This window comes from Zootermopsis nevadensis, unplaced genomic scaffold (assembly GCF_977971745.1).
Source record: "Zootermopsis nevadensis isolate Lab colony 2312 unplaced genomic scaffold, Znev_1.0 Znev_ptg000016l, whole genome shotgun sequence".
Lineage (NCBI taxonomy): Eukaryota > Metazoa > Arthropoda > Insecta > Blattodea > Termopsidae > Zootermopsis > Zootermopsis nevadensis.
In genome coordinates, this window is record NW_028259148.1 from 10,230,825 (window position 1) to 10,351,787 (window position 120,963).

The window sequence follows — 120,963 nt, forward strand, 5'->3', positions numbered from 1 at the left end:
AATTGGTTTTTGTTTGAGGATATTTTTTATTGTGTTTTTAGTTTTGTAGGCTGTTTTATTTTATTTTCTTTAAATAATTTAGTTATGAATTTGGTTTCTTTACCTATGTATGTAAAAGTGGCCCATTTATTTTGTATGTTTTCGTTTTCGTTGGGTTTTGTTGTATTATTAGGTTTTTTATTTAGTTTATAGTTATTATATCCGTTTTCTTTAAGAATTTGTTGAATGATGTTTAATTCTATTTGTTTGTTTTTTATAGATATTGGGTATATATTTTTTCTGTTTAGTAAGTAATTTATGGCCATTTGTTTGTGTTCGATGGGGTGGCATGATGAGGCATGTATTATTGTGCTTGTATTTGTTGGTTTTCTGTAAATTTTGATTTCGAAATTGTTTGTTTTTCTTATTATTGTTAAATCTAAATAATTTATTGAGTTATTTTGTTCAAGTTCTAATGTAAATTGTATATTTTGATTTATATTATTAAATTCTTTTAGTACTTGTTGGATATCAGTCTTTTTTGTATTGTAAATTATTAGTATGTCATCTACGTATCTACTATAATATTGAATATGGTTTTTATTTAAAATGTTTATTATATTATTATGTTCTATGTATTGAAGGAAAATTTCAGATAATATGCCTGAAGTAGGAGCGCCCATGGGTAGTCCTGTATTCTGTTGCCAATATTTGTTATTAAACTGAAAATAATTCTGATTTATAATGGTGTTTGTTATTAATTTGATTTCATTTATTGTTTGTATATTAGTATTTTGTTTACTTAAAATATTTTGTATAATATCTATTAAAATATTTGTAGGGATGTTTGTATACATGTTTGTGATATCAAACGAACATATATGTAAGTTTTCATTTAGATTGATTTCGTTAAGTTCATTAATTAAATTTATAGAATTTTTTGTGTTGAATGTGTATGGTAAATTGCAATATTCTTTAAGAAAATAGGCAATTTTTGAAGAAATTTTGTATGCTGGGGCTGATGTCCAGTTTATTAATGGTCTGATAGTATATGGATTTTTGTGTAATTTTAGTAATCCTGTAATTACTGGTGGTGTTGCACTAAAGTTGTAATATTGGGTCTTTGGTGTGCTAAATACGTTATTACATTTTTGGGTTATTTTTTGTATTTCTTTTTGGTATTTTGTTGTGGGATCTTGCGTTAGATTAGTGAATATGTTGTTGTTGATAAATTGTGAAATATATTGTTGATATTGCTCTATTGATAGTATAATAATTGTTTTTCCTTTGTCTGCTTGTGTAATTGTTAATTCATTTTGTTGTAATTTTTGTTTTATACTTTTTATTGTTTTCCATTCGTATTAAAAATCTTACAAATACCCAATTCACACAACAAGAAATTAACTTATTGAACAAAGGATTGAAATACAATCTACACCATAAACAAAAAACTTGGATCGAAAACCTAGCATTAGAAGCTGAAACAGCGGTAAACCTAATACCTACACATAAACAAGATCACATACGCCATTTAGTAGCAAATAAAATTGAACACTTAATAAAACAAAACAAAAATAACACACAATATAATAAATTACACATAAATGAATGGAAAACAATAAAAAGTATAAAACAAAAATTACAACAAAATGAATTAACAATTACACAAGCAGACAAAGGAAAAACAATTATTATACTATCAATAGAGCAATATCAACAATATATTTCACAATTTATCAACAACAACATATTCACTAATCTAACGCAAGATCCCACAACAAAATACCAAAAAGAAATACAAAAAATAACCCAAAAATGTAATAACGTATTTAGCACACCAAAGACCCAATATTACAACTTTAGTGCAACACCACCAGTAATTACAGGATTACTAAAATTACACAAAAATCCATATACTATCAGACCATTAATAAACTGGACATCAGCCCCAGCATACAAAATTTCTTCAAAAATTGCCTATTTTCTTAAAGAATATTGCAATTTACCATACACATTCAACACAAAAAATTCTATAAATTTAATTAATGAACTTAACGAAATCAATCTAAATGAAAACTTACATATATGTTCGTTTGATATCACAAACATGTATACAAACATCCCTACAAATATTTTAATAGATATTATACAAAATATTTTAAGTAAACAAAATACTAATATACAAACAATAAATGAAATCAAATTAATAACAAACACCATTATAAATCAGAATTATTTTCAGTTTAATAACAAATATTGGCAACAGAATACAGGACTACCCATGGGCGCTCCTACTTCAGGCATATTATCTGAAATTTTCCTTCAATACATAGAACATAATAATATAATAAACATTTTAAATAAAAACCATATTCAATATTATAGTAGATACGTAGATGACATACTAATAATTTACAATACAAAAAAGACTGATATCCAACAAGTACTAAAAGAATTTAATAATATAAATCAAAATATACAATTTACATTAGAACTTGAACAAAATAACTCAATAAATTATTTAGATTTAACAATAATAAGAAAAACAAACAATTTCGAAATCAAAATTTACAGAAAACCAACAAATACAAGCACAATAATACATGCCTCATCATGCCACCCCATCGAACACAAACAAATGGCCATAAATTACTTACTAAACAGAAAAAATATATACCCAATATCTATAAAAAACAAACAAATAGAATTAAACATCATTCAACAAATTCTTAAAGAAAACGGATATAATAACTATAAACTAAATAAAAAACCTAATAATACAACAAAACCCAACGAAAACGAAAACATACAAAATAAATGGGCCACTTTTACATACATAGGTAAAGAAACCAAATTCATAACTAAATTATTTAAAGAAAATAAAATAAAACAGCCTACAAAACTAAAAACACAATAAAAAATATCCTCAAACAAAAACCAATTACAAACATAAACAACCAATATCAATTACCAGGTATATATAAATTGAAATGTAAAGATTGCCCTCTAATATACATAGGTCAAACAGGTCGCACCTTCACACAAAGATACAAAGAACACATAGCAGCCATAAAACATAATAAAGATAGTTCTGCATACTCTAAACATATTCTTAACACAGGACATGCTTATAACACAATCAATGAAACAATGGACATAATGAAAATAATAAAAAACAAAAGACACAGGGACACAATAGAAAAATATTACATATATCAAAATTATAAACAAAACTTATGCCTTAATGATAATAGTATTGAACTTAACAACCCCATCTTTAAAGCACTTCAGTACCTTGACCTCAACCCTGACAAACCACCTTTCACCCACTAGTACCCCAGTCGGTAACCAGCCACGATACATTACAGTCCAATACATCTCCGTTTCTACTATATACGATTACGATATTACTTCTTGGGTAAGTCAACATGATTTATTTTTACTATTTATTTTGTTTTCTATATTTCTTTTCAATTGTCATTGATAAAATTAAAATTTACTTCACAGTTCTACATAAAATATTGACGATACTACAAAATACAAAATACAAACCTAATAACAGTGACCTGTTGATAATACAACGCAACGAAGAAATATATAAAGAACAAGAAGAACATCATCAGAAAATGAAGAATATAAATTATAAAAAACAATAAAATCAATATTTCAGTAATACGTTTTAACTACGTAACACCCCTTGATGGCTAAATTGTAGCCGAAACTAGTCGTGCAGTTCCTATGTAATCGAGTACTCGAAGGGGAACGTTAATTGATGTTTTAATCTTTTAACAATTTTATATTTGTGATTGACGGAAATAAAATTTTTAATATATTTTAATATTTAATCAAACACAAACATGAAGCATATAAGATACAAACATTTATATTTTGTTAATTAGTATGGAAGTACTGAATATAACACAACATTCTTCACTGTACGGTACTTTCAATACAACCACAAATGGCCTTAAAACAAAGCGGAATATAAAGGCAAATTGAAAATCTAGGTGTTCTTCTTTCATGGGTTACAAATGTATTTTCTACTAAAATTTAAATTTATTATGTAATGCCTAACCTGAACTGTCACTTTTGATTCTTATTAAAATACACCTGTAACGATTGCAAGTATATGTCTGAACATGACAACATATTTATCTCAGCACGATAAATATAAATTATAACCTTTCAAAGCTCTCATCCAAGTCCTAGCAGTTACAGCAACAACCTAAAATGTGACTTCTTTCGTGTTCAACATTCCAATATTCGCAACAGCACAGAGGGCTATTATCCTGCCATTCTTCCTTGCCGAAAACTCAAAACAACTTATCACTCAAATTTCCATACGAACTACAGACGCGCATTAAATTTATCAAACATAAAATGTGCCAAAAATATCTTGTAATATCGACATCCTGAACAAACGTTCGTCATCTCTCCCTGAAACTGTCAATAATCTGTGCTGTACAATGCAATGCAATATACGTCATATATAAATCGTTTTTCGAGAGATCGCAACAAATACAAAGCCTGGTCTTGACAATCAGGCATTCTACATACAGTTGATTTTATGTGTGCCTCTGTTTACTCTATGTGATACAATAAACAGATGGTCTGATCCTCTGTGAATAATGTTCTGACGTCGTTACCATTCAAATTTGGGCAGATAAGAATTATGTGAGATTAAGATTATCACAGAGGGTTGTAGAAATTCGCCGACGTTGTAGAAGTTCTTTCTGTCTCCATCATAATGGCAATGATCAATAGTCCTGAAGATGAAAGCAGTAAGCACCTCTTGAATTTCAGTAACCTTATTCCAGACTACAAGTCCCAATAGCCCAGGAGTCTGGTAGTAAGTAGTTCAGGGCGATCGCTCTGACAATGGAAGCAGCAAGGACTTCTGCCAGACTACAGGGCGTTTGGTAAAAATAAATTGGTAGAAGTTTTGATGCGATGTCTCGGTAGGTGTATGACCTACTGATGTAAGAAAATGAATAAAATATGGCTATTGGGTACATAGCACGCGCCATGACCGCATAATCCAGACAAAACATGACACCATGGCACATAGATTAATATTATCCCGAATGCACCATGGTTCAACGCGCCCAAATCGTCCTCACAACACCACAGAAGGCGTGTCTGTACATTTACTCATCTATGCGCTAACAAACACAGGTTCTTTTGGTTTCGTACGGTTACTCTGCTCCTGGCAATAGGAATTTTGTTCGTGGGTCGTATAAATTATGATTATAGGTGCATCCCCGAAGAGATGTTTCAGTGGATTAACTATAGTATTCTGTGCGAATGAAAACAATTGTATCAACGTACGGCAGCTTTCACAATTTAAGCAAATTTAAGCGAGGATTGTAATTTTGGCGTAAATACGTCTATAAAGAAGGGTCATTCGGAAAAAAAGCGTTAGGAAGATATGTAAGATCCATACCCACAATATGTAAATTGAAGATTTCTGTCTTCTGGGTTATTGCGCTGTGTAGTCTGGTCGATGTTAACCAACGTTTCAGAGGTCATACTACCTCCGTCATCGCCCTGATGACGGAGGCAGTATGACCTCTGAAACGTTGGTTAACATCGACCAGACTACACAGCGCAATAACCCAGAAGACAGAAATCTTCATACTCACCGCTGTGAGAACCTCAAGTCTTACAATATGTAAATTGTTATGTCATCTGTTTATTCGGCATTATTAGGTTTCATTATTGCCGTCAACAATCCGCTTTCGTTATTGCGGAAAGAGCTCTGCTGTGAATCGCTTGTAGAAGAAGTGCGTCTTAGAGTAGATAATATTGTGCTGTTAAAAACGTTTTAGAGTATCACAATTACTTATCTTATATAAGAATTGCCCTTCACTCTCTCCATTTTAGATTTTATTAAATTGATAATTGCCGGTGGATATCGTGGTCTCTTACAATTGAACAAAGTTTGAGGTAAGGGATTCCTATTTATTTTTAATGTTCATCACATTTAATGTTTTCATCTGCATTTGTGAAGTCGTGTAAGAGAATTTTATAACATATTTCAGCTACCACAGACCCATCTTAAACGTAACTAATTCAAGTTAATTAAGCAATGTCTTAATAAAACTATTTACTCAATTGTAAAGCATGTATAAAGGGAATATTCAGAATAAAGCTAATATATAAACTTCCTCTCAATGTATTTATTCCCTAGGTATAATTTAAATACACTGACAAATTTACGTAAGATTCTCCGGAACCGTGGTTCCACTCTCAATTTTTGACGTAAATACGTCTATACGAAGGGTCATTCGGCAAAAAAACGTAACGAAGTTGTGTAAGATCCATACCAACAATGTGTAAATATGGCCCGAAAACAATGGTCAGCTTTTATATGAACTCCTTCGTGCATTGTTATGTTACCTAAGAAACTAATTGTTACGTCCTCTGTTTACTTTGCATTGTTGTGTTACATTACTGCCGTCAACAATCCGGTTTCGTTATTGCGGAAATAGCTAAGCTGTGAGTCGCTTGTAGAAGAAGTGCGTCGTGGAGTAGATAATTTTGTGCTGGTAAAAACGTTTTAGAATATCATAAGTACTTAACTTATATAAGAATTATTACATTATATTATGTTACTTTACACTCACCTACTTTCCTATCATTGTATTTATTGCTTAAATATAGTTTAAATACAGATACGTATTTACGTCAGATTATCCGGAACCGTGGTTCCACTGTCAAGTTTTTATATGCTCATTTGTTGCACTTTCTAATAGAAACGTGTTTAGTATTACTTTGAATTTTTCCGCCATTGTTAACGGGCAATTTTCTAATCCTGCTTGTGTTGGTGGTAATGTGTGGTTGATGGTGATGTATGTTAATAGGATGTAAAGGTGACATGCATTTAGTATGTATTGTCTTACTCGAAACAGATTTTACATATATTTCTTTGGTTTTCAGAATACGTTGCGTATAGATCAAAAGAATGGTCGAGCAAGAAGGTGCCGTGTTGATAGGGTCAGGGGATTGTGACAAGTACTCAAAGATTAATATCATTCATCCAGAGGTAAGTTCTGCACAACATAGCATATACAGATTGTGATACCAATACCAAATCGTTCCAATGAATTACGCCAGGACATTGGAAATAGGATTTGACATTGGAAATAGGATTTGACCTTGAATTAAGCGAATGAGATGTTTGGGGGAGTAACTCATTATTAATGAACAACACATTTCTGTAAAGCCCATTTCAATAAAAGATCCACCAATTTCCAGTCTTCCAAGAGATTCATCTTCAAAATTTGTTGAGTCTTATTTACAGTTCACAGTCCAGATAACCACTCTTAGGTTCACGTATTTTGACGTAAATACGTCTATACGGAAGGGTCATTCGGCAAACAAGTGAAAGGAAAATGTGAAAGGAAAACGTGTAAATTCCGTATCAGGAATGTGTAAGTATGGACCGACAACAATGGTCAGCTTGCGTGCATTGTTATGTTACCTAAGAAACGTCATCTGTTTACTCCGCATTGTTGTGTTTCATTACTGCCGTCAACGATCCGCTTTCGTTATTATGGAAAGAGCTGAGCTGTGAGTCGCGTGTAGAAGAAGTGCGTCGTAGAGTAGATAATTTTGTGCTGGTAAAAACATTTTAGAATACCAACCAACCAAAAAGCTAACTGAGGGCGGAGGCCTGCGCAAGCGCAAGCATCGTCCCTACCTAGGTTAAACCATTCCTGCGCACAAGGCGCATTGCTGGAAATGGTAAACGGTCTTAATATAAGAACGGAAATTTTGCTAACGCTAACGGGGTTTCGTCGTGGCGGGAGCCTCGACCATTCAAACTGGGATCTGTTGCTGCTGGTGGGAGTTTATCCCGTCAGGCAAGTTGTCCAAAGGAATTTGGTTGGTTGGATTTCTGGGGTTTGAACCCAGAAAGGGAGGGGCCGTTTCGGCTGAAGGCCTCTGCGGCATGGGGGGAAGATCACTTCTGCTGATTGCCTCCATGATCGGGGGGGAGGGTGGCGGGCCGTGCCCCTATTAAGTTATACCCTGGCATTCGCCTTATAACTGAGGAAAAGCACGGAAAACCTCAGTCAGGGTAGCCGAGTAGTCTAACCACTCGTTGTGCTGACTTGGCCGTCTTTTGGGGACGGCCTCGGCTGGCCTGCTGAACATCGGTCGCCCTCGGTTGCCCGTGGGCGACCTCTGTCCGTTCTCCACTCGCGTGGTCGGTTTTCACACCACTCTCCACTCAACCTCTCTCGTTCACCTCCAGCTCATCTCTCCATTTTAGAATATCACAAGTACTTATCTTATATAAGGATTATTACATTACATTAGTTTACACTACATTCAGCTACCACAGAGACATCTTAAGCGTAACTAATTCAAGTTAAATAAGCAATGTCTTAATCAAATAGTATATGCAGACTGTGATACCAATACCAAAGCGTTCCAATGAATTACGCCAGGACATTGGAATTAGGATTTGAACTTGAATGAAAGCGAATTATATGTTTTGGGGGGTAAGTCATTATTAATGAACCAGTTCACTTACAACACATTTATGTAAAACCTATTTCAATAAAAGATCCACCAATTTCCAGTCTTCCATGAGATTCCTCTTCAAAATTTGTTGAGTCTTATTTACAATTCTCAGTCTAGATGACCACCATTAGGTCCACGTATTTTTTCTTGTTTGTTTTACAATACTTGCATTTTTATTCCTTCAAATTAAGAGTCACTACTTCATATCTTATATTATACACTGAGGAAAAGCAATACTTTGAAGTAACCAACTTCTGTGTGTATCATTTCAACAACAGAAAGTAACTATTTTCTTTATAAATTTACACTGAACAATTCTAGTTACAATATGATTGTTTTCTGGCAATATGCAATCTTGCAGAAATTGACCAACACTTGAGAGGTTCTTACTATCATCAGGGAGTTAAAGTATGTGTATCATTGTAGGTTTTATTAAACACTATTATTTTGAACTTTGCTGTATAAGTGAATTCATTTGCAATGCAGTATATTTTGAATTGTTTCAGTTTATTGTTGGTAGCTCCGAATCTTCATCGTTTGTCATCGACAGCGGTTTTGTTTCAAAAACTCAATGCATTTTTAGGAAGACAAATGGAACATGGACAGTGTGTGATAAAGTGAGCCATATGTCAACAACATTGTTAAATATACATATCATATAAGCAAATATAAGTTTTCAATTAATTTATTACAGTGTATGCCAACACCGAGGAGCCAATGACAGGCAATCACTGAAAATACATACATATACAATAAACAAACAAACAAAACTAAATATATAAATGAATATATATAATAGATCAATCAAACATTTCTTGTTTTGAATATTATAGCCAATTACAGTCAAATACAGAAATGATACACTTACTTAAGATTATAACAATCACTAGACCCTTTCCTGAATGGAGAAAGTGTTTTCAAGGGAGACACTGACTTCGCTGAACATGTCCAAAAATCTGCATGTTCACACCAGTCAACTTCTGCCATACCACATGGCACAACTTCCAAGGAGACAGCCATTTTAATATAAATAGTATATTAATTAATATTGATTTTGGTAGATTTTCTGCTTATCATAGAATTATTATGCACAAATATGAATAACTCATAAAAATTATTCTAAAAAATCTACTTTCAGAGTACGTGTGGAACATATGTGAACGGTGAGAAGCTGAAGAAAGATAGACCAACTACATTAAGAGATGGCGATGAGGTTGCATTTGGCACTGCTAATAATTTTAGGTACATTTTTTACACGAAAGATATCTCCACAAATCCTTTGAAGACAATAAGGGTGGATGGGGAAGTGTAAGTACATATTTCTTGAGCATACATTTTGACTTTTCACTCTTAAGACTTTGCCGTGCTTTTCACATGTCGACAGTTTATGAGGTAAACCATAGTGACTCCCATTCAATACTGTTTTTAAACTTTTCCCCCCCTCACCACTTATGTTTGAAAATGGTCTGCATATCCTAAGTGCGTAATAAACTTCAGGTTCCAATTATGTCTTAATATTTCAGTAGTTGAAATTATCACAGTGGGTAGGAAAGTATACTAAATTATAGCATTTCCATAATGGAATGTTGCTGTTTCAAATTTAAATATTTATTTGCTGAACGTGGAACGATTGATTGAAACCTATATTGAGGTCAAAGTCCTCACAGTAGTGAAGGTGTCAGTGTTCATCTTCTGGGTTGTAATACTGATGACATAAACAATTGTTTTTTGGTACATGCCTACTAGTCCAAATGGTGTTACAACCCAGAAGACTAGCATCAAAGATAAAACAAATTGTTACTTACAAATAAATATTTTTGATGACTTCAGTATGGACTCTGGTTTGTTATTCAGCATTACGTACAGACTGAAACTGGGCTGTTACCACAACTGATTAGCTACAAAAGGCAAAAATATATGCGCGGTGGAAAGGCTGTGACTCGGCATGGATGCCAAAAGATTTCCTTTTATTTATTTTACACAAATGCAGCGATTGTGAAATGTGCACTTGATACTGTCTTGTATATAAGTTGGTTGATAACGATAAACATTATTGGTATTCTTTGTAGTACTTTAGAAGAAGAGGGATTGCAGAAGCAGATGAAGGAAACGAAAACAAAGGAAAACCCAGAACAGCAAGAGATGATGGACCATCAGGAGAAATTAGACGCACAGGAAAAACTGCTACAAGTATTGTTTTGTTTATTCAGTTCTTGGTTACTTATTTAATGATGTTCACAGTAGCCCAGATTATATAGCACGAAATGGTAAAATGTGGAAGGAAGCAGTCCCAGTACATACTTGGAGGGACTTTGGAAAAGCGCAAAAATACTTCGGACAGGCTAGGCATTCTCCAGATTGAGATATGAACTGGGGACCTCCTTAATACAAAACAGCATTTTTATGAACTCAACTGCATGATTTAGAACACAGTTTTAAATTACTGTTGTTATATCGTAATATATTACAATATTTTATATATTATGCACTACAGTTGCTGAACTATATTTCATTGTAATCTTGGGAGGACAAAATATCATTTAATATGGAAGTATTCATAAGAGAGATTATTTACTTCATGTAATAAATATTTGCCTTATGCTGGGATAGGTCTGTTGATAAAGTGACCAAGGTTTGATTCCAAGTGGGGGAGTTTGTTTTATCATATTTGCCATCATGTGCACTACTCTTCTGGGGCTTACCTGACGTCCTATCCAGTAGGCAGTGGAAGCCTCTTTCCGTAGGGCAACGTGGCCAGAATGCGACACTGACCATCCACCTTCATTCATAGTTTAGGTTAAGAATGTTTGACGCTCATCCATAAATCTTCGTGGTATATTGCGTAAGAACAGTGATTAAACATTTTTTCCCTTCTAAAGTGATAGAAGGAAAAAACTTGCTTAACTTCTTTAATAAATGTTCCTTGTTTCATCCTCAGGAGGAAAAATTGGAGGAAATGAAAACTCTACTCAAAGAAAAACAAAGGACTCAAGAATTGTTGTGCAAAAAGTTACAGGAGAAGGAAGTACAAATGTTGCAAGATTTGGTAAGCTGTTTTTAATCTGGGGCATAAAAATTAATTTCAAAAGTAGATTTTAAGAGATGAGCAGATTCACTATTATCACAATATTTGTAACAATTATTACAGAAACGGCTTCAGGAAGAGAAGGATGAACAGACCCTAGACCGGCTGGAAGAACTTTGTAAAGAAGTTGCAGAGATTGAAGATGATATTCAAATTTTGCTAGAGAGAATGGAGGTCATGCAGAAAGACGAAATGGAAATAGAGATAGGTATGAGAGGTATACCGTATTAATAATCCTGTATTTATCACTCCTTAGTGCACTTTGACACACACTCACATTGGTATCAGCATTGACCATTCTTTTGAGATGTTCTAATATTAGTGTCGAATCCTGCAGTCAAAGTCCTTTGGTATGTTGCAGCCATTTCATTCAGTATGTTGAAGATTGAAGAAAGTTGCATGAAAAAAAAAGAAAACACTTGTCTCATTAATTTACCTTACAGAGTTTCGGAAAAAATAAAGTTTCCAAAGAGTGCTGTTGTGACGTAATACTGTAATTGGAATTTTTAATTACAGAACTCGCTAAGAAGAAGTTAGAATTAACTAATAAGTTGAAAGCAATGCAGGAGATAATTCAGAAAGTAAAAAGAGGTGCGTTTAATACTGAAGGAAAGAAGCAGTATCTTGAACAAGAACTGGATAAAATAAGGAAGGCCGAAAACGATGCACCAGAATCGTTCCTTAAAGCAAAGCAGGAGGTGCTAGATAAATTTGAAGAGCCGATAGAAACAGAATTTCAATGTAGTATCTGCCGTGAACTTCTTGTTATGGTAAGTTGCTTGACGGAAAGCCAGTACACATGTTTGAATCCAGGTTTTTAACTATAATCAACAAGCCGCATCATATAAACATCAATATATTTGTGCTAAAATTAATATATGCCTTGCTTATGACCATTCTCTTGAAGCATAAACAAGGCTCATGAAACCATCGAATAAATAAATGAAAAGATCTGTTTTAGGGATAAGAGGGTTTGGAAATGGATTCCACACTGAATTTCTTCTTATTTTCTTAACATTGTGAATTTTGAGGTTTGTTTAGTAAGAAATTTCTGATGCTGTGTTATACTTTTATTTATTACACTGACATAGACTTTTAAAAGGACGAAGGACAACGGACAAACACACTATTTGACTATGTAATTACCAGAGAAATTGAAACATCCTAGCGATGTACCACCTCTCTGATTCCCACTGAGAATAAATCGAAGCAGAAGTCTCTAGGCGCACGTTCTGGGCTGTATGATGGATGGGGACAAGACATTCCCAATGAACATACCGTAGGAGTTGCAGCGTGATGCTCGCTACATGGAGTGGGCCTTGTTTGGGGAGAAGGATAATTTTCTTTGTAAGCAAAGTAGGACATTTCCTCTGGAGGCCTTTCTTTGGGTTTTGTGAGATGTGCTTCTTGGTCTGCGTGTACTATTGCCCCCTGGGTCTAGGAACTCGAGGAATATGCCCCTGTATCTCCCAAAGTGTCCTCAGCAACACGTTCCAAGTAAACTGTGTGGCCTCGACCTTAATTATCATGGAAGATGTGCTTCCTCTCCGCTGATGCTGTCTTCAGTATTGGTATGAAGTGACATGTATTGCCAGTGACGATTTGACCACGAAATACTGGGGTATACTTGAAAGGAAGACACTTCCCATGTCACCAGTGAATCCAAAAACTGGGCCCTGGTAAATTCTCAGCAGGACCTGATGAGAGTGTATGTGATGAATGTATGTAGTAATTTGTAAATATGAAATTTAATTGAAATACAGTGTTACTGAACAGTTGGTCAAGAACTATATATCCTATCATCACTTAATAATATAATCTTTACAATATCAAATAATTTATTTTCACAGGCGACAATACTGAACTGCGGCCACACTTGCTGCCGCTCTTGCATTGTAAAATGGATGGAAGAGAAGAACAATTGTCCCATCTGTCGAACATCTATCACATCTCAATTTAGATCCAGTGTCATGGATAATATTATAAACTCATGGTTGGAAATTAAACGGTTGAGATGAAGAACCTGGGGCAAGAGGTCCTTGAAGAAAGGCAACGTATGAGTACCTATAGTCAGAAACATGCATTGTCTTAGATGTCTGGAAGATTTTAGTGAAATTTGGTTTTTCTCCTCCTGAGAAAAGATGTGGAATTGCTTCTAAAATTTTGTTAACATATTTGTTCCTTTGTATCCTACGGTAAGCTCAAATCAAGTGTTATGTATTAATACGGTATGTTCTAAAATAATTTAATTTAGAATGAAATGCTCTGGAATGCATATCTGGTATTTAATTCATTGTCTTTCCAATTTGAAACATAAGATGAAGAATAAAATATGAAGAACTTCAATAGCTGAGCAACTATCAGCTTTGCAAGGACTCAGCTTCATGGAGTGACTCAGAAGCTATAAGTGATTTAAAATAGAAAGTTAACAAATATTCCTGCAAAGTCAACAGTAACATTCATAACATAAAGGGAATACACAAAAGAATGGAGCGGTTTCAAAAGTCAATATAACATTTATTTCTCACCTTACACGGGCACAACATACAACGTCAGCGGCGGCGACTGTCCAAATTTATAATGCGTTAATTACAATCCTTCAATGAGTGCACCCTGGGTCACACGACATACATCCACACGGTAATCAAACTCATCCCAGACCCGGTGTAGCATGTCCGCTGTAATGGCCTGCAGTGCATGCGTTATCCGATCACGAAGTTCATGGATGGACGTGGGCAATGGTGGTACATAAACGCTGTCTTTAACGAACCCCCGAAGAAAGAAATCGCACGGTGTAAGATCTGGCGAACGGGGTGGCTAAGGGAGAAGGTTGTTGTCTCCATTTGCAGCAGCACGTCCGATCCAGAACTGTGGAAAAACACTATTGAGAACCACTCGTACATTCCTGTGAAAATGGGGGTAGGGGGAGCTCCGTCCAGTTGTAGAATGTAATCGTCATAATTGGTATTCAGTTGGGGTAACAACCAGCTTTCCAACATGTCCAAAAATGAGTCACCAGTCACACTTGCTTCAGCGAAGAAAAATGGGCCATGCACTTTCTCGCGGGACACCGCACAGAAAAACGTTGGTTTTTCTAGAGTCACGCTGGTGCTCTATCTGTGCATGTGGTTGCTCGGTTCCCCAGATACGGACATTGTGTCTGTTTACCTTGCCACTGATGTGCAATGTGGCTTCATCGGAGAAGATCGGTCTTTCTACGAACCCATCTTCCTCAATTTTCAACTGCATCTCGCAAAAGTCATGCCTTTTCACTTTGTCTGATGGTTTAAGGGCCTGCACCAATCGCATCTTGTACGGTTTAAAACATAGCCACTTCCACACCGTCATTTTTGGCATGCCCAATTCCCTTCTTCCTCTAGCCACTGACTTGCGGGGACTTCGCTGAAACGCCTCACGCAATCTTTCAATGTTGTCATCAGTCATACGAGGTCGACCAGGACTGTTGCCTTTACACAAGCATCCAGTTTCTACAAATTGTCGGTATCACCTGCTTATGTTATTCTTGTGTGGTGCGTCTTTTTGAAACCGTGCGCGAAAGTCACGCTGCACTGTAAACACAGATCTGGACACCTCAAAACGGAGCGCACAGAAAGCCTTCTCCTGCTGCAACGCCATCTTTGAAACTGGCCCCACGCGCACGCTGTAAGCATGAGAAGCGAACTGCTGGTAGCGCATGAGACACTTGGACAGTTGCCACCGCTGACGGTGGATGGTGTGCCCGTGTAAGGTGAGAAATATTTTTTTATAAACTTTTGAAACCGCACCATTCGTTTGTATATAACCTGTGTATAATGGCAAAATTTACCATTGTGAGACAGAACAAAATAAATTAAAATTATGTATTGATCTGCCCAGTGGAACTGTAACAAGAGCCAGGCAGTGCTCAAAATCAACAAGAAAACAACATATATCTTGAACCAAAATGTAAATTTAATGTACTTTCGTAACTACACACAATTGAACATTAACATGGTGGAATAAAACAGCGTATTTCCAGTCTAACATGAATTTTCCTCTGCATTCACCCTTAATAAAACTGCTGCTAATTTTCCTGCAGCAGAGCATGAGGAACCAGAGATTACCTCAATCATCTACAGTAACTACCACGCACAACAGTACTTAAACACCTTTATACAGTGGTCTTAAAAGACAGCCACATCATTTAAAATAAATATTTAAGCAAAATAAATGCAACAAAATCGGGGACAAAAATAAAATGGCAATGTTACATCGAAATATAATGGTGGACCACATATTTCTCTTTTAAATGTGCCACCAGTAGTACAACTAATTATTATTAAAATGTCTTACAACTCACAATAAATTTACATTCATTTCATTATGCATTTTCTAGGAAAATGTTGAGACTCTGAACACGGCACAGACGTTAATCCTTCTTCTTGCATTCGGCGCCTTTGGCCGGTGCTGGTGTAATAGCGACCTTTATACCATCTGCCAGCTGCACGTTTTGTGCTCCCGCCACCTCCTACTCCATCTCTGCCGAAAAGCCAAATTCATTCTCCCTAGGGGGTCTATCTTGTATATCCAACGTTGGTACAGAAAGACGAAGAAAATAATATCTGAAACAAAGGTCATTTGTATCATCAGATCAATATCTAGATCAATTTCCCTGTATTCAGGATGTGAAGACAGTATAACATGGACAGCTTCTGTAGAACAAGTCCTTACTATGATAACCTATTAGAAACCATCAAAATTAAAAAAAATCCCATCCTTCCACCATATGCATGCCATCATACGTGCAAAATGGAACCAATGATAAAATGTTCTACTACTGTCGAGCTTAATGGCTGATACAGACAATTAAAGACGCGTAAGAAAATACTCTTAAGATTTAACAATTTACATCTGAAGGATCGGAAAAACATAAATGAACGCACCATCTCTGATGCAACCCATTCTGTAAAGTGACGGCATTTTCATGACAAATGCAAGAATGTCGTCAATGAAGGTATTAAGGAACTTGTAAGACATCATACACCAAGGCAAATGTGCTACAGACTTCAGTTTATAGGTGATGAAAAGTTGTGGTGTCATCATTATAAAACCTGAAACAAAATTACGAATACAATTTCGGGTAACATCAATACTGGAGTACCCACCTTTCACATTAACAAACAATAATTCTGATTCATAACTGGAGCAAGTAAAAATTTTCTAAACAGATAAAATTAACATCAACATGAAATTTTATATCAACTGACATACCTATTTTACAGAGAAAACACTGTATGAAATTACATAATAATTTGTGTTCAAATGTTTAAATAAAGTGGCTGATTACCAAATGTGAGAAGGAAGCCATAAGGCATGTTGAGAACGAAAGAATACCAACCACGGTGCTCCTGCTGGAAAAGGGAGTAGTCGGCATAGCCAGCCAGTAGAACGCAAGCATGTCATGCTCATTAGTACTCGACTCTACGTACGAGCCCTTATCTGAGAATCAGATCCTTGGAATAAATCCAAATATTCGAGCGTTGTAGTCAATACTGATGTCAACCACCTGAAGAATACCGATAAATTTATGTATTTTAGTTTCTAAATATGAATGATAGAAGAAGCATCGCTGCTGACTTTACATCTTCAGGAGATTGAATAATTCGGTGGAATATAGTCTTTCACGCAGTGCAGATTACAAAGAGTCAAATGTTACAAACGAATAAGAAAACTAGAATTTATCAAGTTCCACACGTGAAAGTCACAGTTTTTCCCAATGTACATTGCTCATTAATACAGAATTTAGAATGAAGGGAGAGATGAACAGGACAGATACATGTAAATGGCTCAAAAATTATCACTACAATACGTTTAAGAAAACGAAGTACTACAGAATCGTCTACATGACATCTGAATATTATGAAACACGTTTTACCTTCTGTATCTTCCAGACTTCTGTGCAAAGTCCTACAAAACAAGTGAGCTTATTCACTGTATTTGTGTCGCTGTCCAATACATACAGCAGTACAATTAAAGACTGAAACACACTGAAGAATACTGATCGCACTGACAGGCCTTCCAACGACTTCTGGTTGTTCCAGAACTGAATATCTGTAACACGAATTTTACGCAATTAACAGGTGATGCAACCATAACTCCCTCAATAAGACTTATACTCCTCTTTCACTTTGTTTATACAAACGCGCACACTCATTCTCTCTTCCTAGTCCAACCCCTTCCCACTTCTACATGTCTCATCACTGCAGAAGTACACACACATTCAAATTCCTCTCACGCTTCTAAGAGTTCGGCTACGTACCATTCTTGAATGCCAGCAGTTCAAACACGGAATGCATTATGGATACTAGAATAGTAAAGGTACAATTTGGCTGCACGCGACAGAGACAAGCGACCGAGGCAGGCGACAGAGTTACGAGACCGAGACTGGTCGCTTCCTGTCTGCTCTCTGTACAATCGTATGAAGTACAATTACGAGCGCGAGACAAAGACAGGCGACAGAGACAAAGCACAGGAGACCGCTCTCGGACCAGTAGTGTCTCGCGACGGGCTCAGGCAGCACGTGTCTTGTTGAGTAAAATAATGGCAGAAATTAAATTTACTGGTGACCAAGATGAGAAATTGGTAGAATTAGTAGCAGAAAACCGACTACTGTTCGATCCTGAGCTCGAGTCATACAAGGATGGGAATATTCGTGATAACGTCTGGAAGGCTATAGCTGGAAAGTTAAACAAAAGTGGTTAGTTGTTTACGTTTTTATAATGCATATATCATTCATAATACAATATAACAATATATACAATATAACGTCTTCTTGACAAGCTAAGAACGACATATATAACATTTTAAGTAAATATGAAGTGATTCAGATGGATAAGCAAGAAGCAACATCAGTGACAAGTGGGATGTCCAACCCAAGTACATCTGAGGTATCAGCATATTCTCCTATAAGAACTGCCTCGACCCCCGAACCAACCAACATCACAGTGTACTACACAGAATGAAGACAATTGTTATTATATTTGTGACATAATTAGTAATAATACAATATAAGAAACTTAACCGTAATGTGAGTGACAGTTTTTCTTGTGGTGTTATATCCCCTTTTGTTTGTATGTTTTTTTCTATTAAACTCAGTACGTAACCAAACTGCTTATGATTCAATCTGAAATAACTCCTGAAATTTTCTTCTTCTAATGATAAATGATTCTTTATTAACAGACAGAAAGATCCTTCTTCGCGTCTGGTTTTGAATATTGAACTCGTAGGTTTTCTTTGTTTCTTTCTCAACAAATAACACAGCAACACATCATCTTCTTCTTCTTCGAGTAACCTTTTTAGAACCATTTTTCTACTCATTTTTCACAGAATATGTGCACGTCTCAACAAAACAAACACTTTGCCGCATGTCTCGGTCGTGACCTCAAAAGTGAGTGGCTAGAAGCTGCGATGTGTCCGTCTCCCGTCTCTGTCGCCTGAGGTCGCTTGTCTCTGTCGCGTGCAGCCAAATTGTACTTTTAGAGTAAGGAGATACGGTGATGTCTCCAGAAGCGCCTCTTTTAATGAATCCTGTTCTTCGTCGTCTTCATCCACAAATGTCTCTCCTATCCAATTCACCGTCCATTTGATGCGTTTCGCATGTGCTGAATATATCTGCCATTTAAAAAGCGATAATGGCTGGTATGTCAGACTCAACTCTAAAGTCCTGTATAATAATTGAAAAAATTAATGACTAAGACTACACTAATAAGCGGCAATGCTCTCGCTAAGACTTGCACTCATAACCAAGTGTCCAGAGATTATAGGTAACCTTAACATCAACTGTTGTGGTTAGCTATAACCTTTTCATAATCTCTTACTTTTAAATTCAAATAATTTTCAAGTTGCATTTTCAAATGATCTGTATGAATTATGATCATGGTACTTTAACCAAATGGACCAGTCATTCACACTTGGGAAACTACTTTATTTCATACAAATTTCTTTCGCTTTCTGAACACCATTTGAAACAGTGAAATGTTTCCATCCACTGAAAGAATCCAATTTTATTGTGCCAAATCATATTCAGAATATATTATGACATTCCCAGTCTGCCTCACTTCTCTGAAATTCTATTATCCTTTCATCTACCCTTTAGATCTTCTATTTCTTCTCTCGAGATTTTCCAAACAAAATTATGTATGCATTTCTTAAGTCCCCAAACAACGCAGAATCTCATTGCTAACAAATAGGAGATATGTCCATGTGATAATGTGGAGCCAAGTAAGTATCCATTAGACCAACAAAGCATATTTAACACCACAGAATTCAAAACCATATAATTACTTATATTCGTCAAGAAGCGGATTAACAGACCCCTCAATCCAGTTGGTTTGATCAGTCACCAGATTTAACGTCAGGTTCGGATGCGAATGAGAAACAAATTCCTCTTTCAGAATTTCAGCTCTCTGTGAAGATGAGTGTACAAACAAGGTCAATACAGAACACGTCTCTTGCAGCATTTCAATATGCACATGGCAAAATATCTATTGCCACACAAAAAACTTGTGTCGATCCTTATTTGCAATCTGTGATCCGCTCTGGTTCAAGTCAAATTCTCTCTCCACACACACATATATGAAGTCTTCATGGCAGGCGATGAGATCTACAATATTTAACACTGAGACTTCTCCGAAGTTGAAACTAATGGTGTCTACTGCCTTACCTTCACCTCTGCCGAAGTAGCCACTGTCTCACCGGTCAGGAGATTATGCGTCTTTGTGTAGAGCAGCCGCTTATATTTATTCAACAGCTTCTTGTTGCAAGCCATGTGATGTGGCAAATACATTCCTTTTCCAGAAGAATGGTCTGGCGACTTTCCTCTCCGTGTGAAATACGCGTGAATATATAAAGATCCATTGTTCTGCACAGCGTAGACAAGACAAAACAAAAATGCAAATTCTTAACCAAATTGCACAAAATACCCACTAACGTACAATATACAAATGGATTCACTGAAGCTCAAAAGGCTACAATTAAGATCTATAAGAAGTATTTTAATATTATCCACACATTTCAACTTCCAGAACTTGCAGTAACTAATTATTTTTTAAAGAAGTACCTCCCAGTCCTGTATCAGATTCATTAATGAATACAGTGCACTTATAACTACTATATTTACCTCTGATACCTTCAATTCAATATTGTGTACACATGTTCCATCGTTATTAGAACCACTACTCCAGTCCCCATAAACAATACCCTTTTCACTAAAAAAATCAAGGCTTCTGGGTCACTAAGGTTATTAAACCTTTCACTCTCTGATAAGTATACATATAAATCCTGTTGGGAAATAAATAACAATTTTAAATTAAATTGAACATTTCCTATAAATATTTGACAGTTCCTAGAGTAAAAAATTTCAACTGTATTAATACATTTAATTCACACCCTGAATCACAAGTACATTAGAACTTCCCTTAATAAGAGGTATATGATGAATCACCCCCTTTGACCAAACACCATAATGAGAAAGCACACTAACTAAATAGATGGCTTATGGAACCTGAAGGTTCATCACTGAATTAACCAAAACCCTCATTAAAATCATCAGCATATGCCAATAGCTGATGTGTCCCATTCAATTGCAAACCCTCCTGTCTATCCTGGACTTTCCTGACGGCGTATTCTAGCGCAAAGTTAAACAGCAATGGAAATACAGCATCTCCTTATTTCAGACAATTCTTCATGGAAAATGAGTCAGATAAATATTTACCTATACAAATTTTGCTAGAAGCTTGGGTTCCCTAAGCCATCTAGTCAATTAATTGATTTTACAAATCGTTTTGTCAATATGAGGGATCACCCTGGGCTTCGTGATTCTCTATGACATTCAAAGGTACCAGAAAATCATTCCTTATATAAAACTGTTCAAGGACAGTTTTATGTACAGACGAATACTACAAACACTCAGTCCTGATCAAATATGCCTGTATATTTTCAAACTAAATATTTTATTATATTGACCATAACAGTTCCATTCTTAAATACATTGAAAGCTGGCAATTTAGTGGAAACAGGGCTACCAGGAACAGGCTCAACTGAGGCTGGCCTTTGGAAAAAAGATGCGATGAAATAGATGACAATATCCCTCATAACCAGGGTCTTGACGACCGCAAAAATTGATTCCAATTCTGAGGGCTGGTATCCCTCGTTCTTGTGCAACTTCCACCGCAAACTGAAAAATGGAAAACGCAATATGATCTTCCACCTCTTATTACTAATTCTGGAAAGGTATAGGTTCACTTTGGGTATCTGTACCTTTTCAAGCAATGAACACATTTTAAATTCTACCACTATTGTCATAGAAATGTACGATAAATAAAAGTACTACTGTGTCGAAACGTCTTTCCAGGGTAGCCAAAGTCATATTGCTTACGTAGGATTTGAGATATTCAGTTTCAAATACCAGATAGAAGTATCTTGAGAAAATAATTGTTTTATACTTGTCAGTGATAAGAACGTACAAATATTGCAAGGCCAGGTAATAGGGCTGTGTATTCGCCTTGTAATTATCTGTGCTTTGTTCCTGCAATCAGAGCATAAAAGTGTGAAAACAGTACTCGAATTGCTTTCAGCATACCATATTTCACAAAAGTACTTCATAAAATTAAGTACTGTGCAGTTACTTTTAATAACCTACAGCAAATGTTTAAAGTAATTCATTTGAATAATACAATGCAGAAAAAAGGTTCAGTTTGACAGCCAAAGAAAATTATTAAATGTAAACTCATATTCTTTTTAAAATATTATATTATTATTTAAACATATACTCAAACCATCAGTAAAAGTAAATATTGAAAATTCAAGTGATAGGGAAATCAGACCAGTCACAACAGTTTGAATAGGGATGGGACATGAAGATGGTAAACAAATTTCTGATTGATCGACAAATTACACCTATTTACATTATCTACCAATTTCATGCACATGTAGATAGCTGTCTTTTGGAATGTAGAAGTTTATGAACACTGGTAAACTTCAGCCAGGCTACAAAGCACTAAGTCCCAGAAGACAGCCATCTTTGTACTCACCACTGTGAGTACCTCAAATCGCACTTAACACACACGTGCTTTCACTCTCCTTTCACATCCCTTGAAATGTCCATTGAAAACGTACAAATAAAATTTTGGTGGGGAGATGGTGTTTCAGTGCCATATGAAAGACTAAATATCGACATAACAACAACTGCATAAAAATGTATCCACATTACAAAACACTTAAATACAGTGTTCATTTTTAAAACAATTATTGCACTTCTTGCATGACAATGGTGTGAAATTAAACACCTGTAAATAACAGTTTCAGTCTGAATTAGCTACTTCAGTGCAGCAAATACATGTATGTGATTGCTTTCGTAACAAACGTTCGTCATCTGACTTGACAAACTTACAATCATTTTGCAGTTGAAACAGTTGGGGGCAAAAATAAAGAGGCAAATAATATTCCAACAGGAAGGAAATAAATGCCCCACCCCACAATATTTTACAACTGCAAAAGCATTTGACATAAACAAACACGTGCCAGCAAATGGAAATGGACGATGCCCATTCCTTAAATATTGGTCCATAGCCTATTGGAAGGATATCAATATTTCTATATTGCAACAAGTTAATACTTCATTTACTCGAATAACAGACTACCAAAAACATCAGACACTTCAACATCTTTATTAATGTCTAATTCAGAATTAAAATATTGTCTAATATTCAAGTAAATATAGTACTCCATAAATTGCCACAGCACTGGCAAAATCAAACTAGATCCTTCATTGGCCTACATATTTCTATACAAATATCCAAAATATCAGAAATAAAAATTTCTGCTATTAACGTCACATGATAAAGATGATTCAAGTGCTGCACCTTTCAAGGCTATTCTATTGCCATATACATTTTGTGTGTAAGCACTGTCTATTACAGAGAATTACAGCAACACTCACAAAGACAGGATGATTGATTTAGAATGGGTCTGACAGTACTTCAATTGGTGAGCATAAACATTGAAATCACAACCCAAAAACAAACAAGTAGAAAAGTTTACTGCTATGACAAGTATATAACCTGTTACAAATTAAAGTCCCCCGCATAATTAGGGGACAAACAATTTCATTTAACTCAATAAGATTAGAAACTGTCTGTTTAGTGTATTAGGCAAGAATGCTATTCAACTATACATCAATCCCCAAAATATAATCATTTACCAATGTTCTAACTACTGTTCACACTCAAAAACTATGCCTACTGGACACATTTAACAACAGTACATATCTTAATTATCTCTTGACAGCGGATTAAAATTAAATAAATAGAACTTTTATCAAGCTCAAATAAGTAAATGACTATACATTTAATAAATATATCAGCAACTGCAGCACTAAATTTCTTTGCATTGATAAATTATGAATCCGCATATCGTGCGATCTGACAAAAAGCAGGTATAAAGTCACTAATTATCTCCATTTTAAAAACACTTTCTGTTAAGATTACAGTCCCTCTTAAAAATCCTCCTTTTTCTTATGGAAGTGATAATATTGCTCCGTGCACTCCGAAAGCTCCGCTTCTTAAAATCTACTCACACATTATCATAAGAGTGAACTGTTCTTCTGGTGCAATAAAATAACATCAGTATTATCTAAACTCCATCAAAAAACAAAGGCAGCCGGTCTTAAAACTAAAAGCCACGCAGGCTCTACAAGATTAAAAAAAGAAGTAAACCAGCCACATTCCACTGAATCTGTAATAATATGATACTGACAACTGAAAGCTTCTTACTTACGAATTCAAACCAATACCATCAGCAAATTTTTTTCTCTCTCAAACAAATAACATTACAAACCTATTCAAACCCTTATATTCATGCCAAACCTCACAGATTCCAAACAAAGCATTACGAGATGCACCGATCTACAATGCACTACACAAAAAAATCCTCATTCTCCCACCTGCATGTGTTGCCAGGTTTCAGCCTCCACAATAAAACAACACTCGCGTCATCTCTGTACAAACAAAGCTGCAACAGAGCAGATTCTACATCAAAGTAAATCCTACACATGTATCCGAAGATTACAATTATTCCTGCAGAAATAAAAAAAATATATACACGTCAGTCAACTATCATATCACTACTTTATGTGCGAATTGCTTCACAAAAATTTTCAACAGCCAATCACTATCAATCTTCTATTTGAACACAGACCATAATGGTCAAGTTTATTTGCTAGTGCAATGTTGACAAACAGTCGGTACTGACCTGCTGGTTCTGAGGCAGCAGATCAATGTGTTTCTTGCGTTGGTGTTGCAGTAACTTTGCTTTTGATGCATACTGCTTGTGCCACCAGGGACAGCCATGTGGATGTGTTGTTACGCTGCCTACAGTCTGTGAGAATGTTGGGTTTGGTATGCCTGGTATCTCTGGAATGCCTCCCTGATGTGAGAGTCGCAAAAATCAACCTTAATACCGACTGTAAATTGCTACCCCCTTCATCAGAGCAAAAAATGATTCATCACCCTGATGATGGAGGCAGCAAAAATCTCTGAAACTATGGTAAACTTCTAACAGACAACATGGTGCTACAAACAAGAATACAGTCATGTTTGGACTCACCACTGTGAAAACCTCAAATCCTACTATGTTACTCCTTTGCTCAAAGAAAATTATAAATATTGAGGATAATTAACTTGGTAACATAAAAATAATGGTTTCAATTGTCTGGTGCACACGTTTTTTCTACTTAACACGTGAGACATAACTCCATAAAGGCACTGAAACTATTGTGATGGACAATATTTATACAGAGAGGACTCTAAAGGCAATTCTTTTACTTGTCAATGACAGCAAATATCATTTACCTTTCGTCGGTTGCTCATTCGCAACTCTGCTCCAGGGTGATTTTTCAAGATGTGAGCCTTTCTCTTCGAACTACTTCTATAAATCTGAAAAGAATGCCAACAAAACCAGTCCTTAATACACGTAACTGCTCTACATAGTACTTGAAACAGATGAACTGGAAGGAAGGTTATGTAAAACGTGAATTAATTATTTAATGATGATAGCTGTCTTTTGGGTTGTAGCGTGATGACTCATCACCCTGATGATGGAGGCAGCAAGTACCTCTGAAATACTGCTAAACATCTACCAGACTACACAGTTCTACAACCCTGAAGACAGCCATCTTCACACTCACTTATTACATAAGAGAATAATAAGCACAAATATGACATAAAAATGTACCACAACTGATCTATGACACCATCTTACAATCAATAGTTAATAAAAAATTATAGTCACCTTTTCACAATACTGACAGTAATAGTCTCGGGTTGTTTTCAGGATCGGCAAATTAAGTTCAGCAACAGAATCAGGACTGATGTCAGGATGATGCTTTGCCAGGTGATTCACAAGCATTCCATGGCACTTAAACCCCAAGAGGCAAGTCTGGCATTTGTAGATAAATCGATGATAATCTGTTGGAGAAACCTGAAACATGATATTCATGCCATATCACAATCATACCAAAAATATGACAGCTACCTAACAACAAGTTTATCAGACGTTTGTTATGAGAACCAACCAGATATCAAAAGTTTTGAACCATGATGACAAAATCCCTAACATGTCACAAATAGACATGCCTTCTGGAAGAAAGGTTCGCGGGTTCAAACCCGGCTGAGGTCTATGGATTTTTAAGGGTGATAAAAATCCGTAGCACAACTTACTTCAAAGGGGAAGTAAAGCCGGTGGTCCCATGTCATAGATCAAAGACATGTAAAGGAACCTTACGAACATGAACGAGATGTTTCGTAAGCAAAATTCAGCGGCCATTTCTCACCCAAGTCTCTCTTGAATCACTACTAGATGGCTCTAGCAGACAAATCAGGATTGAGTAGAAATTGTGCAGAGGCAGTGGGCTTGTCACTCACTACTCACAAATGCACACTTCAAAAGACAAAGAAACCTCCCACATGGAAGGAGGCCAAGGCTCGACTTTGGGCTGTTGCGCCATAGAAGAAGAAGAACGTATTAAGTTACCTGAAAGACGGTATAAGCAACTACAGTACTGAAACTGATAACCATTCAAGATAAAGTTAATATTTCCCACTTTCCTCATTGCAACTGAAAAACTAAACAGAGCTGCAACACAGGATAACTTTACCTGTACCTTGGGCATGAATTTCTTGGCAGTTGGCGTGTGATAAGGTTTCGTGGAAAGTCGCAGTTCCTGTTCGGTCGAATGCATACGTTCCATGACGCATGTCATTGACTTTCAATTGTTTTACATTATAAAAGACTTTCAATTTACGCCGATTCCGTTTACGCAGGTTCGTCTAGGAACGCATTCTGGCGTAAATCGAGGACTATCTGTATATTAACTCCACCCAACACAAAAGGAAGCAAACAAAACTATGGGTCATTATAAAAAGGTAACAACAGCCCAAGCACTGCACGTTGTACCAAACCACTACAGAACAACTAACAGGAAGCAAAAACCATACAATGATATGTATAAAGTAAATAAAAATATATATAATAACCTTTGAGACATTAATCAGTTTGCATTTTGCCAATCTGATATTGTCTACTTAAAAGAAACCATGGTCAATTTACCAGCTGTTATCTGCTCTTATTAATTTATTGTAAGGGAAAAACTTTACATGGTAAGAATATGTGAGAAATACTTACAGCAGTAAGATCCTAAAGTATAGAAACACAGAATAGTATTACCATCTGGGCTGTAGTCTCCTTAAGCTTACAGTTTGTTGAAAGATGCACACTTACAGTGTCATTACACACATTATTTAGTTTAACAAACTCACATGAAAAACCACTAATGATCTAAAAATTTTCAGGACAGTCTAAGTGATTTTAATATAAAAGCTGAATTAATTACGGATTATCACATAACTGGCACGTGGTCTGAAGTCTAATGTACCAGTTATACTGAATCTCTGTGATGGTACAGTTTCATTAATGAGAATCAAAAATCAAAAACTGTTGTAATAATTAACTACATTCCACCATATCACTTCAATAACAACTTAATTTTTATTAACTATCAAGTACAACTTACTTTCAAGTATTGTATTGCTCCAGAAAATGAATATAAGCTCCCCCCTCCAAAAATAGGGCACATAATAAAATACTGAAACCACAGATATGTTATAAGTTACAAATGATGGTCTATTGAAACTAAAGTTATTAACTTTATCCATTTATCTTCTTAAACTCTGCTTAATTATAAAAATCCATTATAAAATTAGTTTAAAATTAAGTACGTGAAACATAAATTACAGGGAACATTCTACATCAAGCGAGGAAGTGTAAAATGTCCAGCTTTTACATAAACTCCACCTGTGTTTAATTCAATCTCCGAAATTAGTTATGCCTTGAACGCAGCACCAGCTTAAATGTGAACGAATGTTGTTATATCTTTCATGGTCTGAAACTCATCATTATGTAATATGGTAGCAGAAGGGTATAAAAGCGGGAAACCACGCACCTTCAAAACACTAAAAGACTGTAAAGTTGAGTCACGTCACCCAAACAGATATATGCCAGTCCTTCAACCCTGCATATGAAGGAAGGAAGAAAGAGTAAGGTTACCTGAGCATATGCATTCTGAGTTTGTCGAGCGTTGGGAAATTATGTAACTCTTCTACGCATCAAAAGTTTTTACTCCACAAAGATACATTACCATTAATGTATAACCTAAAATAACCTAACCAAAAAATAATGATTAACCACAAGCTTACTGACCAGAAGGGTCACTGGCCAGCTGCAGATGACATTCTATAGGGAAAGCATATGCTTCATTGCACATAAAATTAAAATGTAAATCTTCATATTCTGCGCAAAACACAGTACAATCTTTTTTACACAACTATTAAAAAGCAAGTGAACTTTGCATACAATACAATAATTCAAGATTTCCCCCAAAACATTTGATCCATTGTTTCAGACACTACCAAAAAACTGCATTATGGATGATGCCTAAAACTTCTTTTGGGCTTGAGCCACACATCATTTGAGGGAGTCCTTTGAACATTACTGCAACTGTCTTATCTTATGTATTAGACAATGTCGCAGAAACTGAAGTGCAAGAACGCATCACAGTTCTGGTGTTTTAAACAATTTCAAATATGTAATGAAGATAGGAGTTTATTCATATAGAAAATATGTTTCAATTACTTTCATACACGAAACAAAGCAAAATATCATATTATAGTTTTCACTAATTTAATCCTCTTATATGAAATGGAGAGGGGCAATGTGGTCACAGAATTCACTGCACATTACCGAACCATCATGGCATGACTAGCATTTCTGTAACAAAGCAGCGTTTCATCTTGCTGAAAAAAAAATCCAATTTCTCCTTTCATCTTCGGAAAGATGACATTCTCCAGCATATCCATATAAATGTTTCCGGATGCTGCAGTCTTGGCAAACAAAGAGGTCCTATAACTTTGTTATGAAGGCCACACTAATTAAATGATTTACAGGTATACTGGATAGTTTTATGGTGATTTTTAGATTTTATGTCAACGGGGTGGATAACAAGTACAATTAATACATACAGGGAGCATTTAATTACAGATTTGCTAAGGTGTGTGTGCAAGTTGAAAACAGGTATCAGTTAGATATCTGTCATGCCATAAAAGGATCGAATGTGGAAATATATTGACAGAATGTTTTCAGTTAATTTTCATTTAATTTTCATTTCAGGTAGTAATTAACAACATACAGCATCCTAAAACTCCAGAGTGACTTTCTGGACATACTGTATCAGAAAATAGTAGCCTGATCATGGTTTCCTCTTTTGTGTAAATTACATTGGCGTGTCTTGGTTAATACTGGTTTACGACACATGAACAAATGAAAGAAAATCTGAATAGATTGATAAATGTTTTAGCACAACAATGCAAAAATGAGATATTCCAAAGTTTAGGAATCAGGGTATCCAATGCTGCCAATAAACCAAACAAATATTGACATAAAAATACAAGGCGAACACTTAATAACACATTATCAGTCAACAGTTGCATGTCATCAAAAGTATTCATACCAACATATATAAAAATAGAGAATAAAGAATGAGCGAGCAAACAGAACATCGGATGAGAATGAACTGGCGGCTGGGCACCTGAGCATGTGGAGCTTCAATTTATCCGGGCGGGAAATTCTTTTTCGCACAGTCCACATGGGAATCGCTTGCCACCATGGAATGCACGCACATGCTTGCGTATCTGATTGTACTCGTCAAACACCTGGTAGGACAACAGTGTCATTAAACAGTGTTTCAAATTTGTCATAGGCACAAAGAACAGTCAACACTGTTTCCGTCCTCTGCATATTTCACGTAACGCTCCAATACTAGTGGTTCTGTGTTCAAGTTGAAAGTGTGTAAACAGCAAGGACAAAATCCTTCTGAAATAATGCCTAACTAAAAATAAGCTCTCAGGATTATTAACATAAGAGAGAATTAAAATATACGAATATATGAAGGTTATTCAAATTCAGTCCTCATGAAATTACTTTCAATGGCCTGTACTCCTTTGTCCAGAACAAACTCTGAACAAATTTCATTTGAAGGAGCGTCATATACGGAAAGCATATATATTTAAAAGGTTTCCAAGAATTAATCTGTGCCTTCCTCCTTAGGTAATGACTATAAATGCACAGCCATATAACCAGTCATCTGCTCATCCCACCATCAAAGCAGTACAAGCACCCACACTCGTCAACTACCGGACGTGCATCTCAGCTCACTCATCCGTCCGCCCATCCATCCAGCCATCTATACCCATGCCGTTAATTTAGCACATTTCAAATACACGGGCATAACCGTTCATGGATTACCGACATTAAATTTGCAGATAACCCCTTACAACTATGTGGTAACAATGTTGGTATTGCTGATGAGAGGAATTTATCATGTTCTTCATCGGATATTTCTTCAGTTCATTTGAAATTTACAGGCATTTGGGGAACACGTCTAAACACTGGAAAAAGGTACAGACAAGTTCACTAGAAACACTGTACAAAGCCTTTATTCCTGTTTCTGAAGTAACATAAATAATGAAAGCTCACCTTACTGCACTGCAGACAAGTAAATAATCCATTTTCTGAGTGAATGTGCGTATGTTCTTTCAAAGCAAGGACCTGGTCAAAGACTGCCTTGCAAATTGGACATTCATAGATCTTCTTCTCTATTTGAAATGAGACAAACAGTGATAAGTGTTAACAGAAAAAAGAAATAAAGATGGAAGCCACATTTTGGGCAATGTGTAATAAATTTAAACAGGCACTCCTTTCATGTTTTAAAAACAAACCCAATAACCCCTTTACTAGGAGCTTCTCGTTACTCTACTCTTAAATTATCATTTAATTAGCATGAATTAGGTTGAACTGTACAAATTAATTTACACATTTTTAAAAGTTATATTTAAACCAGCACACGAAAATGTTAAGACACCTGAAGCATATAAATGATTGAATGATTTCTGGTCTTGTCATTGTTATTTCCCAATGTGTTGTATGTAGCTATTTGAAATCAGCTGTAATAAGTTCAGTGAGGACAAATAAATAAAACAACCTGAAATTACTTTATGAAGTTTATATCTCTTGCTTCAACTTGTTATCCATAGGAAACAATGTAAAATCTGAAGCATACAAATAAAAATTATTATAAATTTGTTCTTAGCTTCCACAATATGAATTTATTTGAAACATGATGTTCAAGTCTTCAAAAATAACAGGATGTCAGGCTTCTTATGATAACTTTAACCTCCACATTAGAATCTGGAGTAAAACATGTTGTTTTATATACCTGACAAGTTGTACTGTTTTAAAGATTCTGTTAGTGAAAAAAATCAGACTGCCTGAATATTTTTATATCTAAAGCCTTCTCTCAGGTAAGCTCAGAAAATAATGCTGTTCAAAGGGTGAAATGGGAATTTATACGTCATTATTTATGGTATAAATGGAAACAATGGTATACATATTAGCGCAATTAAGAAAATGTCAACAAACCTCTGTGAATTTTTATGTGGCAAGCCAGAGCAGAATTATTGAGGAAACGCTTATAGCATATGTCACACTGCAGGGGCTTGAATTCTTAAGCCCTGTGTACCAACATGTGATGCTGTAAAGCACAAGTACGCCTGCGATACACAAACAGCAAATCGATAAAACACACAATTTTACGGCACATTCTCGTAACAGACTGAAATAAAAAACTAAACTTCCTCGCTCTAAGACAAATTCTTCTGAATTTTTAAAAAGTTTTATAAAGGGAAATAAGACTGGAATGAGAACTGCACACATTCAGTCCCTTAACCAAGTAAAGGTTACAGAAATAATGTCCCTGTGTTCAAGAACCATGTCATGAAAACACGAGGCATTCTGAGCAACAGGATCAAAGCCACCAAAATAAAGTTCTGAGTAGACAAACCTCAAAGTCAATACATATGGTCTGTTCACCTATTAGAAACAATTAGATTTTACATTTTCTCACCTGAACGCGATCTTCTGCTGCAAAGCTCTTGTAACAAAGATCACACTTCCATGGCTTCGCAGGGTTTACAGAACGCAAGCGAGAGCGTAGCTGTGGAGCAGTTGGTTTACTATGCGCTGATACATGTTCAATCAGTTCCTTTTTGCTAGGGAATTCCTGGGGGAAAGAGATATATACATGCATCCATTATACACACGAGCAGTTATATTTAGTATTCAGCCTAACAGATTGAAACACTGATACACAAAAGAAAAAGTACATCACAGATACTTTAAGTCAACAGGCCTGTGTACCTCCCCTAAAATAAAAAATGCAGAATTATATAGCAAGAAAAAAAAATCTGAAAACTGCCGATTAATTATTCAAATAATTTATATTTGAATAATCATCCAATTATCACTTTTGAAAACATTTAATTTAAAACCACCAGACCTTCGTGTATGTGTTTATCGTTATTCTGCTCTACTTTTAATAATTCAGTCACAGGATTACCTGTTTCATTATTTGGAAATTGTTTAAAATACAAAATAAATAATACACATTTTTGTACATTTAATTTCAATTGATATATTCTAAATCTACTGGAACTATACTACCATTACAGAGTAAAATGTAATTTAATAAATCAGTTCATTTTCTTTAATGTTATATGGTCTGAGCTACTGACAGTGCCATTATAGAAACAGTGTGTGAGCAAACATTTTCTGAAATTTTCAAATTGTCACTATTTGCAATTCATTCCCTGGTACTGAACACTGTACAGTGTGAAACATACCTGTGTACACTGCGGACACTACACATCACCATTTTGTACAAGAAATTCCCCAGCATGGTACACTGAATAGAAAACAGATGGCAGTCCAGTGATAATTTCTGTTTCTTCTAAGTTGTCTGCTGCATGGGCTAGAGTATGAAGATTCAAGACTGACGCACTGGTGAAAGTCAGTCTGCAGTGTGAACATAACCACTCATTACCAGGCCTGAAACGTAAAGAATATCATTCTTAAATATTGCCTACATGGCAACGGCTGCAAGCCTCGGTAACATTTCGTTAACTCGCTAGTTTCTTACGGTGGGGAGCTGTTAGCCTCCAATCCAACCCCCAAGCTGGAGGACCACATGACTACTTATTAAAAATATTCATACCAACCTTTCATATCTGGAAACCTTTTCAAAATACTGAAAGCAACACAAAAAAAAATATCAATACGACAGTAGTTCATACAAAATAACATCTCCATTAAAACTAAATCTATGTAAACAACTGTATTTAAAAATAGCTTTGCAGCTTCTGAATTATTTAATCAAAATCTGTAAGAACAAAATCCATTATCTGTGATGAACAGAGTCCAAGTTCAAACCACTACCAAACACTTAACTTTCAACATTTAAAATCATTTGTCATCAGTAAACACTAATTCACGACTTAACTCACTCTGGTGGCTTCTTCTTCATAACTGTGTTGGCAGTAAGTTTCCCACTGTTGTCACTGCCATAATGTTTATGCTGTTTTCGAACATGCCTGTAACACAAAAAGTATCACACTAAAAATAAGACAGTGCAAAGATAAAGCGAATAAAAATGTACCGTGTTACTAAAATTTGCTCTTTTATATTCGTCCACTTATATTTCATATCCACAACACTAACAATCCTACAACAATTTTAGACCAGGACATTAGAAGTCTACTTATAATTCAAAGCTTAAGTAACTAAGCAAAATTAATTAAAATTATGAGGAAATATTAGGTATCTTATTTGTATTCAACAGGAAAGTTTCATTTTCATTGGCTGAAACACCCGATAAAGCTAACAATAAACACGTACATTGAGGATACTCTAAGGTCACAAACGACAAGTTCCTGACCTGTCTCTGTTGTGCACATGACAGAACTGATGTCCACAAATTTCACAAATGTACTTCTTCTCCCCAACATGCAGAAGCTGGTGTCGTTTCAAACTGTAGTTGCAAGGAAAGGCTCGATGACAGACATGACACTGGTAAGGGGACAACTGTAAATCCGAGAAACCACTAAAAGTGTTTCAGAAACATTTGCTTGTTATAATTAGTCATTTGAGAGATAACAACATTCGTTATCTTCATGAAATATTCTGGGATTATGTTGTATGGATGCAGACAATGTCTAGGAATGTGTTTCATCGCACTGTAAATTAATAATGTTATCATACTGCATTGTCTCCCAAAACTACTTACAATTTAAAATATGGAATTATATATACAAAACATATATCAGAATTATCAATGTTAGTCAAGCTTACTATTTTTTAATTCTAATTAAATATCCATCTGAGAGTACTTACTTCAGTACGTTTATCACCATCTGACTTAAATTTCTTTGGTGTAAAATGTGACACACCTTTGCGCCTAAACGTTCGCCCAGATTTCTTAGACTTTGATTTCTTAGGTTCTCCGTCTTCCTCCTATGTGAAATAAATTCACGTGTCAGAAAAACAGAAGTATGATACACATTGTGATTACAGCAGCTTGCATAAAATCTATGCAGATTTACAACATTTAGGCTTATAAAACCACGCCCAACTCACACGTTCATTGTCATGAACATTCAAGTGCTTCTGTAGCTCTTCTGAGCTGACAAATTTCTCATTATATTCAAAGCATGGCCACATATGTTCCAGGTCTTCAACAGCTAGAATACAAATGAAATTCATATTACACCAACATGCAAAATACAAAAGTTACAATTTTTAGAAATAAAACAACAGCTTCAGTTACAGAAACTTCAATGAGCGAATTTTGATCCCTGGCCCAATCTTAATGCCACAAAAAAATAGTTAATTTTTTCTGTTGAAATAAACCTTAAATATCTGTCAAATCAACTTCTGATCGTTTTTTAAAGAAACCATCTGAATACTTATGTGCATTAGAAAGCAGTAATAAAATAATATACCTGTGGTCAACAACCAGTCTTTATACAATCTTCTTCTCACTTAAAAATTTTACTCTGTGGCCCAAGTATCTTGTGTTACACTTCTCTCCTCAGTCTGTACAACGTTACTATGCATCTCCTCCACCTACCTCATGGTTTTGACAAGAACTTTTCTACTAGTATAAGAAATAAATTTTCTGACGGAAGGTATAACAAAATGTAATTACTAGCATCTAAAGGTGTTGGTGTTGTTGGTTTGCATGCTGCCAACAAGACTCCTAAAGCAAGCTCAGTATTATACTTGAATATTTCAAAATACTAAATGAAAAAGAATATGCATCAATAACTTTATATGATCCAAAGAACCATGGAATGCATTACCTCTTTTTTCTGTGTCGGGTTGAAGCAGGGGTAGTCCTCGCTTATTGGCATACGGAAGGCTATACCATACTTGGAGTTCCTGTCGAGGGTGGATTACTCATGTAGTTGTGAATATAAAGAATGACCCTGCTGACTCAATATTAGATTCTGATCTTTGAAACTTTCAGCTCCCTGCACAAACCGCATCCAGTTAGATGAATCTATAACAGCATTGTCAAAATTGTGAATTTTTTTCTATCCTAATTTAAATTCCTTTTAAACACCAAATTCAATTATAATTAAACAAGGGATAACAACATAATAAATAATGCACCAGCTGCAGCACATAATACCACACCACTACTGATACATAATAAAGACTTCACCAATTACTCTCACTTTCAATGTCAAGTTTCAACATGGCTCCAGTTTCCGATTCCACCAACAACTCAAGCTGAGGTTCTCCTCCCCCAACCAAAATCACGTGAGGTTCATCTGCCTTTACCAGTACACCCTCAATGGGCCCAAACTGAGTTCGCTTTGGAATTCTTTTCCGAGCAAATACGCCATACACTGTTCCAAATATATGAATCATAAATCAGAGATCTTTGCCACATTATCAAATCAAATTTAATATATGTAACAATATAATGTATGGCATCCTTCCTAATCCCATCAGCAATGGATTAATGTATTAAAAATTGTAAATGAAAATGATAACACACTAACAGCAAACTAGAATTTTTCAAAACACCTCAATCCTCAAACTTAGAGCACAGAGAATTTTCCAAAATATTATCATCTTGCAGGCCTGGAATATTAAGTTAAAATAACAAATGTAATACACAACATAAATTAATAAACATTAACAAATGCCATAAATGTAAAAGATTTAATAATTTTCCACACCAAGTGCACAACATATTTACAGTCCATGTGAAATGACACAACAGTGATGGTAATAAACAATCTTCCTGTTTCACATCAATCTGACCTAAAATACAAGCCTTTTCACTATGTGCAAATGCTTTCAGTTTGATGTTATTTTACATATTGAAGGTCCAAAATTCAATGGCTGATTGGTGAAACTAACAACTGCATCTTCAAAGATCCAATCTTACTGCAGTCACATGACTACATGTTACACAGTGAGAAACATGTATGACAAAACACCAAAGTTCCATCATACAATTTCATTGCATACATTAAACATTTTAATGCTGTTAAATTGAATATATATGCATACAAAAGGAAATTATTATAATTATTTATTATTAATAATTCTTTTTACTTGGAATCTGTACAATAAAATGAATTACCAAATGTTCATAACCTCAATTATTTTATATTTATCGCAGCAATATTTAACTGTCCTTACTCACCTGGTGATCCATCAGATGTCCCAACTTTGTTAATTGCCAAATAAGAGACTGGTAAACTGGCCCAGGCCCTTGAAGGGACGGGCTTGTCACATAAAGTCTGCACTCGATGCCGATGGCAGCCATGCTCATACGAGTTGTGACATTCTTCACACCCTTTAACTGTCTTACAATGTTTTGTGGCTCCAAACTGAACATCATCTCAACTTTAAAAAACATCATCCTTCTCTACATCACCCTGCCAGTTCACGTGACAAGCAAGACAAACCAAAGTTAGTAAATATATCTACACAAAGTTGACGTAATATTTTCAGAAAAAATAGAATGTAGTACAGGAAAAAACACTGAAGTTACAAATCACATGAACCACAGCCTTTCTAGAGTAGCTAGCAGTCACTCAGCTGGTCAACTAATGCAATACCTTTTACGAATCTGAGAGTTCATTCCCATGTTTACAAGAACCTGCAACTGAAATCAATTGTGAGCTAGATGATGTCACTTGTACGCATGAAATCAGAATATTATAACTAGTATACAGAATTTTAAAGAAATTGTTCCTTAATATCATGTCCAGTTTCAAACATACAGTATCAACCATTACCTGCTTACTTCATGAGATAGAAAATAATATATTATGTACAGCCCAGAAAGTAATTCATCACATTAAAAAAAACACTAGAGGAGACAAATTAAACTTTCATTCATGCAAGCTTCGACACTATCCCATCTAACTGCAGAACTTCAAATTATAAGCTTGTTATAATTAGTCATTTGAGAGATAACAACATTCGTTATCTTCATGAAATATTCTGGGATTATGTTGTATGGATGCAGACAATGTCTAGGAATGTGTTTCATCGCACTGTAAATTAATAATGTTATCATACTGCATTGTCTCCCAAAACTACTTACAATTTAAAATATGGAATTATATATACAAAACATATATCAGAATTATCAATGTTAGTCAAGCTTACTATTTTTTAATTCTAATTAAATATCCATCTGAGAGTACTTACTTCAGTACGTTTATCACCATCTGACTTAAATTTCTTTGGTGTAAAATGTGACACACCTTTGCGCCTAAACGTTCGCCCAGATTTCTTAGACTTTGATTTCTTAGGTTCTCCGTCTTCCTCCTATGTGAAATAAATTCACGTGTCAGAAAAACAGAAGTATGATACACATTGTGATTACAGCAGCTTGCATAAAATCTATGCAGATTTACAACATTTAGGCTTATAAAACCACGCCCAACTCACACGTTCATTGTCATGAACATTCAAGTGCTTCTGTAGCTCTTCTGAGCTGACAAATTTCTCATTATATTCAAAGCATGGCCACATATGTTCCAGGTCTTCAACAGCTAGAATACAAATGAAATTCATATTACACCAACATGCAAAATACAAAAGTTACAATTTTTAGAAATAAAACAACAGCTTCAGTTACAGAAACTTCAATGAGCGAATTTTGATCCCTGGCCCAATCTTAATGCCACAAAAAAATAGTTAATTTTTTCTGTTGAAATAAACCTTAAATATCTGTCAAATCAACTTCTGATCGTTTTTTAAAGAAACCATCTGAATACTTATGTGCATTAGAAAGCAGTAATAAAATAATATACCTGTGGTCAACAACCAGTCTTTATACAATCTTCTTCTCACTTAAAAATTTTACTCTGTGGCCCAAGTATCTTGTGTTACACTTCTCTCCTCAGTCTGTACAACGTTACTATGCATCTCCTCCACCTACCTCATGGTTTTGACAAGAACTTTTCTACTAGTATAAGAAATAAATTTTCTGACGGAAGGTATAACAAAATGTAATTACTAGCATCTAAAGGTGTTGGTGTTGTTGGTTTGCATGCTGCCAACAAGACTCCTAAAGCAAGCTCAGTATTATACTTGAATATTTCAAAATACTAAATGAAAAAGAATATGCATCAATAACTTTATATGATCCAAAGAACCATGGAATGCATTACCTCTTTTTTCTGTGTCGGGTTGAAGCAGGGGTAGTCCTCGCTTATTGGCATACGGAAGGCTATACCATACTTGGAGTTCCTGTCGAGGGTGGATTACTCGTGTAGTTGTGAATATAAAGAATGACCCTGCTGACTCAATATTAGATTCTGATCTTTGAAACTTTCAGCTCCCTGCACAAACCGCATCCAGTTAGATGAATCTATAACAGCATTGTCAAAATTGTGAATTTTTTTCTATCCTAATTTAAATTCCTTTTAAACACCAAATTCAATTATAATTAAACAAGGGATAACAACATAATAAATAATGCACCAGCTGCAGCACATAATACCACACCACTACTGATACATAATAAAGACTTCACCAATTACTCTCACTTTCAATGTCAAGTTTCAACATGGCTCCAGTTTCCGATTCCACCAACAACTCAAGCTGAGGTTCTCCTCCCCCAACCAAAATCACGTGAGGTTCATCTGCCTTTACCAGTACACCCTCAATGGGCCCAAACTGAGTTCGCTTTGGAATTCTTTTCCGAGCAAATACGCCATACACTGTTCCAAATATATGAATCATAAATCAGAGATCTTTGCCACATTATCAAATCAAATTTAATATATGTAACAATATAATGTATGGCATCCTTCCTAATCCCATCAGCAATGGATTAATGTATTAAAAATTGTAAATGAAAATGATAACACACTAACAGCAAACTAGAATTTTTCAAAACACCTCAATCCTCAAACTTAGAGCACAGAGAATTTTCCAAAATATTATCATCTTGCAGGCCTGGAATATTAAGTTAAAATAACAAATGTAATACACAACATAAATTAATAAACATTAACAAATGCCATAAATGTAAAAGATTTAATAATTTTCCACACCAAGTGCACAACATATTTACAGTCCATGTGAAATGACACAACAGTGATGGTAATAAACAATCTTCCTGTTTCACATCAATCTGACCTAAAATACAAGCCTTTTCACTATGTGCAAATGCTTTCAGTTTGATGTTATTTTACATATTGAAGGTCCAAAATTCAATGGCTGATTGGTGAAACTAACAACTGCATCTTCAAAGATCCAATCTTACTGCAGTCACATGACTACATGTTACACAGTGAGAAACATGTATGACAAAACACCAAAGTTCCATCATACAATTTCATTGCATACATTAAACATTTTAATGCTGTTAAATTGAATATATATGCATACAAAAGGAAATTATTATAATTATTTATTATTAATAATTCTTTTTACTTGGAATCTGTACAATAAAATGAATTACCAAATGTTCATAACCTCAATTATTTTATATTTATCGCAGCAATATTTAACTGTCCTTACTCACCTGGTGATCCATCAGATGTCCCAACTTTGTTAATTGCCAAATAAGAGACTGGTAAACTGGCCCAGGCCCTTGAAGGGACGGGCTTGTCACATAAAGTCTGCACTCGATGCCGATGGCAGCCATGCTCATACGAGTTGTGACATTCTTCACACCCTTTAACTGTCTTACAATGTTTTGTGGCTCCAAACTGAACATCATCTCAACTTTAAAAAACATCATCCTTCTCTACATCACCCTGCCAGTTCACGTGACAAGCAAGACAAACCAAAGTTAGTAAATATATCTACACAAAGTTGACGTAATATTTTCAGAAAAAATAGAATGTAGTACAGGAAAAAACACTGAAGTTACAAATCACATGAACCACAGCCTTTCTAGAGTAGCTAGCAGTCACTCAGCTGGTCAACTAATGCAATACCTTTTACGAATCTGAGAGTTCATTCCCATGTTTACAAGAACCTGCAACTGAAATCAATTGTGAGCTAGATGATGTCACTTGTACGCATGAAATCAGAATATTATAACTAGTATACAGAATTTTAAAGAAATTGTTCCTTAATATCATGTCCAGTTTCAAACATACAGTATCAACCATTACCTGCTTACTTCATGAGATAGAAAATAATATATTATGTACAGCCCAGAAAGTAATTCATCACATTAAAAAAAACACTAGAGGAGACAAATTAAACTTTCATTCATGCAAGCTTCGACACTATCCCATCTAACTGCAGAACTTCAAAACCTTCTGACAACGCAAGATCATATACACTGAGATGGTGATAAAGGTATGTTACAAACAAAACACACATTCATGTGATGCCCTTAGGTGGTGAAGTCACAATTCCAACACTTAGTAATTCTGAAGGAAGTAGTAATTTTAATGCACGTGATGCCAAGAGGACAGACGAGTTCATTACAGCACTGAACCTTTTCTATTTGGAAACGTAAAAAAGATGACACTCTCAGCACAAAACTGAGGATGACAAATTTATTAGTGAGATGAAGAGCCTTTGATGTAAGAAAGAACTCAGGTCATCGACACCCCTGCTTCTTGGAAGTATTAGATCACAGATTTGGATAGAACTGAAAAATAGAGCATGCAGAAAGAATGGTATATTAGTTCTTCGGCAACCCTCATAAAAACAAACATCACAATGCTAAAACAATTGTGCTTATTCCACAAGACTTCTACATATGTCAGAATACCATCACCTAATCCGATAGCTCTTCAAACACTGTGGTTATATTTTTAAAATTTGTTACAATATAAAATACACAAGCATTAAAAAAGGTACAGTAAAAAGAATTATGTGAGAAAGAATAGCAAAATAAACTAACACAGAGCTCTGCTAAATAAGGAGTTGCATTCATTAGTAACACTTGCAATGAATCTTGTTACAGCAGTGAAATTAAGTCAGTAATCATCAAGCTGAACACACTGAATTAAGCACATACTCTTAATTATTTCCTTACGTTTTATATCACCATTGATCCAAATGTCCTCAGCTTTAAGAAATAGAGAAAACAAACACATTTTAGCACCAACTTCTACAAATGTAGGAGCAAAAACACCTTAATAACCAACATCCCATTTGACATTGCTAAACACCAAAACTAGAAAATACTGGAGTAGGAAAAGAGGACAGGTTTAGGGAAGATTCTTTACCAAAAGCAGAAAATGCAACCCACCAGACAAAATATGAAAGCTTAAAATAAACCCATGCCTCAAACTGACATTTCAGATCACGTAATCACTGACCTGCTCAAATCCTTCAAGAAGATGCCCAGTTTAATTACCCTCCAACTGAAGAAGTCTGCATTAATATTTCAGACAAGAGGATCCAGACGGGCCAAAACCCAGACTACACCTGCCATTTATGGGTGTTTAGATTCCGAATCAAGGCGGTTAAAACTTGCGCATACACAAGACCAAATCTGCTCTTCTCATTTTTTAATTAACCCACGTGTATATTCTAGCATGTAAGATTCAGTGTATGTATGTTTGAAGATTTTAACAAAACAATCTTTTAATTTTCCTTCAATATTTTTATCACTCTCTGTTTCAGTACTGCTGACTGGAATGAGCCAGAAGATAGGAAGTTTAAGAACATGTAATTTACAAGGCATGATGTCCACATCTTCACCCAACAAGGGATGTTCTACAGAAGACAGTGTTACATTTACAATTTGAAGGGACATTTGAAGAAACAAAGTTGCCTTTCCGAATCATAGCTGCACTCTTGCACGGATTAACGTTAGAACAAAAGTCACAGACTGAAGGTATACAGCATTAAAGTAAATCCATTATTACATACAGATCAAGACACAGAACATGAAAAATGCCTGCAGGGAACATGTTAGAAGTATAGACACAGTCAACAATGAACAAAATATGACAATCTACGAAGGTGCTGAAACAGAATCTAATATTTGTTTCATTATTGTAAAGTTCATCCTGCTGCGAGTTCTAGAAACGTTGCCACCCTGTTAAAAATATAAATAGTTAAAAAAGAAGCACCATATACTACAGCCATAGGCCGAGTGACTTACCTAACCTACGAACTTCGCTCTCGATACCCCCATTCACTTGCGATTCTAACAGCTTGGCATCAATTAAATCTTGTTGCTGCTCTGCGGTAACGTTTAAAGAAATGTCCAAGGGTAAAGTCGCGCCACCACGAACAACTGAATGATGCCTTACTCTCAAATCTCCCTCTTCAGTCACCAGCCCTGCGCAACAGAACGTCACAAAACTCAGATTGACGCTTTGCACGTCTTTCAAGTGAATCAGAATCTGTTTTAAAGATATCCCTACATACTGAACAACCAGGAACCTTGAGACTTGAAAGTATCAAGCACATTATCCAGCTGTTCGACATAGTACGCTTGGCCTGGATCCGAACTGTAGGTAATACTGGATCCATCACTACTGCTGATCAGCAGCTGCACGCGGCCACTCTCCGTCTTCAGTCCTCCACTCATTCCATGGTACTGCTGACTGCCATCTGGGGCACCACCAACCAACTGGAAATTGAAAATTGCAAGAGACATAAATGAAACATAATCAGCATAGATGAGACAATCACTAATTATGGTCAACCAAGATCATAAATCACACCAAGAAAAATGTATGACAAATGTTCACAAAGAAATTCAGAAAAACCACACGAAAAGAACATAAATAAGACAACAAAAAAGGATTAAATATTTTATTCTTGATTTATTAAAAGAATTAGATTAACTAACATCACAAAATAACTATAATTATCTTAAACATTCAAGTAAAAAAGACACCACTCATAAGAACAAGAAAACTATGCTAAAGATAAAATTGCACAGTACCTAGCCTGCATTCTGTTGGATCATCAGTTCGCTGGTGGAGTCGACTCTTCCAGGAGGAGTGGTCACTGCTACAGGGACTGTCACATTATCATTGCCATGGAAATTAGATGGTGTAGCTGAGATGGAATCCACCACAGAGCCAGTCTGTAAGTTAGGAAATTTTGTGTCTCTCTCATCATTACAATCAAGCAGGCAATTCAACTGAGAGAACTAATTATAATTCTGAATATTACTGCAATCTCCTCAATAGTTACAGATTTTCTAGTTACCCATCCAACAAGATACAAACCCAAGTTAAAAAGGCATGTTCTTGACATACGTTCATTCATAAATCTCAACGAAAATAGTTATCTTATAGACTGTTACCATTAAGTATAACACTTGTGTAAAATATTTAATGTTAGATGAGTACTTTCCACTCCTCCAATTAGACCATAAGCTCTTATTAATCCTCAAACCAGTGTGCATGGAAATTAAGAAGAAGAATGACAGGGGAAAAATGCATAATTTGATGATAATGGCATCACTTCAGTACAAAACACTGCTCATGAAGAAAGTAATGTTTGCATTCAAACAAGTAGTGGCACTCAAAAGGAAGCTGATGGAAATAGCAAAGAAATACCCACCTACTCCGTAATTATTTTCAAACCTGGAGAGAACACACCCAGTCAGCCATTAATCTGAAAATGTGTGAAGCTACCGCTTGGTACAACACAGACTTAGTGAAGAAGGCTTTTAGAGGCTTGTTTCAGGTAAATGAACATCAAACTGAAAGTTAATGTGAAGTTCCAGCTTCAAATGCACAAAGTGGATTAGTTACTCGATTATTATTTTGCAGGTTTAGAGTGAGTCTGTAACCAAGAACCAAGTAGCCACTGATTTGTACGACCTAAGTCTGCAAGAACACAGTTTTATAGTTTGGCACCATATTGCTTGCACCGAACATGTGATAATAGTAAACAAACAAGAACTAGCAGCAGTCCACTATAACAGGTAAAGTGATTATTATGTAGAATGTCAATTGCGATGTGGCATTTCAGTTTTAGGAAAAATGAGATAAACAAACCAATTTCTATATATGGAGTATAGAACCTTGACCAACATAGTCTGCAGGCCTAACTTCACTTTGATAACGTACGACTCTGAAAACTGATACAAGAATAACAATTTAAATCAATATTTTGAAACAGTGAGCAGGAATTTAACCTTCAGTTTAGGAGTGACAAATTTTTTCTCATCTTAACCTCTAAAGTTCCTGATGAATTAATAAATAAAAAGTTAATTATTTGCCTAAATCATATGAATTGATGTGACTTTTTATGTATGTCTGTTGCCTGCAACATTTCTGTTTGTAAATTTCAAATCAAGTCAGTTCTGAATATTTATATTTTGACAAATTCTGTACAGAAATTCCACACTGAAAGTTTCTGAACAAATATGATTTTGAAGCATATTTATCTATTAGTAATTTACAAAGATGAAGATGAAAATTCTGTGCCAGATCTTTCAGGTTTAAATCATTTTGCTTAATACAGTAACACTAATATGCACTTACGGATGTCAAACAAATCAGTGTATTTATTTTTATTATTTAGTGTTCTGTCTGACGACAGGTCCATCTATCAGTGCTGCAAACACACAAAGACAGATGTGACATTGATATGAACACACTTATGTCATACTACACACTCGTCTGATATCAGTAACCACAATTTTGTTCCTTTTTATAATGAAAGTAGGTTAGTCACAAAGTTTTGTCCTACAGTTTTCTCAGCAAAAAATTATATAAAACAGCTGAAATTTGGTGTACAGATACTTACATGTATCAAACTTTTATTACATAGGGTGGGAAAGTTTGAAATTAGTAGACACCAAATTTGATATTTACCATAATTGTGTTCACTCAGAAAAATAATGTGGGACAAAACACTTTGAGTGACCCTAATAGAGGGAGAGTTTATTAATTTACTTTCCCTGTATATTATTGTGTACCACAGGAAATAGCTAACACGTTGCTTTACGGGGTGGCAGCAGTTACCTTCAATGATGGAGCTGGAGTGTCAAAAGGAGAAAAGGAAGGAGATATGGTGAAAAAAAGGTTCAGGAGTTGTTGCCCGATTTCAAGCCTCTTCTTGTCTTGGATTGAAGTGGTTCAACAAAACATTTGAACTGACCATGTTTTGTATATGTAACAAACGGCATTCTTCAGTGTTCATTGTAATGTCTCAAATAAGTGTAACTACAAACTTAATTCAGTTTCAGTCTATTAGCTGAAGTTAACAAACACATCTTGACTTGCATTAATCGGTTTATAAGAAATTGTTAACTGAATTTACACTTTAAAGCCAAACCTCATCTGAATATTACATAAGTATTAAGTCCGTACCGCAAAGAAAACACAACACTTCACCATTGCAAAGATCAAATGGTGAACACTGTTTGAGGAAATAATTGCTGTTTACACCGAGAATCACATGGAACACACAAACACAAAATGTAAAGCTACTGACCGTTGAAAAAGGTGGGATATATATTTTAGCACTGGGCTTTAAAGGGTTAAACATGTAGAATGAATTTAGACAGAATATTCAGCCTTCCGTTTTTCTTATCTGTGAAGCTTTGCATGGCAACTTCTACAATCCCATAACTACTAGATATAGACTTCTTGAAGCAAACATAAAGGATTAGTATATTGTGATTGTGTACAAGTGGTGTAATATTGTGAAAGATTGTCTTCAACTGTTCTATTGCTTGTAATGTATATTGCTTTTATTCGTACTCAGTATCTACAAATGTAATTTTAAGGAAATTGAAAGTGACATACACAATTAATAAAAAGAGATGAAGATAAAGGCTTATAAAGAGGATGGATACACAATTCTAAGCATCTTTCACTTAACCACAAAAAGGAGGTCGTGACTGGGAAGTTTCATGTTGTACCTGCCTCTACGTCAAGAGCCATTTAGATAGAATGCTGGACGGACCTGAGAGTCAGTCTGGACATCGTAATTACCAAAAAATTCAGGAATGAAAGCCAAGCCGCCAAGTCCAGACTTCATCACTTTACTCACACAGTTATCATAACCTTAATTTGTGTCAGGTTTGTGAACCTGATATATTATTATTTGCTACTCAAAGACTTTTTAATTCCACAATAAATTAAATTATTTCTAGACAAAATATACCTAATTAGTGTTATACATGAGTATTACTTTATTTATTACATCATTTCAACATTTTAAGAAAAATTCTAACAAACAAAAATGAGATTCATGACAAAAAAAAATGTCAGCAAATGTGTGTCATTATTCAGTACAAAAGTTATGGTAATCCCAGTTACTTTCTAAAACACTTTATCAGTGTTTTAAAGTCTCTTACTTTGAGGAAGAAACATAAAGTACAAGTATCTGAGAACCAAATACCCAGCAGAACAAATGGACCTAAAACAATAAATTGTGAGCACAACAAGAAACTTAATAATTTGTACCTATCACCTATTACTGCTATAGTGATGAAATCTAGAATGTTACAGTGAATTGGATACATCGATTATGAGAAAAAGTGATAGATGAACCACGGTTCCGGAGAATTTGACGTAAATATGTCTATACGGAAAGGAAGTTTATATATTGGCTTTATTCTAAATATTTGCTTTATACATGCTTTACAATTGAATAAAGTTTGATTAAGACTTTGCTTATTTAGCTTGAATTAGTTACGCTTAAGATGGGTCTGTGGTAGCTGAATGTAATGTAAAGTAATGAAATGTAATGTAAGGTAAGGTAATTTAATGGAAGGTAATGTAAGGTAAGGTAAGGTAAGGTAAGGTAAACTAAGGTAATGTAATGTAAGGTAAGGTAATGTAATGAAATGTTTTATAGGTAACAACAATGCCGAGTAAACAGATGACGTTTTCTAGGTACCAAAAATGCTGAGTAATGTAACGTTTCCTAGGTAATAATAATGCCGAGTAAACAATTGACGTTTGCTTGGTAACAATAATGCCGAGTAAACAATTGACGTTTCCAAGGTAACATAACAATGCAGTTACACTTTTTCGTTACACTTTTTGCCGAATGACACTGACCCTAAAATATAGACGTATTTACGTCAAAAAACAAAAGCAGGAATTTTGGAGAATAATCCTGTAGGAAAGTGGTGGATCTTGTACAAGCAGTTCATAAGCATGCATGGTAGTTGCAACTAGATCAGGATTGTGTCAAGTTTGGTATTTGCTGTGCCGAACCTTCCGGTTCTATTACTAACTAAAACTGAAAAATATTAGTAACTCTAACCCTTTTAGCAATTCAGTACCTTCCTCCTGAGTGCAAACTGTAATTACACCACTACTAACCAACATAAAACAACATTTCTGATTAACAATTTATCAATAATAAACCAACAGACCAAGTACAGTAAATAATAAAAAATCATTATATGGATAATACCAGAAAGCAATTTAAAACCTGACCCCGGAATTTGTCTCTGTTTGCTTTCCGATTTAGCAACACAGAGATAAAAGCAACAACAGTGTATAAACATAACATACAGTACATGTCTTTCACATATACAGATACATTTTGCATTCTGAATTTAGAAAATATATGAGTGAGCAAAAGGTACTTTATCTTAACACAGTGACTACAAAACTAAGTAACACTTACGGAATTAATTAATTGAGCAGATACAGTGAATGTAGCAGTCCTAACCTATACACAACATAAACCACGTCCATCATCCATCTTTATCCCTTCTTGTAGACAATTAAACTGTTCCTGAAGTCTTCTTCAGTTATGTTACAACTGGCATGAACTGTATTGCGTATTACGCAGAGTTCATCGAACCTTCTATCGACCTTGCCTGGCCCTCCCTCAAAGACTTGCGACAGGACAAGAAATTTTTCCAATTGCATAGCAGACCACGACTATGAGGCCTGTCTGATCTCAGTGCAGCACACCACGTGCACCCATGCACGCAACGCCATTCTTGTCCAGTCATTCCTAAGGTGATGAGACACTTCTCCATATAACTTACATACCATACACACCACACCTTCCTACTTACAGCGTGACTTGTTTCTGTAGCAAGTACCACAAATTTCTATGTTTCTTAAAAACGATTGGTTAATTATGTTTCCTTCCCAATTTATCTGAATTTAAATTCTGTGATTACAACATCTGATGACATTCAAAAGCTTACCGCTATAACAGATGGCATTATATCAAATTAAAAATTATGTAGATGCTATAGCTTGTCACAACATCATTTCCAGGAATATTATCACCATTTGGATAAGAGACAGACTACAATAAAAATGAAGATTTCCATCTTCTGGGTTGTTGCGCTGTGTAGTCTGGTCGACCAGACTACACAGCGCAACAACCCAGAAGATGGAAATCTTCATACTCACCGCTGTGAAAACTTCAAATCCTATACAATAAAAATATTCATTTTAATTAATAACATTAATTCGGAAAAACTTACATGAAATCATGATAAACATCACTACAGTCATCAGGCAATAGGACTGTCTCCATGATATAGAATGACGGATGGCATACTGTAGTTATAGTTAAAATGGCCCCATACACCAATGCTCCTGCAGAAAATAAAACTCCGAAGACAAACAACTGGTGATTCTTGTCTCCGATACAACAATTCAACCTTAAAATAAAATAAGGATGATTAATATGCAAAAAACATAACCTACAAATGATCTCATAACTTCCTCTTATTACTTTCCTGAAATCATAAGTAGATAAAAAAATTCACCATAAGCAGTTTTTAAAAGTGTACTCTAATTCAGGATTCAGAAAACAGCAGGTGCCAGGCCACTAGAGCAATTACCATTTACAATAATAACTGCTTTTATTTTATGTCTGTTTCCAGTCTACAGAGATTCCACGCTCAACAGCGAATACAATACAGAACTGCTCATCTCAGATAGCAATAAGTTCTTCTGAAATATTTTACTGGGGGGTGTACATGTCCTGAAAATATGCCAAAGCACCATGAATGATGATGATATTTTACTGAAGAACTAATAAAACACTTAGTCACAACTTGTCCATTCATACTCATACTTAAAAGCCATACCACACACAGTGAATGTCACGCTTAATGACGCATGCTTGACATATGCGACAGTGGAAGGTACTAGGCGGAAATCTTCGTCTGTACACAGAACAAACCAATTCTGTTTCATCATCCACATTAGCATGAACTACACAGCTCAGATCGGCTCTTGTCCGTACCTGTGGAACCCAATGAAGCAAGTGAAGATTCTGAACTGCACTGATTAAAATACTGATTTATGAGTTAAAAACGATTTTAAACTATGAACACTTGAGAACAACATTGAAAGCAGCTGGTTCTCAAAAATCATAACTCAGAAACTGAAAGGTTACTAGCAAAATTAACAGCTAATTCTTAAAAATGTTCAGTGTCTATATACTGTTCATACAAACTATTTCAAGCTTTATATACCTTATAAAAGCATATTCCTGAGGACACTACTAGATCCATGAGCACACAATTTTCATGAGGCACAATGTCCAGAAATGGCACCACGCTCATCTCAAACACCAGTAGAAGGAGAATAGCAGATGTCAAAGTCCAAATAAAGAAGAATTTTGTTCGTGAGAGGAATTGTACAAAGACAGAATACAAGTAACACATACTCAGCAACATGGCCATTGAGACTAAAACAGTACATCATACACTCTGGGCAGCAATATATGCTAGCAACGGCTGCAAGAATATTGGCAATGCAGAATCGATTGAAATTTGCTTGGCTTCTGTGCTGTAAGTTCGGCGTCATTTGAAGGCGTCGGGATGGTACGCGTCGCGACGCTGGGCGTCGATTGTCTGAAGTCGCTGTTAATGACGTCGCAAGGGCTTGAGTCACATTCCCGTGGTCTTTCGATGAGGTCGAAACGTCTGGCGTAGGTTTCCCAAAACGGAGTCCAGTGTTAGTCTAAGGTCTTGAGTGCCGAGATGGTGTCATGATGTCCTTGTCACGTTATGAAGTCGACGTCAGGCGTCGCGACGTTTAAAGTCGCTGCGTCGAACATTGTGAAGACTTTACGAGGCGCCAAGTTACTGTGTCCGGATAACTTTGGAAATGAAGCTATGAAAGCGACGCCTAGCGTCTGGGCGTCTTAATTCGCGACATCACAAGGCGCCAGAAATGGGAAACTCTTGGACGAGTACTGGGCACGTCAGAAAATATCTGCCAGGTGTCGCGACGCATAACGTCACGACGCTTAGGAAGGGCGTCAAATGTACTGCACGTCTCCATATGTCGTTGAAAAGGAAACTAGAAAACCGACGCTGAGCGTCTCAAATCCATCAGTCTCAATGTATGGTAATGACGCAAACAGAAGAGACGACGTCTTCGAAGGACGCCAATTTTACCGTAGACGAGGCTCTTCCATGCGCCAATGGAAACAACCAACTCCGAAAGTAGCCACATTCATAATCAGGACGACGCCAAAAGACGTTATATTTAGCATACGTGAGGCCCGAGGTGCCTTCAAAATTAAGTTTGAGGAGGGTCACTGACCACGAGATGTAACTGAAGCCAAGAAAAGGCATGTGACCCTATGCTGCATGGTTCTGGGAAAGAGACGCCAGGCAGAAGCAGGAGGGCGGGTTAGAAGAAAGCATAACTGATGAGAAGAGATGACATGAAAGATGAAGAAGAAAGAATAGAGAGGATAAGAAAAGATTGTACCAGCACAATATAGATTATATTTCTGTATATGTTTGACACACATAAGGTGAATTGTAATAGTATGTTCTGGTCATTCGTAACTGTAAAAGTTTTCTCAACAGAAGCTAGCAATTTTGCCACATATTATCTCAACTTGCCTTAATTATAATATGCATTCTTAAGGTCATATGAAGTAGTTGTGTCGTTAAGACTGTTAATTTGCTTACAGAGCGTCCAGTGACCTCATGTCAATAATTCAATATCTTATTCCTCAGGTCATTCCCAGTCAGAAAAGTCACATGGACATGGGTCTGATCTCAATGGTTTCAGAGCTGTGGATATTTTAAATGGGATGATCTGAATCTCAAAAGGAAACATCGGGGCTATTCACGCATCTTTCAGCATCAAATTTTGATACACTCTCCATCCTGTTTGCTTTGTATTCACAGGCCATGTTTTTCATTTAACTCCACACAATGAAATTTAGCAGAGTGAGGTCCAGTGACCACGATAGCCAATCCATCAGAAAGGGAACTACTCGTTCAGGTACATCATGTATCAGCTGAAATGTGGAGGTGCCCCGTTATGCCTAAGTACAAGTGCAATCATATTTTATATTTGTTTAAATCATCTTGAATTTATATCCATACCTCCATAACCACTGAGAATTGAACCCATGTTTGAATGACATTTTTGACTGGAAAAGACCTCAGAAATTAAATCATGAAGTACTAGTATAAACTTCTCAGACAACTGTATACTTTAACCTTGAAGGAGTTTCTCATTGACAAAGAAGGATAGTGCAACTTAATTTACCTTACTCACCTTACTTAGCCCTGCTGATTTCTGGATATTCTCAAAGATGAAAGCTTGAATCCAAGTGACCACATTCTAATCAAGAAGTGCCCTGAGGACAAAAATTTAGCTGAGGGAAAAATTACCACTAAAGGAAAGCTTCTAAACTATTCCAAAGTTGCATACACAGTCCACAAAAATTTAAAAAATACGAAAAGAAGATTACACTGTAAACTGCTCTGTTTACAGTCACAAATATTCCAAAATTAAATTTATCTAACCTTTAAAATGCACCTTGTACACATTCACCAAACATTAATGGCTAATGTACCAAACAGGTAAAATTTTGTCTCTGCACCAAATACTACGATTCTTAGAAAGACATATTCTTTGGAGAGTAATAAAATTTCAAAAGGTGTTCTTCATGCCACATAATGTGTAGCAATGTCAGCAAGTTGCTTTGTTGAACACCACAGCTCAAATCAGGACTTGTACATCACGTTACTTGAAAGGGACTACAAGTGCAACAATGATGTCCAATGTCACTGTTGTACTGTGATATCAGGTTATTATTATGATCCAACAATTACAGTTACAATTAAAATCGGTTACATTGATACAACAATGTGTTCTACCAATGATATTGGTTTCCATCATTGCAAAGTGTTCTGATACTGACCCCGGATCATGTGGAATGCTAGTTCCAAGGGGAAACATGACAGATGAACATGGACTGGCCCATAAGGTGTTCTTTGCTCATACTAGTGTGAAGAACACCTAGAAGATTCTAAATGTTTCATATCTCTATCTAAATACATATTTACATTTTGTTAATTAGTATGGAAGCACTGAATATAACACAAACATTCTTCACTGTACAGTACATTTCAATACAACCACAAATGGCCTTAAAACGAAGCGGAATATGAACGCAAACTGAAAATCTAGGTGTTCTTCATTCATGGGTTACAAATGCATTTTCTACTAAAATTTAAATTTATGATGTAATGCCCAACCTGAACTGTCACTTTTGATTCCTATTAAAATACAACTGTAACGATTGCAAATATATGTCCGAACATGAATATAAATTTATCTTAGCACGATAAATATAAATTATAGCCTTTCAACGCTCTCATCAAAGTCCTCGCAGTTACAGCTACAACTTCTTTCGTGTTCAACATTCCAATATTAGCAACAGCACAGAGGGCTATTATCCTGGCATTCTTCCTTGCCTAAAACTCAAAACTTATCACTCAAATTTCCATACCAACTACAGAGGTGCATTAAAATTATCAAACATAAAATGTGCAAAAAAAAATCTTGTAACATCACATCCTGAGCAAACGTTCGTCATCTCTCCGTGAAACTGTCAATAATCTGTGCTGTACAATGCAATGCAATATACGTCATATATAAATCGTTTTTCGAGAGATCGCAACAAATACAAAGCCTGGTCTTGACAATCAGGCATTCTACATACAGTTGATTTTATGTGTGCCTCTGTTTACTCTATGTGATAGAATAAACAGATGGTCTGATCCTCTGTGAATAATGTTCTGACGTCGTTACCATTCAAATTTGGGCAGATAAGAATTATGTGAGATTAAGATTATCACAGAGGGTTGTAGAAATTCGCCGACGATGTAAAAGTTCTTTCTGTCTCCATCATAATGGCAATGATCAATAGTCCTGAAGATGAAAGCAGTAAGCACCTCTTGAATTTCAGTAACCTTATTCCAGACTACAAGTCCCAATAGCCCAGGAGTCTGGTAGTAAGTAGTTCAGGGCGATCGCTCTGACAATGGAAGCAGCAAGGACTTCTGCCAGACTACAGGGCGTTTGGTGAAAATAAATTGGTAGAAGTTTTGATGTGATGTCTCGGTAGGTGTATGACCTACTGATGTAAGAAAATGAATAAAATATGGCTATTGGGTACACAGCACGCGCCATGACTGCATAATCCAGACAAAACATGACACCATGGCACATAGATTAATATTATCTCGAATGCACCATGGTTCAGCGCGCCCAAATCGTCCTCACAACACCACAGAAGGCGTGTCTGTCCATTTACTCATCTATGCGCTAACAAACACAGGTTCTTTTGGTTTCGTACGGTTACTCTGCTCCCCGCAATAGGAATTTTGTTCGTGGGTCGTATAAATTATGATTATAAGTGGATTCCCGAAGAGATGTTTCAGTGGATTAACTGTAGTATTCAGTGTCAATGAAAACAACCCTCTCAACGTGTGGCAGCTTTAACAAATTATGCAAATTTAAGTGAGGATTGTAATTATTATATGCTCATAAACGTGTTTCGTACCACTTTGAATTTTCCCGTCATTGGTAACGGGCAATATCTTAATACTGCTTGTGTTGGTGGTAATGTATGTTAATAGGATGTAAAGGTGGCATGCGTTTAGTATGTAATGTCTTACCTCGAAACAGATTTTACATATATGTATTTGGTTTTCAAAATACGTTGCGTAAAGTTCAAAAGAATGGTCAAACTACAAGGTGCCGTTTTTTTGTTTTTCTTTATTTACATTTATTCAGCATGCCCCATTACAAGATTGCAATATTACATGCATTAATAAATATCACGTTAACAGATTACACATCAGTACTATCAACACTGACGCACTCAGATCAGTACATTTTGCCTAGTTTCACTCTTTAATGAAATATGGAATAATTTTGGGGGGAAATTCATGAAACAGTAAAATGATATTCACTTTACAAAAGAAAATTGTTAGGTAAGATTTGAGGTTTTCACAGCGGTGAATATAAAGATTTCTGTCTTCTGGGTTGTTGCGCTGTGTAGTCTGGTCGATATTCATCGCCCTGATGACGGAGGCAGTATGACCTCTGAAACGTTGGTTAACAGACTACACAACGCAACAACCCAGAAGACAGAAATCTGAAAATTGTTAGATTAATGGCTGGTGTCAAAACTAGGAATTCATGTAGTAGTCAGTTTAAGAGATTAGAAATCTTAGCTCTTCCATGTGAATACATATTCTCATTAATAAACTTTATTGTAAATAACCAAGAACATTTTCAAACTAATTCTGCTATACACAGTGTCAACACAAGGAATAAAAATCAGCTTCACAGACCAATTGCCAACCTCTCATGTTTTCAGAAGAGTGCATATTATGCAGGGATCAAAATTTTTGAACAGTCTACCATCAAATCTCACAAGTCTTGTAAATAAAAAGGCAAAATTTAAAGTAGCATTAAAAATATACTTAATTACACACTCCTTTTACTGTGTCAGTGAATTTATGTTGTTTACAAGTAAATCGTAATTTATCTATTGTATATAATGGGTGGAGTTATTTGTAACTTATCTCTACTTTATGTGAACCCTTTGTTTATATTTGTGACATTTATATAATTGTATGACTTGTATTTGTATAACATGTATTGTATTATTATGACTTATTCTACATCCTATTGTCATCTGACTAACTTATGGATCCATGGAATGTAATAAAGATATAAGTATGTATGTATATCATTATGCATTGTCACCATTTGCACCCATGTTCCTGTGCTAAACTGCATTATAATCAATAGTTTTAATAAATTTATTAAAATGCCTTAAATATTTGTGAACAAGTGCTTTATGCAACACTGGCCATGTGCCACCATTCCTGACTATTGCATCTCTTAGGTTACTCCTTGTTTGTTGTAGTTTCTCATAGTCATAGATGAGGTGATCCACTGTTTGTGCTGCTTTCAGACATCAGCATGTTGGGTCATCAATGATTCTAAACCTGTGTAGATATGCTTTGTTTTTCCATGTCCAGTCGTTATTGCAGTCAGTTCGGGACATATTTAAATATTAAGCTTCATTCTTTGTCGCACTGATGGAAAGAATTTTTTGCACACTGCTCCTTTATTAGTGGTGTTCCACTCATTTTGCCATTTTATAACCCCTTCTTCCTTTGTTTCTTTGATAATTGTGCTTTTAGGCTTCTTTGCATATACTACAATTCCACAATTTTCTGCTGTTACTGCTGCCTTCGCTAATCTGTCTGCCATTTCATTACCGAAAATACTGATGTGTGCTTTGATCCACCCAAAATGAATAGTCCAATTCTGATCCTCGAGATTCCTTAATCTATTTCTTATCTTGTATATTATGAGGCCGTGTTTGAAGTTGTTTTTTAGTATATTGAGTGAAACTTGACTATCTGTGTACAGTGCTACTATTCTTTCCTCAATGCTAATTTCCCTTAAAGTTGTTACTGCATCCAAGGACTCTAGAATTCTGATCTGCTCAGTTTGATTGTTTGAGCAATAACTTGGTTTTTAGGCTATGAATTAGTTCTCCATTTTTGAAGATAACAGCAGCAGCACCCACCCTTCCCTGGTGTTTACTTTCATCTGTATAAATTTCCACAGTGTATTTATTGAAGTATTTCGCTTCATCAAGTGTTATTCTCTCCGCAGGATGAGGCCATTCCTTCTTGTTTAATGGTGCTTCGTACTCAGTAGAGTCATCTTTCAGTCCATGTGTAGTTTTATATATCCGCAATGCTTCTTCGATAGCAATGCAGATAGGTTTAACCCCGGCAACAACACATGAGGCTTCATATGATAGTGTTCTGTAGGCTTTCGCTATTTTAATATTAATCAGCCTTTGTGCTCTCTGTAGTTTATATATTATGTTCTTTTTTCTGTAGGCCTTCTTCCCAAACAGGAGCTCCATATGTCAGTAAAGGTATAATAGCTCCTTTGTATATTGTTCGCAAAGCTTTATGGCCTAAACCCCACTGCAGCTTTGCTGCTCTCGTCAGCATATATATAAGTTGAATAGTCTTTTCTGTTATACTCTCTATATGCTTGTCGAAATTGAATTTGCTATTCAAATATATTCCCAAGTATTTTATTTCGTTGACTTGTTTAATTCGTTTATAGTTTACGTAAATATTACTTTGTTTACTCGCAGATTTCCTTTCCTTTGTAATCAGCATGGTCATAGACTTGCTATCATTAGATTGTACTTTGTTATTTTTTGCCCATATTTCTATTCTTTTAACATCTGCATTGGCATAATTTTCTGCTTCCATATTGCTCGCACCATTTGATAGAATTATTAAATCATCAGCAAATGCAATGACCAGAGAGTGTTCTGAAAAGTTCAGGTTGAGGAGTGAGTTATACATTATGTTTGAGAAGCCAGGTCCGCTGCAGGAGCCTTGCGGACAACCTTCGCCAACCTCTTTCGTAACTCTGTATGTTTTGACTGAGAATGTTGCAGATCTGTGGCTAAAATAATGTTGTGCTAACTCATACAGATTCTTTGGGCATCTAAGCTCTTTCAAATTAAGGAGGATACTTGGCCACCAGGCCGCGTCGAACGCTCCTCTTACGTCAAGACTCACTAGGACAACACTGTTCTTTTTGTGTAGATTTTTCTCAATGAAGTTTTTAACTGCCAAAACTGCATCTATTGTTCCAACTTGAGGGGTAAATCCATATTGATTACTATTCATCAAATTATTTGTGTACATGTGGTGAAAGATTCTGTCAATAAGTAATTTCTCCAACACTTTGCCAGCAAAATTTTGCAGACTAATCGGTCTCTATTTTGACATTGCCTTACTATTTGCTTTGCCTGGTTTAATGATAGGTATTATTATTGATTTTTTCCACATTTTTGGAAAATATCCATTAGTCAAGCATGAATTATAGTTCTGTTACTAATAATGGGAGGTGCCCGAATCCACTCAGAGATTAGAAAACAAGTGAAGGAACCACCGGATGAAGCAAATGATAAAGGATTCACCCAAGAAGAAATACTAGCCGTGCTCAAGAAATTTAATCCTAAAAAGTCACTTGGAGAGGATGGGATAACGAGTGACATACTTCTGAGAGTATTCAGGCACCTCCCATTTGCATTATTCATCGTTCTTTGATATCTTCTTCTCATTGCATTTACCTTCTTACGTATTTTAGTCAACCCATCTGTCCACCATGGGACCATTCTTTCTTTGGTCGCTTTCTTCGCCAATTTCAATCTAAATGCTGTGTTGCATGCAGATTTGATGCAACTGAAAAAGTCTTGTACCATATCTTCAATATCATTTTCATTCCTAAGTTTTTCACAGAGTTCTTTTTCTATGGTCCTCACCCCCATTGTATTATTTATGCAGTTAAATGTGGATTTGATATTTTTGACTAGATTTATATCAAATGCTGGAAAGTTTTCCTCCTTTACGATGTATCTTAGGCGTTGGTCCTGTTCTGGTTTCAAATCCCCTTGTATTCTATTTGTAATATTGTCCGCTATTCTGAAGGAGATGATTTTGTGATCTTCACATCTCTCTTCCTCACCACTCTTCCACTCGGTAATGAATCGAAGCAGTGAAGTATTGGAGATTGTCAAGTCGATTGAATTGAATTGAATAAACAGATTGCTGGTAGTTATGAATTCTTCTAGCTTTTCCGCCTCTTTGATTCGTTATACAGTCAAACCATACCGTGCTTCTTGCATATGTATCTGCTGCAATTATCAATCCACTTCCGTTCGCATGATGCAGTATTGATTCCATTTTTTTAATGTCCCTTTCTATGTCGTTGTTGATATCGAAATATATACTTACAGCATACAATTTTATTTCATTAGCCCACACTTCCACCACCACACAGTCCTTGTCTGATAGCTGGTTGATCATTATTGCATCAATTTTGTTGTTGTTTTGAATTATAGCAGATCTTTTCCTATCATTGCCCGCTGTGTAAGTTATAAAACTTGAAGGAATTCCCACCAGTTTGTTGTTGATAACATATGGCTCCTGCATGAAAATCAGGTCAGTCTATTGTTCATTTATTAATTGGACAAGATTGTTTGTGGCCGCTCGCGAATGTTGCAAGTTAAGTTGTATGCACCGCAATGATATAACTGATTATTATTACTAATTGAGTTGCATTTTGTATCCATCTTAGTAGTCAGTGTTGAGGATATACTTCCTTAACCCTTTGCCGCAGGGATTTAAAGTCCGAGCTTGCGGTAATACGTTATTAGTGTCCCTTTAAATTTTGCTCTAAAATACTATATTTATCATAACTTTGGAACTATATGAGATATAATTAAAAAAATTTCACTGAAATCCTCTTAAAAGATGGTTTTATTATCTTACCTTATAAGATAAATGCCCTGTGTGTGAGCAGTGTAAGGATGTGGATCAGAATTTGAGCTTCGTGTATTTCACCGCCACCACTTTTGTCACTCTCATTATCAGTAACTCCAGTTGTCACCAACTGTGTATAATTAATGTCTATTATTGCACTGTCGGTGTCCGAACTATACTCACAGTCACTTTCATCCAAAACTACTTCTAGAAGTGCACGTCTTTCTGCTTTTGTAAGTACGCGACTAGACGAAGAGACATCCACGATGAGAATGAGAAGGTCAGGATATTATTTTTAGATTCCCAGGTAGAACTCAATGGAATGTGGCGGTGTTGCCATATGTCCACATACAGTTATCTTTTCAGAACAAAGCAGCGCAAACCGCATTCCGATGGCGTTATTCGTTTAAAAGTTATGGGCTACAAAAATTAAGCTTGCAGCCGCCAGTACATTGCACCGATATCCACAAGGGGGGATTTATGCCTCACGAATTTTCACGTCGGTCCGCGCGGAGAGGTTAACATTGCCTTATAACAACTACAGTCTTTGTCAAACGTTGAGCGGTTCTCATTCTCCGGCTTCTTGTTGTATTTGTTGTGGCCAAGACAGTTGATGCATCTGAACTGTTCTCTTGTTGTTTTGCTAACGCGCATAGAATGCTTTCCCGTGCAAAGTGGGCATATCAAGTCCCCTTTACAATCCTGCGCCCTGTGGTTATATTTATTGCAATTGAAACACCTGTATACCTTTACATAATCCTGAATATTGCACATGTTTCATCTGATTTGAAGTTTCTTTCCTAGTATCTTCTTCCGTGCTTCAGAATTAACTTCAATAACCAAGTTCGAATTGTCCTTCTTGTCTTTAAATAAAAATTTTGGAAAAACATCTTCTTCTTCTAGGTTCAATTATGGATTTTGTTCAGTTATTGATTGTTTCATACTGTCTATGTGTATTACTTCTGGAACGTTGTACAGTATCATTCGGGGATTTCTCAACTTTGCTCCATTTGCCTCGAGTTCGTTACCGGACTTTTCATTGATGCTGTTGCATATTACCTCCACATATCTTTTGTTGCTGGATTCAATGAGTATGTTCCCATTTTTAAGTGCTTTGAAGGAACTTACCCCTACCTTGTTTTCGGTTGGATTGACCTTCAGTTTAATTAGGGATTTCATATTATCTGTGCTGTGATTGTTCTTAGCTTTGACCATGACTTTATGTCATTTTTTAATGCATTGAATATCCGCCTCAGCGTACCCTCTCTACGCAACATCTCATCTTTCAGGTCTCTTCTCATCTTTCCACTTTTACGCTTTGAAGTGTTTCAAGACACTTCTCGAAATCGTCACCAGGATCGCTAGCCATTGACGTGACCCGACCTACAGTTCAAAATACTATGACTGCAGACATGCAGCCGTTGAGTTGGTGTAATGTCAGAGAGTAGAAATCTGCTTGCGGCAGTTGCTGTAGCTCGTCACTTCCGGTGTGCGTTGAGATTCTGATTGTCAGTTAATTTCAAAAGGTGTTTTACATCCAAAAACTCTCTGATTCACGAATATTCACTCTCACTAACACTATCACTTGTATTGTAGTTCATATCTATTCGAAACCCACCTGATATTGATCCGGAGAGAGGCCTCGATCGTCGATAACTACACTTTACCAGTCTGCGCACCGAATCATACACCCACGACGTGGCTTTCCAATATGGCTTACAGTCTACAAGGTGCCACGTTGTATGGGTCTTACGTTACTAAGAAGTACTCAAAGATTGATGTCATTCCTCCAGAGGTAAGTTTTGCACAACATTGCATATACAGATTATGATACAAATACCAAAGCATTCCAATGAATTCACACATCTCAGATGACAACCATTTTTGACATTGGAATTAGTATTAGTGAACACGAATGAGATGTTTGGGGGGAGTAACTCATTATTAATGAACCAGTTCACTTACAACACATTTCTGTAAAGCCCATTTCAATAAAAGGTCCACCAATTTCCAGTCTTCCAAGAGATTCCTCTTCAAATTATGTTGAGTCTTATTTACAATTCTCAGTCCAGATAACCACTCTTACGTCCACGTATTTTTTCTTTCAGATTAAGAGTCAGTACTTCATATTTTATATTATACACTGAGGAAAAGCAGTACTTTGAATTAACCAACTTCTATGTGTATCAGTTCAGCAACAGAAAGCAACTACTTTCTTAACAAATTTACACCTAACAATTTTAGTTACAAGATGATTGTTTTCTGGCAATATGCAATCTTGTAGAAATTGACCAACACTTGAGAGGTTCTTACTATCATCATCATCATCAGGGAGTTGAAGTATGTGTATCATTGTAGGTTTTATTCAACATTATTCTTTTGAACTTTGCCGTACATATGAATTCATTTGCAATTCAGTATATTTTGAATTGTTTCAGTTTATTGTTGGTAGCTTCGAATCTTCTTCGTTTGTCATCAACAGCGTTTTAATTTCAAAAACTCAATGCATTTTTAAGAAGACAAATGGAACATGGACAGTGTGTGATAAAGTGAGTTATATGTCAACAACATTGTTAAATATACATATCATATAAGCAAATATAAGAATTCAATTAAATTATTAAAGTGTATGCCAACAGCGAGGAGCCAATGACAGGCAATCACTGATAATACATACATATACAAAAAACAAACAAACAAAACTAAATATATAAATGAATATATATAATAGATCAATCAAACATTTCTTGTTTTGAATAAATAATTATTAATTATTAATAAGTAATTTTGCGCTTTTCCAAAGTCCCTCCATGTATGTACTGGGACTGCTTCCTTCCATACTTTACCATTCCATGCTACATAATCTGGGCTACTGAGAACATCATTAAATAATTTAATAACTGAATAAACAAAACAATACTTGTAGCAGTTTCTCCTGTACTTCTCCTTTCTTCTCATGGTCCATCATCTCTCGCTGTTCTGGGTATGTCTTTATTTTCAATTCCATCATCTGTTTCTCCTTCTGCAATCCCTCTTCTTCTGAAGTACTACAAAACATACCAATAATGTTTATCGTTATCAACCAACTTATATACAAGACAGTATCAAGTGTACATTTCACAATCGCTGCATTTGTGGAAAATAAATAAAAGGAAATCTTTTGGCATCCACGCTGAGTCACAGCCTTTCCACCATGCATATATTTTTGCCTTTTGTAGCTGAGCAGCTGAGGTAACAGCCCAGTTTCAGGCTGTACGTAATGCTGAATAACAAACCAGAGTCCATACTGAAGTCATCAAAAATATTTATTTGTAAGTAACAATTTGTTTAATCTTTGATGCTAGTCTTCTGGGTTGTAACACCATTTGGACTAGTAGGCATATACCAAAAAACATTATTACAACCCAGAAGATGAACACTGACACCTTCACTACTGTGAGGACCTTAAGACCTCAATTTACGTTTTAATCAATCGTTCCACGTTCAGTAAATAAATATTTAAATTTGAAATAGCAACATTCCATTATGGAAATGCTATAATTTAGTATACTTTTCTACCCACTGTGATAATTTCAACTACTGAAATATTAAGACATAATTGGAACCTGACGTTTATTAGGCACTTAGGATATGCAGACCATTTTCTAACAGAAGTGATGGGGGGGGGGGGGGGGGGGAGTTTAAAAACAGTATTGAATGGGAGTCACTATGGTTTACTTCATAAACTGTTGACATGTGAAAAGCACGGCAAAGTCTTAAGAGTGAAAAGTCAAAATATATGCTCAAGAAGTATGTACTTACACTTTCCCATCCACCCTTATTTTCTTATAGAAAATGTAGTTATAATAAATACTTTCGCCAAATGCAACATCATCGCCAAAACGTAATTCAGTTGGTGTATCTTTCTTCAGCCTCCGACCGTTCACATATGATCCAGCCTTACTCTGAAAGTAGATTTTTTTTTAGAATAATATTTATGAATTATTCATATTTGTGCATAATAATTCTATGATAAGCAGAAAATCTACCAAAATCAATTTTAATTAATATACTATTTATATTAAAATGTCTGTCTCCTGGGAAGTTGTGCCATGTGGTGTGGCAGAAGTTGACTGGTGTGAACATGCAGATTTTTGGACATGTTCAGCAAAGTCAGTGTCTCCCTTGAAAACACTTTCTCCATTCAGGAAAGGGTCTAGTGACTGTTATAATCTTAACTAAGTGTATCATTTCTGTATTTGCCTGTAATTGGCTATAAAATAATTCAATACAGGAAATGTTTGTTGATCTATTATATATTCATTAATATATTCAGTTTTGTTTGTTTGTTTTTTGTATATGTATGTATTATCAGTGATTGCCTGTCATTGGCTCCTCGCTGTTGGCATACACTTTAATAATTTAATTGAATTCTTATATTTGCTTATATGATATGTATATTTAACAATATTGTTGACATATAACTCACTTTATCACACACTGTCCATGTTCCATTTGTCTTCTTAAAAATGCATTGAGTTTTTGAAATTAAAACGCTGTTGATGACAAACGAAGAAGATTCGGAGCTACCAACAATAAACTGAAACAATTCAAAATATACTGCATTGCAAATGAATTCATATGTACAGCAAAGTTCAAAAGAATAATGTTGAATAAAACCTACAATGATACACATACTTCAACTCATCTGATGATGATGATGATAGTAAGAACCTCTCAAGTGTTGGTCAATTTCTACAAGATTGCATATTGCCAGAAAACAATCATCTTGTAACTAAAATTGTTAGGTGTAAATTTGTAAAGAAATTAGTTGCTTTCTGTTGCTGAACTGATACACATAGAAGTTGGTTAATTCAAAGTACTGCTTTTCCTCAGTGTATAATATAAAATATGAAGTACTGACTCTTAATCTGAAAGAAAAAATACGTGGACGTAAGAGTGGTTATCTGGACTGAGAATTGTAAATAAGACTCAACATAATTTGAAGAGGAATCTCTTGGAAGACTGGAAATTGGTGGACCTTTTATTGAAATGGGCTTTACAGAAATGTGTTGTAAGTGAACTGGTTCATTAATAATGAGTTACTCCCCCCAAACATCTCATTCGTGTTCACTAATACTAATTCCAATGTCAAAAATGGTTGTCATCTGAGATGTGTGAATTCATTGGAATGCTTTGGTATTTGTATCATAATCTGTATATGCAATGTTGTGCAAAACTTACCTCTGGAGGAATGACATCAATCTTTGAGTACTTCTTAGTAACGTAAGACCCATACAACGTGGCACCTTGTAGACTGTAAGCCATATTGGAAAGCCACGTCGTGGGTGTATGATTCGGTGCGCAGACTGGTAAAGTGTAGTTATCGACGATCGAGGCCTCTCTCCGGATCAATATCAGGTGGGTTTCGAATAGATATGAACTACAATACAAGTGATAGTGTTAGTGAGAGTGAATATTCGTGAATCAGAGAGTTTTTGGATGTAAAACACCTTTTGAAATTAACTGACAATCAGAATCTCAACGCACACCGGAAGTGACGAGCTACAGCAACTGCCGCAAGCAGATTTCTACTCTCTGACATTACACCAACTCAACGGCTGCATGTCTGCAGTCATAGTATTTTGAACTGTAGGTCGGGTCACGTCAATGGCTAGCGATCCTGGTGACGATTTCGAGAAGTGTCTTGAAACACTTCAAAGCGTAAAAGTGGAAAGATGAGAGGAGACCTGAAAGATGAGATGTTGCGTAGAGAGGGTACGCTGAGGCGGATATTCAATGCATTAAAAAATGACATAAAGTCATGGTCAAAGCTAAGAACAATCACAGCACAGAGAATATGAAATCCCTAATTAAACTGAAGGTCAATCCAACCGAAATCAAGGTAGGGGTAAGTTCCTTCAAAGCACTTAAAAATGGGAACATGCTCATTGAATCCAGCAACAAAAGATATGTGTAGGTAATATGCAACAGCATCAATGAAAAGTCCGGTAACGAACTCGAGGCAAATGGAGCAAAGTTGAGAAATCCCCGAATGATACTGTACAACGTTCCAGAAGTAATACACATAGACAGTATGAAACAATCAATAACTGAACAAAATCCATAATTGAGCCTAGAAGAAGAAGATGTTTTTCCAAAATTTTTATTTAAAGACAAGAAGGACAATTCAAACTTGGTTATTGAAGTTAATTCTGAAGCACGGAAGAAGATACTAGGAAAGAAACTTCAAATCAGATGAAACATGTGCAATATTCAGGATTATGTAAAGGTATACAGGTGTTTCAATTGCAATAAATATAACCACAGGGCGCAGGATTGTAAAGGGGACTTGACATGCCCACTTTGCACGGGAAAGCATTCTATGCGCGTTAGCAAAACAACAAGAGAACAGTTCAGATGCATCAACTGTCTTGGCCGAAACAAATACAACAAGAAGCCGGTAAATGAGAACCACTCAACGTTTGACAAAGACTGTAGTTGTTATAAGGCAATGTTAAGGAAGTATATCCTCAACACTGACTACTAAGATGGATACAAAATGCAACTCAATTAGTAATAATAATCAGTTAATATCATTGCGATGCATACAACTTAACTTGCAACAATCGCGAGCGGCCACAAACAATCTTGTCCAATTAATAAATGAACAATTGACAGACCTGATTTTCATGCAGGAGCCATATGTTATCAACAGCAAACTGGTGGGAATTCCTTCAAGTTTTATAACTTACACAGCGGGAAATGATAGGAAAAGGTCTGCTATAATTCAAAACAACAACAAAATTGACGCAATAATGATCAACCAGCTATCAGACGAGGACTGTGTGGTGGTGGAAGTGTGGGCTAATGAAATAAAATTGTATGCTGTAAGTATATATTTCGATATCAACAACGACATAGAAAGGGACATTAAAAAAATGGAATCAATACTGCATCATGCGAACGGAAGTGGATTGATAATTGCAGCAGATACAGATGCAAGAAGCACGGTATGGTTTGACTGTATAACGAATCAAAGAGGCGGAAAAGCTAGAAGAATTCATAACTACCAGCAATCTGTTTATTCAATTTAATTCAATCGACTTGACAATCTCCAATACTTCACTGCTTCGATTCTTTACCGAGTGGAAGAGTGGTGAGGAAGAGAGATGTGAAGATCACAAAATCATCTCCTTCAGAATAGCGGATAATATTACAAATAGAATACAAGGGGATTTGAAACCAGAACAGGACCAAAGCCTAAGATACATCGTAAAGGAGGAAAACTTTCCAGCATTTGATATAAATCTAGTCAAATATATCAAATCCACATTTAACTGCATAAATAATACAATGGGGGTGAGGACCATAGAAAAAGAACTCTGTGAAAAACTTAGGAATGAAAATGATATTGAAGATATGGTACAAGACTTTTTCAGTTGCATCAAATCTGCATGCAACACAGCATTTAGATTGAAATTGGCGAAGAAAGCGACCAAAGAAAGAACGGTCCCTTGGTGGACAGATGGGTTGACTATACTACGTAAGGAGGTAAATGCAATGAGAAGAAGATATGAAAGAACGATGAATAATGCAAATGGGAGGTGCCCGAATACTCTCAGAAGTATGTCACTCGTTATCCCATCCTCTCCAGGTGACTTTTTAGGATTAAATTTCTTGAGCACGGCTAGTATTTCTTCTTGGGTGAATCCTTTATCATTTACTTCATCCGGCGGTTCCTTCACTTGTTTTCTAATCTCTGAGTGGATTCGGGCACCTCCCATTATTAGTAACAGAACTATATAATTCATGCTTGACTAATGGATATTTTCCAAAAATGTGGAAAAAATCAATAATAATACCTATCATTAAACCAGGCAAAGAAAATAGTAAGGCAATGTCAAAATACAGAGCGATTAGTCTGCAAAATTTTGCTGGCAAATTGTTGGAGAAATTACTTATTGACAGAATCTTTCACCACATGTACACAAATAAGTTGATGAATAGTAATCAATATGGATTTACCCCTCAAGTTGGAACAATAGATGCAGTTTTGGCAGTTAAAAACTTAATTGAGAAAAATCTACACAAAAAGAACAGTGTTGTCCTAGTGAGTCTTGACGTAAGAGGAGCGTTCGACGCGGCCTGGTGGCCAAGTATCCTCCTTAATTTGAAAGAGCTTAGATGCCCAAAGAATCTGTATGAGTTAGCACAACATTATTTTAGCCACAGATCTGCAACATTCTCAGTCAAAACATACAGAGTTACGAAAGAGGTTGGCGAAGGTTGTCCGCAAGGCTCCTGCAGCGGACCTGGCTTCTCGAACATAATGTATAACTCACTCCTCAACCTGAACTTTTCAGAACACTCTCTGGTCATTGCATTTGCTGATGATTTAATAATTCTATCAAATGGTGCGAGCAATATGGAAGCAGAAAATTATGCCAATGCAGATGTTAAAAGAATAGAAATATGGGCAAGAAGTAACAAAGTACAATTTAATGATAGCAAGTCTATGACCATGCTGATTACAAAGAATAGGAAATCTGCGAATAAACAAATTAATATTTACATAAACTATTAACGAAATAAACAAGTCAACGAAATAAAATACTTGGGAATATATTTGAATAGCAAATTCAATTTCGACAAGCATATAGAGAGTATAACAGAAAAGATTATTCAACTTATATATATGCTGACGAGAGCAGCAAAGCTGCAGTGGGGTTTAGGCCATAAAGCTGACATATGGAGCTCCTGTTTGGGAAGTAAGCCTACAGAAAAAAGAAGAACATATATAAACTACAGAGAGCACAAAGGTTGATTAATATTAAAATAGCGAAAGCCTACAGAACACTATCATATGAAGCCTCATGCGTTGTTGCCGGGGTTAAACCTATCTGCATTGCTATCGAAGAAGCATTGCGGATATATAAAACTACACATGGACTGAAAGATGACTCTACTGAGTACGAAGCACCATTAAACAAGAAGGAATGGCCTCATCCTATGGAGAGAATAACTCTTGATGAAGTGAAATACTTCAATAAATACACTGTGGAAATTTATACAGATGAAAGTAAACACCAGGGAAGGGTGGGTGCTGCTGCTGTTATCTTCAAAAATGGAGAACTAATTCATAGCTTAAAAACCAAGTTATTGCTCAAACAATCAAACTGAGCAGATCAGAATTCTAGAGGCCTTGGATGCAGTAACAACTTTAAGGGAAATCAGCATTGAGAAAAGAATAGTAGCACTGTACACAGATAGTCAAGTTTCACTCAATATACTAAAAAACAACTTCAAACACGGCCTCATAATATACAAGATAAGAAATAGATTAAGGAATCTCGAGGATCAGAATTGGACTATTCATTTTGGGTGGATCAAACACACATCAGTATTTTCGGTAATGAAATGGCAGACAGATTAGCGAAGGCAGCAGCAACAGCAGAAAATGGTGGAATTATAGTATATGCAAAGAAGCCTAAAAGTACAATTATTAAAGAAACAAAGGAAGAAGGGGTTATAAAATGGCAAAATGAGTGGAACACCACTAATAAAGGAGCAGTGTGCAAAAAATTCTTTCCATCAGTGCGACAAAGAATGAAGCTTAATATTTAAATATGTCCCGAACTGACTGCAATAATGACTGGACATGGAAAAACAAAACATATCTACACAGGTGTAGAATCATTGATGACCCAACATGCTGATGTCTGAAAGCAGCACAAACAGTGGATCACCTCATCTATGACTGTGAGAAACTACAACAAACAAGGAGTAACCTAAGAGATGCAATAGTCAGGAATGGTGGCACATGGCCAGTGTTGCATGAAGCACTTGTTCACAAATATTTAAGGCATTTTAATAAATTCGTTAAATCTATTGATTATAATGCAGTTTAGCACAGGAACATGGGTGCAAATGGTGACAATGCATAATGATACTTACATCTTTATTACATTCCATGGATCCATAAGTTAGTCAGATGACAATAGGATGTAGAATAAGTCATAATAATACAATACATGTTATACAAATACAAGTCATACTATTATATAAATGTCACAAATATAAACAAATGGTTGACATAAATCAGAGATAAGTTACAAATAAATCCACCCATTATATACAATAGATAAATTACGACTTACTTGTAAACATTAGAAATTTATTGACAGAGTAAAAGGAGTGTGTAATTAAGTATCTTTTTAAATCTACTTTAAATTTTGCCTTTTTATTTACAAGACTTGTGAGACTTGATGGTAGACTGTTCAAAAATTTTGATCCCTGCATAATATGCACTCTTCTGAAAACATGAGAGGTTGGCAATTGGTCTGTGAAGCTGATTTTTATTCCTTGTGTTGACACTGTGTATAGCAGAATTAGTTTGAAAATGTTCTTGGTTATTTACAATAAAGTTTATTAATGAGAATATGTATTCACATGGAAGAGCTAAGATTTCTAATCTCTTAAACTGACTACTACATGAATTCCTAGTTTTGACACCAGCCATTAATCTAACAATTTTCAGATTTCTGTCTTCTGGGTTGTTGCGTTGTGTAGTCTGTTAACCAACGTTTCAGAGGTCATACTGCCTCCGTCATCAGGGCGATGAATATCGACCAGACTACACAGCGCAACAACCCAGAAGACAGAAATCTTTATATTCACCGCTGTGAAAACCTCAAATCTTACCTAACAATTTTCTTTTGTAAAGTGAATATCATTTTACTGTTTCATGAATTTCCCCCAAAAATTATTCCATATTTCATTAAAGAGTGAAACTAGGCAAAATGTACTGATCTGAGTGCGTCAGTGTTGATAGTACTGATGTGTAATCTGTTAACGTGATATTTATTAATGCATGTAATATTGCAATCTTGTAATGGGGCATGCTGAATAAATGTAAATAAAGAAAAACAAAAAAACGGCACCTTGTAGTTTGACCATTCTTTTGAACTTTACGCAACGTATTTTGAAAACCAAATACATATATGTAAAATCTGTTTCGAGGTAAGACATTACATACTAAACGCATGCCACCTTTACATCCTATTAACATACATTACCACCAACACAAGCAGTATTAAGATATTGCCCGTTACCAATGGCGGGAAAATTCAAAGTGGTACGAAACACGTTAGTATTAGAATGTGCAACAAATGAGCATATAATAATTACAATCCTCACTTAAATTTGCATAATTTATGAAAGCTGCCACACGTTGAGAGGGTTGTTTTCATTGGCACTGAATACTACAGTTAATCCACTGAAACATCTCTTCGGGAATTCACTTATAATCATAATTTATACGACCCACGAACAAAATTCCTATTGCGGGGAGCAGAGTAACCGTACGAAACCAAAAGAACCTGTGTTTGTTAGCGCATAGATGAGTAAATGGACAGACACGCCTTCTGTGGTGTTGTGAGGACGATTTGGGCGCGCTGAACCATGGTGCATTCGAGATAATATTAATCTATGTGCCATGGTGTCATGTTTTGTCTGGATTATGCAGTCATGGCGCGTGCTGTGTACCCAATAGCCATATTTTATTCATTTTCTTACATCAGTAGGTCATACACCTACCGAGACATCACATCAAAACTTCTACCAATTTATTTTCACCAAACGCCCTGTAGTCTGGCAGAAGTCCTTGCTGCTTCCATTGTCAGAGCGATCGCCCTGAACTACTTACTACCAGACTCCTGGCTATTGGGACTTGTAGTCTGGAATAAGGTTACTGAAATTCAAGAGGTGCTTACTGCTTTCATCTTCAGGACTATTGATCATTGCCATTATGATGGAGACAGAAAGAGCTTTTACAACGTCGGCGAATTTCTACAACCCTCTGTGATAATCTTAATCTCACATAATTCTTATCTGCCCAAATTTGAATGGTAACGACGTCAGAACATTATTCACAGAGGATCAGACCATCTGTTTATTCTATCACATAGAGTAAACAGAGGCACACATAAAATCAACTGTATGTAGAATGCCTGATTGTCAAGACCAGGCTTTGTATTTGTTGCGATCTCTCGAAAAACGATTTATATATGACGTATATTGCATTGCATTGTACAGCACAGATTATTGACAGTTTCACGGAGAGATGACGAACGTTTGCTCAGGATGTGATGTTACAAGATTTTTTTTTGCACATTTTATGTTTGATAAATTTAATGCGCGTCTGTAGTTCGTATGGAAATTTGAGTGATAAGTTGTTTTGAGTTTTGGGCAAGGAAGAATGGCAGGATAATAGCCCTCTGTGCTGTTGCGAATATTAGAATGTTGAACACGAAAGAAGTCACATTTTAAGTTGTTGCTGTAACAGCTAGGACTTGGATGAGAACTTTGAAAGATTATAATTTATATTTATTGTGCTGAGATAAATATGTTGTCATGTTCAGACATATACTTGCAATCGTTACAGGTGTATTTTAATAAGAATCAAAAGTGACAGTTCAGGTTAGGCATTACATCATAAATTTAAATTTTAGTAGAAAATGCTATTGTAACCCATGAAAGAAGAACACCTAGATTTTCAATTTGCCTTTATATTCCGCTTTGTTTTAAGGCCATTTGTGGTTGTATTGAATGTACCGTAGAGTGAAGAATGTTTGTGTTATATTCGGTACTTCCATACTAATTAACAAAATATAAATGTGTATTTAGATTGCGATATGAAACATTTAGATTCATCTAGGTGTTTTACACACTCTATTATGAGCAAAGAACACCTTATGGGCCAGTCCGTGTTCATCTGTCTTGTTTCCCCGTGGAACTAGCATTCCACATGATCCGGGGTCAGTATCAGAAAACTTTGCAATGATGGAAACCAATATCATTGGTAGAACACATTGTTGTATCAATGTAACCGATTTTAATTGTAACTGTAATTGTTGGATCATAATAATAACCTGATATCACAGTACAACAGTGACTTTGAACATCATTGTTGCACTTGTAATCCCTTTCAAGTAACGTGATGTACAAGTCCTGATTTGAGCTGTGGTGTTCAACAAAGCAACTTGCTGACATTGCTACACACTATGTGGCTTGAAGAACACCTTTTGAAATTTTATTACTCTCCAAAGAATATGTCTTTCTAAGAATCGTAGTATTTGGTGCAGAGACAAAATTTGTCCTGTTTGGCACATTAGCCATTAATGTCTGGTGAATCTGTACAAGGTGTATTTTAAAGGTTAGATAAATTTAATTTTGGAATATTTGTGACTGTAAACAGAGCAATTTACAGTGCAATCTTCTTTTCGTATTTTTTAAATTTTTGTGGACTGTGTTTGCAACTTTGGAATAGTTTAGAAGCTTTCCTTTAGTGGTAATTTTTCCCTCAGCTAAATTTTTGTCCTCAGGGCACTTCTTGATTAGAATGTGGTCACTTGGATTCATCTTTCATCTTTGAGAATATCCAGAAATCAGCAGGGCTAAGTAAGGTGAGTAAGGTAAATTAAGTTGCACTATCCTTCTTTGTCAATGAGAAACTCCTTCAAGGTTAAAGTATACAGTTGTGTCAGAAGTTTATACTAGTACTTCATGATTTAATTTCTGAGGTCTTTTCCAGTCAAAAATGTCATTCAAACATGGGTTCAATTCTCAGTGGTTATGGAGGTATTGATATAAATTCAAGATGATTTAAACAAATATAAAATATGATTGCACTTGTACTTAGGCATAACGGGGCACCTCCACATTTCAGCTGATACATGATGTACCTGAACGAGTAGTTCCCTTTCTGATGGATTGGCTATCATGGTCACTTGACCTCACTCTGCTAAATTTCAATGTGTGGAGTTAAATGAAAAATATGGTCTGTGAATGCAAAGCAAACAGGAGGGAGTGTGTATCAAAATTTGATGCTGAAAGAAGCGTGAATGTCCCTGATGTTTCCTCTTGAGGTTCAGATCATCCCATGTTTAAAATATCCGCAGCTCTGAAGCCATTGAGATCAGACCCATGTCCATGTGACGTTTCTGACTGGGAATAAGATATTGAATTATTGACATGAGGTCACTGGACGCACTGTAAGCAAATTAACAGTCTTAACTACACAACTACTTCATATGACCTTTAGAATGCATATTATTATCAAGGCAAGTTGAGATAATATGTGACAAAATTGCCAGCTTCAGTTGAGAAAACGTTTACAGTTACGAATGACCGGAACATACTATTACAATTCACCTTACGTGTGTCAAAAATATACAGAAATATAATCTATATTGTGTTGGTATAATCTTATCTTCTCCTCTCTATTTCTTCTTCTCGCATGTTATCTCTTCTCTTCAGTTATGCTTTCTCTGCTTCTGCTCTTCTAATTTATACACTTCTTTTCTCTTCTCTTCTGATATGTTCAGTGCTCAACATATTTACCCCTCTCCCCTTGTCTCGTAATATCCTATCCTAACCTAAGCTAGGTTACCTGCTTGGCTTGAGGTAGTGTTTGGTTAGTTTGGGTTATGTTGAGATACGTTACGTTGTGATGGTTTAATTTGGGTAAGGTTAAGTTGTATTAGCTTTGGTTGGATTTGGTTTGGGTAAGTTAGTTTGTGTCGCTTTCATAGCTTCGTTTCCAAAGTCATCTGGACACTAACTTGGTGCCTCGTAAAGTCTTTACAATGTTCGGTGCAGGGACGTTAAACGTCGCGACGCGTGAAGTCGACTTCATAACGTGACAAGGACATCATGGCACCATCTCGGCACTCCACAAATGTGACTCAAGACCTTAGACTAACACTGGATTCCATTCTGTGAAATTGACGCCAGACGTTGCGACGTCTAACATCGCGACGCCCTCTAGTGACGCCAAATTTACAGCAAATGTCTTCACACGACACTGAACACGAAACTACAAAACGGACGCGAGCGTCGCGTCGCCATCATAAGACCATGGGAATGTAACTCAAGCACTTGGGACATAATTAACAGCGACTTTAGAAAATCCACCCCCGTCGTCGCGACGCCTTACCTAACACAACCTAACCTAACCCAACCCAACCCAACTCAACTCAACCTACACTATCATCAATTCTCATTTACGCTCTTCCTCTCTTCTCTCATCCCTTGTTCTCTTAAACTGTCTTCTCCTGTCTCTGATCTATCTATCTTTCTTTCTCTTCTCTTTTACTTTTCCCCATCTCTTCTCATCTCCTCTCGTCTCCACGTCTATCACCTGTATTGTAATTAACGCATGAGAAACTTGGGCGGTTGCCGCCGCTGACAGTGTATGTATTGTCCGTGTAAGGTAAAAAATAAATTTTATATTGACTTTTGAAACCGCTCCATTCTTTTGTGTATACTCTGTATGTTATGAATGTTACTGTTGACTTTGCAGGAATATTTGTTAACTTTCTATTTTAAATCACTTCCAGCTTCTGAGTCACTCCATGAAGCTGAGTCCTTGCAAAGCTGATAGTTGCTCAGCTATTGAAGTTGTTCATATTTTATTCTTCATCTTATGTTTCAAATTGGAATGACAATGAATTAAATACCAGATATGCATTCCAGAGCATTTCCTTCTACATTAAATCATTTCAGAACATACCGTATTAATACATAAAACTTATTTCAGATTACCGTAGGATACAAAGGAACAGATATGGTAACAAAATTTTAGAAGCAATTCCACATCTTTTCTCAGGAGGAGAGAAACTAAATTTCACTAAAATCTTCCAGACATCTAAGACAATGCATGTTTCTGACTGCAGGTACTCATACGTTGCCTTTCTTCAAGGACCTCTTGCCACAGGTTCTTCATCTCAACCGTTTGATTTCCAACCATGAGTTTATAATATTATCCATGACACTGGACCTAACTTGAGATGTGATACATGTTCGACAGATGGGGCAGTTGTTCAACTCTTTCATCCATTTTACAATGCAAGAGTGGCAGAAAGTGTGAGTGCAGTTCAGTGTTGTCGGCTGTGAAAATAAATTATTTGATATTGTAAAGATTATATTATTAAGTGATGATAGGATATATATGGTTCTTGACCAATTGTTCAGTAACACAGTATTTCAATTAAATTTCATACTTACAAATTACTACATACATTCATCACATAGCTAAAAGTACACTCTCATCATTTCCTGCTGAGAATTAACCAGGGCCCAGATTTTTGGATACACTGGTGACATGGGAAGTGTCTTCCTTTCAAGTATACCCCAGTATTTCGTGGTCAAATCATCACTGGCAATACATGTCACTTCATACCAATACTGAAGACAGCATCAGCGGAGAGGAAGAACATCTTCCATGATAATTAAGGTCGAGGCCACACAGTTTGCTTGGAACGTGTTGCTGAGGACACTTTGGGAGATACAGGGGCATTTTCCTCGAGTTCCTGGACAATGGAGCAACAGTACACGCAGACAAATAAGCACATCTCACAAAACCCAAAGAAAGGCCTCAAGAGGAAATGTCCTAGTTCGCTTACAAAGAAAATTATCCTTCTCCACAACAATGCCCACTTCATGTAGCGAGCATCACGCTGCAACTCCTACAATAAGTTCATTGTTAATGTCTTGTCCCCATCCATCATACAGACCAGAACGTGCGCCTAGAGAATTCTGCTTCGATTTATTCTCAGTGGGAATCAGAGAGGTGGTACATCGCTAGGATGTCTCAATTTCTCTGGTAATTACATAGTAAAATATAGTGATTGTCCGTTGTCCTTTTAAGAGCTGAAAACGTGTAATATGACAACACAATATTTCGGCTTGTAACTTAAATAATATTAATCGGATAAAAGTGCTACTTTAAACCAATGAATATCTAACCCTAATATACATGTTTAAAATAATTGGAAATATTTCCCCTCTACTTTATGAAACACCATTTCTGAAAGTTTTTGTACGACCTGTAATGTACGGGTGAACTATAGTTTTGATTTTTTGCGTTCTGAGCCTTGTGCCACTAAATGCTGTTTGTATTTTAACGTTTGTAGATAATTTTGAAAATATAACAATGTTCAAGGTACATGGTGCTTGATTACCTTAATTGAATAGTGTTTTTAATATAAAAATATATATGATAAGACGTCATCAAACAACCAACAAAACTCAAGTCTGTCTGTAAAATACATTGCATCGTTTATATTCATACATACCTTTGTTGCTACGATATTCTCCGACATACTATGTGGTCAATGCGCCCCGATGTGCGTTGATTCAGAATTGTGTGCTTTTCAGATCTGAAAACGCGTAATATGATAACACACTATTTCTGACTGTAACTTAAATAATAATAATCGGACAAAAGCTCAATTTAAACCAATGAGTATATAACCCTAATGTACATGTTTATAATGCATTCAAATATTTCCCTTCAACTTTATGAAACACAATTTCAGACAGTTTTTGTACGACCTGTAATGTATGGGTGGTTTATCGTTTTGATTTTTTGCGTTCTGCCACTAAATGCTGTTTGTATTTTAACGTTTGTAGGTAATTTTGAAAAGATAACTATGTTCGAGGTACATGATGCTTGTTTACCTTTTAAAGAGAATAGTGTTTTTAATAGAAGATATGTATATGATAAGACGTCTTCAAACAACCATCAAAACTCAAGTCTGTCAGTAAATTACATCGCATCGTATTTATTCAAACATATCTTTGTTGCTGAGCTATTCTCCGACATACAATGTGGTCTCTGCAAGCCGATGTGCGTTGATACAGAATTGTGTGCTATTAAGAGCTGAAAACACGTTATATGACGACACACTCTTTCTGCCTTTAACTTAAATAATATTAATCGGGCGCAATTTAAACCAATGAGTTTTTTACCCTAATGTACTTGTTTATAATAATTGGAAATATTTCCCTTCAGCTTTATGAAACACCATTTCTGACAGTTTTTGTACGACCTGAAATGTACCATCGTAACTCTAGTCTATCTGTAAATTACATTGCATCGTATATATTCACAAACATATTTGTTGCTGCAATATCCTCTAACATACTATGTTGTCGCAGCGCACAGATTTTCGTCGATACAGAATTGTGAGCTATTCAGAACTGGAAGCACGTAAAATGACAACACATTATTTCTGCCCGTAACTTAAATAATATTAATCGGACAAAAGTGCTACTTTAAACAAATGAGTATCTAACCCTAATGTACATATTTATAATAATTGCAAACATATCCCTTCAACTTTATGTAACACCATTTCTGAGAGTTTTTGTACGAACTGTAATGTAAGTGTGGACTAATGTTTTGATTATTGCATTCTGAACCGTGTGTCTCTGTTTGTACTTTAACGTTAGTACGTAATTTTGAAAGGATATCAATGTTCGAGGTTCATCATGCTTGATTACCTCAAAAGAATGGTGTTTTTAACATAAAACATGTATATGATAATACGTCTTAAAACAACCATCAAATCTCAAGTCATTCTGTAAATTACATTGCATCGTACATTTTCACACATATCTTTCTTGCTGAGATATTCTCCGACATACTATGTGGTCGCTGCACGATGATGTTCGTTGAGTGAGAATTGCGTGGTATTCGGAGCTAAAACGCGTAATATGCCAACACACTATTTCTGCCTGTAACTTAATTTAATACTAATCCGGCAAAAGCGCAATTTAAACCAATGAGTATTTAACCCTAATGTACATATTTGAAATAATTGGAAATATTTCCCTTGAACTTTATAAAACACCATTTGTGACAGATTTTGTATGACCTGTAATGTACGGGTTTAATAGTGTTTTAATTTTTGCATTCTGAGCTGAGTGCCACTGTTTATATTTTAACGTTAGTGCGTATTTTTGAAAGGATAACAATATTCGAGGTACATCATGCTTGATTACTTCAAAAGAATAGTGTTTTTAATATAAAAAATGTATATGATAAGACGTCTACAAACAACCATCATAACTCAAGTCTGTCTGTAAATTACATAGCATCGTATATATTCACAGAAATATTTGTTGCTGAGATATCCTCCAACATACTATGTTGTCGCAGCGCGAAGATGTTCGTCGATACAGAATTGTGAACTATTCAGAGCTGGAAACGTGTAATAAGACAACACACTATAACAGCCCGTAAGTTAAATAATATTTATCGAACAAAAGTGCTACTTTAAACCAATGAATATCTAACCCTAATATAACATGTTTATAATAATTGGAAACATATCCCTTCAACATTATGAAACACCATTTCTGAGTTTTTTTGTACGAACTATAATGTACGTGTGTACTAATATTTTGATTTTTGCGTTCTAAAACTTGTAACACTACATGCTGTTTGTATTTTAACGTTTGTAGGTAATTTTGAAAAGATAACTATGTTCAAGGTACATGATGCTTGATTACCTTTTAAAGAGTATATTGTTTTTATTATAAGACATTTATATGATAAGACGTCTTCAAACAACCATCAAAACTCAAGTCTGTCAGTAAATTACATCGCATCGGATTTATTCGAACATATCTTTATTGCTAATATATTCTCCGACATACTATGTGGTCGATGCGCGCCGATGTGCGTTGAAACAGAATTGTGTGCCATTCAGAGCTGAAAACGCGTAATATGGCAACACACTACTTTTGCCTGTAAGTTAAATAATATTAATCGGACAAAATCGCAATTTAAACCAATGAATATCTAAACCTAATATGCATGTTTATAATAATTGGAAACATTTCCCTTCAACTTTATGAAACATCATGTTATGATTTTTGCGTTCTGAGCCCTGTGCTACTAATTACAGTTTGTATTTTTACGTTTGTAAATAATATGGAAAATATGACTTTGTTCAAGGTACATCATGCATAATTACCTCAAAACAATAGTGTTTTTAATATAAAAAATGTATATGATAAGACGTCTACAAACAATCATCATCATTCAAGTCTGTCTGTAAATTACATAGCATCGTATATATTTACACACATATTTGTTGCTGCGATATCCTCCAACATACTATGTTGTCGGAGCCCGAAATTTTTCTTCGATACAGAATTGTGAGCTATTCAGAGCTGGAAACGCGTAAAAGGACAACACATTATGTCTGCCCGTAACTTAAATAATATTAATCTGACAAAAGTGCTACTTTAAACCAATGAGTATCTAACCCTAATGTACATGTTTATAATAATTGGAAACATATCTCTTCAACTTTATGTAACACAATTTCTGAGAGTTTTTGTACGAACTGTAATGTACGGGTGGACTAATGATTTGATATTTACGTTCTGAACCGTGTGCCTCTGTACTCTAACGTTAGTACGTAATTTTGAAAGGATATCAATGTTCGAGGTACATCATACTTGAATACCTCAAAAGAATAGTATTTTTAACATAAAACATGTATATAATAATATATCTTAAAACAACCATCAAAACTAAAGTCTGTCTGTAAATTCCATTGCATCGTACATTTTCACACATATCTTGGTTGATGCGATATTCTGCGACATACTATGTGGTCGCTGCACGATGATGTTCGTTGATAGAGAAATGCGTACTATTCAGAGCTGAAAACGCGTAATATATTAACACATTAGTTCTGTCTGTAACTTAAATAATATTAATCGGACAAAAGTGCAATTTAAACCAATGGGTATCTAACCCTAATGTACAGTTTAAAATAATTTGAAATATTTACCTTCAACTTAATGAAAAACCATTTCTGACAGTTTTTGTACGACCTGTAATATACGGATGGACTATCGTTTTGATTTTTTGAGTTCTGAGCCGTGTGCCACAACATGCTGTTGTATTTTAATGTTTGTAGGTAATTTTGAAACGATAACTATGTTCGAGGTACATGATGCTTGATTACCTTTTTAAAGAGAATAGTGTTTTTAATATAAGATATGTATATGATAAGACGTCTTCAAACATCCATCAAAACTCAAGTCTGTCAGTAAATTACATCGCATCGTAATTATTCAAACATATCTTTGTTGCTGAGATATTCTCCGACATACAATGTGGTCTCTGCGCTCAGATGTGCGTTGATACAGAATCGTGTGCTATTTTAGAGCTGAAAACGCGTTAGCTGACAAGACACTATTTCTGCTTACAACTTAAATAATATTAATCTTACAAAAAGTTCTACTTTAATCCAACGATAATCTATCCTTAATGTACAAGTTTATAATAATTGGAAACATTTCCCTTCAACTTTATGAAACATCATATTTTGATTTTTGCGTTCAGAGCCGTGTGCAACTAAATACAGTTTGTATTTTAAAGTTTGTAACTAATATTTAAAAGATAACTATGTCCAACGTACATCATGCTTGAATACCTTAAAGTATTAGTGTTATTAATATAAAACATGTATATGATAAGACGTCTTCAAACAACCAACAAACTCAAGTCTGTCTGTAAAATACATTGCATCGTATATATTCATACATATCTTTGTTGCTGCGATATTCTCCGACATAATATGTGGTCAATGCGCGCCGATGTGCGTTGATACAGAATTGTGTCCTATTCAGAGCTGAAATCACGTAATATGACAACACACATTTCTGACTATAACTTAAATAATATTAATCGGACAAAAGCGCAATTTAAACCAATGAGTATTTAACCCTAATGTACATATTTATAATAATTGGAAATTTTTCCCTTCAACTTTATGAAACACCATTTCTGTCAGTTTTTATACGACCTGTAGTACGGGTATACTAGTGTTTTAATTTATGCATTCTGAGCCGTATGCGACTGTTTATGTTTTTAAGCTAGTACGTAATTTTGAAAGGATAGCAAAATTCGAGGTACATCATGCTTGATTAACTCAAGAGAATAGTGTTTTTAACATAAAACATGTATATGATAATACGTCTTAAAACAACAATCAAATCTCAAGTCAGTCTGTAATTTACATTGCATCGAATATTTACACATATCTTTGTTGCTGCGATATTCTCCGACATACTATGTGGTCGCTGCACGATGATGTTCGTTGATAGAGAATTGCGTGCTATTCGGAGCTCAAAACGCGTAATATCCCAACACATTATTTCTGCCTATAACTTAATTAGTACTAATCTGACAAAAGCGCATTTTAAACCAATGAGTGTATAACCCTAATGTACATGTTTAAAATAATTGGAAATATTTCCCTTCTACTTTATGAAACAGCATTTCTGACAAATTTTGTACGACCTGTAATGTACGGGTGAAAAATCAAAACATTAGACGTTCACAAAATCTGTTAGAAGTTGAGTTCGTGAAGTTGAAGGGAAATATTTCCAATTATTATAAACATGTATATTTATGATAGATATTAATTGCTTTAAAGTAGCACTTTTGTTCGATTAATCTTATGTAAGTTATATGCAGATTACTGTGTTGTCGTATTATGCGTTTTCAGCTCTAAATAGAACACAATTCTGTATCAACGATAATTTGCGTACAGCGACCACAGAGTTCGTCGGGGATTATCGCAGAAATAAAGATGTGTGTGAATATATACGATGCAATGTTATCTACAGACAGACTTGAGTTTTGATGGTTGTTTGAAGACGTCTTATCATATACATGTTTTATATTAAAAACACTATTCGTTTGAGCTAATCAAGCATGATGTACCTCGAACAAAGTTATCCTTTTAAGATAACATATAAACGTTAAAATACAAACAAAATTTAGAGACACACGGCTTAGTAAGCAAAATTCGAGACTAGTCAACCCGTACATAACAGGTCGTCCAATAATTGTCAAAAATGGTGATTCATAAAGTTGAATGGAATTGTTTCGAAATATTATAAAAATATACGTTAGGGATTGATATCATTAGTTTAAAGTAGCACATTTGTCCGATTAAATTTTTTTAAGTTACAGGCATAATGTTGTGTTTACATATTATGCGTTTTAAACTCTGAATAGCTCACTATTCCGTATCAACGAACATCGGCGCACAGAAACCACATAGTATTTTGAAGAATATCTCAGTTACAAAGATATGTGTGATTACGTAAGATGCAATGAAATTTAAAGACAAATTTGAGTTTTGATGGTTGTTTGAAGACATTTTATCCTATACATATTGTATATTAAAAACACTATTCTTTTGAGGTAATAAAGCTTGATGTACCTTGATCAATGTTATAATTTTAAATATACATATAAACTCTAAAATACAAAAACAATTTAGTGGCACAGAGATCAGAACGCAAAAATCAAAATATTAGACGATCCGTACATTACAGTGAGTACAAAATCTATTAGAAGTTGGGTTCGAGAAGTTGAAGGGAAATATTTCAAATTATTATAAACATGTATATTTAGGAGAGATATTATTTGCTTTAAAGTAGCACTTTTGTTTGATTAATATTATGTAAGTTAGAAGCAGATTACTGTGTTGTCATATGCGTTTTCAGCTCAAAGTAGTACACAATTCTGTATCAACGAACATCTGCGTTCAGCGACCACAGAGTTCGTCGGGGATTATCGCAGAAATAAAGATGTGTGAGAATATATACGATGCAATGTTATCTACAGACAGACTTGAGTTTTGATGGTTGTTTGAAGACGTCTTATCATATACATATTTTATATTAAAAACACTATTCTTTTGAGGTTATAAAGCTAGATGTATCTCGAACAATGTTATCATTTTAAAAATACATATAAACGTTAAAATACAAAAAGAAATTAGTGGCACAAAGTTCAGAACGCAAAAATCAAAACATTAGACAATCCGTATATTACAGGTAGTACAAATACTGTTAGAAGTTGTTTTTCATGAAGTTGAAGGGAAATATTTCAAATTATTATAAACATGTATGTTTAGGATAGATATTAAATGCTTTAAAGTAGCAATTTATTTCGATTAATATTATGTAAGTTACAAGCAGATTACTGTGTTGTCATATTATGCGTTTTCAGCTCTAAATAGCACACAATTCTGTATCAACGAACATCTGCGTGCAGCGACCACAGAGTTCGTCGGGTATTATCGCGGAAATAAAGGTGAATGTGAATAAATATCATAAATACTGTCAGAAATGGAGTTTCATAATGTTGACGGGAAAAGTTTCCAATTTTTATAAACAAATACATTTCGGTTAGATATACATTTATTTAATGTAAAACTTTTTTCCGTTTAATATTATTTAAGTTACAGGCCAATTAGTGTATAGTCATTCTACTCGTTTTCAGCTCTGAAAAACTCAGAATTCTGTATCAACGAACAACGACCTCATGTTACGTTTGAGAATATCACATTTACAAAAATATGTGTGATTATATACGATGCAATGTTATCTACAGACAGACTTGAGTTTTCATGGTTGTTTGAAGACGTCTTATCATATACATGTTTTAAATTCAAAACACTATTCAATTGAGCTAATCAAGAATGATGTACAAAAGTCAAATCTGTCTGTAAATAAGTTTGCATTGTATATATTCACACACGGCTTTGTTGTTGCGATGATTCCCGACGAATTAAGTGGTCGCTGCACGCCGATGTTATTTGATATACAATTGTCTGCTATTCAGAGCTGAAAACGCGTATTACGACAATACATTACCTGTGCCTGTAACTTAAATAATATTAATCGGACAAAAGTGCTAGTTTAAACAAATGAATATTTTACTCTAATTAACATGTTTATAATAATTGTAAACATTTCCATTCAACTTTATGGACCATCATATCTAACAGTCATTGTACGACCAGGAATGTATATGTGGATTAATACTTTGATTTCTGCGTTTTGAGCCGCGTGCCTCTAAATGCTATTTGTATTTTAATGTGTCTAATTAATTTTGGTATGATAACAAGGTTCGAGGTACATCATGCTTGAGAATCTCAAAAGAGTAGTTTTTTAATATAAAAACTATATAAGATAAGACGTCTTCAAAAAAACCATCAAAATTCAAGTCTGTCTGTAAATAATTTTGCTTTGTTTACACTCAGACTCATCTTTGTTGCTGCGATTATTCCCGACGAACCATGTGGTCGATGCATGCCGATGTTCGTTGATACAGAATTGTATGCTATTCAGAGATGAAAACGCGAATTATGACAATACATTACTTGTGCCTGTAATTTAAATAATGTTAATCGGACAAATGTGCTACTTTAAACAAATGAATATCTTACTCTAATGAACATGTTTATAAAAATTGGAAACATTTCCCTTCAACTTTATGGACCATCATATCTTACAGTCTTTGTACGACCTGTAATGTATGTGTGGATTAATAATTTGTTACCTGCGTTCTGAACCGTGTACCACTAAATGCTGTTTGTATTTTAATGTGTCTAATTAATTTTGGTATGATAACGAGGTTCGAGGTATATCATGCTCGAAAATCTCAAAAGAGTAGTTTTTTTAATACAAAACTTATATAAGATAAGATGTTCTCAAACAAACATCAAAACTGGAATCTGCCTCTAAATAATTTTGCATTGTATATATTCACACAGCTTTGTTGCTGCGATGATTCCCGATGAACCATGTGGTCGATACATGCCGATGTTCGTTGTTACAGAATTACCTGCCATTCAGAGCTGAAAACGCGTATTATGACAATACATTACTTGTGCCTGTAATCTAAATAATATTAATCGGACAAAAGTGCTACTTAAACAAATGAATATCTAACTCTAATGTACATGTTTATAATAATTAGTAACATTTCCCTTCAACTTTATTAACCATCTTTTCCAACAGTTTTTGTACGACCTGTAATGTATGTGTAGATTAATATTTTGATTTCTGTATTCTGAGAAGTATGCCACTAATTACTGTTTGTATTTTCAAGTATGTAACTATTTTAGTTATGATATCGATGTTCGAGATACATCATGCTCGAATATGTCAAAAGCTTAGTTTTTCAAAATAAAAAAATATATGTGATAAGACGTCTTCAAACATCCATCAAAACTTAAGTCTGTCTGTAAATACCATTTCATCGTGTATATACACACATCTTGGTTGCTGCGATATTTCCCGACGAACGATGTGGTCGCTGCACGCCGATGGTTTTTGATACAGAATTGTGTTCTATTCAGAGCTGAAAACGCGTAATATGACAACACAGTAATTCTGCCCGTAACTTGAATAATATTAATCGCACAAAAGTACAACTTTATTCAAATGAATATCTAACTTTAAGGTACATGTTTATAATAATTGGAAACATTTCCCTACTAATTTATGGACCATCATAACTTACAGTCTTTGTACGACCTGTAATATATGTGTGGATTAATACTTTGATTTCTGTGTTCTGAGACGTGTGCACTAAATGCAATATGTATTTTAACGTGTCTAACTAATTTTGTTATGATAAAGATGTACGAGGTATAACATGCTCGAAAATCTCAAAAGAGTAGTTTTCTTAATATAAAACCTATATTTGATAAGACGTATTCAAACAACCATCAAAACTCAAGTCTGTCAGTAAATAACTTTGCATTGTATATATATACACACGGCTATGTTGTTACGATGATTCCCGACGAATTCCGTGGTCGCTGCACGCCGATGTTAATTGATACAGAAGTGTGTACTATTCAGAGCTGAAAACGCGTATTATGACAACACACTGATTCTGTCCGTAACTTAAATGAAATTAATTGGACAAAACTGCTACTTTAAACAAATGAATATCTAACTCTAATGTACATGTTTATAATAATTGGAAACATTTCCCTTGAACTTTATTGTTCATTATATCTGACAGTCTTTGTACGACCTGTTACGTATGTGTGGTTTAATAATTTGATTTCTGCGTTCTGAGCCGTGTGCCACTAAATGCTGTTTGTATTTTAACGTGTATAAATATTTTTGGTATGATAACTAGGTACGAGGTACATCATGCTCGAAAATCTCAAAAGAGTAGTTTTTTTAATATGAAACCTATATAATATAAGTAGGCTTCAAACAACAATCAAAACTCATGTCTGTCTGTAAATAACTTTGCATTGTATATTATTCACACAAAACTTTGTTGTTGCGATTATTCCTGTTGAAATCCGTGATCGCTGCACGCCGATGTTATTTGATACAGAATTGTCTGCTATTTTGAGCTGAAAACGCGTATAATGACAATACATTACTTGTGCCTGTACCTTTAATAATATTAATCGGAAAAAAATGCTACATTAAACAAGTGAATATCTAACTATAATGTACATGTTTATAATAATTGGAATCATTTCCCTTCAACTTTATGGACAATCATATCTGACAGTGTTTGTACGACCTGTAATGTATGTGTGGATTAATAATTTGATTACTGCGTTCTGAGCCGTGTGCCACTAAATGCTGTTTGTATTTTAACGTGTCTAACTAATTTTGGTATAATAACGAGGTTCGAGGTACAACATGCTCGAAAATCTGAAAAGAGTAGTTTTTTTAATATAAAACCTATATAAGATAAGATGTCTTCAAACAACCATCAAAACTTAAATCTGTCTGTAAATAACTTTGCATTGTATATATTCACACACAGTTTTTTTGTTGGGATGATTCCCGACGAACTCTGTGGTCGATGCATGCCGATATTCGTTGATACATAATTGTCTGCTATTCAGAGCTGAAAACGAGTATTATGACAATAGATTACTTGTGTCTGTAACATAAATATTATTAATTGGACAAAAGTGCTACTTTAAACAAATTAATATCTAACTCTAATTTACATGTTTATAATAATTGGAAACATTTCACTTCAACTTTATGGACCACCATTTCTAACAGTTATTGTACGACCAGTAATGTATGTGTGGATTAATATTTTGATTTCTGCGTTCTGAGCCGTGTTCCACTAAATGCTGTTTGTATTTTAACGTGTCTAAATGATTTTATTATGTTAACGAGGTTCGAGGTACATCATGCTCGAAAATCTCAAAAGAGTAATTTTTTTAATATAAAACTTATAAAAGATAATACGTCTTCAAACAACCATCAAAACTCAAGTCTGTCTGTAAATAAATTTGCATTGTATATATTCACACACAGCTTTGTTGCTGCGATAATTCCCGACGAACCATGTGATCGATGCATGCCGATGTTCGTTGATACAGAATTGTCTGCTATTCAGAGCTGAAAACGTGTATTATGACAATAGATTACTTTTGTCTGTAACATAAATAATATTAATTGGACAAAAGTACTACTTTAAACAAATAAATATCTAACTCTAATGTACATGTTTCTAATAATCTGAAACATTTCACTTCATTTTATGGACCATAATTTCTAACAGTCTTTGTATTACCTGTAATGTATGTGTGGATTACTAAATTGATTCCTGCGTTCTGAGCCGTGTGCCACTAAATGCTGTCTGTATTTTAACGTGTCTAAATAATTTTAGTATGATAACGAGGTTCTAGGTACATCATGCTCGAAAATCTCAAAAGAGTAATTTTTTTAATATATAACCTATAAAAGATAAGACGTCTTAAAACAACCAACTGTAAATAACTTTTTATTAGTTAGTTATTTCCTGTTACTCCTAGTGGAGCATAGGGCAGCAGTGAAGACCTTTCATCTAGTTCTGTTGACAGCCAAGCGTTTCACTTCACTCCAAGTTTTACTAGCTTCCATAGCCTCTTCTTCCAGCGTTCTCTTCCTTGTCTTCCTCGGACGGAACGGTCTCCGTGTTCCCTGCGGATTCTAGTCCAGTGCTGTCTTTTCAACTGCTCCAGGTTGCTTGCGCAATGTGTAGCCTATCCATCTCCACTTTCTTTCCTTAATTTGCTCGTCAATCGGTGGTTGATTTGTTATCTCCCACAAGACATCATTTGATATTATATCCGGCCACCTCACACTTATAATTTGTCGCAAACACCGGTTGGTGAAGACTTGTAACCGGTTAACAATAGCTTTTGTAACCTTCCATGTTTCACAGCTATAGAGGAGAACTGACTTCACATTGCTATTGAACAGTCTAAGCTTGGTTCGTCTCGAGATGTTCTTGTTTCGCCAAACGGGATACAGTTGAACGTAGGCTCCATTTGCCTTCCGGAACCGATTCTTTACATCTTCTTCTGCCCCTCCATCTTTCAAGACCATACTGCCTAGATATACAAAGGAGTCCACTTGTTCCACTTCCTCTCCAAGCAATGTTAGTTTTGTCTCATTTTCAGATCGAATTCTCATCTCCTTTGTCTTTTGGATTATGTTCTTTAACCATGCAATCTCTGCTTCCTTTTGCAATCTTGTTAGCTTAGTGTCCATATCCTGAAAACTTTGCGAGAGCAGACAGATATCATATGCATAATCGAGGTCTTCGAGCCTATCTTTTATTCCCCATTGAATAAATCTTCTGCCACCTTCAACAACTTTCTTCATTACTCTACCCAAAACCAGCAAGAATCAGGTAGGTGACAAAATACATCCCTGCCTCACCCCAGCAATTGTTTGGATAGGTTCAGTGAGTTTTTAATTGTGCAAGACTCTGCATTCATATGCTTCATACTACTGATGATACTGATAATCTTTGATGGTATTCCATATTCTTCCACAGTATTCCACATCACTCTCCTATTGACCGAATCAAACGCTTTCTCAAAATCGATAAACGTAAGGTAGAGAGTACTCCTCCATTCTGCACTCTGCTCTAGTATTATGCGGAGTGTGTTGATAAGATCGACACAACTTCGATGTTTTCTAAACCCAGCTTGCTCTTTCCTTAGTTTTTCTTCCACTTATTCTTTAATTCGATTTAGGATTATTCTTGAGAGTACCATACTCGGTACTGACATGAGTGTTATGCTTCGCCAATTATTACAATTGGTAATATCCCCTTTCTTTGGTAACTTGACAAACAGGCCCTGTTTCCCGTCCTTTGGTAGTTTCTCATCTGTCCATATCTTCTCAAGCAGTGGGTGAAGTAGGATTACAGTGGTGTCAATGTCTACTTTAAGCACCTCAGGTGTAAAATTATCCATTCCTGGAGCCTTTCCATTATTTATCTGTTTGAGGGCTAATTTGATTTCAGCCTTTGTTGGTACATTTATACCGATGTTACAATCAGTTTATACCACATTTTCTCGCATCACACCTCCGTCATGTCGATCTCTGTTTAGGACTTCAGAGAAATAATCCTTCCATCTGTAACTTTGCATTGTATATATTCACACACAGCTTTGCTGCTGCGATGATTCCTGACGAACCATGTGGTCGATGCATGGTGATGTTCCTTGCTACAGAATAGTCTGCTATTCCGAGCTGAAAACGCGTAATATGACAATAGATTAATTGTGTCTGTAACTTAAAAAATATTAATTGGACAAAAGTCCTACTTTCAATAAATGAATATCTAACTCTATTGTACATGTTTATAATAATTGGTAACATTTCACTTCAAATTTATGGACCATCATTTCTAGCAGTCATTGTGCGACCAGTAATGTATGTGTGGATTAATACTTTGATTTCTGCATTCTGAGCCCCGTGCCACTAAATGCTGTTTCTATTTTAATGTGTCTAACTAATTTTGGTATGATAACGAGGTTTGAGGTACATCATGTTCGAAAATCTAAAAAGGGTAGTTTTTTTTAATATAAAACCTATATAAGATAAGACGTCTTCAAACAACCATCAAAAATCAAGGCTGTATGTAAATAACATTGCATTGTATATATTCACACACAGATTTGTTGCTGCGATGATTCCCGACGTACCATGTGGTCGATGCTGCCGATGTTCGTTGATACAGAATTGCCTGCTATTCAGAGCTGATAACGCGTATTATGACAATACATTACTTGAGCCTGTAACTTAAATAATATTAATCGGCCAAAAGTTGTACTTTAAACAAATGAATATCTAACTCTAATGTACATGTTTAAAATAATTGGAACTTTATTTACCATCATATCAAACAGTCTTTGTACTACCTGTAATGTATGTGTGGATTAATAATTAGATTTCTGCTTTCTTAGCCGTGTGCCACTAAAAGCTATTTGTATTTTAATGTGTCTAATTAATTTTAGTTAGATAACGAGGTTCGAAGTACATCATGCTCGAATATCTCAAAAGAGTAGTTTTTTTAATATGAAACATATATAAGATAAGCGGTCTTGAAACAACCATCAAAACTCAAGTCTCTCTGTAAATAAGTTTGCATTGCATATATTCAAACATAGCTTTCTTTTTGCTATGATTCCCGACGAACTCCGTGGTCGCTGCACGCCGATGTTATTTGATAAACAATTGTCTGCTATTCAGAACTGAAAACGCGTATTATGACAATACTTTACTTCTGCCTGTAACTTAAATACTATTAATCGGACAAAAGTACTGCTTTAAAGCAATTAATATCTAAACCTAATATACATGTTTATAATGATTGGAAAAATTTCCCTTCAACTTTATGGACAATCATATCAGACAGTCTTTGTACGACCTGTAATGTATGTGTAAATTAATATTATAATTTCTGTGTTCTGAGCCGTGTGCCAATAAATACTGTTTGTATTGTTAAGTATGTAACTAATTTAGTTATGATATCGATGTTCAAGGTACAACATGCTCGAAAATGTCAAAAGGTTAGTTCTTCGATATAAAACATGTATGTGATAAGACGTCTTCTAAAACCCATCAAAACTCAAGTCTGTCTGTAAATACCATTACATCGTGTATATATACGTACACATTTTTGTTGCTGCGATAATTCCCGAAGAACCATGTGGTCGCTGCACACCGATGTTATTTGATACTGAATTGTGAACTATTCAGAGCTGAAAACGCGTAATATGACAACATAGTAATTCTGTCCGTAACTTAAATAATATTAATCGGACAAAAGTGCTACATTAAACAAATGAATATCAAACTATAATGTACATGTTTATAATAATTGGTAACATTTCCCTTTAACTGTATGGACCATCATATCTGACAGTCTTTGTACTACCTGTTTAGTATGTGTGGATTAATAATTTGATTTCTGTGTTCTGAGCCGTGTGCCACTAAATGTTGTTTTTATTTTAACGTGTATAATTAATTTTGGTATGATAACGAGGTTAGAGGTACATCATGCTTGAAAATCTCAAAAGAGTAGTTTTTTAATTTGAAACGTTTATAAGATAAGACGTCTTCAAACAAAAATCAAAACTCAAGTCTGTCTGTAAATAACATTGCATTGTATATATTCACATACAACTTTGTTGTTGCGATTATTCCTGACGAAATCCGTGATCGCTGCACGCCGATGTTATTTGATACTGAATTGTGTAATATTCACAGCTAAAAACGCGTAATATGACAACACAGTAATTCTGTTCGTAACTTAAATAATATTAATCGGACAAAAGCACTACTTTAAACAAATGAATATCTATCTCTATTGTACATGTTTATAATAATTGGAAACATTTCTTTACAACTTTATGGACCATCATATCTTACAGTCTTTGTACGACCTGTCATGTATGTGTGGATTAATACTTTGATTTCAGTGTTCTGAGCCGTGTGCACTAAATGCTGTATGTATTTTAATGTATCTAAATAATTTTGGGATGATAACGAGGTTCGAGGTATATCATGTTCGAAAAACTCTAAAGTGTAGTTTTTTCAATATAAAACCTATATAAGACAAGACGTCTTCAAACAACCATCAAAACTCAAATCTGTCTGTAAATTACTTTGCATTGTGTATATTCACACACAGCTTTGTTGCTGGGATGATTCCCGACGAACCCTGTGGTCGATGCATGCCGATGTTCGTTGTTACATAATTGTGTGCTAATCAGAGCTAAAAACGCGTATTATTAAAAAAATAGATTACTTGGGTATGTAACTTAAATAATATTAATTGGACAAATGTGCTACTTTAAACAAATGAATATCTAACTCTAATTTACATGTTTATAATAATTGGAAACATTTCCCTTCAACTTTATGGACCATCATTTCTGACAGTCTTTGTACGACCTGTAATGTATGTGTGGTTTAATAATTTGATTTCTGCGTTCTGAGCCGTGTGCCACTAAATGCTGTTTGTATTTCAACGTGTGTAACTAATTTCGGTATGATAACGAGGTTCGTGGTACATCATGCTCGAAAATCTCAAAAAAGAGTAGTTTTTTTTAATAAGAAACATATATAAGATAAGACGTCTTCAAACAAAAATCAAAACTCAAGTCTGTCTGTAAATAAGTTTGCATTGTATATATTCACAAATAGCTTTGTTGTTGCGATGATTCCCGACGAACTCCGTGGTCGCTGCACGCCGATGTTATTTGATACACAATTGTCTGCTATTCAGAGCTGAAAACGCGTATTATGACAATACTTTACTTCTGTCTGTAACTTAGATACTATTAATCGGACAAAAGTACTGCTTTAATGCAATTAATATCTAACCCTAATGTACATGTTTATAATGATTGGAAACATTTCCCTTCAACTTTATGGACATTCATGTCTGACAGTCTTTGTACGACCTGTAATGTATGTGTAGATTAATATTTTGATTTCTGTGTTCTGAGCCGTGTGCCACTAAATACTGTTTGTATTTTTAAGTATGTAACTAATTTAGTTATGATATCGATGTTCGAGGTACATCATGCTCGAAAATGTCAAAAGGTTAGTTTTTCAAAATAAAACATATATGGGATAAGACGTCTTCAAACATCCATCAAAACTCAAGTCTGTCTGTAAATACCATTTCATCGTGTATATACACACACATCTTTGTTGCTGCTGATATTCCTGTCGATCCATGTGGTCGCTGCACGCCGATGTTTTTTGATACACAATTGTCTGCTATTCAGAGCTGAAAACGCAAATTAAGACAATACATTACTACTGCCTGTAACTTAAATACTATTAATCGGACAAAAGTGCTACTTTAAACAAATGAATATCTAATTCTAATGTACATGTTTATAATAATTGGAAACATTTCCCTTCTACTTTATGGTTTATTATATCAGACAGTTTTTGTATGACCTGTGATGTATGTGTGGTTTAATAATATGATTTCTGCGTTCTGATCCGTGTGCCACTAAATGCTGTTTGTATTTTAATGTGTCTAACTAATTTTGGTATCATAACGAGGTTCGAGGTGCATAATGCTCGAAAATTTAAAAAGAATAGTTTTATTAATATAGAACCTATATTAGATAAGACGTCTTCTAACAACCATCAAAACTCATGGCTGTCTGTAAATAACTTTGCATTGTATATATTCACACACAGCTTTGTTTCTGTGATGATTCCCGACGTACCATTAGGTCCTAGCATGCCGATGTTCGTTGATACAGAATTGCCTGCTATTCAGAGCTGAAAACGCGTATTATGACAATAGATTACTTGTGCCTGTAACTTAAATATTATTAATCGGACAAAAGTGCTACTTTAAACAAATGAATATCAACACTAATGTATATGTTTTTAATAATTGGTTACGATTCACTTAAACTTTATGGACCATCATATCATAACAGTATTCTTTTAAAATATCATATAAACGTTACAATACCAACACAATTTAGTGGAATTAATAAATTAATTAATAACTAATAAATTAATAAATTAATTAATTAATTCAATTAAATTCTGTTGGCTTTGTAACGTTTATATGTTATTTTAAAAGAATTAATTTATTCGAGGAATATCAAGCTTTATTTGTTAAAATACCAACAGAATTTAGTGGCACAAATATCAGATCGCAAAAATCAAAGCATTAGGACATCCGTACATTACAGGTAGTACAAAAACAGTTAGAAGTTGTGCTTCATAAAGTTGAAGGGAAATATTTGCAATTATTATAAACATGTGTACTTAGGATAGATTTTATATGCTCTAAAGTAGCACTTTTGTCCGATTAATGTTATGTAAGTTTCTAGCAAATTAGTGTGTTGTCATATTATGCGTTATCAGCTCTGAATAGCACACAATTCCGTATCAACGAACATCGGCGTGCAGCGACGACAGATTTCGTCGGGGATTATCGCAGAAATAAAGATGTGTGTGAACACATATGATGCAATGTTATCTACAGACAGACTTGAGTTTTGATGGTTGTTTGAAGACTTCTTATCATTTACAGGTTTTTTGTTAAAAACACTATTCATTTGAGATAATCAAGCATGATGTACCTCGAACAATGTTATCCTTTCAAAATTACATAGAAACGTAAAAATACAAACAATATTTTGTGGAAATAGCTCACAACGCATAATTCAAAACATTAGTCCACCCGTATATTTCAGGTTGTCCAAAATCTGTCAGAAATGGAGTTTTATAATGTTGACGGGAAATGTTTTCAATTTTTATAAACATATACATTAGGGTTAGATATACATTTATTTAATGTAAAACTTTTTTCCGTTTAATATTAGTTAAGTTACAGGCAAATTAGTATGTTGTCATTCTACCCGTTTTCAGCTCTGAAATACTCACAAATCTGTATCACCGAACAACGACCTCATGTTACGTTTGAGAATATAACAGTTAGAAAAATTTGTGTAATTATATACGATGCAATGAATGTTGTCATTCTACCTGTTTTCAGCTCTGAAAAACTCATAATTCTTTATCACCGATCAGCGACCTCAATATACGTTTGAGAATATCACAGTTACAAAAATATGTGTGATTATATACGATGCAATGAAATATACAGACTAATTTGAGTTATGATGGTTTTTTGATGACGTCTTATATACAAATTTTATATCAAAATCACATTTCTTTTGAGGTAATAATGCATGATATTCCTCGAATAAAGTAATTCTTTTAAAATAACATATAAACGTTACAATACCAACAGAATTTAGTGGCACAAATATCAGATCGCAAAAATCAAAGCATTAGACAATCCGTACATTACAGGTAGTACAAAAACAGTTAGAAGTTGTGCTTCATAAAGTTGAAGGGAAATATTTGAAATTATTATAAACATGTGTACTTAGGATAGATATTATATGTTCTAAAGTAGTACTTTTGTCCGCTTAATATTATGTAAGTTACAAGCAGATTAGTGTGTTGTCAATTTATGCGTTTTCAGCTCTGAATAGCACACAATTCTGTATCAACTAACAACGGAGTGCAGCGACCACAAAGTTCGTCGGGGATTATCGCAGAAATACAGATGTGTGTTAATATATAGGATCCAGTGTTATCTACAGACACTCTTGAGTTTTGATGGTTGTTTGAAGACGTTTTATCATTTAGAGGTTTTATATTAAAAACTCTATTGATCTGAGCGAATCAAGCATGATGTCCCTCGAACAATGTTATCCTTTCAAAATTACATACAAACGTGAAAATAAAAGAATATTTTGTGGACACATCTCACAACGAATAATTCAAAACATTAATACACCCGCATATTTCAAGTCGTCTAAAATGTACCAGAAATGGAGTATCTTAATGTTGACGGCAAATGTTTCCAATTTTTATAAACTGATACATTAGGGTTAGATAAAGATTTATTTAATTTAAAACTTTTTTCCGTTTGATATTATTTATGTTACAGGCAAATTAGTGTGTTGTCATTCTACCCTTTTCAGCTCTGAAAAACTCACAATTCTTTATCACCGATCAGCGACCTCATGTTACTTTTGAGAATATCACAGTTACAAAAATATGTGTGATTATATACGATGCAATGAAATATACAGACTAATTAGAGTTATGATGGTTTTTTGATGACGTCTTATCATATATATATTTTAAATCAAATCAAATTCCTTTTTAGGTAATAAAGCATGATATACCTCGAATAAAGTAATTCTTTTAAAGTAATATATAAACGTTAAAATACCAACAGAATTTATTTGCACAAATATCAGTTCGCAAAAATCAAAGCATTAGACCATCTGTACATTACAGGTAGTACAAAAACAATTAAAAGCTGTGCTTTATAAAGTTGAAGGGAAATATTTCAAATTATTATAAACATGTGTACTTATGATAGATTTTATATGCTCTAAAGTAGCACTTTTGTCCGATTAATGTTATGTAAGTTTCTAGCAAATTAGTGTGTTGTCATATTATGCGTTATCAGCTCTGAATAGCACACAATTCCGTATCAACGAACATCGGCGTGCAGCGACGACAGATTTCGTCGGGGATTATCGCAGAAATAAAGATGTGTGTGAACACATATGATGCAATGTTATCTACAGACAGACTTGAGTTTTGATGGTTGTTTGAAGACTTCTTATCATTTACAGGTTTTTTGTTAAAAACACTATTCATTTGAGATAATCAAGCATGATGTACCTCGAACAATGTTATCCTTTCAAAATTACATAGAAACGTAAAAATACAAACAATATTTTGTGGAAATAGCTCACAACGCATAATTCAAAACATTAGTCCACCCGTATATTTCAGGTTGTCCAAAATCTGTCAGAAATGGAGTTTTATAATGTTGACGGGAAATGTTTTCAATTTTTATAAACATATACATTAGGGTTAGATATACATTTATTTAATGTAATACATTTTTTTGTTTAATATTATTTAAGTTACAGGCAAATTAGTGTGTTGTCATTCTAATCGTTTTCAGCTCTGAAAAACTAACAATTCTGTATCATCGAACAGCGACCTCATGTTACGTTTGAGAATATCACAATTACAAAAATTTGTGTGATTATATACTATGCAATTAAATATACAGACAAATTTGAGTTTTGATGGTTTTTTTGATGACGTCTTATCATATAAATATTTTATATCAAAATCACATTTCTTTTGAAGTAATAAAGCATGATATTCCTCGAATAAAGTTATTCATTTAAAATAACATATAAACGTTACAATACCAACAGAATTTATTTCACAACTTTCAGATCGCAAAAATCAAAGCATAAGACCATCCGTACATTACAGGTAGTAAAAAAACAGTTAGAATTTGGGCTTCATAAAGTTGACGGGAAATATTTCAAATTATTATAAACATGTGTATTTAGTATAGATATTAATTGCTTTAAAGTAGCACTTTTGTCCGATTAATATTATGTAACTTACTAGCAGATTAGTGTGTTGTCATATTATGCGTTATCAGCTCTGAATAGCACACAATTCTGTATCAACGAACATCGGCTTGCAGCGACCACAGAGTTCGTCGGGGATTATCGCAGAAATACACATGTGTGTGAATATATACGATGCAATGTTATCTAAGAGAGACATGAGTTTTGACGGTTGTTTGAAGACGTCTTTTCATATACATGTCTTATATAAAAAACACAGTTCTTTTAAGGAAATCGAAAATCGTCATCCTTGCAAAGATACGTACAAACGTAAAAATACAAACAGTATTTAGTGACACACGGCTCAGTACGCAAAATTCGAAACTAGTCAACCCATACAAATCAGGTCGTTCAATATTTGTCAGAAATGGTGATTCATAAAGTTTAAGGGAATTGTTTCGAATTATTATAAAAATATACGTTAGGTTTTGATATCATTGGTTTAAAGTAGCACTTTTGTCCGATTAAAATTTTTGAAGTTACTGGCATAATGTTGTGTTAACATAATATGCGTTTTAAACTCTGAATAGCTCACTATTCTGTATCAACGAACATCGGCGCACAGAAACCACATAGAATTTTGAAGAATATCGCAGTTACAAAGATATGTGTGATTATATTCGATTCAATGAAATTTACAGACAAATTTGAGTTTTGATGGTTGTTTGAAGACATCTTATCATATACACATTTTATATTAAAAACACTATTCTCTTGATGTAATAAAGCTTGATGTATCTTGAACAATGTTATCATTTTAAATATACATATAAACGTTAAAATACAAAAAGAATTTATTGACACAAACATCAGAACGCAAAAATCAAAATATTAGACGATCATTACATTACAGTTAGTACAAAATCTGTTAGAAGTTGGGTTCGTGAAGTTAAAGGGAAATATTTCAAATTATTATAAACATGTATATTTAGGATACATATTAATTGCTTTAAAGTAGCACTTTTGTTTGATTAATATTATGTAAGTTACAAGCAAATTAGTGTGTTGTCATATTATGCGTTTTCAGCTCTAAATAGCACACAATTCTGTATCAACGAACATCGGCGTGCAGCGACCGCAGAGTTCGACGGGGATTATCGCAGAAATAAAGATGTGTGTGAATACATACGATGCAATGTTATCTAGAGACAGACTTGAGTTTTGACGGTTGTTTGAAGTCGTCTTATCATTTAAAGGTTTTATATTAAATACACTATTCATTTGAGCTAATCAAGCATGGTGTACCTCTAACAATGTTTTCCTTTCAAAAATATATACAAACGTAAAAATATAAACAGTATTTTGTGGACACAGCTCACAACCCAAAATTCAAAACATTAGTCCACCCGTATATTTCAGGTCGTCCAAAATCTGTCAGAAATGGAGTTTCATAATGTTCACGGGAAATGTTTCCTATTTTTATAAACATGTACATTAGGGTTAGATATACACTTATTTAATGTAATCTGTTACTAGTTGACTTTGGCATAAGTACCCTGGTCTAAACCCATGTTGACCCTCATATAACCACTCACTCCCTTCCCAGACTTGCCTTAGATAACCTGCTGTAACGTGCTCCATTTTCTTGCAAACCACTGAGGTTAAACTGACCGTTCTCTAGTTCCCAACTATTGATCGATCTCCCCCTTTATAAATAGGAACCACTATAGCCTTCTTCCAGTCCCCTGGGATAGAATTCTTGTTCATCGTTACCCCCACCAGTCTCATTGCTTTGCCACCTAACTTAAAAATTTTCACGGGAATGCCATCATATCCGAAGGGCTTATTACTCCCGATTGCTGACAGTCGCTTCCTTATGATGTTGATACTAATGGTAAGCGTTTCACCTGAATCTTTTGATTGGATTAGCTGGTTATTTCGTTCGCAACTAAATACCGACGCATAATAAGAGTTTAGGGAGTTGTCATTTTCTATTGGATCTGTGATGACGTTTCCTTTATAGACCTTGATTGCGGGAATAGTTTCTCTATTACCTTTACGTCTTTTAACATATTTGTTAAAACTCTGTCCAGCTTCTACATTCGCTTTGCAAGACCGAAGTTAAGAATGTCTCCTGAGCCTTCTTTTTTGCCGCCAGTAACTCCTTGGATAACCGTTTCACTTCCTTGGTATAGTTTTCCGGATCCGAATTTTTACTCCGGTTTTTTTGAGGTACATAACGTTTGATACCCTCAATCATATATCCTTATAACTTTTCCATATCTCCTCTACGCTACTACCATTTCCAGTCCATAATTTAAACTTTTCCCGAAGTAAGGTTTGTAATCCTAAAACATCTGACTTGCGGTACACCGGGAACAACTTCTCAACTTTTGGCTCACTACAGTTTCCATTCCATTCTACCTACCCCGCTATAGTCGCTGATTCCAGGTAAAATTTTACAAGAGATAAGCGGATACTAACAGGTCGATTGTTATTTCAAGACGTCACGTCATATAAATTTTTGAATAACCGAAACACTTTTGTCGCCGAGTTATTTTACCGCGGAAAAAGTCGTATGTCATTTTCCTTCGGAAATTACTTGTTAATGGTGTAATACATTTGTTATTAAGTTTCACTTTCCCGAGAACTTATTAAGCGAATGTTGTGTTTGCGGCCGCATTACCGACCGATCTCAAGTTGTAAGAATTAACTAGTCTTAAACATAAATTGGTACGTCTTCAGTCATCATAAAAATGTTCTTTAGAGTCGGATACTGCCTAGTTTCACAGCGCACTATGGTGAGATTACAATTGACAAAGTTACAGGCTCTTAGTTTGGGTTCTCATTTTTCGCGATTTCAGAACGTACAACGCACATATCTGGCACTTCGTTTATATGCGCACAGCGACTTCGTAGTACGTCGGAGAATGTTCCTAGCAGCTCATTTATGAGTGAAGGTAGCAGACATAATGATATTGACTGACAGACTTAGACTTCGATGGTTTATTGTAGACGTCATATCACATAAAGTTGAATACGTGAAACACTGTTAACGCCGAGTTATGGAACCGTGATGCAAATCGTACGTCATTTTTCTTCAAAAATTGCGTATGATCGGTAAAATATAATTGGTATTAAGTTTTGCTGCTCAAGAGAACGTATTAAGCGAATTTTGTGTCGCTGCTGCATTACCGACTACTCTCAGTACGTACAAATTGTGAGAATGAACTTGCCGTACACGTGCGGTGGTACGTCTCAAGCTACAATATAAACGATCTTTAGAGATGGCTGCTGCCTAGTTTCAAGTGGCACTATGCTGCGATTACGTTTGACAATGTTACAGGGTCGTAGTTGGTGTCTCATTTTTGGTGTTTTCAGAATATGGAAGCTACAAATCAAACTGCCTTTATAAGCAGCCCCCGAATTCCTGCTTCGTCGGTGACGTTCCTAGCAGCTTAGATTTGCGTGAAAGCATGACAAGAGTTGATATTTGATAACAGACTTTGGGTGAGATAAATTTGTGACGACGTCATATTATATACAGGGTTATTCACAATTCCCTGATACATTACAAAAACACTAGAGTTGAATTGTGCAGTGGATGACAACATAGGATATGCCTTAAGGAAGAGAAAATATGCATGTTTATTTTACATTGAAGATTTCTGTCATCGCCCTGATGACGGAGGCAGTATGACCCCTGAAACGTTGGTAAACATCGATCAGACTACACGGTGCAACAACCCAGAAGATAGAAATCTTCATCGCCCTGATGACGGAGGCAGTATAACCTCTGAAACGTTGGTTAACATCGACCAGATTACACAGCGCAACAACCCAGAAGATAGAAATCTTCATCTCCCTGATAACGAAGGCAGTATGACCTCTGAAACGTTGGTTAACATCGACCAGACTACACAGCGCAACAACCCAGAAGACGGAAATCTTCATACTCACCGCTGTTAAAACCTCAAATCTTATATTATTTTACATTCTTCATAAATTCTTTATGTGTTCGCCCTTTGTGATGCGGCAGACTTCAAGCCGATAATCCATTTGCGCCCGTAACCGCTGCAGCATGTCACGATTGATTTGAGACATAGCAGCGATGATTCGTCTTCGCAGCTCAGGCACATCCAGTGGCACAAGTGGTATAAAATACAAAGATCTGGTCCTTAACGTACCCCGATAAGAATAAATCAAATGGGGTCAGGTCAGATGATCTGGGTGGCCACCTAAGCAGCGCATGGCTATTGTGCATTAATAAGGTATGTAAAATAAACTTGGAGCGTTTCTCTTTCTGTCGACATGTCCCATGTTACCATCCATTGCACCATTGAAGTCTAGCGATTGATTGTAATGTGTCAGAGAATTATGAATAACCCTGTATATGTTACATATGCGAAACATGGTTTGAGCACTGTTTTAGTACCGAGTAAGTTTTCGTACTTAATGTTCATCACCAATTACTATCTCATTTAAGAAAACATTTTTTATTACGTTTTATGACCCCAGAACACGAACAAAAAGTCTTGGGTATGTGTAGCGCATAATGAACAGTGTAGTTTCATTGGGTATGACCGCTGTTTTGTTAGCGGCCGACATGATTTTGTTTCAAATCTTACACACTGCCGTCTTAATAAGTGAACTGGTTTGTCTCCTGTATTCACTAAAACAATACTTGGAATGTTATATTGGTTAGTTTCAATATGAACTAGCGTACGGATAGGTTCGACAAAGGTGTTCGTTCACAATCGCAAATCTCCTTTTTGGCGTTTTCAAAGCGTGAAAATACTATCTAGAATTTCTTTTATAGCAGCCAGCGATTTCGAGCTTTTTCTAGCTGCTTATATATGCGTAAAAGTACGAAAGGAATTGTTATTTGATAACAGAGATTCTCTGACATACTTGTGTGAGGACGTCATATCATATATATATTGCATATGCGTAACATATTTTCAGCACAGTTTTAGTACCGCGTTAAATTTCGTTTTAATGTTCATTCACAAATGACTGTGTCATCAAAGCAATTTATTTTTAAAATTTTGCACCACCGAACACGGACAAAGAGTTTTGAGAATGCATATCGCATAGAGAACCTTCTAACTTGAATGGAGTATGACCGCTGCTTAGCTACCAACCTACATGATTTTGTTTGATCTGTTACACTTTGCTATCCTAATAAAAGAACCGATACGGGAGACCAGGGCAGACCGTGCACGAGAAAGAACAGGGCTTCGGCTTTATTTCGTCTGCAATGCGTTGCGATCTATCGGGACCGGGTGAAATACCATTAGCATAGAGCACAGGCTTATGTCAAGTCAGTCAGCGCCATTTTGTGATTACAGTTTCTGAAATAATCACCCATGCTGGATTTTGCTCCTACATTTTGCAAGTTTTTCTCAACTTCCACTTAAGGTAAGACCTATTCATATCCACTTTGTTAAATGATGCATGTTACAAGGTGTTTTCTTGAAAGTCTTAAACACAATATTTATTTTCATCGTGTCATTTTTGGTGGTACAATCCTAATTTGAAAGCGTACACTCAGGGCAGACTGGTGTAACCGTTTATCAATCCCTGTACTGGTGCATGTTAATTCTATACTTGTAAGAAATCCAACTTTTATGTACTCGGTCATAAGGTTTTTTATTAGCCACATATTCTCCTGCTTTTCTTTTGTTAGTTTATGATTCCTTTGTATTTCATTAATATTCTGGAATATTGTAAGCTTGGGATCGGAAATGGACAGCCAATACTAAGTGATGTAGCGGTACCTGAATTACGTGGGAACTCAGAGGTTGTACATGAATTACCTGCTCTTAGCCCAAGTGGGTTTTGCCGCTCGTTAGCTATGCCCTTTAGAATTAAGACTGTGGGAGGAACTCCCTGAGGATTGGTTGGGAAAGGAGAGGTCCTTCAAACCGAACCTGGACCCACACCAATAGGAGTTGATGTTACATTTCCTTTTGGGCAAAGCTGGGAATTTTGGTTGCCGAGCCAAAACGGTGCTTACGGTATAAAAACATTTGTTTGTTTTTTTGGCCACAGAGGGTTATTCAAGACTAGATTGCCAGATTATTGTAAGTTTACATTGCGCGATTACATTACAAGTTTATATTACAAGATTACATTGCGGGATTACAACCTTACGAGATTGCATTACATTACATTGAAAGTTATAGTATTAAGAAAGGAGGTGATTGAGAAGTCTGTTTGTGGCTGTGTATTTAAGAGAAGAGTGAAATCTAACAAAGTGCAAAATATCAAGAATTGGACTGCGTGACGTGTGACCAGCATATTGCAGGTCATAAATAAATAGTGTGTTCCATCCAAGATCAATCCGAGTGAACACTCGGATTGATCTTGGATGGAACACACACACACACACCGAATGAGAGTGAGTCGATGCATACCGACTAGCTGAGCTGAGCATAGAACCCTGAGAGATCTCAACGACCCAACAATCCCTACCAGCCCCATCGTTGTGGAAGCTGCGTTCTGCGGGGACGGTGGAGAACGGTTACTACGGTGTAGGGCAGAATGGGGTACCTAGAGAAAAGGATCAAATGACAAATGCCTGTAATGTGGCGATGTCTATTCGCAGTCTATTGAAGGATGGATCCGGTCTTGCTTTAAATTGGCAGGTGTTGATAGTCACGATGATGAAAAAGTGCACATGTGTGCCGTCTGCGTTAGGCCTACATTGTAAACTTAATCATTTTTATATCCTACGTCATAATTATTACATAATCTGTGATTCCTTGAAACTTTTCACACACATATATCAACAATACTACTTCTTGCCCCGGGTACGGGGCAAAATGGGGCAAGTTACATTATTGTACAGAAATTAATATTTAAAAAACTGTAACTCTTAGAACTAAACTAATAACTCATTATAAATTTCAAATCCACTCAAGGTTCCTCCACGTGTTTGTCTTTATTATTGTCCCTTCCACATGCCTCGTTCTGCCCTTGCCTCCCCTATATACAGTTAGATTCACTTTAAACAGAAAAAGAACTCGAATCACACTTTTTACGCAAAGTAACAAAGTAACTATGTCGTGATTTTAAAAGAAGAAATGGAAAAAGTCCTGATAACGAACAATTTTAAGTACAATTAATGAATTAATGAGTTATGAGGAAAACGTTAATACAAAAACATAAAGAGTGTCCGAAAGACATTGTACGAAACGAATGCTTTCTATAGTGATAAAAACACAGAAGTGTTATTTCACTCAATTAATTGATTTTATTTTTGTTTTGTTTTACATCTTAAACTGTGAGGAGCAGGAACCCAAAATTGTCTTCGTATCGATCTATAAATCACAGATTTTAACGGTCGCCAATAATATATAAAATTGATTACGTATGTGTTACATTTTTTCTGTCTGATCTTTTCGTGACCCACGTAAAGGAATGAATTGTTTGTTCACTTGGAAGTTTCTTAATTAATTCAGCAGTTCAATCTGTGTTTGCGTGTGTCGTCGGCTACATTTCTCCCATTATAAATAATACAGTCATTCAGTTACGTTGTAGCTAGATACCCTATGTAGATATCTTAACTTACGTTTACGACGTCTGAAGATATATTAAAATAACGCAATGCATTTACACCGTATGTTTCTTCTGTATTTTTACACAAGCTGTATACTGAATGGTGAAGCAAGAAGTGTCTACAAAGACACTATGCATTTAGTGAAAGCGTTTTATGAATTCAAGAGCGTTTCACTTGTGACGGCATCTGTTTGTTGGGGAGGATGTAAGTAAATAACAAATATTTTTATTGGCACCCAGAGTTTCTCATGATGATTTCTGCTTGAATAGACCTATTGTTCTTAGTAATAATCGTGATGAAAAAATAATTTAAATAGTTTCTCACGGCGATATGTAAGAAGGTATAATGTTTTGCTGTGACCTCTAGTAGAAATCTACTAGCTGTTCAGATGTACTTACTGGTTCCTGATTCCCTTCAAGATAAATACAGCAATCGCTTCTGAAACGTTGGTCACATCACAACGTCCCATATGACAGTTATAGCCGACACCACGTCAGGACCTCAATTATCACAATACATACACATATATCCTGTATTGAACTCTCAATTTTTTTTTCTTCTTACACTAGGTTTACAATTTAAAATTTGTTTGTGTGAAATGTGATGTTTCCATTGTGGTCTAAATTTAAAAATTTTGCCATTTAAGTTAAAAAATTAAATTCGTCTCTAATTCTGTATTCAATTAATTATTTCACAATTTTATAAATTGCTACATATCTATCTGATTCTATCTTTTACCTATTACATGCATTTCTTGAATAATGAGACATTTTTAACACACAGATGAACACAGTCTGGTGCGCAGTTTGTCGTCTTCAGGGGTCCGCGTAAACCTGGTCCTTGAGCCCATAGACCTGGTCACTGTACTGGAGCAAGACATTTACTACAGAGTCGGCGTGCTCGTCGACTTGGCATGCAACAATTCCATGGACGCTTTGGAGAGGGTGCGATAATGTCGATAAAGTACCCGTAATACGTCTGCTAGCGAGATGAATGTCTCTAGTGGCAGGCCGGGAGAGAGCACGTTGTTATTATCGTACATTCCGGTGTATAAGACACCATTTACTTCAGAATATACCTCAAAATTACACTGCATTTTTTTACTGCGAATTTTGCCACCCTTCCCAGTACAGGTGCACTCTGAATCGGTCACAGCTGCTAATTTTGTTCATATTCGTTTCTCTAACTCCCTCTCCTGTCGAGAAGCAACGTTCAACATTCAACATAATTTCAGTACACTGGCGATTGTTAAAATAGAATAATCTGTTTTTATGAATTTGTTTGATTTTTTGTTTTAAATATGAAAATTGCTTTGATTTTGGTGGTTCGTATTGTTCAATGGAGTGTCTTATACACTGTAAAGCACAGTATCTGTTTCAAGAACTGTGAGGCAAATTAGCAAAGAAACGGCCACAAAGTAAACAACATATTTAACTGGAAACGTATTATATATTCCATACCGGAATAAATAACATTTATTTTCTTTAACGCAGCCACCATGTTAACAATTTGCATTATACAAAGAATAGTTGCGCCACAGTTTTGTATTTACAGAAACTCTACGTCACACTATGGCACTATTGTAAGTGGCGCTAGTGTCGATAACACCTCAAAAGTTTCTTTGTCCACCACTTTGGTATTAGAAATCGTAGAAAATTGGAGAGTGTGATTTTATGGTAGCACCAATAGCATAACATCCAACCCAGATTTTGTTCAAAACCATCCAGAGCATCTCGGTTATGAGGACATCCGGACGAACAGACAGATATTATCAGCCTTGTATGCCTTAATCTCTTGCATATCACGCAAACAGCGCAAAATGATCATAAAAGGCTGGACAATTTACTAAAGCATACGTCTGAGAACCATCAAGAAACTAATAAAGTGATATAAAATTGTAGGCATCATCGAAAAAGCTGTTCAATATGCAGAAGTTCTGGTTACTACTTGAGAGCGGTCGCCTGAAGGAAGTCCCTGCAGTCCTGCAGGGCAGTATTAGCAACTACGCTGTGGTGTACAGTGTGGACAGCAACATTCAGGGACAGTTCAACTTCAACGTCACGTACACACTGTCCGAGCTGGGGAATTTCGTGCTATCGAAGCTACGAATTCTTGCGGACAGCGAGCTAACATGGGTGCAACGGAATCGAGCAACAGGACTCATACAAGTAATGCAAATTAGTGAAATGTATGTTCATATTTATGTAAGATTTGAGGTTTTCACAGCGGTGAGTATGAAGATTTCTGTCTTCTGAGTTGTTGCGCTGTGTAGACAGGGCGATGACGGAGGCACTATGACCTATGAAACGTTGGTTAACATCGACCAGACTACACAGCGCAACAACACAGAAGACATAAATCTTCATGTTCATATTTACTAATTGAGCCATATTTTACAATCTGTGCAGCGCTCGAAATGACCAACAGTTCATAAAAATTTTATTCAATTTACGGGAAAATGCAAGTATAATTCTTTGAATAAAACGTTCCTTGGATATTTTCCATCGTCTAGTTAAATAATAAAACAGAAAACGACGTTTCGGAGATAGGACTCTATCGCCATCTTCAGCTACCTACCCTGTTGGGTCAAATAGATAGGTCCGGAGGTAGGAATTAGCTCTATCTTTTAGATATAAAGTATAATTCTTGTTTAGGAAATCGTTATGCAAGGAGAAAGGGATCATAAGTCAGAATATTTATCAGAAAACAATACTGTACTCTGAAAATGGCTGTCTTCTGGGCTGTTGCGCTCTGTCTCTACAAGTTTACCGACGTTTCAGAGGTATTTGCTGCCTCCATCATCAGGGCGCAACAACCCAGAAGACAACCATTTTCGTACTCAACGTCGTAGTCTGTAGTCAGTAAATTGATTAAGGCTCCTCTTCGCGCAAAGTAGCAATAAAATACGTTCTATCTTAATAATAATTTTCATCATAAATTCTGTCAAACAGTAATCTGCTTACAGAGCATTATGCAAACCATTTCTGTATTTCTAACAACCGGCTCTTTATGTATGACACATGATACAATTAATGTATTAATACAATGTATTAATTATGCGTACGTAAACGGACACTGTTTCAGGACAGTACAACAGTTGAACCAGAGATTCTGTTGCTGGACGTTTACAAGACGAGCACTGCCCAACCTCTTAACGTCTCCGTCACAGGAGTAACTGTCCAGGCACACGGAAGTGAGGAGTTCAGGGTCCTGTTCGCCAGGAGATTTCCCGTGACACTAAGGAGAAATAACCTGCATGGGGCACACTTCAAAACAGCTACAGTAGTACGCAGTACAGTGTAATCTTCCGAAGGTCCCTGGAGTCCACAGTTCACGTTCTTAAATCTACAAATATTAAGATAGTTGGCAATCTTCAGTTTCGTTGCGTTGAGTAATCTGCTAGAAGTTTCCTGGCGTTATACAGATCACTGACTACACTCAATGATGGAAGAAGTAAGGACCTCTGAAACATTGGTAAACTACTACCAGACTACTTGACACAACAACCTACAAGACAGTCATATTAGTCTGTAATGTTAATTCCAGCTAAGTCGTGTTGCATTTACTTGACCCAATTTCAAATGAACGACAATCATAAATAGAACTGGAATAATGGGAACTTGATACTTAATTTATATTTGTCAAATGGTCAAGTAATTAGGAATAACAGACAACGGAATACATATATAGCAAAACTAGAAGTGGAGGAAAATATCTTCAAAATTTTGTTCGGAAAACCGGAAACGAAAAGACCAATGAGACATGTATATGTGCATCAGTGTACCGCAAATGGTGTGCTGCGACACATTGGTGTGCCGATAATTGTTATAAGAAATTGAGTACTTAAACCTTTCTCTTGGTAAAAGGCAATATATTATTTTTCGTAACTACAACTCGTAACACACATACACGCTGGTTAAACAGAAATAATTTTATTTAAAATGTGTTATGTTTTGTTTACATATACCTTAATTCTTATCGGACAAGTATTTATATGTAACTATGTAGAGTTTTGTACCTCCTTTTCATTAAGCGATCTTTTGGGTGTGCCGCTATGTGCAACGGGTGAAAAAATATGCGGGTAACTAGAGTAGATAGGATTATAATATTAAGATAAATCTTAAAGAAACTGGGCGTGCGAATGCTGATTGTTTTTGATTACCTCACTTATAACACGGGCCAGTGGATGGGGTGTAGTGAATACGGTAGTTAACCTTCGGTTCCTTAAAAGGCAAGGATTTCTTTATTTGCTGAGCGACATCACCTGCTCAACAAGGAGCTAGAATGTGTTTAATATGGCTTTCATGTGTTTCTCACAACAAACAGAAAATGTTTTGTAGCCGTGTTTCGGAATATGTTATTTTTTGGAAAGAACAGATTTCCCATCATTCCTTCCTTTTCTCCTTCCTTCACTCCAACATTCCACTACTCATCCTAGTGTCCCTCCTTCCACCCATTTTTCCCTTTCATCTCTTCTCCCTTCCCTCCGACAGTCGTTCCACCTTACTCCCTTGCGTCCCTACATCCATTCACTACTGGTCCCTTCCGACCTTCCAACCCTCCTCCCATCTAACTGCACTACAACCTAACAAGTGCACGTGTGACGCGTCTCAGTTGCATTAGTATTACATTCTTCGTCCTGTCAGTTTAATAACTTATTAGACATGCCATAAAAAACAAAGTTTTAGAAAATGTGAAATAGCTCTTAAATGCCTGAAAAGGTCTCGAAGTACCAACTGTAGTCATAGAGATGTCCAAACGACTTTCAATTGTTTTCCAGACACGACGAACTATATCTGAATTGTATGGCGATTCTCTCTCATAATGCCCCAAAATCATGAATTTTCTTGGTGTTCTGAGTCAAATTACCCAATGACGTGAAATCTTAACTGTCTTGAAAACACGTTGCTTCTTACGTTCCATAGCTTAGTGAACTTGGTATTTAGGACAGGTAGAATTTAAGACTCAAATGAGAGAAAGCATCTTCTTCTTCTTCTTCCTCTTTTTCCTAATACTCTTACATATCACGTCTGTTCCAATTCAGAATTACTTCAGAAATCGTGAATCAATTTCGACATTTGGTAGGACTCCTCGGACGAGTGAAAAGTCCGTCGCAAGGCCTCTATCTACACTGAACAAAACAACACAGAAATACGCGGAAAATCACCCATTCTTGCGTGGGATTCGAATCCACGGTCGCACTGTCCAAGCAAACAAAACCCACGCCTCGGACCGCGCGGCAGCTTTGGCCGGTTGTAAAGCAAATTCTTCTTCTAAAATGTTCGCAGCTTCATTTTAACTTTACTTCTTACAAATCTGTGGGAGAACATCTGATGAGTCGTTGAATATTTAGGAATAAACGTCTCAGGTCGATCAGTAAATTAAATCTGAAGTCGAGAGTTATTTTTTTTATGATTAGGCGATGGACACTGTCCGACATGCCCGTAGTCCAATCACACATCGCATTATGCATTTATTTTCAGATCCTGTATCCTGATCAGTTCATCGACTGGTATGACTTGCGCTTACGCCATGTTGACAAATGGTCGAAGATCCATTGGCCGATATATGGATACCTGGCAGAGCAACTGAATTTCAGGTATGAAGCATCTGTATGTTGTGTGGTACAACCTATCAAGACTCAGTGATTGTTATGTGTGTCTTGTTGATGACCTCTATTTAAACAATTCTGGCTGCTTCCTCATGGTAAATATGAGGTCCTCACGGCGGTGAAAATGAGGATGGAATAACATCGCCTGGGTATTGACAACTTATGGAATGTTGGTACATACCAAAATTTTAAAACTCAGTAGATTGAGCAACATTGTAATTCTCAAGGCAATGGAACTGGTTTTTTATGGCACGAGAGGTGGAGGAATACGATCCATAGTCACGGAATGTACACTTTCTTTTGCGTGTTATCGTTCCAGATTTGGAAACATTTTCATATGATTTATTGCATTATGGCCAGAGCAGATATGGTTCCGTAAAGTGCTCATTTATTTAGTTGTATCAGCATTTACTATCCCGTCAATACATTTTCATTTACCTACATGAAACAAACACTTTCCTTGGAATATTTGTTCAGATTTCCAACAAATTTCCCCCTTTCATAGTACCCACAAAGCTCATTGCCATGTTAGCAAGAATCCGTCACAGATGCTTATCTCAAGCCAGATGAATCCAATCTACACCACCCCATCCCACTTATTTCAAATCAATTTTAACGAAACATTTAAAACTGAATGGTAGTAATTATTTCCCGAAAATAGCCTACTTTCAATCTGAAATCAAAATCTGGTATATAATTTTCGTATCGAAATGTCTGAGTAATTACTTGTTGCATAATTAATATATTTTCAGTTAATAAATTAATGGCTTTAGCATATGCAATTTCATGTTATATGCCATTCAATTCCACTCAATATCTTTTTGTCGCTTTACATTTTTCTTGCTGTAACCAAAGCCTCTGTCGGCCGCAGTGGCCACGCGGTCTGAGGCATGGACTTCGTGTGCTTGGATACTGGGACCGTGGGTTCGAGTCCCACTCAAGGCATGGATGTTTGTCCGCGTCCTTTCTCTTCCAGTCTGATGGATAAAGAATGGCCACGGAAGGCAAGGCGAAACCACCGTGGTATCTTCGCAAGAAACAACCCCGTAATGGGGTTGCCAAACAATCCTAGGATTGATGACTAAAACAAAAAAACAGATCCTGTAGTTGAATGCGTGCGTGTAAATGAAGAAGAACATGCCACAGTCAAAATGTTTTAGAGCCTTAACAATCCGAGTAAGACTGTTTCTTAAGCCGAAATTATCAAGATTGATATATTTAAATTTTGTTACTAACCAGAATGTCATAATATTGGTCTCTTCTTTGTGTCCATTTTACTTTTTATAAATGTAAGTGGTTTAGAGGGAAGAAAAGTTAAATATTATTTAAGATATCATATTATTTATAAAAATTACAATGAATAATTGTATATATTTCAAATCACTAGTTTCCAGTAGAATATTTTATTCGTTCTGCCCCTCTCTCCTAATTTGATGTATTTTCATTTTAGGTTATTTATTCCAAACGATAACGATAGATTTTATTATTTCCAGTTAACTCACTCACCCACTCTATGGTGCAAGAAATTCTTTGAAAAGTCTATTGTATACTCGACTTCTCAAAGAATATCACACTTTCCTCATGACTGTGCATTTCTAGTTAGCATTAACAGTTTAAGACTCCACCGCTAGAAGAATCCTGTTGTTCTGAAAAAGGCAAAAGTAATACAAATAACTGTGTACGTGACAACCATGCAAAATTTCCAAAACACTAATGATTCTAATAAACTATATTTAAACATGATTTGTGCTGTCATCATGCCCATGGACCTACACTTAGAGAATGAAATTCCATAATTACAAATTAATTAGGGAACTCGGAGGTTCATCACCGAATTAACCAAAACCCTCCAGCGGTCTGTCATGGGCCAGCAAATCTAGTCCTTCAACTCCCAACTCCTGCTTGATAAAATCCTCCTATCTACGTCTAGGTCTCCCCAGCAGTCTTTTCCCCTCACAGTGCCCAACCAATACCCGATGCACACCTCTTACCGATTCACGGGCGCCACATGCGCCGCCATTTCACTCACCTTGACTTAATTACCCTGACAATACTTGGAGAGGAGTATTTTTAAGCTCATCATTATGCAGCTTTCTCCATACTCCATCGTCTTCTCTCCTAGGCCCAAATATCCTCCTCAACACCCTATTCTCAAACACCTGCAATTTACGTTCCTCCCTCAGAGTGAGGGACCATGTTTTGCACCCATACAAAACAACAGGCAAAATTATTGTTTTGTGTATTTTGATCTCTAGGTTCTTAGAAAGCAGACGGGAAAATAAAATATTTTGAACTGAGAAGTATCAAGCATTTCCGGAAATTTAGTCTCCTCCTAATTTCCTCGTGAATATCATTTTGATTTGTTATTGTTTTTCCAAATATTTGAATTTTATCAAGCTTTGAAAGGATTTATTAGTTACCCTAATATGATTATGCGCGCCTGTCTGCTGACGGGATACTAACGTGTACTTGTTTTTTTGTTCTGAATTCATTTCTATGCCTACCTTTCTACTAGGTTCCAGTAAAACTTCTGTGTTCCTCTTTATTGCATTTATATCGTCACACAATAAATTAACAACATCAGCGTATGCCAATAGCTGATGTGTCCCATTCAATTGTAAATCCTCCTGCCTAACTTGACCTTTCCTGTCTTTTGAAAGAATGGCAATATGGACACGTTCCATTCTACACGATCATTTGGTTTTGTGTTACGTAGTTTCGAAGTTACATATCAACTGGATAACTATGGCTGGCTCATCAATGGCACCTTCGACGGTATGATGGGATACATGCAACGTGAAGAAGTTGAATTCCCATCTACTGGTATTTTCGTTCGAAATGACCGTTTCGCAGTGACGAGTTACGCTGCATCAACTTTCCCACTCAGGTAATAAAAATTAAACAAGTACAACACGGAATAAGAGAGTAATAATTCTCAACAGAAAAGGAACATAACATTGCATGTCGAACCTCTACCGAAATATAGTCAAAATGTAAGAAATTTCTCTTGGCTTCATGTCATTTATAAATTGCTGCATTAGGAAATTCAGCAATTTAGCAAGTAAGTCTTATTGAACCTAAGCTGTTAAGCGAATTAAATGCAATCATTTCTTTGCTATTAACGTATTATGATACTGCGCAGTGATTCAGAGAGATACAGCATAAACAGAATCCAAAATTTCGAGAAGTTTAGGCCAAAAATGCCTTTAATAACACAGGTGATTCAGCACCGAGTAACAATCAAGCGATTGCATTGCAGAACAGGCCTGTGATCTAAACGCCGGACATATATCATAACCGATGACGAGGCCAAATTGACGCCGAAGCTGACAATGAAGTTTCGCTACATTTCTAAGATAATTACGTCGACTTACTAACGTAACACAATACCCTGACCACACATGAACTGGTCTGATTGTTGTGGCTATAATTCATAGCAAGTGATCCTTGTCTCAAAAAGTAATTCGATTTTGAACAACAAAATGCAAACCCCAATAACGTAAGATAATATGGATAAGTAAGACAAATGAGCTGTCCACAGTACGAAATATCTTTACATTGCTTCTGTGTTTCTTAGGGCAACAACAATGTTCCGGCAGCCCAGTCTGTCCACAGTGAGAAACATCTTTATCCTCCCTTTCGACCGCTCGGTATGGCTGTGCTGCTTTGCCCTTTGTCTCACTTCTGTCTTCACTCTGGGAGTCCAAATTACCTGTAGCGTCAGACAACATATTGAGGAAAACATGTTACATTCTGATTGGTCCGACATGTTCACGCTTGTGCTTGGAGCCATCTGCCAGCAAGGTACATGACGAAATTCCACTTAGTCTATACCACTATTTAACGCCTTCCTCACACAATTTTTTGTGGGAACTGTTTTACCACTGGTTAAATTTCAGGGATTATTTAATCGGTTTTTCTGAAATACATTCCCATATTTTTAAATATTACAAGAAAGTATACTAAGAGGGAGAAGTTAAGTCCTGTTACTTTGTAAGTACTTGCCTCTTAGCAGCAGGTCTATGTGGCAGGTTATCACTTGACACCGACCTCCCTGGCAGGAAGGACGACAGTTTTCGTTCTCACTCTTTCTTCCCTGTTCCTCTTCACATCGTACTCTGCCAATATCGTGGCGCTGCTACAGACACCCAGCACGTCCATCCAGACGATACACGACCTCGCCATCAGTCCCATGATCATTGAAGTGGAGAATCAGACATACAACAGTGTTTATATGAAGGTACCAGACTTGATACACAAAGTTTATTTCCGATGTTCGTACCAGCTGTGACAATGATGTATTAGCCTACTCGATATAAGAATGGCTTCTGTAGAATTCAAACAACACGGCGAGTAGCTGCTAGTTGCGGGTTAGGGACAGTAAAGTTCACGGGCAGAACAAGCGACATGGCCTGTCTGCAGGTTTGTTATTCTCACCAAACTGTCACATAATCACAGTAATTTTTAAATCTAGCAATTACTTTTCCTGCTAGGACATGCCCAACACCGAGTGATAAGCACTTACACTTCGTACTGGGTAGGTTCTGCGTTCAAATCTTCGCCTCACAACGGGCTACTATGAATATTTTGTGATTTCCCTCAGTCCTTCCAGACAAATGCTGAAATAGTGCCTTAAATTAGTCCGCGACTGTTTCCTTCCAGTACCTTTCCTGTTCATTGCTCGTTAATAATCCTCTCATTCTCTGTTACATAATCCGAGGTACTGGCAGCGTCATTAAGTTTCACAAATAAATACTTAGTAGAAGGAAACGAAGAACTTACAGGTGTCCTATATAATCGGGATTGTCCTTCAATTCACGGTCACGTGGCCCCAGAAAAATCTCCCGGAGTGTACAATTGTCCCGTATTTTCGTGGCTGGTAAGGTAGTTAGTTATATACATCACAAATTCATGGTACGGAATCTTTTGAGCAGCTGACAGTCATTTGGCTGCCCAGAAAATTCCCCGTTTTTATGTGACTTGAAGGGTCATTACCGAGATTTCAAAAGTAAGCAACTGAATTTTGTACTGGCCGTTCCGATCTTCACAGAATTGTTTCCCCCTGTTATTATCTCTCCACTGACGTCTGATCTACGAGGTTCGTCCACAAAGTAAGTTTCCCTGGGGCCGTTTACAGAACCAAAACACAATTTCATGGAAATATTTATTGCAACAGATACAGCAAGTGTCCAGCTATTTTTCAACATATTCGCCACCGGAATTGAGACATTGGTCATACCGTGGGACCAACTTTTGAATACCTGTGTCGTAGAAGTCTGCCGCCTGGGATTGGAACCACTGTGTGACAACCATCTCCGCCTCTCTGTCATTCTCAAAACGCTGACGCTGACCGACAGGAATTTCTTGAGGTGTAGGAAAAGATGGAAATCACTGGGAGCGAGGTCCGGGCTGTAGGGTGAATGATTAAACACCTCCCAGCTGAACTCCTGCAGGAGACTTGCTGTCCGTCGAGCCTTGTGCGGCCTAGCGTTATCACTAACCGCACTTCACAGTCGGCGGGAGCTGGAATAAGAACCTCCATCTTCAACAGCTGCAACGATGCTACTGTGAGAACGCGGGAAGTACCGTTAGTGCATGCGCCATGCTACGTCATTGCTCTATCACGTACGCACAGTCGCTTCGCGCAATATAAGGTTTCCTAGCTGTGGGACGAGTGGGAAACTTACTTTGTGGACGCGCCTCGTATATGTCAAATGCATTTTTTAATTTTCGAAAAATTTTCAAATCTGTTTAAAGGAAACTACAGACCGCGAGCTTCGGGATTTCTACCATCGCAAGATTGCACCTCTGGGCGAGAAAGCATACCTACATGCGACAATTGGCATGAAACACATCAAGCAGTCGATGCACGCCTTTCAGGTAGACACTACTTCTGCTTACAAGATCATGAGTGAGACGTACCAAGAGCATGAAAAGTGTGGCCTTAAGGAAATCGACCTGTTTCCTGCACCAATGTTCACCATTGCTACTACGAAAGGTTCGTCTCTGAGAGAGTTTTTCAGCCAGAGGTAAGAGTTTCAGTATTTATATACGGTCTGTTATTGATGTCGGTGTGTTTGATGGTGACTGCTAAGTTTTCATATCTTGTATGATTTGAGGTTTTCACAGCGGTGAGTATGAAGATTTCTGTATTCTGGGTTGTTGCGCTGTGTAGTCTGGTATATGTTTAGTAGGCCTATACCGTCGTTTCCGTGACTTCGCACTCTTGAGGAAGACGCAGCTACGAGCAGACCTAGTCCTCAAACTCATACTTGCTACTGTTCTTACCTCTTCAAAATCCAGTGTTAACTTAACATTTAGTAAATCTGCATTTTCCCCACAGAATATTTGTGAATTTTGTACGTGTATAGGAACAAAGGCGATATTATCACCAAACAGCATCAAACAACTGATATTCTCTTTAATAGTGATGTGTTATTTTTTATGTAAGTTCTTGATATGATGGATAACTTGGTACATAGTTACATTCCCAGGCTATTAGGATTGCTATCTGTCTTTTCCCTGGTAGTCCAATGTAACGTTTTCCAATTGGCACATAAATGTTCAGCTACCACGGTAACCACTCACGGAACATTTATTTCATATATTCTAGCCATTTTAATTTGTTTTGTTTAATATCTTCAACCAGATTTCAAGCTTGTAATCGATCACGCGTTTCTTCACTTCTTATTTCTTCTTTCAGTTACATTCCTAATATTGACCTAAGGATCGTCATCGAAGATATTTCTATTCGTTATTGACTATGTCCTTTTTTCACCCATGTTTCACTACCGTACTACTGGCTGGATTAGATAGCATATTATACGTCCTCGGTTGTAACTCGGGCCTCTTATGTTCACCGAAATGTGTTTTAATAAGTGCTTCATTTACCAAGATTTTTAATATTTCCTTTCAGACATGTGTTTATTTTATACGTTGTTACATGGGATTCCAGACACTTAATTTAATTGTCCTATTATTTATCCATTTGCGCAGTTCCAAAAGTAAATCTCCTCATATACCTCATGCTTTGTCAGTTGATATTTTTCAAATCATGTGCCTGTAATACCTAATTCAATTTCCTGATTTAAAATTGTAGGTTATCTCCATTATTGAAAAAGTACCTGGTCTCCGCGAATAAAATTGAGCCAATAAACCTTTATTTCGCAAGAATATTCATTTTGGTTTCAACATTTTCCAGTCATTTGGCACTGCATTTAAAATCAAATCAAATTATAATAAAGTCCACATTCTCGTCGTAGATCTCAATGAAGAACTAAAGGATTCCATATTTAACCCTGTGTTCCGTTTTAACAACAACACAATAGAGATGTTAAAATTGTAATTCTCTTTATAGATTTACAAGGTAATTACATGTAGTTATTATGATCCACAGCTTGGTCAGTTTAATCTGTCATATATCTTTTCATAATTTAAAAGCAGTATGAAATTATATAATTTTCCTTGCTCTACTATTTATTTTATCATGAAGATCATATCTATGCACTATCTGCCTCTGCGGAAGTATAACATTGTTCTTCTTTTTTAAACTTTTTCTGCTATCGGCTTTAATTTTGTTTCTTACATTGCCACACTGTCTTTGTATACTGAGTACAAGAGGGGCATCCCTCTATAATTTATATGTGCTTTCACTTTTATTGTCATTCTTACGTGTATTAGTTACTACTGCTTGCGTTCATTCTCATGTGTTTATACATCATTTAATAGCGGTGTTAGATGACGATGGTGTACTTCTGGGTTGTGATCCCATGTATATTCTTAAGTTGATGCGAACGTTTCCGACAAATATACTGAGTCTGTCTTCAATCCTGACGATGGAGACAGTATGTTTCTCGGAAAAGTTGTTATCAATGGCAGCGTGTTTTACTGGGACCTTGATATTTCCCTGAAAGTGTACACAGTATGAAAACCAAGAAAACGAAATCATACTCCTTTCCGTGCGGACCCCAAATCTCACATTAATAGACGGTGTTTAGTTTGTTATTTCATATTTCGTAAGATTAATATTAATTCCATCTATTTCTGGTATTCTTATATTTTTATTTTTAAGCTTCCTCAAAATCTATGACATTAGGTTCATTACATTCATTAACGTGAAATATATATCCCTCATCATTCAACTCAATTCAGCCTCCAGTTAAACAGTATTATGACTTTTCGGGTTTCATAAAAATCAATGTTAGAGATTTGGGGAAGGGCGAACTATCACAAGCGATTTATTAAAGCAGTTATAACACAGTTAATTCTTTTGTCATATCTTTTGCACTAGTTAATAACGGCTTAAGTAAAACGCAATTTACAGACACAGAGGATTCATGTTAACCTTGTTAATCTGAGTAGTACAGTTAACAAAATGCTCCGCGAGTGACGTATTTCCTTCTTGAATTATGCCAAGCCTTTCGTATCAATCATCAAAACTATCGAAACTACGTACTTCAGCCGCCGTGTCGAATGAGTCTGAAAGATTAGAATTTTCGTAACATCCACCTCAATAAACTCAGGAAAACTACAAATTCCCAATGTCAGAATAGCTAGGAAGCGAACCAAATACCCCCTGTTTACAAATCTAGAGCGTTACCGTTTCACATGGTAAAGTTCGTGAAATCATTTCAGAGTGCACTGGTATCGAAATGTTGGACTCTTAGATCGGCTGTTTAAAATCTGGATGCCACAGAAAGCTACATGTGGCAGCAATGCAGGGGGCTTCGTTAGTGTCAGTCTGACGGAATTCTACCCGGCATTGATGGTGCTTCAGTACGGCACTGCCTTCTCAGTGGTTATTCTAGTCCTAGAGGTCTTGAGTTTCCACAGGTCAGTAAAACATTCTTACATTTAGGACACTTGTAAACTGATTGGTACTTTCCTTTATCAAATATCTCGGCATGATAAAAATGTTGCAAAAAATGCTACTGCCTCCGCTAATAAAAACTTATCTGAAACATGTAAATTAGAAGGGACAGACGTCTTAAATTTTAAAGCAGCTATTTTTAAGCGCATGATATGTACGATCTTTATGAGTTATTACAAGTATATATTCATTAGCGAAATATAAAAATAAAAAAATCTAATATTATCAGCTGAACTTCATTGACTATAACACATATACAGGACAGAGGCAAACCTTAACACAAGACAGAGAACGGAAACGTCCCTTCTGATGGTGCAGGCTCTTTGGGCTCACACAAAAACACCTCAGCATCCAAAATTGGGCAGTGTATAGGTTTCAAGTTCCCCTGCCGTTGAAAGGTGATATAAAACACCTTTCCTGCAGCTTCAAGGCAGAATTCAATTTTTAATTTGAAAGGTCGGGAGTTGACAATTTTGATATGTAAAATAAAATTTGGTGACAAAATTTATTAGATGGTAAATGTTTGTTAATCACAGTGGCCGTGCGGTCAGACGCGTGTGCCTGGTGTGCTTGTACACTGGGACCTTGGGTTTGAATCCCACTCAAGGCATAAATGTTTGTCCGCGTCTTTCCGTGTCGTGCTATACTGTGTACAGGTAGAGGCCTTGCGACGGGCTGATCAATCGTCTAAGGAGTCCTATCAAATGCCAAAATAGATCAAATAACCTTCAAAAGAGTCGACCAACACCCATTATGGGTTTTACAGCCACAGATGAAATGAAATGATTCTTAATCACAGTATAAGTGAAGATGGCTGTCTTTCGGGTTGTAGCGCCGTGTAGAAATTTGCCAAAGTTTCAGAGGTCTACCATCATCATCAGTGCGATCGCCCTGTGGCATGCTGAAAGACAGATTGTTTGATATACAAATTACCAAAGTAGGTACTGGAATATAAACTACTGGGGCCAAGACATGCTGGACAATAGAATAAAAGACGAGTGGCACGATACATACTATGCACAGGGTTTAGGAAACAACTAAGTCTAATCCTGCATAGTTAATGACATCAAAAACATTTTTTAGTATAAACTGCTTTAAGCACTATGAATTATTCTAACACTTGTCGAACATAATTGAAAATAAACTGAACGTATATGTAACATTAATTAATTTTAAATATGACATCCTTTACAGATCTCGCATTGCTTTGAAACTTCGCTGCATTCTGTACCCAAAATATTTGCGTCAGACCAAGCAATCTTCTACAGCAGATCCCAATGGAAATAAAGCAAAAATGACATTTCGGAGCCAAGGAAATTGGCTCAAATAATTCCCAGTTCATTCTGAGATGTTTATTCAAGTTTATTTGATCATAAATGCATTTATATAGAGTAGGCCTATTTAACAATGCTTACTCTCTGTATAATATCCTGAACACACCTTGAAGATACAAGGATTGTGAAGTTCGTTATTTCTTGAATCAGTATGTTATCGCTGCAGTGAATCAACTTTAACTAGTACCTATCTAACATAAAAATATAGCAACTTATGAACAACAGAACCTTCAAACTTTAAATCTGCTAGCACGAATTATATCCTAAATTTCTAGTGCAGACTAATTACTCAGAGCACTAGCCTACATTCATAGTAGATCTCACAATCTGTTGCCATCTCTAGAATAGGAACAATTTTTTTACAGTCAGGCGTAATACTACGAATGCGTGGTAACACATGAGAAATAAAATGCGTGTCTCGTGCTCCGGGTAGTAAAAAGGAGTCAGGATAATTCTAACATTATCTGGAAAGTTGTGTTGATTTCTTGCCAATACAAATAGCCTGCATAAATTTGTTTAAAAAAGATTAATCAACTGCAGATTTTATATGGCGAATAA

General features: G+C 35.7%; 5 protein-coding genes, 2 long non-coding RNA genes and 2 pseudogenes across 15 annotated transcripts; 4 read left to right on the top strand and 5 right to left on the bottom strand.

Moving 5' to 3' along the window:
• The first annotated feature begins 3,327 nt into the window (after positions 1 to 3,327).
• On the top strand, positions 3,328 to 13,871 carry LOC110839608 (E3 ubiquitin-protein ligase RNF8). 8 transcript variants are annotated; one of them, XR_002546549.2, is made up of 10 exons: positions 6,447 to 6,527; positions 6,919 to 7,024; positions 9,018 to 9,128; positions 9,650 to 9,819; positions 10,581 to 10,701; positions 11,450 to 11,557; positions 11,660 to 11,804; positions 12,113 to 12,366; positions 12,688 to 12,943; positions 13,447 to 13,567. XR_002546549.2 is itself a non-coding variant. In XM_087349628.1 (9 exons), exons 2-9 carry the CDS (start codon positions 6,944 to 6,946, stop codon positions 13,612 to 13,614), a joined length of 1,158 nt encoding a protein of 385 aa, XP_087205754.1. In that variant the 5' UTR covers positions 3,328 to 3,397; positions 6,919 to 6,943; the 3' UTR covers positions 13,615 to 13,871. The 8 variants fall into 8 exon arrangements, 7 of the variants coding, with proteins under 7 accessions (XP_087205754.1, XP_087205755.1, XP_087205753.1 ...); XM_087349628.1 differs by lacking the exons at positions 6,447 to 6,527; positions 12,688 to 12,943 and adding an exon at positions 3,328 to 3,397 and having other exon boundaries at positions 13,447 to 13,871; XM_087349627.1 differs by lacking the exons at positions 6,447 to 6,527; positions 12,688 to 12,943 and adding an exon at positions 5,739 to 5,925 and having other exon boundaries at positions 13,447 to 13,871.
• A 1,654-nt stretch (positions 13,872 to 15,525) lies between these two features.
• LOC147873739 (putative lipid scramblase CLPTM1) lies at positions 15,526 to 17,931 on the bottom strand. The gene is given in 7 exon segments (XM_087349797.1): positions 15,526 to 16,144; positions 16,147 to 16,197; positions 16,519 to 16,686; positions 16,923 to 17,021; positions 17,024 to 17,141; positions 17,511 to 17,686; positions 17,895 to 17,931. Coding segments are annotated over 7 exon segments (690 nt in total). The 3' UTR covers positions 15,526 to 16,103.
• A 3,066-nt stretch (positions 17,932 to 20,997) lies between these two features.
• LOC110839607 (PR domain zinc finger protein 10-like) lies at positions 20,998 to 43,222 on the bottom strand. Its single transcript, XM_087349798.1, is given in 23 exon segments — positions 20,998 to 21,809; positions 24,576 to 24,643; positions 24,884 to 25,057; positions 25,483 to 25,566; positions 25,922 to 26,110; positions 26,787 to 26,894; positions 28,177 to 28,275; positions 29,812 to 29,895; positions 30,719 to 30,837; positions 31,661 to 31,772; positions 32,145 to 32,300; positions 32,920 to 33,124; positions 33,580 to 33,666; positions 34,011 to 34,156; positions 37,811 to 37,930; positions 38,054 to 38,157; positions 38,779 to 38,889; positions 38,892 to 38,978; positions 39,151 to 39,330; positions 40,140 to 40,337; positions 42,089 to 42,301; positions 42,693 to 42,872; positions 42,962 to 43,222. Coding segments are annotated over 23 exon segments (3,294 nt in total). The 5' UTR covers positions 43,194 to 43,222; the 3' UTR covers positions 20,998 to 21,571.
• LOC147873740 (uncharacterized) lies at positions 34,465 to 37,797 on the bottom strand. The gene is made up of 3 exons (XR_015535314.1): positions 36,795 to 37,797; positions 35,434 to 35,633; positions 34,465 to 34,585 (listed from the first exon to the last, which is right to left on the bottom strand). It is a non-coding gene; the product is annotated as an uncharacterized LOC147873740 (long non-coding RNA).
• A 330-nt stretch (positions 43,223 to 43,552) lies between the features above and the next one.
• LOC147873741 (protein beta4GalNAcTB pilot-like) lies at positions 43,553 to 60,356 on the bottom strand (annotated as a pseudogene). The gene is made up of 7 exons (XR_015535357.1): positions 60,270 to 60,356; positions 58,621 to 58,805; positions 49,971 to 50,286; positions 49,581 to 49,738; positions 48,969 to 49,148; positions 48,149 to 48,484; positions 43,553 to 43,628 (listed from the first exon to the last, which is right to left on the bottom strand). The product of XR_015535357.1 is annotated as a protein beta4GalNAcTB pilot-like (transcript).
• Positions 60,357 to 60,845: 489 nt separating this feature from the next.
• LOC147873742 (uncharacterized) lies at positions 60,846 to 64,809 on the bottom strand. The gene is made up of 4 exons (XM_087349633.1): positions 64,365 to 64,809; positions 63,610 to 63,720; positions 62,943 to 63,085; positions 60,846 to 62,188 (listed from the first exon to the last, which is right to left on the bottom strand). The coding sequence occupies exons 1-4, from the start codon at positions 64,446 to 64,448 to the stop codon at positions 62,035 to 62,037; spliced, it is 492 nt and encodes a 163-aa protein (XP_087205759.1). The 5' UTR covers positions 64,449 to 64,809; the 3' UTR covers positions 60,846 to 62,034.
• LOC110840997 (uncharacterized) lies at positions 64,559 to 65,670 on the top strand (annotated as a pseudogene).
• Positions 65,671 to 72,158: 6,488 nt separating this feature from the next.
• Positions 72,159 to 75,977, top strand: LOC147873743 (uncharacterized). The gene is made up of 3 exons (XR_015535406.1): positions 72,159 to 72,336; positions 72,506 to 72,586; positions 74,858 to 75,977. It is a non-coding gene; the product is annotated as an uncharacterized LOC147873743 (long non-coding RNA).
• A 28,745-nt stretch (positions 75,978 to 104,722) lies between these two features.
• Positions 104,723 to 120,401, top strand: LOC110835004 (ionotropic receptor 84a). Its single transcript, XM_087349801.1, has 11 exons — positions 104,723 to 104,795; positions 105,375 to 105,535; positions 106,493 to 106,759; positions 107,676 to 107,876; positions 110,075 to 110,190; positions 112,919 to 113,089; positions 113,780 to 114,006; positions 114,234 to 114,442; positions 115,960 to 116,231; positions 118,837 to 119,034; positions 120,266 to 120,401. The coding sequence occupies exons 1-11, from the start codon at positions 104,723 to 104,725 to the stop codon at positions 120,399 to 120,401; spliced, it is 2,031 nt and encodes a 676-aa protein (XP_087205927.1).
• The last annotated feature ends 562 nt before the right edge of the window (positions 120,402 to 120,963 follow it).

Coding starts and splice junctions, on each gene's coding strand:
- LOC110839608 (XM_087349628.1), top strand. CDS start 6,944: ATGGTCGAGCAAGAAGGTGCCGTGTTGATAGGGTCAGGGGATTGTGAC. Junction 9,129..9,649: donor CATGGACAGTGTGTGATAAA/GTGAGCCATATG, acceptor ATCTACTTTCAG/AGTACGTGTGGAACATATGT. Junction 11,805..12,112: donor CGAAATGGAAATAGAGATAG/GTATGAGAGGTA, acceptor TTTTAATTACAG/AACTCGCTAAGAAGAAGTTA.
- LOC147873742 (XM_087349633.1), bottom strand. CDS start 64,448: ATGGCTTACAGTCTACAAGGTGCCACGTTGTATGGGTCTTACGTTACT. Junction 63,721..64,364: donor TTGATGTCATTCCTCCAGAG/GTAAGTTTTGCA, acceptor GAATTGTTTCAG/TTTATTGTTGGTAGCTCCGA. Junction 63,086..63,609: donor CATGGACAGTGTGTGATAAA/GTGAGTTATATG, acceptor ATCTACTTTCAG/AGTAAGGCTGGATCATATGT.
- LOC110835004 (XM_087349801.1), top strand. CDS start 104,723: ATGCATTTAGTGAAAGCGTTTTATGAATTCAAGAGCGTTTCACTTGTG. Junction 105,536..106,492: donor CCATGGACGCTTTGGAGAGG/GTGCGATAATGT, acceptor ATAAAATTGTAG/GCATCATCGAAAAAGCTGTT. Junction 106,760..107,675: donor GAGCAACAGGACTCATACAA/GTAATGCAAATT, acceptor ACACTGTTTCAG/GACAGTACAACAGTTGAACC.